General features: G+C 36.3%; 6 protein-coding genes across 9 annotated transcripts in view; 1 reads left to right on the top strand and 5 right to left on the bottom strand.

Moving 5' to 3' along the window:
- Positions 1-5,235, bottom strand: part of LOC116164586 (organic cation transporter protein-like) — a 19,167-nt gene extending 13,932 nt beyond the window's left edge. Inside the window, 1 exon segment of the mRNA XM_031478779.1 lies at positions 5,158-5,235. The gene's annotated coding sequence lies outside the window, so the exon portion shown is untranslated.
- LOC116163865 (zinc finger BED domain-containing protein 5-like) lies at positions 3,362-4,198 on the bottom strand. The gene has a single exon (XM_031477995.1). The coding sequence runs from the start codon at positions 4,196-4,198 to the stop codon at positions 3,362-3,364; it is 837 nt and encodes a 278-aa protein (XP_031333855.1).
- Positions 5,236-12,958: 7,723 nt separating the features above from the next.
- Positions 12,959-44,000, bottom strand: LOC116164170 (nose resistant to fluoxetine protein 6). 2 transcript variants are annotated; one of them, XM_031478310.1, is made up of 13 exons: positions 43,650-44,000; positions 26,177-26,286; positions 24,065-24,220; positions 23,837-24,012; positions 23,597-23,784; positions 14,691-14,828; positions 14,470-14,640; positions 14,195-14,423; positions 13,982-14,147; positions 13,855-13,934; positions 13,574-13,799; positions 13,355-13,529; positions 12,959-13,309 (listed from the first exon to the last, which is right to left on the bottom strand). In XM_031478310.1, the coding sequence occupies exons 1-13, from the start codon at positions 43,987-43,989 to the stop codon at positions 13,032-13,034; spliced, it is 2,433 nt and encodes an 810-aa protein (XP_031334170.1). In that variant the 5' UTR covers positions 43,990-44,000; the 3' UTR covers positions 12,959-13,031. The 2 variants fall into 2 exon arrangements, with proteins under 2 accessions (XP_031334170.1, XP_031334171.1); XM_031478311.1 differs by having other exon boundaries at positions 23,624-23,784.
- A 6,329-nt stretch (positions 44,001-50,329) lies between these two features.
- Positions 50,330-51,962, bottom strand: LOC116165185 (facilitated trehalose transporter Tret1-like). Its single transcript, XM_031479494.1, has 2 exons — positions 51,844-51,962; positions 50,330-51,798 (listed from the first exon to the last, which is right to left on the bottom strand). Exons 1-2 carry the CDS (start codon positions 51,884-51,886, stop codon positions 50,438-50,440), a joined length of 1,404 nt encoding a protein of 467 aa, XP_031335354.1. The 5' UTR covers positions 51,887-51,962; the 3' UTR covers positions 50,330-50,437.
- Positions 51,963-58,543: 6,581 nt separating this feature from the next.
- Positions 58,544-64,095, bottom strand: LOC116164500 (microfibrillar-associated protein 1). The gene is made up of 5 exons (XM_031478689.1): positions 63,903-64,095; positions 63,533-63,847; positions 63,270-63,482; positions 59,325-59,631; positions 58,544-59,275 (listed from the first exon to the last, which is right to left on the bottom strand). The coding sequence occupies exons 1-5, from the start codon at positions 63,970-63,972 to the stop codon at positions 58,840-58,842; spliced, it is 1,341 nt and encodes a 446-aa protein (XP_031334549.1). The 5' UTR covers positions 63,973-64,095; the 3' UTR covers positions 58,544-58,839.
- Positions 64,096-67,949: 3,854 nt separating this feature from the next.
- On the top strand, positions 67,950-136,001 carry LOC116164713 (spectrin beta chain, non-erythrocytic 1; the record flags this gene model as incomplete). Of its 3 annotated transcripts, XM_031478924.1 has the most annotated exon segments (17): positions 67,950-68,352; positions 93,549-93,605; positions 114,226-114,401; positions 114,448-114,732; positions 114,786-115,172; positions 115,219-116,202; positions 120,002-120,221; positions 120,914-121,334; positions 121,382-121,985; positions 122,032-124,032; positions 127,339-127,854; positions 127,907-128,052; positions 131,947-132,003; positions 132,095-132,681; positions 132,727-132,906; positions 132,959-135,502; positions 135,760-136,001. In XM_031478924.1, coding segments are annotated over 15 exon segments (9,294 nt in total), but the record flags the coding sequence as incomplete, so codon positions are not given.
- Between the last annotated feature and the right edge of the window lie 8,178 nt (positions 136,002-144,179).

Here is a 144,179-nt window from a genome sequence, read left to right as displayed (position 1 = left end):
AGAAGAACTTAACAAAATAAAAAGAAAACAAGAAAGGATAGAAAAACAAACAAATAAAAAACGAAAAAACGCGGTTTCAGATAAAAACAGAACGCATGAAGACAACAAGGAAAACATAAAACAGAAAAGACAAATAGAATTGCCAAGAAGAAAATTGCAACCTAATAAAGAACAAGAACAGAAAGGAACCTATAGTCAAGAAATAGACCAAAAAAATCTTGTAGCGACATTTGGAGAACAATCAGAAATACACGGCCAATATTAATATTTCAATTCTGGAAATACATTTTTTAAATCTCCTTTCAACAAAGTCATCACAAACGAGTCCGGGGTAGTCAAATCTAATGTCCATGTTAGGAAATTGTTTCAATTTCAATCACCGCTCAAAAGAAGCAACAAATTAGTTTCGCCTTTTAGTGGAAATAACATAGTATTGAAAAAGGGCATATGCTTCATCTGTATTAAAATTATAAATAGTCTTAAAATCGGCATTAATTAAGTGTAAAACATGCACCAGAAGTTACCATGTATCTTGTCTTAAAACAAAACAATTGTATACAGAGTCCTTTAGGTGTGGAACATTGTATTGCAAGGAATGCCTAGGCCCTAGAGAAATGAAATATTTTTTCTAATGATATAAATATGCACGATTGTTAAAAATACGTATTTTCCATTATTACTGTAGTTACCAATTGCCTTTTCTTCTTTTCTTTGACGTGTTACAAGAAATAAATGCCTACATTTAAATAAATATACATTACTTTATTGTTATTTTTGTGTACCTATACCTTAAGGGTTACCTAAACATTTCCACTTTTCAAAATTATAGTCAAAAAAACATCTACCTACCTACTATGTACCTAACAACCTAAGAATACTTATATTTCCTCGGTGCCCATGACAGGAAAAAGGTAAGTGCCAACAAGTGGGGAGTGACAATTTAATCGGCAAAAAGTGAATGCCAACAACTGGCCCAGAGTGCCAATAACTGTAACTTTGCTCATTTTTTTACCTGTTAATAAATATTCATTAAACAACGGTGTATATCTGGATAGTGGTTACAGTTTTTAAAACTCACACCTTTAAGGATTAGAAAAACATACTTCCAATTGAAATATATACAACATGAAGGCTTGATAACCTTTCTCAAATATACAAAACCTCTTAAAGTGCCAATAATTCGGAAGTTTACTATGGATTTCTTCGTAATCTATTTTTTTGTTTATATTCCAATTCCTCAAGCTTACAAATTCCTTCTATGTACTTTGTAACTGTATCTTCTGCGCCACTTTGTTTACTTCCTGATTACTTAAGACCTTGTGGTAAGTCCTGACTTTTTAGATTATCATCACTTTACTCTAGGTGATTGTGTTGAGCGTATAGTACACTTTTCCATTGACGTTGGCTAATCGCCCTCATCCAAACTGTACATTAGGTACATTAAAGTATCGTCGTCTTCGTCATCAGTTATTCTATGACTATTTCGGGTAAAAAACGGTGTTAAGTTTCTTCCATTCCCACGGTCCCATAGTGATATTTCCCAAATTTGACTCCACGATTCGTCAAAGGCGATGAGGAGAACCATATCAACACGAGGACTCAGGGAAGGGGGATCTGAGGGATTAGCCACAGCCGCCCACTTTAGGTGTCGGGCTGTGAAGGTCTGTGGTACTGCTGGAGGTAGGATTAGAGGGAATCGATCAATATTCGTGGTACATATTCTCTGAAAGGAGATGGATTAATAGGTGGCGACACCCGTTCCTAGGAGATATGCAGAATTACAAGAGGACCAATAAGAACAACAACAAATTTATGGCTCAGTGGTAAGAGCATTGGGTTATAAATCCGGAGGTCGGGTGTTCGAACCTGGGTTGAGGTGAATTTTTCATCTGTGGCGGAGATGGAAATTACCTTAGACCAGTTTCGAGCATTCTACCGGCTACTCCGAATTAGGTTTTCCTGCAGTTTTCCTAATTCGTAAGGTAAATACCGGAGTAGTATAGACCATCTTAAGACCTTCTGCGGAGTCACCTCTAAATAGCATTATCCGGGTCACTCTGTAATTGGGCGCATGTCTGTTGAGGACCCAAAACAGGAGAGGGATAATAAAATAAAAATAAAAAAAATAAAAGAAAACTTTGCCTTGGTGCGCATTTCCAAGTTGCGCATCCTGTTTAAATCTATTAGACGTAGCGACTTTTTGCTTACTGTAGAGCAGCGTTTCTCAACCTGTGGGGCGCGCCCCCCTAGGGGGCGTGTAAACATTAATGGGGGGCGCAGCATATCAGAAAAAAAAACACTAACTGCATTAAATAATTTATTAAAACAAAATCCTGACATAATTAAAAATAAAATACACATTAACGCTGATATACTCGTAGTAGGTACTCTTATGAACAGGACTGTATTAATAGGTACTTCATATTAAATTTATCAATACTAAGTTACAAATAAGGTTAACAATATTAAGTGTAAAAAACAATAATTACTAGTGACTCCCTTGGGCCTTTGGGTAATAGTATACAAAACGCTCTGGTTTTACTGCCGAAAACTCATCGCTCACGCCTGCCCAAAATTCAAAAAGAGATTTAGTATCAAACTGTTTTTTGATTTCGGCGTTTGCCGTCAAGTCTATGAAGAGTTCTTCTTCTGCCATTGAGAGCGCTTCGGGAGTAACTTGAAACGGATTCCTAACCCACTCGTAACTAAGTATTAATTTTTCGTCAGCAAGAAAATATTTTTTAAAATTTTTGGTCAGCATCGCTAAATGATTTTCAATGGTAATAAAGACAACTTTCACCTGTTGTTCTTCAACCTCGTCATTTTTAATAAATTCATCTACATTTGCAAACATTTCCAGGTTTTTTTGCTGTAAATGTTTGCTCCACAATTCCAATTTTCTACAAAAAGCATTAATTTTATCACTCGTATCCAATATATGTGTATTTGCTCCTTGGAGCTGAAGGTTCAAGGTATTTAGTTTCTCAAATATGTCGACCAAGTAGCTCAATTTCATTAGAAATAAGCCATCTCGAAACTTCTCGGCTTCCGGTCGGTTTTCTTCTTCTAGAAAAATGGCGATTTCATGTCTTAATTCAAAAACACGTTGCAAACATTTCCCACGTGATAACCATCTTGCCTCGCAATAGAATAGTAATGCTGAATGTACTGCACCCATATCTTAAGAAAGTGCAGAAAAGATTCTAGTTTTCAAAGGTCTCATTTTTATGTAATTAACTACTGTTACAACCGTAGTGAGCACAAAATTCAGGCCAGGAGACATTTCTTTGGATGCCAGAGCTTCTCGGTGGATCATGCAATGTGTCCAGATGCACAGTGGAGATCTTTGTTTTACAAGGGCTTATATACTTTCAAATCTTCCGGACATTGAACGAGCTCCATCGGTGCATACTCCGACGCAATTCTTCCACTCCATGTTTGCCTCGATTATATAATCATTTAAGACAGCAAACAATGCGAGAGCTGTTGCTTTGAGCTCTATGGGTTTGCAGAACAGTAGTTCTTCAACTACAGATATGCCATCACTAAATCGAACGTAGGCAATAAGATGAGCATCTTTATTGCTATCTGTTGCCTCATCAAGCTGAATTGAAAATAACTTGTCTCGCAACTTCCCACGTAGCTGATGCTGTACATCTTCAGCCATATCACCAATTCTACGTGCAACCGTATCATTTGATAGAGGTATAGACTCCAATTTTTTGGCAAAAGTATCTCCAAACATAGTTTCTACAATTTCAATTGCAGCTGGCAAAATAAGTTCTTCGCCAATAGTGTGAGGTTTCTTACATCTGGCTATTTGATACGAAACTTTATAAGAGGCAAGTAAGGCTTTTTCATTTACAGTCAAAGTTTTTTTAAAAAATGCCTTTTCGTTTCCATAGGTTTTTAATTTTAACTCGAAGAATTCACGGGGTTTGTTAACGTACTCACTATGAAGCGTTTCCAAATGTCTTTTAAGTTTATTTGGTTTCATGCTATCAGCTGCTAAAGTTTTGCGGCAAATGACACACAATGGCCTCTCTTCTTCATTGACTTCAGTACAAGTAAACCCAAATTTTAAGTATTCTTGAGAATATTTCCTTGATTTTATTTTTGGAACCCCTCTCGCCGGTGCACTTGTTGATGCTTCACTAGTATCGAATGTTCGCTTACGTCCAGTTAAAAATTTATCCATGATTTTGTATGAATTTAAATTTACTGTTGGCGATATATATTTTAAAAGGGTGAACTGCAATTAACACGCAAATTACAACAAACGCATTCACAATAAATTTAGCACAGACCGAACCACTAACTCGACTGAGACTGACCAAAATTGAAGAGTGTATACACTTGCGCATAGACGGTCGAGAATGTTCGGTATTCTGAACCCGAAACTCAAGGTGCATTATTTTACACCATATATGTACTGATATATGTTTTACACACACACACACACCCTCACACCCTTTGCTATTGTGTAAGGGGGGCGCGGTAATAATTAGTTTTGATAATTGGGTCGCGAATGGTGAAAGGTTGAGAAACGCTGCTGTAGAGTTTAGGGCACAGTGTTAGATATATGGTTAGGTGTTTGCAAGATTACAGTTTACCCTACTTTTTCATTGTCGGCATCACCTTTTTTAAAGATAGGAATATGTTCGTTATTGATATCGTAAGGTTTTCAAGCTTCAAGGTTTCGTTGTATACCTAAGCACGTGTTTCTATAATTGGTAGGTATTCCTATGGTTGGTTTGGTGGATGTCATGCAGTGGAATTCACGTGCTGTCATTAGTTGTCCATAATGATGGCTATTATACGCATTTAGATTATTAGGCGTAGCGTTAGTATTACGAGCAACTGCTTTATTAATAACATCAAAATGTCTGAACGCCCGACCGGCCGTCCGTCCGTTCATTCACCCGTCCGGTCGTTTGCACGATGACCCAAAAACGAATTGACGCTCAAATTTTCTACACAAATAGATTGTTGTAACTAAGCAATTAAATCGAAATAATTACGCAGGCAATTTGCCTAATCTAAAGAAAGGGTACGTTCCAAGGATGCTACGGGTATAGGCATTGAGTAATTAAATCTTCACTCAACGGTATAGGTACATACGTACATTCTTATTTAAGAAAAGGAAGAGGTACTTACGATTAATAATCACAGGTTACCTATACACTACGCAAAACAAAAACTAATGCAGGGAATGCAGGTACTTGAAAAGCAAATGGAAATTAATTACAGTTGAGAAATTAACGTTTGTTTGTTGATAATAAAATTTGTTATAGGTGTAATTATAAATGGGAAGATGACGCACTCTTGATACAGCTGTAGAATATCAAACGTAAACGACGCGACGCAAGTAGATAGATAGATAGATAGATAGATATAAATTTATTAAGAGAAGCCATAAGGCCATTAGTATCCCCCCTCTACAAACTTGGTCGCATCAGATATAACAAAACAAGTTAACAATATTATGAAATACAAAGTAAATATAACAAAAAAAAAAGTAAAAAGTAAGTAAAACAGTATAACAAGAAAAACGAAAACATAATAGCTCTCTACGTATAAATTTACACATTAAACATCAAAAAAATTATCAAAGTCCTCGTTTGAGATCGAAGGGACTTCAGCGCATTTTTGTGTGGCAGATCAGTATTCTATTAGCCACTTTCGATTCAGCCATCAATAACAGATCTTGTCGAAGGCTACTACATTCACTAACCGCTTCCCACTTTCCTCGTGCACCCGCAATTCGCTTTTAAAGATTTGACTCCACCATCAAGAAGATCGTGTTCACCCGCAATTCACCCGCAATTCGTTTGAAGATTTGACTCCACCATCAGTGAGATCGTGTCGCGGGCTACCACATTCCCTTTTACGGTACCCCCTTCCGACGTCCCGTTCACCCGCAATTCGCGTTTGAAGATTTGACTCCACCATCAGTGAGATCGTGTCGGGGGCTACCACATTCCCTTTGACGGTACCTCCTTCCGACGTCCCGTTCACCAGCAATTCGCGTTTGAAGATTTGACTCCACCATCAGGAAGATCGTGTCGGGGGCTACCACATTCCCTTTGACGGTACCCACTTCCGACGTTCCGTTCACCCGCAATTCGCGTTTGAAGATTTGACTCCACCATCAGGAAGATCGTGTCGGGGGCTACCACATTTCCTTTGACGGTACCCACTTCCGACGTCCGTTCACTCGCAATTCACTTCTATTGGCGACACGAGAAAGAGAGACAGCGATTCGAGATTTACGAATAGTTAAACCGCGTGAGTTCGCAACGGAAGGTAAAAGGCGCCCGAAGTTGACTACTTCTCGAAGACGCGCGCGCGCCTCGCAAAAGGTCGTTAATTTCGCCCCTATGACAAAAACAAAATTCCGCCACGCAGGAGTTGTGCGCGTTTACAACATCTTTCCGACGACACCAATTTGAAAAGAATCGGACCAAAACTGTAGTAGAAGATAGGAAAAAAACTGAAAAACCTTCACGTTAGTATACTACGCTCGAGGATGACGCCCAGATGTCGCCAACCCCACATCATGTAGCCATGTCCCTAAGGTTGACAAATTTCACGGCCCTGTAGATACACGTACACCCGTTGCCTTTCTACAAGAGTTCTTCTACGCGCCCACATTTGCTGCCAGCTAGCCAGCCAGCCAGCCAGCCAGCCAGCCAGCCAGCCAGCCAGCCAAAGTGAGAGATTAAAAGCTACTTTTTACAAAAAAAATTTTTTGCAAAAATGCGCTAAAAACATGTTCAGAGTCCTGCAACAAACAAAAACACTTGCGATCGAAACCATTACAGGACCTAGTGTGTCTAACATCTTCTGGCAGCTTGTTCCACAATTTAGCCGCTTGTATATAAAAGGACGATGCTCCAATGCTTGTCTGAGCCTTAGGAATATAAATATTTGAAGTCCTAGTACCGTAACAATGGAAACTACTGAGTGCCCGAAAGTTTGTGTAGAGATAAAGCGGTATTCGATTAAGAATGGTTTTATGCAAAAGTCTTAGCATGTAGTATATTCGATTAGTTCTCATATTTGGCATATTATGATGTTTAAGTATAGGTTGTATATGATCACTACGTTTAAGATTACACGCAAAACGTAAACAGTGATTTTTTTGTATTTTATAAGACAATTGTTTTTTGAGTCCCTGATAACACACATCACCATATGTTAAATGAGGTAGTATTAATTGTTTTACCAGCTTTAGTTTAATGTGTGTACACAAAAGATTTTTAGCCTTATATAAGGTTCTCAGTTGATGTGATGATTTTGAGCAGATAAGTTTAATGTGAGGTTCCCAGGTTAAAGTTCGATCCAGAGTTAAACCAAGGACTCGCGCAGAGGTTGCAAATTCTACACAGACACCATTTATTTTCACAGCTTGTGTTTGTTCTTGAAAAAATCTTTGTATGCCTTTTTTGGTACCGACTGGGATGATTACAGTTTTAGCAGGGTTCAGTTTAAGATTATTTAGTGTTGCCCACTCATAAATAACCATTAAGTCACAGTTTAGTTGATTAATATGCTCATTGGGCGCGTTCATAAGACACAACTGTTCTGGAACAGTTACCGATACGTCTTATAATTACGTCGCTACTTTTACGCTCTTTACGGAGCAGTCGGCCATTTTCAGTAGCGCTACATACGTCAAAGTAGGGAACGTGACATAAGACCCCCAACTGTTACCGATACGCTACGAGGTAACTGTTGTGTCTTATGAACGAGCCCATTGAGACCCTTTAATGGTACATTTTTCAAAACTTGTATATCGTCTGCATACTGATGTATGTCACTGTATTTAATGTATCGGTGAAGATCAGAAACATATATGTATTGAATATCAAGGGACGTAAAATGCTACCCTGCGGGACACCACATTTAATGCTTAGGGAGTCAGAAATCAAAATATTACCATCAGTCACTATTTTCGTTCGTTGGTTTCTATCACAAAGGTAGTCTTTAAACCAGTTTGAAGCCCGCCTGGAGAATCCTAGAGATGTTAGTTTCGTAATTAAAGTAGAGTGATTAACAGTGTCGAAGGCTTTAGAGAAATCTAACAAACACAACAATGTAACTTCACCACGATCGATGTTGCGCGTCAATCTGTCAGTGATGACAGGAGTCATTGGGCTCGTTCATAAGACACAACAGTTACCTCGTAGCGTATCGGTAACAGTTGGGGGTCTTATGTCACGTTCCCTACTTTGACGTATGTAGCGCTACTGAAAATGGCCGACTGCTCCGTAAAGAGCGTAAAAGTAGCGACGTAATTATAAGACGTATCGGCAACTGTTCCAGAACAGTTGTGTCTTATGAACGCGCCCATTATAGACGTTTAGCAATGTGACAGGTGCGGCAGGTAAAGTGACAAGTGTGGCCGGTAAAGTGACAAGTGCGGCCGGTAAAGTGACAGGCGGCAGGAAAAGTAGACTGGTCTGCCTCCGTCATGGAAACTAACACTTTCCTGACATAAAGTAGGCATGAAAATGAAGGTTTCATGACGATTTTGGGTAAAAATTTATAAAACGTTATTTTGTTACATATATGTTGTTATTTATTAACGAGCGACAAAAGCGAGTTTATGATTTTGGACTTTCTGCCCGTCCGTCCGTCCGTCCGTCCTTCTGTGGACACGATAACTCATTAACGGTTTCGAATTTTCCAATTTTAGCAATAGGTAGACAATGGTCAAGGGGCTAATTGATTAAATTTTGGTAAAGTAACAAGTGCGACCAGTAAAGTGACAGGTGCGGCCGGTAAAGTGACAGGCAGCAGGAAAAGTAGACTGGTCTGCCTCCGTCATGAAAACTAACACTTTTCTGCCATGAAGTAGGCATGAAAATGAAGGTTTCATGACGATTTTGGGTACACTATTTTGAAAACCTTCGGTGAAGGCGTAGCTGACGACATAAGGAGCACACAAACATTTGTGAGTTCCGCTAATTGCGGTAAATTATCAGAAAAACAACGGAACCACCGCTTACAAAACGTGCCGCGGGATAAAAAGTGACAGTACACACTGAAATGTCAAACACAATTTAATGACTAATGGTTACTTTTATATGTACTATGCAATCAAAAATGAGTTGCTGTCGAGTCACCTTTGGAAATTTTGTTTACAGTCAAGCCAAGCAAACAAGTCCGTCAAGAAGGCGATGGTTTGGTGTCGCTGTATTTTAGAAGTACAGTCTGTGGCAGTAGTGTTTGGCGGTAAATTTAAACTTGTTATATTTTGCATTTTTTTATAGGGCTACGTTTGGAAACTGGAGAAAGAAATTTAGTACCCACAAGCATTACAAACCAAAATAACAAAATATAGTCATTGACCTAGCAGTGTGTATTTAATCCTCTTCAATGATTTCAGAATCTTCGTCTGATGTACCAGTGTTTACGTGAAATATAAATTTTCTACAGCTTCATCTAACAATCCTTGGCGTTGCCACATTTCTTCTTCCAATCTCTTAACGTGGTTTATGTCGTTTCCCGACTTGCTTTTCAATTTGATGATGCGATGTGCATTTTCAATTCATTCCAATTCATTTCCTCCTGCTTCAGTCAGTTTTATATACACCAGTTTCATCTTCTGCTAGCAAGCACTCCACATAATGAATGGATGTAAGTTTCGTCTAAAAATGTGATCGGTTTCTAGTTTTTCCCTAAAGCATCGTTTTCTTTCATTCTTCGTTCCATTAATAATTTTCGCTTATTGTTACATTTTTGTATTTACAGCCGCTTCTCGTTTTCTCCATCTTATTAACTAAATGATTGATCTTCAGGACTATTTTATGGGTCATGTAAATTTCATTCTTCAAGACACCTAAATCAGAATTATCCAATGTTATTTTGTAGGAAGTCGCACTTCGTCGCTTCTTTGAATAAAATTTCCATGTCCTATCATCGGCAAGTTTAACTTCGATCTATAGGATAACCAAGATATATATCTTGAGGATAACAATAAGTATCTATTTATTTCCACAGTCCGTTGATTTGCAAAAATGATCGGGCCAATTATTGGAAAAGATTGTTTTAGTGTTAAACTATGTATAAAAAAATTGGGAACGCTCTTGTAGTCTCCCAGTTTTAAAGACAAAGCATCCGTTTTTTTACTTGTTTATTTAGTTAATCAATTACTATGAAACCTACGGTGATCGAGTTTGTCATACTGTTTTGTTATCAAACGAAGTTACTAAATACGGATTTTCAAAAAGATCGGATGAATTTTACTTGTTAATAACAAACTGTTAATTTTAGAGATTAATTTTTTACATTTTGCCATAAAAAACAATATCAATTGAAAATGAGCGTTCCGGACCAACTGTATCTTATAGAAAATTTTATTCTAAACAAGTTCATCTCTATTGATTCTTTCTCTCAGCGCAATAGTTAACGAGATATTCGAAGTCAAATGCGAAAAAACACGAGATTTTCTCATTTCTTATTCTTTTTTTGTTATAACAATATGTTCCGGCGGTTTCCGGCCAGGGGGACTATGCTTTTCGGATTCAATGGATTTTTTTACATCGGATACGCTTGGTCTCGTTGAGTGAAATGACAACATCCAGCCCAAACCGTAATTTGACTGGACTAAATAGGAAGTATTTTCTAATATTCCTATTAAACGCCGGAAACTGTTCATGCCTACAACATGATGAATTCGATACTGTGTGTAAGGGGGTCTACGAACTGATCCCCCCCCCCCCATTACTCTAAGCAACCACCCTCACTCAAATCGTAGGCGTAATAGCTATTTGTATAACAAGGGAGGAAAGTTACAGATTCCCTTTATTATTTTATATTATATATATTTATAGAAAATATGTTTCATGACGCTATATGTTAAAACTGAACATGCAAGATTCTTTGTGAATTATGTAAAGGGGAAGTGCACCATCCAAAAACGGTGATGCGGAATGTCCTCCACAAATAAGGTTTCTGGAGAACATCAATTGAATTCTACAAACATTGAAAGTACAGGTTTCAATGTCAATCAATCCTCCTCGCCAAAATGGTGTATTTGTGTTCGATTGGTGATTTGTCTTTGTCGACCGCTGACTCAGAGGTAAAAAGACATTCATTGAAAAAAGTCTATGGATGAAAATTGAAAATATTAGGACGGTTAGAATAGTAGGTACAGTAAGTAATTGGGCGTATGCCTGTTGAGGGCCCAAAACAAGAGAGGGATAATAAAATAAAAAATAAAAATAAAAAAAATCTATTTATAAATAATTATCAATATCCTCTATGGAAGAGACTTCAGCCCGTTTTTGTATGGCAGATCAATATTCTATTAGCAAACTTTAACTCCATCATCAGTAAGATCTCCTTTGTCGATGCTCACTTCCTACGTCCCGTTCAACCGCAATTCGCATTTTGGTGGATTGCGCTAAAAAATCCTCCACAAAATAGTACTCAATTTTAGGGGCACTTCTAGCTCTAGCTTCTATTGGCGACACGAGAAAGAGAGACCGCGATTTGGGCTTTAGGAAATTTTAAACCGCGTGACAAAATTCACAAGGGAAGGCAACTTTTGGGCGGTCGAAGTCGACTACCCCTCGAAGGTGGTTTATTTCGCCTCTACGAAAAAAAACAAAATTCCCCCACGCAGAAATTGGGCGCGTTTACAAAATCTTTCCGATGACACCAATTTGAAAACAATCGGACCCAAACTATAGACGAAGATAGGACAAACTAAAAATCACCACGTTAGTATAACTAAGACTAATTCGGGGATGGCGCCCAGATGTCGCCGACCCCAGATCATGTACTTCCGTCCATAAAGTTGTTAATTACACGGATTCGGTAGGTACATGTAGTATGTACACTCTCGTATTTCCACAAGCGTTCTTCTACGGATCCGCATTTGCTGCCAGCCAGCTGGCCAATGTGAGATTAAAAGCTACCTTTTTACAAATAAATTTACAAAAATGTGATAGAAAGGAGAGTTTGGATAATATTGACTCTTCACAGGAAGACTAACTGCAAGTACGAACTAAACGGAGAATGAGGTGCCACAAAAGTCGAGACGCCCACGATTGGGATTTGGTTGCTTAAAGTTACGGGGGTCACTTCGAAGGCCCCCTTGCAGGCAGTATTGAATTCATCATGTTGTGGGCATTCTAAGTGAACAGTTTCCGGCGTTTTACAGAAATATTAGAAAATAGTATTTCGATTACTTCAAAGATTTGCGGAAAATTTTCTCTGCGCCACTCAACATCTAAAAAATTTTCTTCTCTGCAATTTTCCTCTCTTGACATTTTTTCTTAAAATGCTTCGTTTTAGAGTTATTACGAAAAATTTCAAAAAAGGTAGATTTTATCCCACTTAGGGGGTGGTTTTGGGGTGACGGGCTCAACGCCTTGACGCTGGGGTTTCAGAGGATATTTAAACCCTTAAAACAAAGTACCCTGTCTCTAATTTGTTGAACGTTGGCCATATAAAACGATGGATGGTCCCTGTGCTATTGGTAACTGTCTGAAATACAATAACATATTAGAAGCTTTCTATACTGCTTTATATTGCCTCCACAGATCATTCGATTACCTTCCTATGGTGCTTAGGTTCGCTCCAGTTTTTTTTCTGAGTTCTTTCGCTTCTTTTAGCGCATTTTGTCCCCAGAAATGTACAGAGAATGTCTAACCACTTTGAAAAGATATTAAAAAGCTCGAGAAAGAATTAACAGCATGCACCCTCAGAAACACTGTTAGATATTGATGATGATTTTCAAAGTCTCTTAAGTGTTTCCCCCAAAACATGCAATTGGAGAGCTTCTAAATCTTTCTAGGTCACTCCTAAATCTCCTCTTTATTCCATTTTAGGTTCTTTTAGAAGTCGAGCCTCCTCTAGTTCAAAATGTATCTAAGAATTGTTAAGAAAACTACAAAATACCTGATTTTTCAGTAAAAATATTTAATACTGTACAAATGTAAAACTATGCAATAATAAGATCAAGTACAATCACACATAATAATGACTGAAATGTTTTATATCTAACTTATAAAACATTAACGGCTACCTTCCTGACTGTGTGTTAATTTGGTAAGTATTCTGAGCATCGATACCGATGGTCCCTCAAAGCTTATCGATACTGCAAAAGCAAGCACAAATGACGCGACAACTTGCCCCAGGAACAAGACAGGCATTACTCCTTTGCCCAAATGCAAGGGTTGATCCATACTCATAACCATTACCCGGAGAGCAATTGGATGCAGTAGATAAGCGCAGTATGTAAGTCTGCTGAACGGGTACAAGACACTTGCGGAGAGTAGTTTATTTACATATCCTAAAACATAGCGTAATTGATTTAATTAGATCGCAAATTTCTTACCCCCGTATCCTGTAGTGCAAGCCACCACAATCCATGCCAATCCCAATGCCCAAACTGAGTGACTCAAGGCACTGTATGCGGCACCAGCCAGTGGAGACAAATTTATCTCGTGTAATCCGTAGACTAATGCCAGAAGTATAATTGATGAAAGGAACCATCCAATAATAACCGTAAGCTAAAATAAACTCTTACATACAGAAAGCAACTTGATTTAATTACCTTATTCATTCTTAGTTCACACTTGGTTTTAAAAAGCAACCAACCTACGCACATTCCTATTAAGTAAGGCCCTAATCGTGTCCACGGTTTATCGTAGATCTTATCAAAAAGAGCTAAAGGGTCATCGGCTCCTGGCAGGTGACTGTTGCTAAACGCGATGAAGCCCGTAGTCATCCACGAACTTAAAACGAAGAGTAGCAGAAGAGCAGCTGCGCTTTTGAAGTGGCTACAAATTTGCTTATTATCCTCAATGCTTTAAATTTTAATTTAATAAACGCTACCTTACGGCTAGGATAAGAAGAACGGCACCTACAATATAGAATTGAGTGTCATCGGATAGGTACCAACTCCATAGCATGCACTAAAAAATTTACTACAGTACGTTGTTAGGCAATTAACATTAACTACCATCTCGTTAACAGGAAACAAGGTATTTATATACAACAAGTTCCGCCACCAATAATTGGGACAGTTAACGTGATCCAGTGTGGGTGGTTCAAACACCGAGTTATAATAAAACCATTTCATTGTTACCTCCAAAACTCCAATTACAAACAAATACGGAGCAGTCAATCTGAAAGTGCGCGAATTACTTCGGCAGAACTTGATCGGATAGCTAACCTCGCAAATCTGTAGATAATAAGGCCGAAGAAGTGAAGGAAACCTGACCAAAACCCACTAATTTTGTTAGTGATAGGATGATCCAGTTTCCCTTTGGCATTTGCTCTAAAATAAAGGAAGGACACCAGCAGCCCGCTTGTAAAGAAAAATGTGTCTACGCTAAACGTAGCGTTCAGTATCGTTTGGAACATGAATTCCTTATGAACAACCTTACGATATTCCATGTTATCTGCAAACAAGCATGTGTAGACAATACACTTGGTTAAAGGACTTACCTGAATACTTAAAAGCCACCAAGCACGTATGCCCAAGAATAACCCATGCTATACTTATCGATTTCAACCCGTGTATAACTGACAAAGTATCACTTCCGACACTTTGGTTAAATATGTTATTGACGTTAACTCTTATTGAAAAGGCAAGAACCAGTCTACGCAATAGACACACTGAAATAAAGACGATACATACCGTCTTATCCTAATAACGATGTACTTACGGATGAATTGCTTATTTAATTTTATTTCGCGATATTTGTTTCCTGCGTCACTTGGGGTTTCGGTACCTGATGAAGCTTGGTCTCGACCGTTATTGTTGTCGTCACCTTTTCCAGAGACCATATAAAATCCCGAGGTTCCTATTGACGAATAATTAGTGTTATATAGCACAACAAAGAACCATCATAACTGTGCAAATGGTTCCAAATATTTCTCTGTGCCCCATAGACCATCGCGGATAGATACTGTCACTGTTACTAGTTTGATTTTTAATTCTTATTGGATCACAGTAAGGATGTAAGAATTGAATGGCGGTGTTGTTCGACTGGGGTGAAGTAATAAAACGGGAGGCCGAGAAGGCGAAGCTTTGAGGAGACCCACAGCCTTTTAGAAGAAAAGTTAACTCGAAGAAGTATTGCAAAACCAATAAGATAAGAACAAAAAACACGATACAGATATTGGCAAATTGAAAAACAAATGGGAAGAATCAAGAAAAGTTACTATGAGCAGCACTTCCCCACCAATAATCTGCAAGGGTGGGAATATGCTTCACCGGAAGCCAACAAAATTTGGCGAATTGTAGATTTAACCAGTTGAAGAAAATTTAAGATGAATAAGCAAAAGAAATCATCAAGAGTCAAGCGATCAGTTTAAAGAAGTTGGAGGGGGTAGGGGAGCAAGCCCAAGAAGTTAATTTTGTAAGAAGAGAGAAAGAAGAAAGGTTAATCATAGCTCAATAAGATCTTTTAAGAACACAAAAATTCAATTTAAAACTCAAGGAGAAACAAGAAAAGAGAATAGCCAATTTGGAACAAGAGTATTTGATGAAAGAAATGGAAGCACATGAACAAGAAGTTAGAACGACACGTTACAAGAAGAAAAAAGAGGTTGCATTAGCACAATTATTAGGTGAAGAAGAATTCGACGCAGACGAAAAAGAAGTTTGGGAAATAGAAAAATTACTAAAACCAAATGAAGAAATTAGTAAGAAAGTTAGCAGTACTGAAGTAGTGAAGACTTATACTACCGGATTTTTGAAGCAGAGAATAATTAGAAAGAAGAAAAATCGATAAGAAGAATAAAAATCAGTTATGAAAATAAAGAAGTGAAGAGAATTTTTAAGGGATTCAAGAAAGAAGAAATATTTGAAGACCTAGACCTTAAAGAAAATATAACAGTGTCAAATGAATATTGAAGTGAAAACGTTGCAGTAAAGAGTGTAAGTAGGTTGCTTCCTGTAGGTATATAGTTTCTGTTATATACAGAGTGGCCCAACGAGAAGTATACAGAGGTTTAGGGTATTAAATTTAGAAATTTCGAAAAATCTTCGAACACGTCAATTTTGTATTCGAGGGGGACAACTTTTGGAATACAAATCACGAACCCAAGTCTTCACCCCTCTACGTAGGGAGCTTAACCCCTAAAATTTTAAATGGAATCCTATGGCAAATGGCACATTATTTGAAAGTCAATTTAATCGTGAATACTAATCTGCTTTGCTTTTTAAATTCTATTGATTCGTTTCGGAGATATTTGCATTTGAAATGGTTTTTTCTAAAAAAAAACAAAACAAATGCGATCAAGTCACCTTGTATTAAAAAATGTTTAAATTGTGCAAAAAATATCTAATAACTTTAAACAGACAACATTTATTTCAATAAATGCTCGAATTGCCTTCCGCCTGCTTCCATGCAATAATAAAGATTTGCTTCAAAACGCTGCCGTACATGTTGCAAGATTTCAGGGGTAATCGCTCGAAATTGTTGAGTTATACCATAGTGTATTCTATTCTTTCACTATGGGTATACGTGCTCACAATCCTTGTAATGTTCCGGGCGGAGTAGCATAAACTTTATTCTTTAAATATCCCCACAAGAAGTAATCTAAAGGACTTAAATCAGGGGAAAATAACCATTTCAAATGCGAATATCTCCGAAACGAATCAATAGAATTTAAAAAGCAAAGCAGATTAGTAATCACGATTAAATTGGCTTTCAAATAATGTGCAATTTGCCATAGGATTCCATTTAAAATTTCAGGGGTTAAGCTCCCTACGTAGAAGGGTGAAGACTTGGGTTCGTGATTTGTATTCCAAAAGATGTCCCCCTCGAATACAAAATTGACGTGTTCGAGGATTTTTCGAAATTTATAAATTTAATACCCTAAAAGCCCTCTGTATACTTCTCGTTGGGCCACTCTGTATATAGTGTAGTGAAGTTAGGTTTCGTCTAGTTATGTAAAGTTAAGTATAGTTATATATGTATAGTAGTTTTATATACATATAGAAATTAAGTGCAGTGCAGACAAGTTGAATGGTGTTTACGAGAAATTATTATCAAGTTAAATGAAGGAAATGAATTTTTTTAAAGAATATTAACAAAGACAAAAAGTAAAATGAAGTGAAGTGCACATAATTTGTTTTTATTATTCTTTTTGAATAAGTTTAGGGTTTTTACGTTGGATAGGATAGTTTTTATAACAGTTTTTTGACATTGAATTTTACGATTTTAAAATTTGTTGTTTTGTTATTTGACTTTGCTATTTTTAGGTAAGAGGTTTTTTGAGTAGGTTTAAGAGTTTCATTTCTTTTAAGAGTTTTGAGAATTTTTGATGTTTTGAAATTTTTTATGGAAAGCTCTCGTTCCTTTTGTTGTTGTATTTCAAATCTTATCAGGTTTTCATCGTTTAAAAAACAGAAGGGGATACTGTAACGGTAGCGGCCAGTTTGAATTTAAATTTGTTTCATTTTGCTATTATGCTCTTGAACTCTCCTTCAGCTGGAGCCCTTTGTTACAACTCCTACACGCGTGGCCCCTTATTGTGCCTAAAAAAACGCTTTTGAAATGTTTGCAAAATCTTTGAAAATATCTGAGAAAAACTGAAAAAGTCAAAGTTCGTTTTCATTTTCCTTAGATTAAACGGTCGGAAATGGACGGATCTGAATCAGTTATCAAAATTTCTATAGTACGCTAGATGTAGATGCTACAGACTACTACTCTCTTAGTTCTTAAGGGGGTAACATTTGATTTTTACAGAATGAGATAGAGGACAAAAAAAATCATTCTAAAACATCGCCATCATAGTGATGTTGATACAGCAAGATCTAGTTACCCGTGGATTTTTTATCAAGAAATGAATGTAAATTCTTGATTTTAAAATTTTTCTTGTAAATTTACACACTTAACGTCATTATCTCATTCTTTAAAATCCAATATGGCGTCCATATGAAAGTAGGTAGCCTGTGACTTCTACATTTAGTGTGCTATGGAAATTCTGATAACAGATTGAGATTCTCCGAAAAAAGTACCCATAGGAGGTGCGAACGGAAACCGTCCATTTTCGACCGTTTTAGTTAGGAAAAATGAAAACAAAATTTGACATTCTTTGGTGATATTATTTTCAAAAATTTTACAAAAATTTCAAAAGCGTTTTTTTAGTCTCAACAAGAAGACACTTTGCCTCCATTGAACCTGCATTATATCTCTCACTGCTGCAGAGATCCCAATGGTGAGTCGCGAATTTGAACCACCCTGTATACAGGCGCGCACTAGCAGAAAGCGCACTGCTCGGCAAATTCAAATATACCCAATGGCTATGTTACTGGTAGAAATTCTAGACAAAGGTAGCTGTGAAACATGTATACGACGCTAAGTTGCTAAGAGACGACTGCACGTTATAACGATGGAAGTTTTGCAGAAATTTTTTCTTCTAGACTGTGGATGTCTATATTATCACGGTAACGAAAAAGAAAGTCATTTTTGATTTCCGAAGCGACCATAAACGGTTTTCTTAGATAAGGAATTCATTCGCGTTTTGGTCATTGGGGAGACCAGTTAAGGTCCATTAAAAAATTCAAACCAATTTTAACTAGGAACTTTAATTTCCGACAGTCACGGAAGTTCAAAGTTTGTGGAAGAGATTGGTTTTCCTTTTTAGTGAAAGTGAAAGGGTTTACAATATTAATTTAGGCGTTTTAAAAAAAGTAAATAATGGTAGTGTTGATATTTTTTCATTAAGTATTTTAAAAAATTTTAAAGTAAATAATGTAAAGGAAAAGTGATCACGATTTCCGATTTAAAAAAAGGTTCATTCATTTATTTCATGGTGTATCATTATTTATTGCTAATAGTATGCAGATGCTATTTAGGTTAGGAGTTAGCGTTAGAGTGAGCTAGAGGGGAAAATTGCCACGAACCAAGAAAGAAATTTCATTGTTGAGCTAGCCAGGAGTACTTCTTTGTTGCTTTTAATATATTTAAGTTTAGTACATGTTTCGGCTCAGCCGATCAGGTGTAGGTCGATTTCATTCCGCCATTATGTTCCAATATGGGGTAATTGACTTGACCGAGATATTTATGAGTTACACCAACCTTTAAAGTTTGTCGAAATCGATTCATAATTACGAAAGTTAATTACGAGTGTTTCTTGGAAGTGATATATTACAATAGGTACATAGATGAAATCTACCTAAAATTAGATCATGCTGTGAGAACTCCAAATGTAATCATTTGCAGTTCTCACAGCATTTCTTTTTCTAAAATTTTAAAAGAAACCTAACATCAAAAACCCAAGCATCTTTAATATAAAATTCAAATCAATTGACCCCAAAACTCTAGAAGTAGTAATGGAAGCCTAGCAGGAACCACGGTCCCCGACGAACTTCTCCGATCAATATGGACCAGCCGACTCCCGCAAACAACCCAAGCGATTCTAGCGGTCCGGAACAAGGCACCGTTAAGCGAAGCTGCAGACCTCGCCGACATAGTAACGGCAACAGCCGCACACGAAGTCCACGCAGTACAAACTACAACATTAGAAGACACAGTTAAGAACCTGTCTGCACAAATCGCCGAGTTAAAGACAGAAGTGCGAAACCGACCAACCGAACGCCAGCAGCAGAGGTTCCGAGGACGAAGTCGCAGCAAGTCTTCCAGCAAGCAGTACGATACCTGTTGGTACCATTTTAAGTTCGGCACAGCGGCAAAGAACTGCAGACCACCTTGCAAGCAGGCCCAGGGAAACGACAAGCCCAGTCGTTAGAGGCGGTTAACGACTTGGACAACAAGCCCCGCCGCCTATTCATAACCGACCCAAACACTCACGAGAAATTCCTGATAGATACCGGAGCCGAAGTGTGTACCTTTCCCGTTAGAAAGGTCCCCAAGAGACAAGCCTCGTTATACAAACTGTACGCAGCAAACGACACGCCAATCAATACGTACGGCACAGTCAACTTAACTTTGGATCTAAGGTTGAGGAGGAATTTCCCATGGAGATTTATAGTTGCAGATATTCCCAAACCCATAATTGGCGCAGATTTCTTGGCCCATTATGGACTCCTAGTCGATATACAGAATCAGAAACTGATGGATACCCAAACAGGAGTAACCCATCGTGGACAAGCAACTGACATCGAGGGCGGAGCAATACACACAGTCGCAGGAGAGTCTCGATACCATCAACTGGTGAGAAAGTTCCCACAGTTAACTCAACCGGCGGGAGTAGTAGCAGAACCCAAACACAACACACGACATTACATCCGAACCACTGCAGGACCGCCGGTAGCACACAAACCTAGAAGACTCGCCCCAGATAAACTCAAAACCGCGCAAGAGGAATTCCAGACCATGTTGCAACTCGGAATTGTGAGACCTTCCGCAAGCGCATGGGCATCACCACTACACCTCGTCCCCAAAAAGACCGGCCAATGGAGACCATGCGGCGATTACAGAGCCTTAAACGCAAGGACAGTCCACGACAACTACCCGGTCAAGCACATCGAAGATTTCTCCCAAAAACTCGACGGGAAGAAAATTTTTTCAACCATCGACTTAGTAAAAGCCTTTTTCCAAATCCCAATGGCCGAAGAAGACATCCCAAAGACTGCGATAACCACACCATTCGGGTTATTCGAATTCTTATATATGCCTTTCGGTTTACGGAACGCCGCACAAACGTTCCAAAGATTCATCGACAACATCCTCCGAGATTTCGATTTCTGTTACGCATACATAGATGACATATTTATCGCGTCAGCAAACGAAGACGAACACTGGGAGCATTTACAGCTAGTATTCACTCGTCTAGCAGAGTACGGGATCATAATAAACCCAGAGAAGTGCAAGTTCGGGAAAGAAGAGGTCGAGTTCCTCGGTTATCGAGTATCAGCGCAAGGAACAAGACCTTTGGACGCCAAGATCACCGCAATCCGTGATTTCCCACAACCCGAAAATGCCAAGCAGCTACGACAAATGCTCGGAATGATCAATTACTACAGAAGATTCATCCCCAGAGCCGCAGAGACACAAGCACCTTTACACGAATTATTGAGAGGAAAAATAAAAGGAAACCATGAGCTCCAATGGACGAAAACCGCTAAACAAGCTTTCGAGAGATGCAAAGCACAGATCGCAGAAGCATCACTTATAAACCACCCCGTACCAAATGCCCCACTCACCGTCACTACCGACGCCTCAGATTTCGCAATAGGTGGAGTAATTCAGCAATTCAACAAAGAAGAATGGCAACCCATAGCTTTCTTTTCCAAGAAATTGTCACCCACTGAACAAAAGTACGGAGCGTACGACCGCGAGTTATTGGGAATCTACAAGACAATCAAGCACCACCGACACTGGTTAGAGGGGCGTGAATTCACGGTCTATACAGACCACAAACCGATTACGTTCGCGTTCGACCAGAAACCAGACAAATGTTCTCCCAGGCAATTTCGTTACCTCGATTACATAGGACAATTTACCACCGACATCCGCCACATCTCCGGCAAAGAAAATATGGTCGCAGACGCATTATCACGAATCGAAACAATCAAGACTGGAATAGATTTCGAAGCACTCGCCAGCGAACAAGACACGGACCCCGAGCTACAAAGTTTACAACGAACGGAGACAGGTTTACAGATTAAAAAGGTCCACCTTCCAAACTCGAGCAAACCATTATTTTGCGACATATCCAAAGAAACAACAAGACCTTTCGTAACGAAAAGATTCAGGAAGGCAGTTTTCGAAAGCGTTCACCAGTTATCCCACCCAGGAATACGAGCCACAGTCAAACTAATTACTCAAAGATTTGTGTGGCCCGGAATCCGAAAAGATTGCACTCAGTGGACACGACAATGCAAGCAATGCCAGCGATCCAAGATACATAGGCACAACAAAACAGCAGTCGCACCATTTCCCACCTCAACAGAGAGATTCAGACATGTACATATAGATTTAGTTGGACCTTTACCCGAATCTCAAGGACACAAGTACATGCTAACGTGCATTGACAGATACACAAGATGGCCAGAGGCCACACCAATAGCAAACATCGAGGCAGAAACAGTCGCCGAAGCTTTCTTCAGCACATGGATATCACGATTCGGAACCCCAACCCAGGTAACTACAGATCAGGGACGTCAGTTCGAAGCCGCGCTATTTCGGAAATTAGAAGAGCTAGCCGGTTTCCGACGAATCAGAACCACGGCATACCACCCACAGGCCAACGGGATGGTAGAGAGACTGCACCGTCAATTAAAAACAGCCTTGCAATGCCATGAGTCCTCATGGACCCAAGCCTTACCATTAGTGCTACTTGGAATCCGAAGTGCATGGAAGGAAGACATAAAGGCTACAGCAGCAGAAATGGTTTACGGACAAACCCTGAGACTACCCGGCGAATTCCTCACTACAGATCCATTGCAAAACAACCTCGAGGCCGCAAGCTACGTAACGCAACTCCGTAATCATATGAGAAACCTTAAACCAAGCAAAGGATCCAACCACGATCGACAAAGACCGATATTCATCCTCAAGGACACCGAGACAGCAACTCACGTATTCATCAGAGTCGATGCAGCAAAACGGCCATTACAGGCACCATACGAAGGACCCTTTCCGGTACTACAACGGTCAAACAAAACAGTGACCGTCAAGAAGCCAAACGGAACAGTAACTGTATCCATCGACCGCGTGAAACCGGCTTTCACAGAAAACGACGACCAAACAATCCAACCAACGGAGCCAACTAACGAAACAAAGGCAGACATACATCATACAATACAAACCAGGTCCGGGCGCACCATAAAACCACGGGTGCGTTTTCAAATCGACACCTGATTCCATCACCAGCAAGGGGGTAATGTGGTGTACACGCCACCACTGTAATCCGCACGCCCCTGAAAAAGAAACAGCAACACAAGCACGCGTCAACGGCGTGAGTAAGGGTTGTCGATCACGTGAAACACCGCACTAAGCAAGGGATGCGCACGTGATCGCACCCCAGGGAGCGCGTGCAAAAGGATCCCAAGTTGTATAAAAGCCGCAACAATCGAGAGACAAAGGAGAGAAGTTTTTCTGCTCACCATAGCGAAAGATCTCTAGCTCTGCTCACCATAGCGAGCCCACCACCTTCACGGTAGCCGCAGGCGACGTACCCAAGAGGACACCGATGACCGGAAGGCACCACGCAGAAGGAAAACGCTTGCAGAACGCAGTCCGCCGTTTTCTCCGGCGCTCGCCAATACCTCCACCGATCAGCCCTCTGCCACCGTCGCCAACACCGGAGAAGAAGTACCGTTTATGCCTGGCTCCCACGTCATTGGCGTATGCCAACGTTCCACCTTGGGAAATCAGCGAAGACGACCCGCGGAAACCTTTATTAGAACTCCGTTACAACTGTGCCCTTTTTGGCCCCAATTATAATTAAGATGTATATATGTAAATAAACCTTTTTGACCATCCAGTGGCGTACTCATTACGAACACACCGCACCAACGACCCCAGGGGATACCCAACCCACAGAAGAATAATTTAATAAGTAACTCCACAATCACCGACAGTTTTAAAAGGGGAGAAAAGCACGATGTTCAAACAGTACTCAATACTCATACCCCACTGAAAATACATACCCTTATAGTTTCTCAAATTAGACATACCCATATCAAGCTTTGTTACTGTCTCTGACAAATCATTTCCCGCGGGCGAGTATGTGGTACAATTAATAACTAATGTCTTCTTCTTTTTCCTCATTTGCTGTATGTAAACGTCAAAGGCGGTGCCACTTATAAGCAAAACGATTACACCTGCAGTTACTGTACTGCAATGAACGATTAACTTATACATTGAAGAACATTTCGCATCGTACTTACCACAAAAGCAAAAACGTCACGTCTTCAAACATATTATATCGCTGATGTCTCGATCGAATTGCTCCCACCTTTAGTGAAACCTTCTGTGATATTCTTGACGTTTCTTCAAATAAGACTCTGGCATCTTCGTTTGTGCATACATCCGGTAGGCATAATCCGATATGAAGTATACGTTCCTAAAGCGATGGATTTTAAAGCGATGCAATGGGTTCTGTGATTGGAACTTACCTCACTAGTAAAAGAATTATTTATGTTTACCCTCAAGACAAAATACCCCAGATCAAACTGTGGTTGCTGAGAATGAATCATTAATAGCTTTTTATATGATTCATATTGCAATGGCTCCGTTACATTGGAAAGTCTATTCTCGTCACTGCCGTTTGCCTGAAATTTAATCAGTGTTTTTATCGATAGCAGTGATTTGTTTAAACTTATCATTTGATCTTAAATTACTACCATCAGGTACTGTCAGAAAAAATATCTCTAATCTCAAAGGACCGACAAGGTGCATTTTTTTACTACGAGTTAAATAGTAATTCTCCAATAAAAACAATTGGAGACATGAACGGACAAGGTCTACAACAGCTACGTTTTGAAAAGCGTTCGAAGTTAATCGGCGGTCGATACGACAGAATCGGTCTATGAAAGGTGCGAGAGGTGCCCCGGGTTTCCCCTGTCGGTGGTTCATATGGAGAAGGCAATCCTTGTGAGATGCAAAATGTAATCCCTCTCTACGACGTTCTTCTTTCATAAGGCGTTCAAGTGTATACTGTATGTGTTTCCAAAAGTGGTTTTATTAAAGTGTATCCACATAGTCTAAGCGATAGAGACTGTAAAATTGGCAAACTGGACATTTTGAGGTGGAAAAGAAAAAATTGGTGGAATACGTTCAGTTAGGTGTCAGAAACAACATATTAAAAATCCCACCCCCCACTTTACGCCAACTCTTCAGTTACCTACCTCGTATGAAAATGCACGAAGGGCATTTTCAGTTAAAAATATTTCATCTAGCCCTAAAGGTCGCGATATATTTGCAAAAAACCGCAAAAAAAACACGAAAATTGATGATTTTCGCCTCCTATTATGAATTTCCTAGGCTAAGAGGTACACCTAGGCTAACTTCTAAGTATCTACCTTGTAAGAAATTTCACGAGGGGCATTTTCAGCTAAAAGTATTTCATCTAGCCCTAAAGGTCGCGATATATTTGCAAAAAACTGCAAAAAGTCACGAAAATTGATGATTTTGGCCTCGTTTATGAATTTTCTAGACTAAGAGGTAGACCTAGGCTAACTTCTCAGTATGTACCTTGTATGAAATTTCACGAGAAATATATTCAGCATAAAATATTTCATCTAGACCTCATAGATCGCGAGAAATCGCAGCAAAAAAGGGCGAAAATACGGTTTTTGGGGGTTGGTGGGTTGGCTGGAGCCTTTAGCACAGGGTCTGGGGGGTGGGATTTTTAATATGTTGTTTCTGACACCTAACTGAACATATTCCACAAATTTTTTCTTTTCCACCACAAAATGTCCAGTTAGATGTCTTTATCGCCTAGACTAACACGGAAGTGTCGCTTATTTTGTGTATAAGTCTAACTAAACCTAAAATGTTATCGTGTATTGTACCTATTATACTACTTTTATTACATTAACTGTTAATATACACAGAAAACCTAGCATATTTCAATGTAGTAGACGAAGAAGTTAACATAACCTCTTACAAAAATTAGCTGTCACTTCTCAAAATTTGTCAGTTTCACCAGCTTAAGAATGACCAAATGTAAGCAACACAACCTCAGATTTCAACGAAATAAAGCGAACTCTTAATTAAGATTTCCCTCTAGCTATTTTTATTAACTTCATGATCTTATCTGAGGGGGTTTAATAACATCATGTACCCCTAATATCATATAATATACTTTCAATCCGCATATTACAGCCTGTAAAATTGACAGGAAATTTATATTTGCCGACAGTTTTACAATTATTCATCAATCATCCAATTTGCAGCAATAGATCGATTAGATTCAGAAATGAATTTTTAATATTACCGAAAGAACCATTTAGTCCAACTGAAGCTGAAGTGAAGCCATCTTGCTATGTAGGTCACCCTAAAAATCACAGCTCCGTTACGTACGCGGTCTACTCTTGTATTTTCGTCACAAGAAATCCTAAACTTATTATTACAATCACTAAATTTTAACTTGAAAAGAGTAAGAACCAATATTTCAACCCCCGTACCGGTTTTAGATTTTCATTCTCCAACCACCTCACACACCATTCCAGGTACCACAATGGTTAAGTTTAGCTCAATTTTGTCTAAATTTTAAGGTTCCTTACCAAAATCACTCCTTTTACGGGCGAAACGTTTTCACATAAACTTTGAGATCCAGTCCAAAATTGGTTACCCCAAAACCATCCAGTAGAATATCTTCCGCTTGCATCATCCACTGAAATTAAAGAAACATATATTTACTATTTGAAGTTAATTAACAACAATCCAGCTTGCTCTTATTATTTGCTTGTTTAACTAAAGAAATATTATCTACTGTAACACGTGATCGCTTTAGGCTTAGAATGATTTGGTTTCTAATTTACAAATTTGCCAGTATAGGAAATTTTATACGTGTACCGCTGATGGGCTTTCAGATTAAAAACGACTTTTTCATAAATTTTACCGAGAAAGCATTGTGGTCAAAAGTACAGAACGTTTCATTGCGTTTATACTTAGAGTGGTTAATTACAAAAAAAGTTTACTAACCAAATTTGTGCGCCTCTCTTGTTTACACGGACCGATAATAAGATTATGGATTAAACGGCAACCGGTAGAAAGTTTAAAGACGATTAATTAGTGATTTTGCAAGCTGTTAAAGCCCTAAGTAAACAAAGGGAAAATTAACAACTACTAAATTTCGAGAAACCTGAAGCCCAGTTTGTTCCTGATTCGTGTCGTAAACCATCTTTCAAAATTTACCTTCAAGGAGTTGTCAAATTTAACATCTGATACAAAAGGGCCAATTGTATTGCACAATACGTTCCACCATCCAATTTTCCGGATTGCTGTTACCTTTCAAAAGGAGAAATTTTTTTACATTGTACAACAGAGTCGATCGTTGTGGGGATTTTGGGTAGCAATTTATGCTCAAAGTCATTTTAACGTTCCTGAAGAGGTCGGAATGTTATTCCGTGTACAGCTTTGTAAATTTTTAATGAATTATAAACGAACCCAAACAACAGATTTTGGTGATTTTTTCTCATTAATTGTAAGGTGGAATTGATACCCTTCGTTTTGGTGGGGTAAATTTTCTTTAGCATCCCGAAGTGTGTAAATCTTTTGAATAAGGATATAATATACTGGGCATTGGGTTAATTACAAATATTAAAAAATCTAAATAATTAATTATATTTGAAACGTGATCACGAGACAAGAATTGTATTGACGGAATTTAGAAATGAGTGTGAACACTATTTTTATACACAGAAAAGGGGTAATTTGTTTACCCATTACAATTCATTTTCATTCTTTTGGTTAATATTTTTTTAACTGCGGGCACTGATACTAATTCCAAAATCATGTTTAATCCATTTTTGTTCATTAACGCGCTAACGGTGGCACACCTGAAATTTGTAAGGGAAGATTTTCGAATGCATTTACTAATCTCACGCGAAATCAGCAAAATTTTAAATTAGAAATTAACTGGTCGCACGGATGACCAAACGCAAATTGGTTAACTGTAAGAGATCACGCATTGGTCTCGCTGTGTGTTTAACCGCAAATAAATAAAAACGTTTCCCCAAAAATAATCCGTTCTATTCTTTATTTTAAAGAACACCTGCCCAATGGCTTCTTATTAACGCAAACGGACATCTTCAATCGCTAATTCGTTTGCTGAATTCCTGCCCTACGAATCAAAGACCCAAATACCACCAACATATGCCCCGATTGCAAATTTCACGATGCTAAAATGATTTCATGCTGAATTCACAGTTGTAATCAACTAGCCCGAACTAAGAGAGGCGAGTATGATCCAAATCCCCGACATCTCGTCTCCAGACACCCGGAATCCTTTAAGAAAATAATGCTTTATAGACAAGTAAGTACAATTTTCAATTGCACCGAATGTCTTACCGTTCCACTAACAAATCCCCCAACTTCTACCTTTACTACAGAAATCGGAATAAAAAACTACATCTAAATTTAGAGCTATCATTTCATCTGCCTGCAATATTGGAAACAATTTATCGACTTCAAAAATGCCTTGAAAACAGCGGGAGCATGAATTGCAACGTACCAATGATGCTGAACGCACTGATCGGCTGCATGAAGAAAAATTTAACACCCTTGCGAGCCTACTATCGAGAAAAAACCGAAATAATTTGACCGGCAAGTGCGCTTTTACGCCCATTTCGAGTACTTTTTAGCGTATTTTCCAACGAAGTTGAGTACTCTATTGCATTGCAGTTACTTTATCTGTCCGTCCGTCTGTACGAGTCCTTAACTACTCCTACAGTTTTCAAGATATATAGTTCGTTCTTTTTGCATTCGGTAGCGTCATTGACTAATACCATAAATGTCAATGGTAGCGTATAACTTTAGCACCTGAGCCCAGGAAAATCTTGACGATTAAACTGCGCAATATCAACTTTCTTATTTATTAATATTTTTGTTGAAATTTTTACCACAGCTACTTCTAGCAAAGGCAGACATATCGCATATAGTCAAAATCAGATCAGCGCAATGCCAACTTTCTTATTTATGGAGATATTTCTTTGACATTTTAACCAAAGATGCTTATAGTAAAAGCAAACGTATCGCATATTGTAAACATCAGATTAATGTGTGAATGCGCAGGATGCGCAATATCAACTGTCTTATTTATCGAAATTCCTTTTTGAAAAACATATCGCATGTAGTAAAAATCGAATACTACAAATACAAAGGCAAACACATCGCACATAGTATGTGTTTTAATGCGCACAATGTACCATTCAATAATTCTTGTGAATGACTTTACCGCCACAAATTTTCCGGGTGCGGCAATTAATATTTCGGTAGTAAATCTTCTGGGATCAATCTTCTGAGGGGAATCCGGTGGCATATTTACCTGGGAGTGAATTGAGATAGGATTAGCACCTTAAAATTTAAGGGAAGTATCCATGTCAGTCTCGGTTAGGTGTCGCTTTTTATTTTAAAACTGAAGAGAAGCACACTGTGTTATGTAAGATCGCCAATAAATTAATAAATTATAACTTTATGAGCCGATATTGTTTAAGCTTTTGGTAAAACCATCGAGTGATTTGCTACCGCTGTGATTTATATTTATCACGCTTTCTCAACAAAACCTAAGCATTTTTATTCAATGACCTAAGTGAGTGTCATGGATGAACGACGTGATCCTAATCGATTGCAGTTACGTTTCCATTTAACTACAGTTTACCTGTAATATGCATTTCACACCATAATAACATTTTTGTAATTCTAAGAATAAATTGGTACTCAAGTAGAACTTATTAATGTGTCTAGAATACTAATGTGGTGATCGGTTGTTTACAATTTAGGAAAAAATAGAAATACTTTTTTAAAAAAATTTAAAAAACAAATGATCAGTCAAACGAACCGTATCATTTTTTTACCTAAATAACTGCAGCGTGGAAAAAACAAAGAAAACTTAAATTTAACTGTTAATGAGAGCAACATTTGTCAATTTTTTACGATTTATCATAAGCTATATTGTTATATCTATATTGAATTTATTTATTTATGAACAATTCAAAAATTGTTGCGACATGATGGCAATTGACCAACATGTCGAATTTTATGTAACACAAGACACCTACCTTTTACAATACCAAACGTTTGATACGTGTAAATCAAGTTATAGTAAGGAAGCTTGCATTAGCAGGCCACTAGACGAATACAAATGATAATACTCCTGAAAGCAATTTGTAACGATATTGCGATAAAAGAAAGCGATTACTGTTTACAAGTCTATTACATAATTGAATTTACAAGCAGCTTCATAACGTATAAATTAAAATTGAACCAAAATTAACCTTAGGGAAATATTAGATAATGAGATAAATGAAAGTCATTGTTTGTATAACAGAAGTTGAATGAATCTGATTTTAATTTTGCTATTTACCCATCCGACTATGACAATTTCATTCTCATCGTGCAGTTAATCACGAATTTCAATTAAAATATAAGAAATAAAGTCAGATTTATGTTACGCTTATTCATTAGTCGCTCATCTCTTATAATCAATTTTAAGAAATGAGAGAAAGTAAATTCAAATTCTCTTACTTAATCCTATAAATTGGTATTAAATCACCGGAAGTTGTGGATGTGTTCTAGTTACTTCTTAGATATAAGGTTTGTAGGTAAATGTGGAATTAACCTTAATAGCCATGTTAAATAACGAGGTTATACACAGTACCCTCATTAAAAACTTTGCACTTTACTTAATTTACATTGCAAGTGCACTCTTTGTGTCTTCTTCTTCCTTATTCCTGGTATTGTGCTTATCGAGTAATTGCATTTGAATATATAGGTACGATTACAGTTGTTGGGGCTCTAAGTTGTGTTGTGCAAGAGGAAATTGCGACATCCTTTGTCACGTCGTCTGTGATGTTTATTGACATTTAACAGAAGAGCTTTTCTGTCTTGAAAAGTGCTTATGGCATAACCAAACGAATGGCCAACCCCCACTATGTATAAAGTATAGCTACTGCAAATTGAAAGCTGAAAGTATAACGAAATGGCATCAGGTGCGATTTTTGTATGTGCAATTGTATTCTGCAGGCAAATCGTGATATTGGTCATTAAATTGCTACCCTCAATTCTTTATAAAAGGAACCGACCATTTTTTCAAATTATAACTACTTTGATTTGTTCCTGTATATACTACCAGTATACATACATATGCAAGATAGCCTTGATCCTTGCATAATTAAATATGCATACTTCCTTCGATTCGCTCCTATTTATGCATGGTTTTATACAATGCCTACTAATGTACAAGGTAAAATTGCCAATTCACTGTCCCTGAAAAAGGTTTGAAAAATAAACTAATATGATACATTTGAATTTAAATAAATAATAACTATTTAAAACGCAACCGGCGAACATAGACGAACTAAGACAGAGAATAATTCAAGAATGTCGAAATATTGCAAAACCAACATTTGAAAAGGTTCGACAAGAGTTTGAGAATAGATTATAACTGGCGATCAAAAATGAGTTGCTGTCAAGTCGGCTTTGGAAGTTCAAGTTACATACGATTTTCCATGTTTATTTTTTGATTTGCACGATAATTACTAACCTAAATGTAATGCTATTTGGTATGGTTGGAAAGCATTTTTTCAGAGTTTTCCAACGACGTATCACACATGGGGGGTCACTATTTAAGATTTAAAAGTTGGGGTGGCTGGGGCGCAGGGGGTTGGAGGGGGGGCGTCGCCAACTATGTCATTGTGATTCCCCCTCCGAATTACCGAAACGGATTTTGATTTTTTTAAATATCTCGTTTATTTACTAAGATATGAGGGGTGGTAAGTTTTCAAATTGTCACCCTGTATAGCAAAAATGTTACATCGTTATTTAGTTATATTTTTTCACTGTTTAACTTATTCATTTATTTCATATCACTACTTAGATTTTTTCAAAGACGTTTATCATATGTACCAAGTACCGCAATACGTATCATTTTTCGTACCTTAAATCCATCTTAGAATGTCTTATCTAGTCCGAGGTTCTTTGGCAGGATTTTTGCTTATGACAGCGCGCTTGCCTGTCGCTGCAACCCTCCTTGTTTGTACGGGCTTGCTACCGGCCAACTTAGAGAGTTTTCTTTGTATGTAAGTGCAATACTTTAGCAAATACATATAAAATTATGAAACCCGATTAATCACTTATAATAACTGTATTTAGTGCATTAAGGGAGTCTGTAGTTTTGGAACAAAAATTCTTCTTCTAAATAGAGGTAAAGATCGTGGTTGGTTGATCTTGACCTTCAGATTCAAGCTTTAACAATTTTATTGTTTTAGCAGACATTGAATTTTAACGCGCAAATTGCGTTTTCCTGCTTTTATTATTCAGAACTTGTGCCACTTATTAATTATAAAGGACCCACATAACTATCCGACTTTCTCCGCACTATTACATAATTTAATTTATGCTGTTTAATTTCGTTAAACATATGGCAAATTATTTAAGTTATCTAAGACGAAACATGGCGAGGAAGCGAATTAAAACGTTTACGGTTTACGCACTACTTTGTGCAATGCAAATGCAATGCGATAAAATTGTAGATGAGAGTTAAGCTAGATATGTGCCGTTAATAAAGTGCCCACATGTCGAGGAAAGTTGAAAAGAAAGTTTCTCCCTCGTAACTCAGCAGTCTACTATCATAACACGATAGACTTTTTTTATGGAACCAATTCATTTAAAAATCAGATCTTGGATTTAAAACAAAATGCTCGCACACGTCAATCATAATTTTTTGTGCATTTTTTGCGCTAAAAAGAAACAGGGTGCGTCAAAAAGTGGATTTCAACCACCAAAGTTGATTTTTTTTAAACGGAACAGTATTTTTTTAAATCCGTTATCGAATTCTACGTCAAATTCTACGCATAATAAAGATAACTCGAAAATGGATTATAAACAATACCTACTGTAGTCATATGGTAAGTATAATTACCGATAGGCGGTATCTAATCAGAGGTGTTGCAGCAAACGGAGGCTGATTGGAGTGTACTTGGTGTCATTTGAAGCGCGCTTATTTATCTGGATATCTGTACGCGGGTCCCAGATTTTTATGATATCGAGGAGCCGAGTTCGTCATGAAGGCTTTCTTTCTTCTTCCTCTGGAAGTTACCGAATTTTATATAACGTAAGGTGTGTTTAACCGTAACCCACTGCCAGACAGTTCAACGCAGGTGGGATTGGTTGTGACAGGTGACAATCCGTACGCGACAGTGAGTTTAGAACCACGTAAAATAGTTAAAATAGAGATACAGGTTTTCTTAGTTTAGTTCTACCTTTCCTTCTATTAACGCAAAATACCATTTCAGGATTAACGATCAGTGCATTAATGGACAAGTTCGCTCGTTTTGGAGTTCCAAAACTCATTGTCTCGGATAACGAACTAGCGGAACAGATGGTCAAGACTTTTATAGAACAAATGAATAAGCTCTGACGAGCCCGATCTCCATCGGCGCTACACAATTTCCTCTCTTCTTACCAGAACACCCAGTCAGTTAATGTTTGGCAAACGATTACGGTGGTATTTAGATCATTTGAAGTTCCACCAAACTACCAATATATGAATGATCGTGGCTTTGTTCCATGTAATTTGGAGGAAAGTGGTCCAACTACGAAATCGAAAAGTAGTCCAAGAAGTTCCGTTATCACCACACACCTATAAGAGGAAAACTACGGATCAACCAGATCAAACCATCGAGTTGAACCAACAATGCGAAAAAGAACTACGGCAGTTTCTACCGCTTCTTTTTGACATTCCAAATGTTTATGGTTTCGTATATGGGTACCAAGTGGTGTGTTTCCTTAAAGTAGAAAAGACAACGCTGTCGGATCAGGTGACGATTGTACCGTACTCGACCGTGATCGGTAGGTGAAGGAAAAGACGCGGATACTGTCGATACGATATTTACTTTATAGCGCTCAATTGTTTTGTTAATTCCAATCTAAATTTCTCGCTCATCTCCTTTGATAGTATTACGATCACGTTACGACGCTTATTATTGAGAAGGAGACGTGATCCGATTGAATAAGTGTTATTTGTGTTTTATAGAGGGTGGCAATTTGAAAACCTACCCCCCCCCCCCAATGTCTTAGTAAATAAACGAGATATTTTAAAAAATCAAAATCCGTTTCGGTAATTAGGAGGAATCACAATTGCTTAGTTGGCGACGCACCCCCTCCAACCCCCAGCGCCCCAGTCACTCCAACTTTTAAATCTTAAATAGTGAGCCCCCGTGTGTGATACGTCGTTGAAAAGCTCTGAAAAGATGCTTTCCAACCATACCAAATAGCATTGCCTTTAGGTTAGTAATTATTGTGCAAATCAAAAAAATAAACTAATATACCCATGAACAAGCACTTCAAAGGTAGCCGCTTCATTTCGGCCGTAGAGGTATAGGATGATGTCTGTAATTGGATCGCATCATGCCCGAGGGAATTGTTCAGCAGTGGGATAAATGCTTTAGAAATGGAGATACCTATTAACTTTTTGTAAGTATACAGGTATACTATTGAAGGACCCGCGGGTCGGGTTCCATTTGACTGCTTATTTCGCAAATAATAGTAATATCAACATTATGGGTTTATTGCAAATACATTATAAAATGCTTCGGGCGTTTGAAAATCTTTGAATGAGCTATTTTTTTTAATTCTTCTACATGTGACGAAAGATCATAACATATTAATGAAATAAAGGTCAAACTAGGAGAGATGAACGCCATTGACGATTGACAAACCTGCCTAATAATTTTGCTTACTTTTACTTTAAAATGTTAGAATGTGTGTCAATATCACAAAACTTGCGTGCCTATAATTACGATAGTTACCGAAATGTTTATGAAATACGTGGTTAAACGTAGGTACAAGTGTATAATAAGCGATAGCTTTAAGTTTATGGTCTTGTAAACAGCATTAGCCAAACGGCACATTAATAGCTGGTAAATGACTAAGTAATAATCCCTATAAAAAATGCCTTAAACATTTTTTTAAATTCCATTTATTTTTAAGATGCATTGCGCGCGTCATAACCTTATCTATGTAGAATTGATTGAGTAGTTGATCGCAATATACCTACTAAACAAAAGATTTATACGCTTGAACACGTTAATGGTGGTGCCCATGAAAATTGCCATCTTACCAATAAACGCTTTGCTTCCCACGATTCAAGTTAAACGCACTTGCATTGGAACCATAACCCAAATTGCTATAACCCAGATAGAATATTAATTATTCCACAATCACAAAAGTACTATGAGCATTTGGTACCTTGACTTCTCTCTAATGGAAATTGTATTTCAAGTAACTCTGAAGGCAGATTACTGTTACATAACTAATTTGGTTCCTTTACAACTTCAATTAGTTTCCCTTCTAAAAGTAGTCCAAGAGTTGCTAATAGCAAAGCTACGTGATTGACATGAGCTTGCATTGAAGTATATATTATTTTATTTGAAATTTAATAACCAATTCTAAAAACAAAAATACTTTTCACCCTTGCCACCCTTCTGATTTTGTATGACGTTTCTAATTTTCCCAAGTTTGAGTTAGTAGGCAGTTAAGTCTAGCAGGCTCGTGAATGTGCACTAGTACTACCAGCCTCGTAGCCAAGGGGCCCCCTCCGTGTTTTTTTTGCATTTTCGACATTGTTCAGTATTTAGAAAGATTCTGCATTGTTCGTTTTATCTTCGAGGAGGAAGCTGTATTGTAGAATGGGAATTAGGTAGGAAATAGACTTGTCTCCCGCTGTTTATACGTGATAACCGTGGATCACAACTTCCTTTTAGGTTATTGGTGTGATTATTTTAATTGTTCAGATAGAATTTGGCGTGGAATGTTGCCATTGTACACTAATTATGACTCCTTTTGTTGGGCTGATCAGTTTTCTTATAAGTATTTCTATGTTCTTGACTATTATTAATATGCGAGTGGTTTTCCGTTATGTATAGTTTGCTAATTGTTTTGATTTAAGAAAAGTAGCTACTCTGTTGAAGGTGATGGTGTAAGCGTCTAGTACATTTTAAAGATCATTGATATCATTTCTATTTCTAGTGCTTGAGAAAGTAGGATTGGAGGTTCTTAGTGCCTTTGAGTACGTTATTTGGGTCATTTCAGGTATGTTTACATTGGAGCGTTCAATGGATTGTGTTGATTGTGATAAATCGATTGTAATGTCGTTCATGTTGTATGATTTTATTATTTTGATTGATTAAGGTACATAGTTTGATTTGTTAATTAAAATACTGGCAATCTACACAGTATCACTGTTGTTGATCAGTCAGGTGTGTAGGTATATTTACTGTAATCGAAATAATCTAAAATAGGAACACTCGGTTGCGTGACACATTCATAATGTGACGATTCGTTTCGAACTAAGCATTTTGTCATAATTTCATAATTTGTATAATGATTTGTTTTATAAAACTCGGAATGTAATATAATACAAAAGTATATAATATAAAAAATAGCAACATTAGTCAATACATTATCTTGTGAAATATGTCACTTATTATCTAATATAAAAATCTCATGTCAAGGTGTTTGTGGTCTCACTCCTCTGAAACGATTCGATCGATTTTTATAAATTTTTTTTGTATATTTGGTAGGTATGAGAACCGAAACTGAGCGATGTCCTATCGAAAACGAGATTTTTCCAAAGATGGTTGGACGTTTGAGAGGGATTTAGGTTCACTCTTTTATACACCCACCCCTATTATTAAAAGAATAATTCCATCCCTAAACTTACTATTTACTAATTACACACCATTTCTGTGCAATGCAGGTAAACGGGACACATGAGTTATAGCATTAAAAAGTTTATGGAGGAAATTAACACTACATTATAGGGTAATTAGAGATCTGGGGACGCAACAGGCATCTGCCCCAATAAATTACTTGAATTTGAATTTATTTATACAATGAAATAAGCAAGCATAAATTGTGCACACTTTTGTGCAGATAAAGCACATTTATTTTAAAACCGAAATAGCTTATAGTCCAGGTTAAATAGCTCTAAAATAATTTATTTAAAAAAAAAATTAGTTACCAGTCGAAACCGGGTTTTTCAGGCAGGTGAAATGATTAGAAATTGGGAAAAAATAATTAAAACAGGTGAATTTTTCCGCGGGTGAAATCCCAGGGGTTGAAAGGTGTGGAAAGTGGTGTCTTGCAAATTGTGGCAAAACTATTAATTTTACACGAAAATGTTTAATGTAAAAGTTATACAGATTAAGAAAATGAGCAACTTTTGTATCTGCACTATTTTCACATAACCAATTTTCCTAGAAAAACAGGAAAAACCGTTTTCTTCGTTTTTATTCATATTTTTGCGAAAAAAAAGTCGTAGGGGTTTGAAATTGAAGGAAACATAGCTTGTTTTATGATAAAAAAGGAGATAATTTTTGGGCCCGTAAAGTTGAACCGTTTCCAAGATCTCACGATTTCTGAAATAAAATCACCTCTTTTTCGAGGGGATGAAAAATCGATTTTTTTCATTGTACAGTGGTGCGTGGAGTAGCAAAATTTTCGTAAGTGGTTACATTTTAATAATCAAAAATAAAAAATATTATTCCAATAAAAAAATTTTAAGAAAAGCGGCAAAAACTGGGGGAACAGTTTTAAGATATACCGTTTTTGACATAGAAGGTAAATAAGCTTTTTTCTACAACTGTCAAAAAACCTGTCATTTTCTGACGGATTTCGAAACGCGAAGTACTAGATTTTTAAACGGTTAATTAATAAGTAAGGTTGCTCTTGACAACGTGCGTGAAACCGTCAACAATGAAAAAAGGAAATTTAATTATCAATCGGTTCAGTTGTAGAATAGTACTTTGTGTACCAAGGCGGGAAAGTGGTTGTTTTCCGGGGCGAAGGAAGATATGGCCAGGCGAGGCGCAGCCGAGGCTGGCCACTTCCTGAGGCCCGGAAAACAACTTTCGTGCCGTGGTGCACACAATATTTTTTATCCTATACACTTACATTTAAAATTAATCCCTCAACAACGTCCGACCGCAAGCGCTTGAATTTGGATTTGCTTTAACGCGTCAACGTGCACGCGTTTGTTTTGTTTATTTCCACGTTTCCTGCTGACTACGCGAAAAAAATTTTACGAAACGGTGCAATCTAAGTGGGCCCACGAGTATATTTTTTACTAGTAGATTTACCCCTTTCCCTTATAATACAGTTCAACGCAAATTCAAATTCTAGCGCGCTTGCGATTGCACAGTGCGGAGTCACCGAAGGGAGTCACGGTGCAACAGAGCAGAGGTGCAAGTAGAGAATACCGATCATGTGCGAACTGAGTTGACATTTCCGGCATTTCACTGGCGCGTGATTATTTCCTTAGAAAATAACGGGATTTAAGGGGTTGTAATTAATACCAGGCGCATATGTAATTATTACTGGTCTTCTGTATTAACAAATGTGTTTTAAAATTGAATGTGTGTTTTCAGGGACAAAATCACACCGGTTACATTTTAAATCCTTCGCAGTATCCATGTCTTGTCAATTTTAAGACTGGATTTATGCTTGGCGACGAAAGCGCAATGGGCACACTTTAAATCCTTGATGATCTTGTATTTTAAAAAAAATGTGTTTTATAAATAGATTTATTCATTCCTTACAGTCACACTGGACACATTTTAACTTCGGGATAGTCTCGTATGTTAAAATGCTACTTATTGCGGATAAGCGGTGTTCTACTTACAGTGCAAAGTACATCTTGGTGTTAAATGTATTGACACAGATGCTCGTTATTGAAAGTACATGGAAGATTATGACTTAAGTTTGAAACGTCTGAATTGGTCATGTGATGTTGTGAAAGTATTCAAATTCACGAAACATTGATAGGTATAATTATAGAGGTTCGCGGTAATTAAATAAATTCTTGAATTCAATAAAATAAAGTGAACATAGGGTAAATTTAATTATTAAATCAGTGTTGACGATTTTATGTTTCTTTCTAAAAAGAAATAACTTCTTTGACATTTTATTACAATCGCGCCATCTAGCGTACATAAGGCGTATTTTTTTTCTCGCCTAGCCGACAAAATTGAATTTTCTCGCTCCATGCGTGCAATTGTCTTCTTTCCCGTCCTCACACAGGCGAGAAAATGTAAGTTTCTCCTTGTATAGGATAAAAAAAATATTGTATATAACGCTAGCGCGAAGTTATTTCGCGAAATTGAACTTCGCGCTCTTATATAAATAACTATTTTTGCAACTAAATTAACGTATTGAATCCGCGCTAATAAAAAGTTTTTGAAATCTGTCTTCTCTCTCCTCTTTAATGTTGCTAAAATATTTTGTTTTTTTTCTAGTGCCCAACTGCTTTAATTAAAACATCTTTATGATATTATTATTTTTTCTGCATTTTGACCGCAATAAAAGCAATTCGAAGTAAAATCGAATTCTTTTGCTTCCTGAACAATTTGTTTTTGTTCACTAACTCTTCTTCCTCTTCCTACCTGTTTTGCAGCTGATGGGATTAAGCTAGGGATGTTGATCGTGAATTTACAGGAATTATGAATAAAATCCTCACGTAGTTTATTCCAGGTTTTACATCTCAAATCATTTGCTTTGGCCGGTAAAACTAACGTTATTATTGCAGATTTTGCAAGTTTATCAACAGACCCAACGCAATTGCATCAGCTATAAAACAGGCAGGAAGAAGATCCAGTGAACAAAAACAAATTGTTCAGGAATCAGGAAGCAAGATAATGCGATTTTATTTCGAATTGCTTTTATTGTGGTAAAAATCATAGACATGCTGATTCTCATATGTCTATGGTAAAAATGATAAAAATAATAAAGATGTTTTAACTAAAACAGTTGAACATAAGATAACAAAAGACATATTTCGAAAAAATCTTTATTAACATCCAACACGTTGATTTTCTCGAATATTTTTTATTTTTGTTTATTAAAATATAAAAGTCTTCCCGAAAATGTTGCTACCCCGCGCACCTTTGTACGATGAAAAAAAATAGATTTTTCATCCCCTTGAAAAAGAGGTAGTTTTTCAGGAATCATGAGATCTCGAAAACGGGGCCAAAACAATTGTCTCCTTTTCTATCATACAACAAGCTATCTTTACTCCAAATTTCAAACCCCTACGACTTTTTTTCGTAAAAATAAGAATAAAATCGAAAAAAAAAGGTTTTTCCGGTTTTTCTAGACAAATTGGAGGTTATGTGTAAATAGTGCAGATACAAAAGTTGTTCATTTTTTTATTCTCTATAACTTTTATATTGAACATTTTCGCCTAAGATTAATAGTTTTGCCACAAATTCCAAATACCAGTTTCCACCCCTTTCAACCCCCGTGATTTCACCCGCGGAAAAATTCAGTTGTTTTAATTATTTTTTCCCCAATTCCTAATCATTTCACCAGCGTGAATAACCCGGTTTGAACCGGTAACTAATTTTTTTTGTTAAAAAATATTATATATACTGGACTTTAGTAAATGGTTGGGTTATAAGGAGAGGAGGCTCTTTACACACAAACATTTAATTTAAAGACCGCCTGGCATACATTCAAAATCCTCCGACACTCCATTCCGCAGATTTAGCCTTTAAGAGTACTTTCCTCCGACAAACCGTTTTGGAGGTATTCACTCTTAAGGATTTGACATCACCAATGGATATATTTCTTCCAGACGTCCCAATCGCCCTTTGCGAGTACCCTCTTGCGACAATCCATTCTAGAGATATAAGGGAATATATCCGATCACGATAAGGTGTCGAGAAGGAGGAATATGCGTGGTAGAAAGTAATTCCTTTCGTTGAGACCTTTCATTAGGGTACCATAAAGGATAAACCGGCTCCCCCCCTTCCAACCCCGTCTTTTGATAAGAGGACAGAAAGAAGGGCAGTAGTTGGTAGAAAACGGTTCCTTTCGATGAGACCTTTCATTAGAATACCATGAAGGGTAGAACGTGTGTTAACTTCCCCCTCCCCCCATTTTCAAACGTTTAACTTGGCACCAGTAAAGGCATGCGTATGCAAAATCTGAGACCATTTGGTTGTCGTATGTAAAAATTATGCACGTTTCACTTTCAAAAACAGCATCTCGTGAAGTAATTCATGGGGACCCCCCCTTTAAGACAGCGAAATTTGATGATGACACACCTTCAAGGTATAGGCTACCTACTGCAATTCCAGGATTGTAGAACCATTCCCCTAGAACTAGTTCAAAACGGCACAAGTGGGTACGGGCGGACGGACGGACGAACAAAACGCAAACAATAGCACAACGCTTTCCTTTGCAATTAAGTTTCGTAACGTCAAAAATTTTCCCCTATATAGTAATTTGCGTAAGAATCGAATATTGGCGAGATGCGGTCTACATTTCGATCTCTCTTATGTAACCGCATTCACTTTCCGCGACAATCGACATGTAGGTATAATGTAACCTGGGACCTTGATCTCAACGTCAGACATTTACTACCTACTTTCTCTTCATTTAATAACGTCTTCACTTAGCTATAATAAATTCACGCGATCTGCTATTTATTAATTATTAATTTTTTCATTGCGATTGGTTTACCACGAGGGATTCTCCCGCAAGGGATTATGAAACAATCTGGCGTTTCCGTTTCCTGGTGGTGAGTTTACATAAAGCAAGTCTTTGCAACGTGCCGTATGAAAGTTTCCTTAAATTCGCTCGATTTTGATTGCGTAATTTATTCATATAATATTTGTAAAATTCCTATTAACAATTCTGCAATTCATCGTCTGTGTTATAAGTACGGTAAAACGTTATTGCATCATGCTATCTGCAAAGCCACAGGTGAAAATCCACAAAAGCACTTTCGACTGTGTGCATTGTTAAGCATTTAGCAAATTTGGTATTTCCAAAATTACGTTTGTGTGGCATACTTCTTAAGTGCCAAAATTACGTAACAATGGCTAATTGGTGAATTAATGTTGTACGATCGTTTCAATTAGACGGATCTTTTGAACCGGAAAGTCAGGTTACATGGTGATCTAACAAATAATAAATAAGTTTTATTAAAATTATTCGAAAGACTTTCCTTTTCTGTGTACAACTTTTAAGAAGATGCTAGGGTTTATTACAAAAAAATCGGGAAAAAAGGGTCGAAGTTAAAAAAAGAAAATATTTTTATGCCAAAATGGTTATTTTGATTTTATTCAAACAGTAACCCACTTTTATTATTAAGTTATTTTTTTCTTTGTTTAACCTACAAAAATTGGGATGTTTATGTTTTATTACAACAAACTTGGGGAAAAAATTTAAATTCTCCGAAATCCAGCAGCTTAGTGCGCGGTTAATATTTAGCATGAGCGATTGCTTGATAAATTCGGCCGTTGCTTTCTTCTTAGTTTTAATGCAAAAAAACTCAATACTTCTTGGTTAAAATTTCAATGTACATCTGTATATAATGCAGTTTTTATCATGATTCATTAATATTGAAATTGTAAAGTAAAGGAGAACGTGACACATCTCACATTTGCACACAGGCTGCCGACTTAATGAGGGTGGCGACGGTCAGTGGGTACCCTATACGTTTGGGATAAGTTGTAAAATGCCTTTAAACAATAACAAATGTCTTTAGACAATAAATGAATTATCACTAACAAGTATTAGTAATAAGCACACAAAAATAAGAAAAGCGTGTGAAGATCGGTTTTTGGTTCAAGCTAGGAAGCTGTTTTGTTAAGAATTTGGGACCTGGTTTTGTGTGTTTTGGACACGAGGTGCCTGATACCCCTTGCTGATGTTGTTAATTGTTTTATTTGAGTAGAAGTCGGAAAAGCACACATAACATACCTACCTATACAAACATTTTTGAATGGCAATACTGTTTCATTATTGGCGTAAAAAACATCAGTTGCTTCAAAGGTACAATAGATCAACAAGAAAATTGATTTTGTTGTTTTAGGTCATCACATTTCCAGCTCGAAAAGCATCAAATGCAGATTCTTCGATTTTCGAAGAGAAGTGCATAGAGTGTGTAAGTTCTAAAAGACAAGAATAATCTAATTGTCACATGTAGGTGTAACTATATATACTTATAACCGAAAAATGTCCTCAACACCATCAATATGTATATGTGCAAATGAAAGGTGATTGAAGCAATTTCGGCGAAACACGTTGCATGTTAGTCATTACCAATTCAAAAATAGCTTGAAAATATTCGAAATTGACAAATTCAAAATGTTAAGAAATAATGAAAACGAATCAATAATTTCCTGCTTACACAATCTCCAACTGACTACGAGACAACTAAAGAAATTAGTAACAGATGAGTAATCCAAACTTGGCGTACCGTTTCCTGCACTGCATTTTCGAAATCGATGGGAAATAAGTTCTAAAGCAAGGTCATAGAATTAAAATGAAGGAAACCAGAAAAATTCTGTACTTGACATGAACTTTTTAACCTTGTTACCATGAAGAAGGCCAATAAACAGTCTCTTGGCGGAACGGTTGTAATGTAGTCGTTCCTAATTACGTACTGACTGGAAAATAGAATTTTTCACTGCACATCTAGCAAGAATAAATCTTATGTTTCACACAGGAAATTACAAGATTATTAGATAAGTCGCAGGTACCACTACGTCAATATCGGTTACATAAAGTTGATTGAGCCTATAATGTTTTTTTTTGTAAATGTAGAGACATTAAAATTTGCAATAATGTGTGGTTAACCGCATAAACATTAAAAAAAAGTAGACCGATGATATCTCTAAACGATTAATTGAAATAAACAATGGAAAGTGTTTCACGCGACAATTGTAGATAGTGCAAAAAGAAATTTGTTGAAACAAAATGAGCCGTTTAAAATTTTAGTGGTAAAATACACGCAACAATCTATTTGTTTAATAAAAAATGTAGGTACATTGTTTACTTGCATAATTAGTAGAAGAAAGTTTCTCTACTCATTACCCTTAACCATCTTGGGATGTGGTTTATTGTTATTGATCAATTTATCAAAGAATAGTAGAAAACAATGGCGAGAGTAGTATTACTTAATTGCCAAAACCACTTTGTTAGATTTTTAGATTATGCTTCGATAACTTTCTTCCATTTTAAACTCACTCTTTAAGGCCCAAGTTGCTCCAGCTGTAAGACCGTCTATGTAGGTTTGCATGTCTTTTGCACAATCCTCCGATAATTCAATTTTAATTGTATTCCAATTTGCCGCCAGTAGCTGAGTGTTGTAAAAATCCAAAGCACGCGATAAACCAACCGAAACTTTTTCATTCGTGTGATTAGTTAATTCTTCACTATGTTCACTTATATTAATCGACGGTAACAAATATTTATTTTCAACAATCGATCCGTCCAAATAATCCATTTCTTTTAATTTGTCCCCAGCTTCCGTTTGGGAAAACGCTCGCCACACGCAAATCGTCAAAATAATTATTTTCATATACATGATCAATCCGACTGTTCATTACCGATAGTTAAATCATAAATGAATGATTTTTTAACAATGCCTAAGACGGAGTAACACTTTCTCCAACTCTTCACCTTTCCACTATGTACGTTTTCGGTTTAACTATGTAGGGCAACCCCTCTCGATACTCTCGCTTTTAATGTTTACGCAACTTGGAATTATGTCAATCGCTCCACTTCTCAGTTTACTTCTAGTAAGGCATCAAATTATTAAAAATTAATAACCCCCAACGCAAATGGTGAGCGATTTCTCTCGAATAAATATTGCATAATTCATGCACACATAAATATTCCTATTCTGGAATGGTCACAGTATTGATTTGAAATTTTATTAACATAAACTGCAGGATGTGACCAGCGCAAAATTTTTAAGTTTGCATACAAGCCCAGTTACATACATATGTATTGGACCAAAGCAAATTAATATGCAACACTATTTTTTGAATTAGAATTGATTATACTACTAGATTATCCCCCGCGACTTCGTACGCTCGATATTGAGGGATGATACCGAAAACCCAGCTTACAGAATGTAAATATGTAAATATATCGATACGGTACGGAAAATAACATAATGCGACATCACGACAAAAAAAGTTTAAAAAATAAACCGATCGGGTCCAATTGTGAATCTAAATCCGGGGACACACAGAGACACATACCAAAAATTTAATCAAAATCCGTCCAGCCAGGAGGATTTCAGAACACATGGACAGAAGAATTTTATATATAAAGATTATTTAATACTATGTAGTTTTGTCAATTCATCAATAATATCTAATACTTTTATTAACTGCAATAATTATAAAATAAACAAAAAAACGCTCAAAAAGGTAAAGTAAAGTCTATTTGTTTTGGATAAATTATTTTGCTCGTAGATGCGCTTTTGAATTGGCAAATAGATCCACTGTACTAACAAAGAGAATAAGTTAAATAGAACCATTTATTTACTCGTATTTAGAAACTTACGTACTATCTTTACACTACGTGAATTAAATTATGATCTATCACGCATCATCCGTTATGGAGTTTGTTTATAGAGGCCATCCCCTTATTCTCGTTGCGTCTTTCTATCTCAAAAGATACGAAAAATTATACGAACAATTGGAAATATTCGCAAATTTGATTCTCGTCGAGAATTCTTCAAAAAACATAAAATCTCTCACTCTCTCACTCTAACGGAAGTGTATCTATTTAAAATAATGTCAATCTATTTATGTCAACTCTAACAAAGTGGTTAAAGGTAAGTATACCTATTACCTATACTGATACACCAATATAATATCCGAGGTATGTACCTAGTGATAATCTTCGACCACAATTCACTAAGACAAAAATCGGAACCAATTCACCATCCAATCTGGGAATTAAGATCTATAACCATCTAGATACCTCACATAATACGTAACTATTAACGAATATTTCACTGGTTAATACTGACAGAAGTAGATTTTATTACTATCTTCAAGACCACTGTATATAATTATATTCTATCTGTTTGAAACCTGATGGAATATAGGTCGCTTAGAAAAAAAAATTATTATGAACTTTCAGATTATTTATTTGTTACACATTTTGACAAATGTTATTTGTTGTGGTATTAATGGAAAGGTTTTTTCAAAAATATAGCTTCAGCAGTAGAAAGTTATTGTAATACTTATTCGTCCTGCACATTCCTAAAACAATCTTGAACATTCTGCCATATTTTTTATATTTAAAAAAATACTCTGAAAAGCTTTCAGATAGACACCCTGTAAGCATATTAATCAAATGAAATTACACCCAAGATATAAAATACTGTTTTTTATTCACTTTACTTGCACTGGAGTAGACATAATTAAATTAAATTAAGGTGTCTTATTACATAGTGAAATTTTAAACGAATAAATTATCCGCAAATGGAACCCGGAAAAGGTTTTAATGGTTTAAATTTTTGCGCAACATATATTTAGTATACAGTGTGTTCCAACTAGAACCGGCAGTATCGGTAACTTTAAACATTGGAAATGTTTATGTTTTCGTATACCTATGGGTACAAATTTCGTGCAACGCCAAAAGACAACGGCGCGGCGTCGCATCAAGTGACGATTGTACCGTACTCGGACGTAATCGGTAGGTTAAGGAAAACTCGCGGATATTGTCGATGGGGTTCTTAGGTACTTAATAGTGAACAATTGTTTTGTTAATTCCAATCTCTCACATCTCCTTTGATAGTGTGGCGAACCTGTGACGACGGTTAACATTCAGAAGGGTGACGTGAGATATTTGTGTTTTACATAAGGCGTTATATGGTTTTCATTTCCAATGTCTCCGATGGTTGCGTGGATTGCATTGGGGTATGGGTAGTTTCAACAAAACAACCGTTTGTTAAATGGAATACCGTGTATTTTTTACATATTCAAAAGAAAATTCTAGACAACATATTATTTTTTTTTAAGCTCTTAGCTGCAAGAAATTTCGACTGCTAAGGTCATTGAATGTTCTTGCGGGTGAGCAGTCATACTATATCTCTTTCAGAATATTATTGAATATTTCTAACTGAATTTTGGTTCAAAATACTTAAAAATATGTTGGGGGTTTCCAAGTGATTTCTTTCTTGCATTATCAATAACCCGATGCACATTTGTTCTTCTCATATTATATTTCACATCCATGCTCCGCTCAAGACGGCTTCTGTTGCTAGAACACATAGACCTTAGATCACATAATTATAATATTAAACAGATGATTTTGAGTGGAAAATTCGAAACAAGAACGTCGCTGCTATTCTTTTCCGTGGCATCCTTAAGAAACTCCTAGTGATAAATTGCGATTTACCTGCAATCTGTAGACTTAATTTTACGTGGAAATTGGAAGAGCGCCTAATTTTTGGCAAGGCCATTTCTTTATGAATGATACAATTTACGGGAGGGAACACTTTCGATTTGGAGATGAAGGAGAAATAGTATAAAGTTTGAGTGAAACATTTGTATACGAAATCATTCGGCAGGAAGACAATTGTTTGATGCATTTATTCATAACAAAAAGATTAATTAATTGGGCCAAATTTAATACTAACACAGCACATTGGCATTTTATTTCTGTGCATAAGTAATCGCCATCTCGAGTATTACTTTCGGGAAATTGAAGCTGATTCATCGGGATTCACAATACGTGTGGACATTATTGTTTGCCATTCATCCCGAAAATGCCGGTGGTAAAAATGGAATTTGATAGCTTTTGCTTTACTTAATATGAGGTCTTGTAAATGTAACTTTCTCGTTACAGTGCGCTTCTGTATTTATAAACGCGCACAGTTTACTTTATATCCAGACAATTTCATGGTCCTCTTGACCTGGAATTAGCTTCTGTAACGAACACAAACCGTCACCAACGGGCTCGGCGCCACATCTGTACGTTCCTGGGCAATAGAAGGCAAGGGGTGAGGGGGTGATTTAAATTAAAAGAATTAGGGACAATGAGTCTGAAAGTCTGAGGATAAGGACAGGAAATTGAACTAAGACGAAAGGGCCAAGACAAGAGCATTAAGTATCCCAGTTTATTTAATAATAATAATAATAATAATAATAATAATAATATGCTTTATTTTTGTGCAAGCTGGTAAAAAAATAACAAAGTCAAAGTTATAGAGAGAATCACGCAAAAAAAGGATTAGAAAACAGTTAAAACTGATCTAAGTTCTAATCCTGAAGAACTGAGTAATAGTATCATGTGTGAATAATACTTTGCGTATACGTAAGAACTAAGAAGTGAAAATATGAAGCGAAAATTTAAAAAAATAAAAAAAAAGAATTGAAGTTACGAAAAGAGTTTAGATACATAGCACTTAGCAGCACATGATTTACGTTTGAGCACTAAATAAAAGCTGCTTGTAAAGATATTTAAATGTAGGTATGGATTTAACTTGCGATGGTGATTGTGGCCTTAGGGATAATGGAAATTTATTATATATCTGGAAAATGGTATATGTGAATGACCGACGAAACATCTGTGTTCAGAGTTGGACTGGGTCACTGGGTCAACTGGGTCACCTGGGTCACTGAATTAAACTGGGTCACTGGATCGCTGGGTCACGTCATATTCTCTTCAGTTAGACCCAGTGACCCAGTTTGACCCAGTGACCCAGTTTGCCCCAGTGACCCAGTTTGACCAAGTGACCCGGTTTGACCCAGTTTGACCCAGTGACCCGGTTTGACCCAGTGACCCAGTTTGACCCAGCGACCCAATTTGGCCCAGTAACCTAGTTTGATCGAATAACGCAGTTAAGTCAGTGATCTTGGTTCAAGTGTACAGATTATGAAATAAATGAAACTTAATGCTGGTTTGTTGAAAATAATACTCGATTGCTGGACAACTGCCATTTCTGTGATGTTTGCTTTAATAACTGCCGTAAAAAACCTTCCATGTCCCAAATTGTATTATAGTACCTAATGTTATTTCTAAACAGTTCCTTCCTTCATTTCTTTGCTTCAGGGTTTACGAGTTGCTTACTGGTGTTCATTCATTTTCTTCTACTACACCTTTTCCACTTTTATTCGAGAAACTATAAAGTTAATTTGAGAAAGTATCAATTGTATTTGAGAATAGTAAAATGTATTTGAGAAAACAACAAATGTAGTTCAGAATAGTGATTTGTATTTGAGAAGGCATCAAATGAATTTGAGAATAGTAAATTGTATTCAAGAAATGGTAAAATGTATTTGAGAATCAATTGAAAAAGAGAAAAACAAAATCACATGTATAACACAGCATGATGCTGCTGTTGCGGGACTACATACAGTAGCGGGATTATAAAAATTTGATTCTTAATATTACATTCTGAATTCTGAAATACAAATAACGACTTCTTAAAATTAAATGATACTTTCTCAAATACAATTGACTATTCTCAACTACATTTGTTGTTTTCTCAAATCCAACTGACTATTCTCATCTACTTTGATGTTTTCTCAAATACAAGTAACAATTCTCAAATACAATTTACAACTTCTCGAATAAAAGTGGAAAAGGTGTAGTTAACTTAATCCAAATAGCGGTTTAAACTGGACCACCGGGTCAGGATGGGTCACCGGGTAAAGCTGGGTCGAGATGGGTCACTGGGTCAAGCTGGGTCACCGGGTCAAGCTGGGCCACAGGGTCAAACTGGGTCACTGGGTCAAGCTGGGTCACCGGGTCAAACTGGGTCACTGGGTCAAGCTGGGTCACCGGGTCAACTGGGTCACCGGGTCACTGAGTCACCGGGTCACTGGGTCAGTAAACTAACTGGGTCACCGGGTCACTGGGTCACTCTATGCTTGACCCAGTCCAACTCGATATGAAGGAGGTGATATCAATCCTTTGAACCGCAAGTTTAGATTATGCACATCTGTACGATATCTGATCTAAAGGGCGACGGGCGTGGTGTGTTGTTTTTTGTTAGCTCATGCTCACGCATTATATCTTTCCTTAATAGACGGCAATTAAGTGTAAATCGATAGCGCTCCAACCCCCCGTCTCATGTGCACCGATTGCAATATTCAGCTGGAGCACTAGTGTTGCAAGATATTATCACAGGGTAAATTTTCACGATTTTATAATCGAGTGAACCCTTTTGCAGTTAAGCCCAAATTTTAAAATAACAACACTACTTTATACCGGGTGGTGCACGGTAAGCAAAAGTCATGGCTATTGCTACTAATAACAGAAATGTTGAAATTTATTTTTAAATTTGCGGGTAAACCAAAAGCTTAATAAAACATGTAAAAACAGTTTTGTATGCACCTTTTAATTCTGAACCACTTTAAACTCTACAGTTTTTTCTGTAAAGTGTAAAATGTACAGGAGGGCAGGATATTGCATAAAACTAATTTCCCATGTTAAATCCCTATGTTCCTACTTACCGTGCACCACTCGGTACACCTATCAATCGAAATAGATGATTTTATTTGTCATTTTATGACAGTATATACTTACTAAACAGAGCATTTCGTGTACTCCACGATTATTAAGCGTCAGAGCAAACCGATGCAAGCTTTATAGGGGACTCGATGGTGTCCGTCTGTCCGTCAACACGATAACTGTCAAACTGGACCGATTCGGTTCAAACTGCACAGTTGACCTATCTGCCTCATTGCAACAAACCTATTGAAAATGGATGAAATCCGATGACCCCGTGGGGTCACGTCCCTCTGTCTTTGGCAATCTTTGCATAGTTGACGTATATGCCACATGTAACAAGCTTGTTGAAAATGGATCAATGACCCCATAGGGTCAAACCGAGATGCTCTGTCGCTTTTTTAGAATCGCTTTAGGGGTTTATTTTAGTTAGACTGTAGAAGCTATAAGGATAAAATTTGAATTTATTGGCTAGGTATATAAAATTAAGGGTACGCATTTTGCGAATGGCCATAGGTACTATACAACGTATTAGAAATTGATAGCGTATCGTATCATTGTTCTGAGCAGTATTTCTTCAACAAATGTGTTTGTTCGCCTTTATTATGTTCATCTTTATTACGCAGATCTATCTGGATTTGTTCCAGTGACTTATTTTTTGTTTCTGGAACTACAATCACCGCAAATACCAAGGAGAGAAAGGAAGAAGCGGAGAACACAAAAAATGGTACGTGTAGTCCGTAATGATCACTAGTAATTTGAAACAGTTTAGATACGGCAGCTGCCACTACAGAGAAATATATGTTACAGAAGCCAACAGCTAATCCTTTTACGTTTAAAGGAAAAAGTTCACTCAGAAAAACTGATGGGAGTACCAACAGTCCAATACTGTACCCGATTACCAAAAAAGACAGATCGCCTAGAGTCATCCAGGATAATCCGATGCTATTCAACCCACCTTGACTTTTAAGGTATAGATTCACTCCTTCCATCAAAAGGGCCACACAGCAACATGAGATTGATGTTATAAGCAGGGGACGTCGTCCAAGTCTATCGACAATCGCAGAAGAGACTGCAGAAAATACAATTAAAAGTACGTAAAGCAATGAAGTTGAGGCTATCACAGGAAAATCTGCAGCGGCTTTTTCAAAAATGGTTTGCGTGTAAAATATAATAGGCACTATACCGGCGAGCTGCTGGGCGCCCATCGTGCCCAAACAAACGAAAAGCCCTTTTCTATTGCTCGCAATTTTAAAAAGATCTAGAACGCCCGCTTTTGCTAACCCTTTCTCGTTAGATTCCACAAGTTCTTGAATTTCCTCGGCATCTATTTGGCGTCCACGAACTTGGCTGAGCACTTTCCGCGCGACGTCGATCTTTCCATTAACTATGTAGTAATTCGGTGTTTCAGGAATAAAGGGAAAGAAAAGTAGAAATACGACAGACGGCAGCGTGCAAATAAGCGAGGAATACGTTATGTTCACATAGTAACCTAAAATGTTAATAAATAAAGAGGCGACTATAGTTAACGTGCCCATAACTGAAATTAAAAAGCCTCGTATTGGAGGATCGACTAATTCACTTATGTAAATTGGAAGGACGCTGTAGATAGCACCTCCGCCGATTCCTGCGATGAATCTCGCCAGAAGAAGGAAGCCGAGGCGTTGAGTGATGGCGATGATAATCCACGATGTTAAGAAAGGCAGCGCCGATAGCAGTAACGACCTCTTGCGCCCAATTTTGTTAAGTGCAATACCTGCAATTATGGAACCCACAGGACCGGCAATCAGATACGTTGTAGCGATCCATGACCCTTCGTCCTTTGTTATACTAGTGAGTGGGTCTCGTTCAAGTACTGGTAAGAACGGCGAAGGCCAGCCCACATGCATGCCCATTCCCAGCATGTTTAGAAGCGCTACAAATCCAAAATAGTACAAAACTAACAAAAAGGTAACCTTACCTATACAAGTGCCGAAGTACTGAAGTGGTCGTCCCTTCAACATCTTGCCCAAATGTATTCCTTTCGTGCTCTAACTGGACTTGCAAATAAACAGAGGTCATAGGCCATTAATTATCAAGTTAGGAAATAATAGTTATGAAAGCGTGTTCCATTACATCAGTTTTAATTCAAATCTACATTGAAAATAAATGTTGTACCAAAAACCTATGATATACCCATCTACACCAGCGATACTCAACCTGCGGCCCGCCCAGCATAGTGGCGTACTGCATTTAGCATTTCCTTGCAATTTATTTTCAAGTATACTGAGAGCAGCGAAGAAAACATGAATTGTTCTTCATTGGATGAAGATGGTATTTGGTATAATTCCAGTATAAGAAAGTAGTACTTTATTAAAAATAGACGAAAGAGGACAATTCATCCTTTGAATAAAAAGCGAAGTCAGTTTAATGAATTCCATCACCTTTTTTTTAATGATCTATAAAAGAAAATCTTCGGTTTTTTGAGTAGGTACATGCGAATGAACATTTGACTACATTTTAAGCAAATTTGGCAGAAGAACTGCCATGCTCATTGCTCAGCTCATAACAGTTCAAGAAAGACTCATGCTAACTTTGAGGTAAGTACAAAACGAGTATGTTATAATTTAAAAAAAGGAACTGTCCGGCTAAGATCTCAGCAATTACAATTGCTAGAGACTTTAAAATTTTCACTAAAAGCTTTCTGTTACAGTGTAGACGTGTAGGCTCTAGTCTATTTTGAGTTAGATTACTCCTGAGATTGATAATTTTAAACTTTTCTAATGAAATACTGATCTGCATTACCAAAAATGCGCTTTCGTCATGCATATGCTGTGCTGATATACAACTTGTTTTATTATAATTGTTATGTTATAGCCCAGTTGCAATAGCTCTAATAAATATGTGGCCCGAGAATGGAAAAGGTTGAGTATCATACCATCCCCAACCGCCACCCCTCTCCTCAATGAAATCTCGCCATAAGCTACTTATGCGGTGCAATTGATTGCATATGAACTTTGAGTTATTTTAATTATTTAGATAATGGCATTTATTTCACATAAACCTCCTATATGCGCTCATTTCACTTCAGTTTCCATATTTTAATTACCCGACATAAATAAGTAAACAAAAATAGAGCGATCGATGTTTTTTTTAAAGTGTCCGTTGTAATTTTATCGAAAACGAATGCAAAAACTATTGAAAAACGGGAGTGTTTCAAGTGCATAGTTGTAAGATGCGGAACAACGTGGGAAGAACGTATTAATTGCAGCTGAAGATAATTACTATCTTTTGTACCTTCTCCTATTTATAATAAGTCTCTAAATTCAGACATTCAGACAATTCTTCTCGCATTCTGGAAGACTATAATAGTTATGTAGTTCCTATCTGTAATCTAAAGTTAGAGCAAATACATATATCGTAATTATCTTTATAGGTATGTATATATCCATCGTCTCCCAAGCTATTGGGTGTAATTACAAAAAGGCAACATAGATTCTTTCCAAATCGCTCTACTATATTACATAGGTATCTACCTACAGATCAACAGCGTATTCTTTGTGACTTTGAGGATAATGTCCAAGTAGATACAGTGTATGTCGAGTTTGCCGAGACATTTGACTGTGTAAATCAATTGAGAAGCTTTTTGCACTTGGAAGTATAATATGATCAGTGTAATATTGCTCTGTGTGTATCGACTAACCATTTATTCCTTGAAGGGTGTTACACGGGTCGGGTTCAATAACAGGGTACACTTAAAACGCAGCAGAAGGGAAAAATAGTAATACGAGAGGAAGTGCTTATATTTCTGCGTTCTCAATGAAAAAAACAAAATTTAAAGAGTGAAATCGATATTATATGTTTCTCAAAATATTCTCCAATGCAGTTTTTCATTCGTTCAAATTAATTTTTTAGATTTTTAAGATAGTTCGGTTCTGTGATCGCTTCCTTCCAATAGTTTGGATATACACCTTGATCCCAGATTGTGTTGAATTCCGCAAGAAGAAGCTGTTTAAATGTGCCATTAAGATTACTAAACATTTCGTCAAGTCCGATCCAGGAAAGGAGGGTTTATTCTGTAGTGCTTTTTCAAATTCACTCATTGTAAAATGGAGATGATCCATACAGATTATTCATACAGTCTGGGCCTTGCCTATAATAGGTAAAATTTAAATCTTTTTCTTTCTCGGCTTTACTTTCCCAGAACTGTGCTTCGTAGTTTTCGGCGCTACTAGTTTGTTGGATTTGGTCCGCTAGGAGTTGACCAATGTGTAATGGGTTAGGTACTTGTTATGTCGCCGCTAATTGTATAGGTTTGATCGCATTTCTTCCTGATATTGATTTAATCTTTTACCAAACTTGTGTAATGGGACTTTGATGAGTAATGCTTGATACATATTTCGCCCAGGACTCTCTTTTATTTTGAAGAGTAATTTTACGTGCCTTCGCTCTAGCCTTTTTGAAGGAGGTAAGATTTTCGTTTGAAGGGAAAAATGTGAAAAGCTCTCCTTTTTGCTTTTACCGCTTCACTTACATCCTTATTCCACCAGGGTGCTCGATATTTGACGGGCAATTGTTAACTTCCTATTGTAAGGTATCTCTCACTCACTGTCATCAAATTTTTATTACCGTTATTGATATGTACACTCCGAGTTCCTTGCCGTATTATTATATTTTGTATCCATTCTATATAATTATAGTACCTATATTGTGTTTTACGACAAAAAGTCATAACAGCATTTTGTGTTTAAGCGCAAACTATTAGCAGGACACCATTCTTGCAAATTTTCAAGATCACAATGTTGCACATCATCACAGCTTTCTTCGTCGTAACTGCATTAAATATATTTAATTAAACCATCGGCCTATAAGAGAAAACAATTTGTTACATGCACTTTGAGCACACGTAGCAAAATTACCTTTGGGTTGGCGTTGTTATAGGGGTTCTCTTCTGTGCTGTGAAAACAGAATTGGAAAATTCGAAACCGTCCACAAACGGACTGACGGACAGACGGACGGACAGAAAGTCCAAAATTATAAATTCACCTTTGTCGCTCGTTAATAAACTTGTAACAAATATAGCAAACGTGCTCCTGGGTCATTGAACATTTAATCAGTTTTTCCTTGGGTGATGATAAACAAAATACTGAAAACAGAATTAGAAAATTGGAAACCGTTCGGGTGTTATCTTGTCCACAGACGGACGGACGGACAGAAAGTCCAAAATCATGAACTCGCTAGGAGCTCGTAAACCGGATAGGCGCCACCGCCACTTAGCCTTATAGAAAATACCTTAGTGTAAAGAATTCAAAACACTTTTGAAGCACTGTAATCAGTATTGTAATTTAATTACTTTTCTCAGTAGTAATCGTCATTAGTAATCATATCCTAATCATGAAGTACAAAATCTCATGCCAAATAATTGTTAATTTTTGGAATTCCTAAACAGAACGGTACCTACATATTCAAAACAATCGATGTAAATATTTGCGTATTAGCGTTGGTGATTACTTTTCACTCAACGGTATTAGTTTCTAGATACAACTACAGATTGGAAAATTTAACTGCAACCGAAGAATTACTCTTTGCTGCAACTTCTATTCTTACCCTATGCTGCAACGTAGATTTTGGCTCGATTTGTCGTCAATATAGGGGCAGATTTAGACTATGTCTCCAATTAATAAATATTTAGGGCCCCCATACATGTGTTCATTCAATAATATATCCCTTTTTTTTCGTGACGCACACATTTTATAATAATATCTAGTCACATGTAGACGCAAGTTATGAAAATAAAATCCATTTTGCTGGCCGCGCAATTTATAGGTTTGCGCCATACCGTGGGAGGTAGGACATGTATGCAGTTACATAATTGTATCAACGGTATAATAAAAAATTATATCATAAAAAGCTTGGTACTCGCGACCTTGTTTGAATCCTAGACGAAAAATAAGTACACTACTCTTGAATTAAGAGGGAGACACTTGATTCTTTCAATCGCCATCTATATTCAAGGATAGTCCCTAGCCGACAAAAATTTACACAGCGAGGTTTCTGTAAACATTGTTTACTCTATGGTTCGTATTGTAAATGGCGTACTAAATAAAATCGATTTGAAGAATTATGTTGGTTATTCAATTTCTATACCATCTATCCAAAGATCATGATTACTCTTTTTGATCCTTCATAACAAATGATGTACAGTGATTTTATAAACAGTGACCTCTAACGGAAGAATAAGAAAAACTAAGAAGTGAAAACTTTACCAACGAAATTCACTACAATGAACTTGCACTAGAAACATACAGATGGCGCAACGGGTACCAAAGAACATAGATATATAAATACATAGATACAGCCATACCCTAACATAGTTCAAAAGGACGTACCATCTATTACCATCACTTTCGGCACATTAATTACGTATAGCGCTATCCTTTATAGAGGTACCCTGAGCATGGAAGACAAGATTCGCATTATTTATTATAGCTGTCAATCAAATTGTTAGCACAAATCACACAGAAAATTATCAGATTTGAGATTTTACAACATAAATAAACCGCCTTTTTATTTATTTAAATCGCATAGCAGCAAGAAATGTTACATTTAAAATGGAAGATGTTACTTAGAAAGCTGGAAAATGAAGAATTTGAAAAAATTACAGCTGACAAATGGAAGAAAGTGTGTGAACATGTGGAAAGTGATTAATTTAAAAGAGAAGTTATATTGGTTGATGTTTCTGAACTTTATAATAATAGTGTTAATAATGACAGTGATGATTCGGATTTGTCAATTTCATCTGACGATGATTCGGATTGTGAACTTTTATAAATGTAATGAATGTTCACTAAATGAGTATTATCACCAATTGGATATCATTGCTAAGATGTTGTATTTATTTTAAATAAATGTACACGTGTAGCTTACTTACTACAATTAGCACTATAATTTCAAAAAGAAACTCCACCGATTGGACATATGCCGAAAGGTAGGCAAGACGCGTAGCGACCAAAATTTGATATTGCACGCACACACAGTCTATAAATCTCGTTTTCCTAAGAATATTGCACGGATCCTTCTTTGTGATCATGATACAAACGCACTGCATCAACATCATATAGGCCAAAATGATAATTGGAAACGAATTCACTTCCTGTCGCAACTTAATCTTCGTAACCATTACGCCTACAACCATGCAATTAAAATTAAATTGTTGAACATAAACTTTACTTACTTACGGTTTTTTTTTGATATTCTACAAGCCAGCAATGAATTCACTGCAGCACATCATGCCAAACAAGGTAAACATAGTCCTAAATTTGAATGGCGTAGCTCTATGTAATAAAACTATTTCAGGAATAACAATTATGGACGCGTCTATCATTATGGCAAGCACTAATGTTATTCGTATTCAATTGATAACGCAATAATCACATAATATTTAGTGAAAAAACCGCCCATCATGTTTAGGGCGAATATTTTTAGTTAGATTTGATTTCGCGCGATCGTGAAATGTGTCAACTGTCACATGACTTATGGGACGCGCTAAGTTTGTTTTAAGCGTCCGATTCGCGTACGACATAGTGGTTAATGCAATAAAAAGAGATAGAACATGTTTCTTCTTGGTTAGAAAGTAATGGAGAGATGTACAAATTTCTTTGATATGTTTTTTAAAAACCGAGGTACGTTTGTTAAGGATGGCTGTATCTAGGTATTTTTATATCTATGCAATGAATGAAATTTAAAACTGAAAAAAAAACATTACAGATTACTTGTAACATTGCACACAGAATTGAAAAATATAAGGAAAAATTCTGGACCAAGTTGGATCCGTTCACGATTTGAAACATGGATTAAATTCAACACCCAGCTGCTCTATGACTTGTCTCTTGTAAGTATGAAGATATACCTACATTGTCGCTAACACATACCTACATCACTAGAACTCCTGATAAATTATTTTAAGATAAAGCCTTTTAAACCTGTAAAAATGACATTTAGGTACTTGCTTGTTGTAGTTTCATGTTATGTTGTTTGTCAAGCGTTATATTTGAACAAGCGGCGTTATTAATTTGGTTGTTCAATATAATCCCTTGAATATTTTATGAAACGATGTAGTTTAATATAATTAGGCGAATACCGCACAAAATGAGACTGTGCTTGAACTTAACTACCCAGAGTTCTTTTGTATTTACTGTTTCCAACCATAGTCCACCTCACCTTGATTTTGCAGGAATGAATCTCATCATATTCACTAACAGCATTTTTTTGTAAACGACTTTTTAATTTGATTGCGAACTGCTTGTCCCTTCTGACTGATTCTCAATCCGGCTAGAAGGACCATGTAATTTTAGAATCACAGATCACAAAATTTAAACTGAAAATCGTGCAGATCATCAACATCAAAATATTCGTAACAGAGAACATAGGCAATGCAATCCTTATAAAGTCCCCAGATTTCAGTTTTTAATTTTATAGATTACAAAACCGCTTATTATCTTCAAATCCTATTCTGATGAGATTTGGCATTATTGTTTAACATAAGAGCTTATGTACAAGTCGAGACAGACTATTTATAGGTATAATTTTATCGGTCTAACCTTTCTTGTAAACGGAATACTTATTTTTTCTTGATTTGGATGCAGGAATGTATCAATTACACAAGAAACAAACTATACAAAAATAATGCATTAATCTATTATAGTACGGCCTAAATAATTGCATTAATTGGAAGTATATGTCTAAGCGCGTTTTAAAAACTAACAACTGATTACAGCATCCCAGTTTATTCTGAATATTCTTATCAACAATGTGAACAATTGTAGTAAATAAATGAATAACCATAATTAAAAAATGTAATCACAAAGTAAACCTCTTGGGACAAATTATAATTATTACTTTCAAAAGTGTGATACCTACCATGGTACAAATTACTTAAAATGTGAAGTATAAATAAACCTATTGTATATAACAAAAATTACTGTTGTATTTTTCTCTTTTTTAATGACGGTTTCTCAAACACTTGCCTCATACCGCCTGCTTGTGACGCGTGAAACTTTAAATTTTGAGCAGTTTCTCCCACCCAAGGAGAATCAAACTGTGTAGTATCTTGGTCAACCAAATGTGTATATTTAGTTCTGCCCGATCTACCAAAGTTCTTAACTTGCATAACTTTAGGCAAAATTGTTTTATCAAAATGATCGTCGAGCGTTGCCTGAGCAAAGTCTCTTTTCAACACGTCATCTTCTTTATCCAAATAGAAAGCACCTCTGTGATAGTATTTCTGCAAAAATTTGTATTTCCCCTTAACCGCCTTGTTGACCGTTACTTTCGGATTTAACCTCAATTCTAACCGCCGTTCTTCTTCTGTCATGTTGCGCATTCTATCTATTTCGAGGCGTTCTTTTTCGATACTGTAAGACAAAATACTTAGTAATTAATGACGTAATAATATATACATACGCTTCTCTTTCTTCACGATCGCGTTTAATACGCTTTAGTTCACGTAACTTCCAAGCTTCATACTCCACCTCGTCATATTCGTCATCCGTACACACGTCTTGTAAATTTGGCTCGTTAGTGTCCTTGCTTTTAGCTTGAAGATCTTTTCTAATTGAATCTTCCACCATTCTTAGAGTTTGCCTACGACGTTCTTCTGCTTGCTTTAAAGCGTCTATCTCGATTTGTTTTTGCCTTTGAGCCTCCTTCTCCTTTTCTAGTATGGTTATACGCTCTCGTTTACGTACAAAAATTGGTTTTAATCTTGGACCTACAACAGAATTGAGCTTGTGTAGACAATACAACCCACTGAAACTCACAAAGAGCACAAATTAAAATATTAATCGACATGTCCGATTTCAAATTCTTCACTACCAACTCTATTCACCAGATATAACACTGTGTGATCAACAATTCCCGAAGCTGAGCTACTTTTCTACAGTTCCTGACAGATTCCTATATGGCAACTAAAGAAGTAACATAATTGACTACTACAGTGGCTGTATGCGAGACAGTGGCGACAATAGGACTTGAGAGCTCCGCCCAGCCGCCATGTTGCATCGAAAATTTTAAATTAGAGACCATCAAATACCAATACAATTGTAGTGTAGGCAACACCCAATACATGTATGACACACAATAACCATATCTGTACACGTAGCAGAAATTCCATGCAACATGGCCACTGATCTCAACAACCAACAAAAAATCAAGTACTTTATTGTTGCCAGTCTCGTACAGTCAGTGTAATTTCTCTTGATGGTAGAGACATCTATGTTTTACAATTTATATTATTGAAAATAAAAACAATCTCTATTTCCATACAACCCACGTTTATAATAACATTGATTATTGGTGTGTATAATCAATGACAATAGTTAAAATTCAATAGTACAGTATGGTGTTGATTTGCCATTTTTTCAGCACCCTATATGGGGTGTTAATACAGTGGTAATTATGTTATTAAAAAAATTGAAAAATAATTGCAAATACTAATGTTTTAGAGAGCTGAAAAGGTCTTAGTGACAACAGTAGTTTTACTACTGTACAAGTAGGTAAATCTAATACCTACCAACTTCAAATTAACAACAGACATGACCTAAAAATTCCAGGGCCATAAATATACTGAAAGTTAATTTTATATGGCTCTGTATTCATTTTAAGAAGGTATACTCTGTTTTTTAACTAGGAAGACGGATTTAAAAGTTCCCGCAAAAAATCTTAGTTTCTATTGGCTCGCGCTGCGCCCGTTTTACACCCAGGTGAAATTGCTATTGACATGATTTAACTGTCAAATTTAATCGCGATTCTCGTCCGTAACTGTTGTACTTATTTTTGAGTTTTTCTGTGTTCCGAGTCCATTTGCATAAATTTTTACAAAAACAAACAGTTCTTTTAAGAACTAAAGTTGATATTTCGCGTTCTAAGTGTACTGGCATTAGTGATGGATTCAACTCCAAGTACCAGTAAAGCAAGCTTGTCTCCTTTGAAAAAACGTAATTGCTTAAACTTGGGTCATTTTATCAGTCTCCGAGAAGCAGTTTATTATAAACACATAAACAAATGTTGTCTGATACTCCGGATATGAATTTTGTTACGCTTGTGTTGAAGATTGCATCTATCACAGGTAACGTAAATAATGATGTAGGTATATATTTTGTTATTAAAGTATGACACATATTAGGAATTGCACGATCTACAGTATACCGGATAATTAAAGAATATCGAAGTGCTGGGATTGTTACCCCTTCGAAACGTTCCGGTGGTCATAACGCTGTTGCAAATGTGAGCTCTGACGATTGGCGGAATTGTGTGCAAAACGTTACTAAAAAAGAAAATAAGATGTGTAGATTGGATGGTCTAATGGATACATTTATAGAACCATTAATTATTTCACTCGGATCGGAGGACAGTGACTGTTTTAGTGAACTTTCGGAAGACAGTGACTAAATCGCTCATACATAAAACAGTGAACTGTGCTGTTTAATAATATGAGTATAATTCCATTGTTCTGAATTTGTTCAATAACTTAACATTTGTTGTAAATTGTAAGGTGGATTGTGTAGTATTACAACTGATAAAACATTTAAATCTACAATTCAAAATAATGTTTCAAAGGCCAAAAAATGTATGCAGAATGATTACCTATTATCAATGTATTACCTATTTATTATAATTCGCTTTTAAAAGTATGATGTATGCATAATATAAAAGATTTCCTACCAAATAATAACCCAAAAGCATAAATAATGAAATCTATCCAAATGTGAAAGAAAATCACATCACGCAACCCACAATACATGTCTGTATAAAATGAGTCTATTATTTTTGTTACTAGATTCTAGTGACATTTTCAGTGTAAATCAGGTTTTTAAATCCGTCTTCCTAGTTAAAAAACAGAGTATAGTGGTAGCATTGAGTTAGAAAACTAATGGAGGGAATATAATGGTAGAGGGGGTAAGAATTTTTGTAGACGGAAGTTGCCACAGATAGAGGCCACTCGCGTGGATAGGTTCCCGTGAAGGTACATTTTGGCCGACATTATTTGACATATGAAAACGCGGGTCCTGTCACTGTCAGTTTTCCACCAAATTCAAATTTTATTAAATTTGCCATTTTAAAGTACCTAATAATTTCGGATCGGTTTGTGCTCTGGTTTATATAAATAACTAACTGCCGCATAGTGTTTTTATCACACGCAATTTTGTGAATTGAGAATGATTAGCTGCGTATCATGCAAAATTTCTCATAAAGGGAAGAAACAGGGCATTTCCTTTCATCGGTAAGACATGTCATTTATCATGTTGTAGGCGAGGTTGTAGGTACCTAGTTTATGTTTCTTAGTTTTCCAAACGAACCGGTACTTCGAGCAAAATGGTTACCTAACATTTGTAAATATATCTCAAGAACAGCTCTCGAAATTTACTTTTGTGCTCACAACGCTTCATTGACTATGATTTCGACCAAAGGTTGCACCGGAAAATGTTCATCAAATATCTCGTCAAATATGCACTAGGTAGGTACTATCAAAACTTGTAATGAACCTGAGACCAACCAATCAATTGTAGCTATTGATCAACACAGTGAATTTAATGGAAGTTGTCAAGTTGTAGTGGCTATAGTAAACTGGCCTTAATTATACTAATGGAACACATCAATGTATATTTAGATTTGTAATCAATGATTATATTAAATCTGCATACTTTCCCATCCTTGTCTATTTTGTTTACTTTACCACGAGCATGTATTTTACTCCTTCTATACGTTTTTTTTGTTATTATTCCTATTAGTGGAAAGAAAATTATATCTCTACGCCACTGAAGTGAGACGCTAATGATAACGGAAGTGGTGTGGTACTTTAATCACAGTTAGAGGCCACTTTTGGTTCCCGTGGTCTACGTCTGGCCAAGCATTTGATTCCCTCCATTAGTTTTCTAACTCAATGAGTGGTAGAAAGCAGGGAAGCTTTGACCTTCAGTGTGATTGGTTAAAATACGAGTCAGTATTACACTGAAACATAAAGCGAGTGGCGAATTTTGCAAGCTGGTAGTTTCTGTTGCCATCTAACTGTTGAAGTGTCATTAACTGTTAATGTCAAAGATTTATTTCTGTTTGCAGTGATGGATATTTCTACTTTACAATAACTTGGTGGCATTTTATACTTTTCCTGTGTGCTTATCTTCAAACACAGCGCCATCTACTACCTTCTTATAATGAATACAGTATACTCAAAATAATGTGTGGGTGTGAATAACTAAAGGAATATCTCAATAAGATATTAACCAATAGCAGTTGCCACATAAAATTTAACTAATTATGAACCTGCCAATTTTTCTTTGGAATTATGCCGCCATATGGCGATTGTAATACTTTCTCCATAGGGGCCTTAATAGTAGACACAACCCTTACCCGTTTCTTCCTCTGAATCTGTATACTCCTCGTATTCTGAACTCTCAGATGACTCGGTATCCTGATGCTCTTCCTCTTTAAGTAGAAATTCCTGATCCTCCTGTTTACTTAAAACTCTCTGTTTTAATAACTGCCTGCGTTTCTCAAGTTCGCTGTCGCTCAGTTCTGCTTCTGACTCATCATCGTCTGGAGCCTCTAACATGTGCTTCGGTTCTAGATTTGGAAAGCTTTATTTTACAATGACTAATACGAATATAACAGACCAGGAAGATTAATCGGCTCTTCTTCCTCCTCTTCATCCGAAGTTTGTAGCACTTCGGGCTCGTGAACGTGCCGACGACGTTCCGGTCTTATTTCTGTATCGTTTTCCCGAATTTTCAGACGCCGTAACCTTGGATCGTTCATTTCGTCGTCACTTTTGGGCGCCTCTGGGCTAGGCGGTTTAACGGGCGCGTGATTACGTTTTTCCAAGAAGTCTTCATCGTCACTTTCGGAATCTGATCGCTGATCCTGTGCATAATCGGGACGTTTGCCAGACACATACCTGTGTACCTTGACTTTCTGCATAGATAATTCCCCTAATATTTCAATAAATAAATGTAAGTAGCTCATCAAAGGGGTTGGTTCGTTTACCTTTTTCATTTCGAACTGGGACAGCACCAGCTGTGCTTTGTATACCAAATAAAGATGCAGGATTCATCATTTTGAAAAGTTTAATTTGGAATAGTTGTAAAATTGAAAAACTTTGAAATCATTAAGTAAATCTGCAAGAAGTAAACACTAAACATATGTCAGTTGTTATGTCAAATTATCAAATCTGTCAAAAACATTGTCATGCACTGGTTAGCTGCATTCAAGCAGATAGAGTTGGTATCGTCTACATGGGTACCACAAAATAATGGATTGCTGGTGCGATTTAGAACAGGTTTATTTCAAATCGTAAAGTGCCACTTGATAAAACACGTAAAACCCTAAGACAGGCCCCCCTATGTTGGTTTTAATTAACGCTATGACTTGAAATACGGTAAGGAAGGAACGCAATATAAAGGGCATTTTAGACATTGCAGGTTTTATTGCAATTCTTGCAGTAATTCATTGCCGCATGTGCAAGTTCTCGCTGCAGTTACATTGCTGCAAGACATTCTGCAATTTTCTTGTTTAGAACTTGTGTTATTTTTCTTGCAATTTAGTAATTATTTTGTTAAATTTAATTTTTTTAATAATGAAAGTGGTACCTATGCACTGGAAAGCATTGCCTCCTTAGCTATGATCATGATCATGTTATTTAAAACTGAAATACTTAACTGATTATTTTTATACAAAAACTAGCTGACCCGACAGACGTTACCTGTGAATATTCAATTCAAGTTGGAATAAACAATAAAAAAATGATTTCAAAAACATAGTGTTTATTGTAATGCTTTTTCACACGCGACATTGTTTTGTGTTCTCTTTTCTGGGGCGTAAATAAATAATCCTGAGCGTTTTTCGAAACGGTAACAAGCGACATATACTTGGCAAAAAAAATTAATTTCTAACACACACTCCCTCCGCCCTCTGAGACCTTGTCACCCACTGATCTCGAAAAAGAGTCGCGCGGGAAAGTTATAGTTTGTACAAAGCAATTTATTTCGATGAGACCTTTTATTAGAATACCATGAAAGGTAGAACGTATGTTTCCCTCCTTCCTCCATTTTTAAAAATTTAACTTGGCATCACTAAATGCATGCGTATGCAAAATCTGGCACCAATTGGTTGTCGCATGTAAAAGTTAAATACGTTTTACTTTTAAAAACAGCATCTCAGGGAACAATTATTTCATGCCCCCCCCCTTTAAGACAGCGAAATTTGATGATGGCCGTCTGGCACACCTTCAAGGTATAGACTACCTACTGCAAAAAATTTCAGGACTCTAGGACCATTACCCTGGAAGTAGTTCAAAATGGCAGAAGTGGGTCAAGATGGACAAAATGCAAACAATCGCGCATTTTTTTAATTGTTAAAAAAATGCGCCAAAAGTTATAGTTGGAGTTGGAGACTAACAAAACAAAGATACCTAGCTCATCGCTTTGGTGCAATAATCAAACTTTTTGTTTTAAGTATCATGGAAAATGGCATGCCTTTGAAGGACGAATTCAACGTTAACAACAAAATCGCGACTCATATCGCATACACGGTGTCCATTTTTCGAGTGCCACTATGGGGATCTCATTTATCTTAAGAGATAGAAAGTTGGTTAAATGGGGGCAAAGTTGCCAATTTTCGTGCTCAATAAGAATCTGAAAAGATATTTCAAATATCTTCAATAGTTTTGAAGATATCTCAAAAAAACAAAAATTTCTGATTTTCGTTTTTATTTTTTTTATGTTAAACTAATCGTAGTAGACATTTCTAATAAACACATTATTCGGACACTTTTTAATGGAGATTTCAAATTTCAACTCTCCAGATGACGGAGAAACACGTGGCAATTTTAGTTTTTCTTATGGGCGCCATTTTGAATTTTCACATTTTGAGATTACGTCTTTTTTTCTCTTTACAACGATATAATCACACATGGGGGTTCAATATCACATTTTTCCTAAAAATACAATTTTTAATTTTTTGAGAAGAGTGCTTTGGAAAAACAAAACGTTCTTTTGTTGTGAACAAAAGGTTGACTTATTTCATGTAGTGTCATTTAGGTTTATGCTAGTTGTATTGCGAAAATGCCTTTTTCAAATGCAGATGAAAGAGATATGATCCAAATTTACTACACTTCTCTTCTCATCGAAATGCCCACATGACTGCTGCAACATACTAGCAGCGTTATCCAGAGGGGCAACAACCTAGTTTGAGGTATTTTTCTTTGCTGCATAAAAACTTGGGCGAATATAATTCTTTTAAAAGATGTAGACAGCAATATGGTGATAGACCCAATGAATATGGAGCAGGCAATTTTGCAAGCGGTTGAGATGAAAATCGAATTTCTACTTCTCTGACAACTAATCGCTGCAACCAGACAGATGGATCAAACTGTCAAACTTTTGTTGACAACAAAAGAACGTTTTGTTTTTCCAAAGCACTCTTCTCAAAAAATGAAAAATTATATTTTTAGGAAAAATGTGATACTGAACCAGTATGTGTGATAACGGGCGATCAAAAATGAGTTGCTGTCGAGTCGCCTTTGGAAGTTCAAGTTAAATACGAATTCCCATGTAAATAAAAATTCCAAAGGTGACTCGACAGCAACTCATATTTGATCGCATTGTATATCGTTGTAAAGAGAAAAAAAGACGCAATCCCAAAATGTCAAAATCCAATATGGCGCCCATAAGAAAAACTAAAGTTGTCACGTGTTTCTCCGTCATCTTGAACGTAATTAAAAACAGGATGCCATATTTGAAGTCTCCATTAAAAAGTGTCCGAATAATGTTAATTAGAAATGTCGACTACGACTAGTTTATCATAAAAAAATTAAAAACGAAAATCAGAAATTTTCGTTTTTTTGTCATATCTTCAAAAGTATTGAAGATATTTCAAATTTCTTTTCAGATTCTTATTCAGCACGGAAATTTGCAACTTTGCCCCCATTTAACCAACTTTCTATCTCTTAAGATAAGTGAGATCCCCATAGTGGCACTCGAAAAATGGACACCGTGTATAGATTCTAAACTGAAGAGTTTTTGTTAGCAAGTCCCCTCCCCCTCCCCCAGGGGATGGGTAACATTGGCTCTCGTTCGAAAGTTCCAATCCTATATAGCTTATAGTTGAGATTCGAGATCATCAATCACACTGATCCCTGTGAGTCCTGTGACTGTCTCTTTAGGACAAAAAGTGTTAGTTTGCAAAGAACAAGTCAGTACACACATCACCCAACTTCCACATATTTAAATGAATGACCAAATAAAGGCTGAGTGTATATATGAAAAATTTTAATAAAAAGACGGTATCCCGTCCAATTTGGAAATGTTTTATTTTAGAAAACTTTGTCTTGGGTAATGCACGTATGTAGTTTCTTGCGTTTTTACGTATTAATAGTTCCATTTCTTATTAAAAGAGAGTGACGTTTACATTTTTGAAATCAGAAAAAAATTCTCTATCAAATGACACAAAAAAGTAAAAATCACTTCCATAAGAATAAACAAAGTTGATGATTGTTAACCGGTGACAAACGTCAGACTTAAAATTTAAAAGTAGGATCTTGTAGAGGGAAAAAGTGGTCATAAAATGTATCATTTATTTCGAAATATCTTTTTAAATAACTTTAGTAAAAAATAAAAACAATTTTGCAAAATTTCGTTTTTTTCCTGATATCTCAGAAAGTAGTCGGAATTTTTTCAGTTTCAAAACTGTATTTAAAACTACCTTCCCCCCCAGTCTTGCAGTTCAACTAGCACTTTTAACTTTTCAAACACCTTAAAGCCAGTAAAGTTCTTTGAAGTTTTCAAAAACGCCAGTCTTTTGTTGACTAAAGCTGTTTAGAAAGACGAAAGATGAGTGTCAAAGAATAGGTATCTGAATCTACCACTCGATTTGTTTTGGTTGAATGTAACACCCTGTATTTTGCATGTGTCATAGGTCTCTGATTCTATCCAATAAGGATCCTGGATTCAGCGCATGCATATTTGATTTAATAATGGCGGGGAGACTTTTTAAAGTGAAACGCCTCTATTTACGTACAAATAAAATTAATGTTCACATACAACGAATTAAACATTGTTCGTTTAATAAACAATTTCTCTTATAATAACAAAACTAGCTTTTTCGCATAGGACTTTTCCATAATTTACTTAAAAACAAGAAATAAATGAGGTTGTATTAGACGCGTATATTTTGAGAAAGTGAGCAACGCATGCAGGTAATTTGCTGTCTCTGTCTATAACAACTTTTAGTCCGAGTCCGCCTCTTCTCATTCAATTCAAAGCGGTAGAAGTACGAATACGTTGTTTCCTTTCGAGTATTACGCGACTTGTACTCGTTTTTTGAAGTGCATTTTGAAAATCGACATTTTGCCAGTACGAAATAGGCAACTTTTAGTGGTGTGTAAGTGTTTCGTGGCAATTTTGGATTCTTAGCTGGACTTTTACCTACATCATAACAGGTACGTAACTTGTGCCCGATGAAAATCACAAACGGTACTTTGCTTTTTATTTAAAATGTTTGAACAAGATTTTATGTGTCGTAAGGACCAAGAAACGCACACGTTTACGTTTAAAAAAAACAACAAAATAGGCGCGGCAATTTCTGGTACATACGTCTGTGTGGTGGGTATCTGTAACAGAAGGTAGGTCTAGACGAGAGACATAATGTTATGAAAGGCTTTAAGAAATCAAGGCCAACACTCAAACTTAACGTTTAAAGAACTGGCCACACAAATCATGGGTATTTTGTGTACTTAAAAACAGAATTGTTAGTTTTGCAGATAGTTGTATGGTTGTTGTTTCGATTCTTGTTCAATGTGGATAGGTCAACGACATTTCATCCAGCGTGCCCCGCTTTTGCCCGGTTATTTGTTTAATTTGTTGATTTAGCTGTATGTGCTAAGGGAAACTGTTAAAAAAAAGAACATATTTGAACAGCTAAAATAGAATGTTAGAATAGAATTATTTCCTATATACCGCCAGTTTTTACTCAAGGTCTCTTCTTCAGCTATCGAGACATTTGTTGTTTGATTACGTAAACAGGATAATATTTGTTTTGGATTGGTTAAAGGTGAACTAATTATCAAACACGTTTCTTGTAACCAAGACGTGTATCTTCACATGACCCAAAATCGATGACAGAACTGGTTATTGTTGAAATTTACACATGCTTCGTTTTCCCATTGAATTTTAAACCTTTTAGTTACCAATACCGGCAAGTTTTTTTTTAATTTTGTGATTCCATCGGAATTTTGAGGTCATTTTGAAAATTAATTTAGAGGAAAGATCACAATCAAATAATCGGTGCTCCTACGGCAATTTCTAAATTCCATTCTATTTTTGTGTAAAAAAACATTTTTTGAACTAATTTTATGAATGGGAAATAGTGTATGTATGTACGAATTAAATTTGCTCAACGGTCAAGGTAATATTAAATACAATGGCGTTACTGCCTGACCTGACTTAACGTCGAATGGTTGATATATAACAATTTTTTTAAAAAGTGGATCTGCCCAAAGAACTAGTATGAAATCTTCAGTCAGTGAAGCATGTAGTTCATCTCGTAGTTCATACGGAAGTTTATGGATCAGATGTGCCAGAATTGAATTGCTATGGTTAAATGGGATGGAGATTCCGGTAAAAAAAGAACGAGAAAAAGAAAATAACACAAATATAATCCAATCCAAGTTTTGTCTGAGGACATTCAAACCCAGCTTATGAAATCTAAAGGTCAACATCGCGATTTGGTTTACAACCTTCGCCGTGACGCTGACGCATCTCCGTTGCAATCTCTGATACAGGTGCGATCAAAGTAATATCTTAAAGTTTAAATTGCCATTTCGGAAAATACCTATATAGATAAAATATCGTCTAATTAAACGTACAAGTCGAGGTACAATGGTGTGGTAGATTTTTTCAAATTCGACAGTCACATTTTATCATACAGGGTGTAACAATTACGCACGCCAATAAATTCAGCTCGGATCGTAAGGTTCCATATAAAATTTTATTTGACAAATGTGTTGTACGTCGCCAAATAAAAGTGATATTGAGGTGACCGAAAATCTATCTCGAACGCACTGTATATTCTAAATAATATGAATTCCCCTTATGTGATGGGTTTGTCCGTCCGTCTGTTGTCAGCGATGTCAAACCGTGTCAAACCTTCGCCAATCGATTTCTACGAGTTCAGGGATCAGTGATCAGATATTGAATCTGAGCCGGATTAAAAGTCGTGTTTCCGAATGCGAGCCGAGTGTAAAAAAATTCCCCTACCGAAAATCGTATGCGATTCTTTATATTATGTTTAAATATCTCCAACCAAAAAATTTCGTTCATCGTAATTTTCCGCATCATGTTTAGGAGTTTTGGGGGAGCTTTTCGACTTGTTTAAATGACAGTTTCGTTGCGACCACACGGAAGGTACAAGTCATACGCTTTCCTAAAAGCGTACATTGTTCAGTGTACCTACCTATACATAAAAAGCTTCTATAAGGTAAAGAACCTACATGTTGACGCTCACGAATTGACGTTCGTGATTGTGTGGAGGTGGAGGTAATTAAACCGTGTTAAGAAATAAACTAAACTACCTAATAACAATACCACACAATGTGCTAAATACATACCGTCGTTAATCACATTAACATTTCACCGTAAATTTCCCAATCGACCTAGTGTTACCTTACATGACCGTGAAAAAAAAACCCATAAAGTGGTAATTTTAATCGTTTGCCGCTTTGATATTTCGCATTTGAGTAAAAATTTACAAATGAATGCCAACCGAAATAATCGAGGGGTCATCCACCAAGCAAAATACTGTACACCAAATGCTGATCGGCAGTATTTAGCATTTTATTGTCAATAATGCTTATATTGCTCCCGTAATGATTAATGCATATGTAATGCTTGTATCTCGGCTTGTATAATGCCTATAATGCTCGATTGCTGCCTATAACTCCCTGTAATTCCTATAATGCCTGATTACGGCCGATATGGAATGTGTACAGGAGTATATTATGTGCAAAAAAATATGAGAATTCCCCACTTTATGACAAAGTTCTGGAATGTTTATAGCGGATAATATTGTATATCATATTTAAATTCATATGTGAAGGCAAGTTCAATTTGCTATAGCATTCTCGCGGAACTATAGGCTCTATAATAAGCGCCTTATGAAAACATTCCCAGAACCACTTCCATACAGACTTTTGTTACCGTTTTTAGATGTGGAATGCTGTTTGAGTAGCATTTTTTATTGCGAATACAAAGATGTGCATTGTGCGGCACATAAAAAATAAAAAGTTGAAAACTGTTAGTTTCAACATGATGGTGCACCCTCGTACAATCCTTATTCGGGCGAATATATACTTATCGGACAAATTTCCTTGTAAATCGAGAATTCGTTCGATAGTTATTCGCACACTATTAAGGCGTTGTGTTCGTTCAAAAAATTTTTCAGAGTAGATAGAATTGGTATCCACACCATTCTGTTCAGAAATGTTTGAACCGAGGTTTTGAACCTTCCGAACCTCGCTTTACGACATTTTCCTGTACGTAATGTATCTAAGTGGCCTCTCCTTCCCGAGCTCCTTCCTTAACCACTTTTAAACGATTATTACTGCCCCATTTTTTAAAACATTCGTTCTTAAAAATTGAAAAAAATTCAATCGCAAATTATAATCCCTTCTAGATGGGTTACCTAATACAATTCGACAAATATGAAGGTACTGATTAATAGGTTTTTTCTTTTTACTATTCAAAGGGCAAACAACCAATTTTTAACAACCCTTAAAGGAAGCCGTAATGGGTTGAATACAAAATTTAAAAAAAAGAATTATTAACAGTAGTGAAAATCTCCGAAGCTGACGAACAAAAAAATTCAATAAATGAAGCTCCTATACTTCTTAAAGGAATGCGGTTTGATTTTTTCTTGGAAATCACGCGATTGCAAAAATTACGCAATCCGGCGAAAGACGAAAATATCGTTGACTATTGCCCTCAGAAAATTTCAACCAATCATATTAATGCATATTACAGAAATCACCTAGCAACAGACAAATATCCTCGAGTATTCATGCACTTGTGCAATACCCGCGGGTATTGCTTATGTGTAAATACCTAAAATGAAACTTACATAAATAATTCCAAATTTTTATTAACGAAAATTACAATTTGTAAAATGGCAATTTGTAACTGAACCCATGCTTATTTTCGGTTTCATGATGCTTTTTGAAAAACCATGTCTTTCAAAGGATCGAAACAAACATTATATTCTTCTTATCTTGCAAAATTTTTGTCGGGCAATAGTCATCCCGTATATCCCTCGTGCACGTCAAATACCAAATCTGAGTATTTCGCTCATGCACTATTCAGGTATTTGGCGTGCACTTGGGATATAATACTTGAATATGAGTTATCAACGCACACAGAACAGTTTGCCACACACCTTGAACTTGCTTAATCGAAAATTGCCAAGAAATTGGCCAAAATCCACGCCAGATAACGACGGATTTGGTTCAGCCGGACTTGTACTTTGCACATGATGGTAGAAGTCCCACTTTTTGCCATGTGGTAATTTCGAGGGTAATTTTATGTGATCATGAAGTAGGTAGAGAAGGTATTGACGGATTAGGATGCTCGGGTTTTCTGTAGGAGGTGTTGGAAAAACTTTGAAAAGATGTCATTTTGGGAGGGGGTCACAACCGTCCCCCAATCAGTCGTATATATTTTTAACGATCACTTATTTAAAAACCTGTTTTGAGACACATGTCATGGTAATATAGTATTAAAATTAACAACTTAATAAGACATCAACACAATGAATATCTCATTAAGGCACCAAGAGAACAAGGGTCCATTTAAGCATAACTATAATAAACCAATGTCAGAAAAATAAAACACAAATAAAATAGGTAAATTATCCTTTAAGGATAGTAATAGTTTTTACAAAATTAGTGTGGGCTATCAAACACAAAAGGTTCGCATATAACTTTGTTAAATTATCCAAAAATCGCATTCCTAGCCTATCCTATTTAAAGACGTGCCACCAGTCGTAACTCTTATGGTTGCTGAGAAAAAAATTGAAGAAGAATTGCAAATTTCACTTCTTTGAGGGTGGCTCCCAAACGAAATACGTTAGTCCAACTAAATGCATTTTCAGCCATTTAACCAAAATTATGACAAACTCGTTATTTTTCAATTTTTTCTTGAATTTTTTGCAGCAATACTGGTTAACGAATGAGCCATTAAAATGTAGAACAAGTTTTCAATATATTTAGTTCGTTTTTTTTTGCATTGGGTAGCTTATAACTCTGACACCTTAACCAAGAAAAATGTCAATGTCAACTTTCATAAGAAAGAGTATGGAGATATGTTTTTTTAATTTTAACGAAAGATATGCATATCGCATATTGTAAAAATCAGATATGCGCAATGTGAACTCTCTTATTGGTGGACATATCTTCTTGAAATTTTAACCACAGTAGCTTCTAGTAAAAGCAAACAAATCCCATATTGTAAAAATCACAATGTGCGCATGCGCAAACTGCACAATGCCAAGTTTCTGATTGATAAGGTTATTTGTGCCATAACTTATTTACCCTCTGTACACATAAATAGTCCTTTCGGGAAGTACCGATTTATTCATGGAGAATGTGAAAAGCTTCTCGCCCTAAGGCGAAAACCTTTTTTTCATTTTTTAGAAATAAACTCAAAAAAATTCCTTCCTTGGTGCGAGTCTCGACACCACAACGAGCCAAATAGCGAAAAAAGTACTCGATCTTGTAGCGACACAGCCGTAGGTCAGACTGCCGAACAATGTGACCGCAATAGCGCATTTATTATTTTTGTGGAAACTTGAAATGTAGAAAAAAATATATTTGTGATAAATGTGATGGAGGGCATTTCCTACATGTATGCCGTAATTGGTCAATGTAGAGTATTTTTTGAGTTGAAATTTCAATAGTTTATTTGCGTTTTTGGACCAGGAATTACTATACATATTTATTTACTCTATAAATGCTGTTTGAATAAATCTTTGCTTAATATACCTATATGATTTAATTGCTAAACACGTTTGCGTGATATGTATTATGATATTTACAACCATTTATTTATATAAACACTCGAATAAACACCAGAAACGTTAAACCAATTACGGAATACAAATAATCTATGCACTCATGTTCAACATTTTCAGCATATATCTGCACCCTCTGAAAGATAGTTTGCAAAATATGATCTCGACAGTGTTCATATTTGAGGGGCACCGAATTTAAGTGAATGTGTCTCTCGGAAAACATCAAGTTGGTTGTTCGAAGTTGGGCGATCTGGAATGTACGGTTTTCTCATTAAACGAATTTATAACGGGAGATCAAAAATGAAGGACTGTCGAGTCTCCTTTAGAAGTTCAAGTTAAGTACGATTTCCCAGGTAAACAAAAATTCCAAAGGTGACTCGACAGCCACTCATTTTTGATCGCATAGTATTTTCTTCAACACTAATCGACAGTGTAACTTAAATAACCTAATTAACAGTATATCATTTATATCGCGCTGTAATTGAATTAACAGATCATTTTTTATCTCGTTTTTTATGTAGGAATTTTGCTAGAAAATGCCGTTCTAAACTAGCAAAAAATAGATCGAATCCCTGCCGGCTTGGCGTTTAATTATCAGCTATAAACACCGCCATGCAGCACGATTCGTCCGGAGAATTAGTTTCCTCCTCGGTTTCCTCATCCACGCTACACTGACTCAAGACGTTGAGACAGTTTGGCACCTAAACAGTTTGGTGTCGATTGGTCGATTTTCGGGGTGGAGATACTTCGCAAATAACTTCGGTTATGACTTTACTCTCGAATGTTGATAAAAGCTTGTATTTGTTTAATTAGGCAGTACCAATTTTTATCTCATATTCCTCAATTTCATTTTCGTCTATCCAGCAACAGTCCTTTTTTCGACTAACCACCACACACTCTCAATTAGTTAAAGATTTTAAATTTGGAAATCTGAAAAGGTTCTTTCGAGGGTTCTTTTCATTGGTGGTGGCGGGAGAAGAGTACCTACTCTTCTGCTCTGAAACTAAGGGCTGCAATGAAATAACGTATAGCAATTGGTGTCAAAAACCCTTTTGAACAAAGGCTTAAATCAACTTTGCCTCTTCTAATCATAGGTTATTATGTAGGTACCTAGCTGTTGATGACCTAAGTCGTAAAGTAGGTAATGAGTAATGACTATTAACAGGGGCGTTGTCAGTGGAATATTTGCTTGGGGCGTTGGAAAAAACCTCGCAATGGACCTCGCAATGGACATTGTTGTCTTAGGTATGTATTGATGATTTTCAGTGTTACGACTCACGAAATCGTAATAAATGTAGCATTAAAAATTGGTCCAATGATATATCGTCATTTGTTTATCTGTATTGACTAACATTAGCTAGACACTGCTTTTAAGTCACCCAAAAAAATGTTAATTGCCTGTGTACGTTTTAACAAAAGAAATTATCATATTGATGATGGGTTTACAGAGCGTCGACCGTATGTTACCAACTGTCCGAATGAAAGTTACACAATATCGAATAGGATTTAATGGCCATTTAAAACAGATTGTTAAACATTTCATTTCATACTACATTCTGTTTGAAATTCTCATGGTCAATGTCAAGGTTGAAACTTGCTCGTCTATAATTAAATGTCGTGCCTTACAAACGTGTTTTTTTCTAAGCAAATTTGATTGGATCTGTAATGATAGAGTTCGTTTCGTATTTGGTTTTTAATAGGTAACAGTGATTTGTTGTTGACAAATTTCTTCATTCTGACAAAACCAGTATGTAAACAACTATTCTGGATGTCTTCTGGCTTGAGTTCATGGGTAGAACCTGATAGGACAGATCTCACATATCCTCATCCTCCATCTTTTTGATTCAATGGTACTATTCCGCCTACCATTGATTAAGGTAAGTATTCCCTAAATTGTCTAGTCCACCATTTGACTAGTTGCGTGAGGAAAATATCAATTAAATTGAATTAAATCATGAATATAAAAAATTGATTTATTTAAACAAAGACAGCAACACCTTGTCTTTCGTTTATGTAACTCTGTAATGTAATTTTTCGGTACATACAGCGTGCAATTTAAAAAGATTTTTTCAAAAATACTCGGCAATATGAAGGGGGGGGGCATTCTGAATAACACGACTATTTCCGCGGTATTAATCCCAATAACTGGTCCCACGAAATTTTAAATTAGCAACCTACCACTTGCGCAGCATTGCAAGTCGCCTTTTTGTTGACAGTGGAAAAAACACGTTTCATTGTTCAACAAAAAATCTGTAATTTAGGAGGTTATTTTTATGTTTTATTGAAGTAGTTATTAAATGACAAATGAATTTTTTTCTTTACCTCCTACTCGTGTCGTCACTTCACAAATAAATGGTAGTATAGGTATAAAATTTGTTATTTGTATTCCTTATCAAAAAATTAATATCAAATACAGTGTAAGTAAAAGTGTTGTCAAACATGGTGGGATGTAGGGAAATAAATCTTTTATTGGATTTTAATTTAATTCACAAAGCATCATAAATGTTGGAACAACACGCGTCTTTTGTTAAATTTAACATTATGAACGTTTTATCTAATAGTTGTCGTTGAAAAACACTCTTTTGTGAGCTTTTGAGCACTTTTGCTGATTTTCAATATAAAGAAAGATATTCCCATTGAAGCTTTTTAAATTGTTTCCACTGCTTTAAACAAACGAGTATGTAAAAAAATGGGCGATAAGATAAACATTTTTTTAGCACTCTCACAAATTATATGGGAGGACGGTATGGCATTGGGATAAAAAATGATCCCCCACATATTCTTTAGCCATAAAATGAAGAGCTGAAAAGCTTTGGTAATAGCTAATAACCCAGGATGCGGTCAGTTTCAGATTTTGCCCGCCTTTATATCACCTGTCTTTATAAGTCTTTAATTACAGGATTGAAAACACAAAAAGTTAGAGTCATTGAAGTGTCTAAATTTTAAACCCAATAAGTTGTTGGCAAAATTCAAACAAGTATATTACGCCCCGCATAAAACAAAACCCCCGACCCATCATTACAAAGCCGATAACATAATTATCGTTGCCATTTAGGATTTTTGAAGAGGGGGGGGGGCTGGGGGTTTAACAGTGGGGTTGTCACTCATTTGTCATTCTGGTTCCCCCTCGATACCCCCGAAACGGTTTTGCGCGATTTTCAATATCTTCTTTAGTTTGGAAAATACGGCCGACTGCAAGTTTTAAAATTGACACCCTGTATAATATAAAATACATGTGAAAAGTTACATAGCATGATAGCACTCTAACTACGTACACGAAATCTCCCAGATACCCTAATTTATTTGAGGACCGTGTAGATGAAAACCACTTTAACCCCCTACGTTTCAAAAACTAAAACTATGACCTAAATTGGATTAACACCCTATACTAATCTTCAAGTTTCTTTTAATAAATAATAAGATCCACCATCTAACATTAAGCTAAATGGAAATTCCTCAAAACGACTGCACATTGATTCGTATTTTTAAAACGTAAATGAAGCTAACTGTCAGACATGTTACATTACAAAGTTGTGGCGCAATTGAGTTGAAGCTCGATTGCGGTACTAAGGGTCCTTGGTTCGAATCCGGGTTCGGGCATGGATATTTGCAAATATAGAGTGGGTTGGGGGTCTCAGAGCAGCTTATGCTAAAATCATTTCTCAATATTTCCATATAATGGCATTACACTGTGCACTATTTAAATGCTTTGATGTTTTGTGAGTTAAGAGATTGAGTTCATGGTGACGATGTGTTGCAAAATCACACTGTGCACATTTTAAATATTAGAAGGTATTGTTAAGATATGCCTACTGAACCTTGTTTTGTACTGGCACAGTAAAAAGGCTACAGCAGGCTATGCGCAGATCATTAATTTAGAGTTTGCAGGAGGCCAACTGGCTCCGTGGCGCACTAATAGGTGCCATTAATAGAATATGTATAGTGAGGATGCGCAATCTTTCGCCTTATTACGTGCCAGGTCAATAGTTTGTCGTATAATTACATTGTGCACATTTTAAATCGCATGAAGACTTACTTGTGTTTAAAGAGATGTCGTTTCATAGTATATTGATTTGTTGCAAAATTTCAATGTGCACACTTTAAACATTTTGAAGTAGGTATTGCGTATTTTTAAGCGGACGCTGTGCACACTTAAAATATTTAGAAGTATTGTGAGTTAACAGATGTCTACTTTTCTCGTTCGTTTGCATAATCACACTGCACACATTTTAAATCGTTGATTTGTGTGTTAAGATATGTTGTTTCAGAACATTTTGAAGGTTTGCTGCAAAATTGCAATGTGCAGAAGTATTCCGTATTTTTAAGCGGTAAGCGTTAATTGGCCATTATTACACAATACGTGGATGGACAGTTAGTAATCGGGAATAATCTGTATATATCACTTTTTAACTTGATGGTTGGTATGGTTGAAAATATTTGATTTAACGATTGCCATTAGTTCTCTTACCTCCTTACTTACTTATACAGACTAATCCAAATTCGAAGGCCACCAAGGCAATCTCGAAAACTGTAAGAGATAGGCAGGTAGTATTTTGATGCTTAACAAAATGCCGTTTTGAAAGTGAAAAAATTTCGACTACTTTTTCCATAAGGAAAAACAAAGTTGATTATGGTTTTAAAAGTTAACCGGAGACGAAACGTCAGATTTAAAATTGAAAACTAGCATTTTGTAGACGGAAAAGTTGCCATAATAATGTATGTATATGGTCTTTATTTAAACAAAGATTTTATGACAATTGAAGAATTCTTAGAAGCGGATAATATTTCATAGTTTGTACCATTTTTGTAACCGTTTGCCTCTTTTTCTCGTTATATTACTTTGTAATTTACCTTTTTTTTTTTGTTAATACCTACTTGAATAATCATATTATGTTAATTTTGACGAGTGTAAATCGCAGTGATATTAGCACAAATATATATTATTATGGGGTTAGATTCAGCTCACGTTAGAAGCGCGTGCTGTTCTACCACCTAACCTAACCCCATTCTACCACCTAACCTAAATGAAATGAAATGTACCCTCGAACTTGAATGAACCTGTATAATAATTTTCTTTATATTTTTTTAGTTTTTTCCGATATTCTAATAGTTATTTTGCTATTCGGATGGGAGGTGAATCCAGCACATCAAAAACCATGTAAATCGGTCCAGTCGATCTTCAGTTATAAGTGGTGTAACACACGACTTTGTCTTTTGAGATCGCTTAGTTTCTATAGATTCCTCGGACCCTTATCGGGCGCTTTGTTTTCTTGGTTCTTATTCTTTTGTTCCTTTTTCATATTTCTCGATTTTTCTTTAAAATCTTTCATTTCTGCGTCCCTTCCCCTTTTCAAGTTTGAGATTCTGTTCAAATCTTGCGATTCCTCGGATTTGTCTTTTGAGATCCCTTAGTTTCTATAGATTCCTCGGACCCTTATCGGGCGCTTTGTTTTCTTGGTTCTTATTCTTTTGTTCCTTTTTCATATTTCTCGATTTTTCTTTAAAATCTTTCATTTCTGCGTCCCTTCCCCTTTTCAAGTTTGAGATTCTGTTCAAATCTTGCGATTCCTCGGATTCTTTCATTTCAGATTAATTCCTCTCGTTCAATTTCTTTACATCCTTATGATTTTTCCGATTCGTCGGATTCCTCATATACTGCTTTGGATTCATCCGATTCTCTGAATTCTTTAGATATTTTTTATTCCCCCTCACGACTTAATCGGATGCTGTTTACTGCAACACATTTATTTAGATACTTACTTGCACTTACTTAATTGGCCGGATTGAAATTTCTAATGTCGTTAGTCCAGTAAGGCTCATTGTTAATTGGGATTCCTCAGGTCGTCATAAAGGTCGCTTATCAAAACTGATATCGGCGTAAACCTGCATACCCTTAGGTTTAATGCTCGTTTTAAATTAACATAGGAAACCAATGATCTAATAATTACATAACGGGACTGAAATTCAAAAAGATTGATTTGTCCTCGTCTTATATAATTATGACAAGAGCTTTCGGACGCAACAAAAATAATTGAAATATCATGACGGGAACGATTGCAAACGACAGATTAATTACAGTTACTTTTCGTAACAAAGTGACCAACTTAAAACGCTTCTACCATCTACCAGGTGTTCATCTACAGAGCGCTCACTAAAACTGGCGAACCTCAACGGGTGCTTCGTTACACAGTTCCATTCATTTCCAAATTCTTTATATGTTTCGGTTCTTCTGATTGTTCAACTCTATAAATACATCACAATCTTCGGACGCTTCAGATCTTGCTTCAGATACATCAATTATTCCGGACCCTTAAACTTAATGGGATTTTATTTATTTTTCAGATGCTTCAGTTCCATCAAGTTTTTCCCGCTTTTTCGCTCTTTTTGCATATCCATTAGATTCTTCGTATTATCATCACATCACATTTTTGTCTCAGGTACTGTCTCAGTGTGCTCCCCGATGTTTAGATTCACAATTGGGCCCGAGCCAATTATGGGATTTCATGGTACATTTTTTTTCTTGATGTCGCACTCTGCTATTTCGCTTACCTCGCAACTGGTTTCATTGGTTTCGTTACGTCAGTAGACGAGTCACTCAAATTTTAAGATCCTCCTTATCGGAGATACGAAAATTAATTTGTACCATATAAGTAAGTTACTTTTAGCTACCACTAACACGTGTTACGTTGGTGACCAGCCTAACCATGGCGTGTGATATCATAAATCGTCATTTGTACTTATAATTATGTTTAATTTTACTTCTATACTTATATCAGTCGTGAAAACTGAAGTCAATGTCTGAAAAATGTCTAAATATGCAATTAAGAGTTAGTAGGTACCCCAAGGTCTATCATGGGTCCACTGTTGTTCATTCATAACATACTCTTATTATTTACATGAAGTTATCGGTATAAACAAACTCCCTATTGTAAATAATAACGCAAAACATGCAGAAATCTAAATATGTAACCAAATAAATTACTCATGGTGATGCCGGATGAGTAATTTTATTTATTTAAAATAAGCAATTATATAGTCATTCCTTTCTGCGAACGTTTGTGGACATAATAATCCTACGCTTTTAACCTACCTATACGCCGCCATAAATGCAGATAAATACCTATTTGTAAACTGGAACAGAGTCGAATGAATCATCTCGGTTTCACATAGGAAGAAGTCTACTTACATAATGTAATGTAGTACCATCGCCACTGCTGAATCGATCCAAGACGATGTAGGAGGTGTACGGGAAGTTACCTTCACAACGGAACGACCGGCTACCGCGCTCATCAGGTCAACAAGCAAGAAGTATTTGGGGTCGACTTTATCCTGCTTGTCTGCACAAGGACAATAACGGAGTAACACACTTGGACATTTTCCACTTCCTTATAAATGTTTTACTGGTCTATTGTTTTTATATTTTAGTGCCGTGCGGTTTTCTAATGACACCATTGTTGCTATATTTTATATCTTTTCGTTAATAGTAGGTACCATTAATTATTTGTAGAAATATTTCACATACTACGTCCAATTTTTTTGATTTTTGGATTGTACAATCATTTGGATTGTACAATCCACTTATAGCTGATTTTCTGATGAGATCATAGTCGCCAGTCTCACTTCCGGTGTTTGCCACATGTGGGTTTGGGATGCTCCAAACGTTCATCACTTTTGCACCATTTGGAATTACCTGAGTCACACTGGACACATCAGAATATTTCTCGTTCTTCCGGCCTTTCTAAAATGTTCCATTGATGAAAAAAAACTGCGCTAAATTCTGAAATGTTGCAAATCAACCATTTGGAGGCTGTAAACTACAATAACTGCATTTTATAAACAGTTTTCGGTCAATTTAAATTTACGAGATAATTTAAGAGTTTTTGCGTAGATTTCAACATGTGAATAGCATTTTCTAATTACATTTACATAATTAACAGGTCTATATATAGCGCTTAATTATTCACCTAGGTCACGTTGCCTATATTTTCGGAATTTTATAATGCAGGAATGGTTTAAATTTACAGTTAAATTATAATTTAAATTGCATTGATGTGAATGTTTAATTGCCAATAAAACAATTGATATAAAACATATTTGGAACCATCAAGTTTAGAAGTAATAAATAAACTACCGCTTCTTTTGTTCGCTGTTTCCCTGATTTTTTCAGGAAAAAAATCCTAGTCGGCAATATTTTGCTGCAGAACTATAACTAATTGGATAATTTTAATAAGAATCACACATTAAGATTCCCGAACCGCCAAATTAAGAATTAATTAATTTTGTAACCCTTTTACGTAACGGAAAATGGGTTTTCGGAAGAAATCCTCATTAAATATTGTACAAAAGAAAAAAAAAGAATTTTTTTGTGACAGTAACTAGATTTAAACATCTTTGTATATTTAAACCTACCAAAGTTTTAGTGAAGAATCAAAACACCAAAGTTTAAATGGATGCCGGATCAGAGAACATTTACACAATTTATAACAGCGCGAACTATTTATTACCTCGGCTTTCTAGGGACGGAGGTTCTTCGACACGAAAACTTCACCAATACGATTTCCTTCAAAGTTAGAACTTGCTCTGTTCGTTTGATTTTCTCCAAAAACAATAGGGTTACATGTCTCCGTGATGGTAAAATACCTACCAAATGACGAATCAGCGGTTTCGGAACTGCGACCTACATCGAGGTGACAACAAGGCGTTACGCACAAGCGCACGCACGCGTACAATTTTCGGCACTTTTATGGGATATCTCCGTAGTTGTTTATGCTCCCAAAAAAAAATAACATGCGCGTCGCGTACTCTTTTTCGCTCAAACTTAAGATGCTAAAATCAAAATTTGAAAATTATGACTTGCTTAAGAGATACGGGTGCAAATTGTTGAAATTTAATATTTAACCGAACTAAAGACAGGTAGAATAATATTAAGTAATCATTCCGTTTATTGACTAACAAAACTTGGTTTCTACTGACCACGTGACAAAGGACTGTTACTAAAAATTAATACACATAAAAATAACAGTAGGCGCACATTGTACAATTTTTCTTTTAATAGTTTGCACTAAATTCTAACACAAATCAACAAATTGTCATTTCCAGAATGACTCTATATTTTCTACAGAAAAATGTTGATTACAAAAGATTCTTTATAATGATTGTTGAATGATCTGCCGTTTTCAAAATAAGTAGACGGGTTCAGGTAAGTAAGTTATCGGATCAAACCTCATTTTTTTTTAATAGAACCCCCTATATATTTATATTTTTTAATCTAAAAAGCATATGAAATTCTCTCTTCAAAAATAAAACACCAGGGATAATATTAAAAAAAATTCAAGTAATTCAAACTCGGATTCAAACAGTTTGAACAAAATTTTAAAAAAGCCCCAAATGATTAAAAAAATACAAAAAATTTCGAACTGATTTTTTAAATTTTTTTAAAACCTTTTTTGAATCTTTTTGAATCAATATTGAATTTTTTTAATTTTTCAGTGTTGTATTTTTGAAAAGAGAACATGCTATCTTTTTAGATCAAAATCTACAGGGCTTTCCAAAAATGAGGTTAGGTCCAATAACGTTTTCCAAAAATATTATGGAGTATTTTTTATTTTGTACATTCTACAGTGTGGCCGATTACGTGTATTACAAATTGTAATTTTTTATTAGTTGCGCAGTCGAAATATAAATATCATCTAAAGTTGGTGCAAGTTGGGTAACCATTTTATATGCAATTACAATGGTCTCAATGAGAATTGCATACAGGACAGGCCCAAGAATATAAAATTTGCTTAAGAATACGGTACCACATTTCTAAGAATCTTTTTTTAGGAAAATTGGCCAGAATTGAAAGTTATGCGGAAATATAAAATCATGGCTATCTATACAGATTTTTATTTATTCCTGGAAAATTTTTGATTAGGTACTGTCGTGGTCAGAAGTAATGAAAAAGTTTTCAAGATAATCTTTTGATCTATGTTTTTAAGAAAATTCCGTAGTCTCTGAAAAATTTGTATGTACTTTACTACTACTTTAGATTCTCGAAAAAACTGTCGCGTAGATTTTTAAAATTTTATTTGCCTTTATTTTTAAGTGAGCCAGTCCTCATTACAGATCATGTCCGAATCCGGATTAGGCAACCCCTGCAGACGACGATTAGAGCGAGCCACCCTGTAGTTGAAAGTTTACGTGCTGTAAACGTAATTCTGGTTTAGCATTATAACTTCAGGCGGGACATTCTTTACTATGTTTTAATTTATTTGTTTAGGACCTAAGGGGCACTTTGTCAAATGGACACAGAATTTCAGGATTTTATGTGATAGTCATTGCAATGTTTAATTTTTTTTATTGTAAATTGTGAATTCGGTGGGTTTTTGTGATGTATAGCTCCATTTGTAATTATTTGGGTAGTAGATAAATCAAAAGAAGTAGCCAAATAATTGTTTATTTTTTCTTAAGGTTATCGATTTCGAAATATTCATTCTATCTTCAGACCTATGCGTCAGTTTTGAAAAGTATTGTACCCTTTATTGTGTCCAAACATAACCTCACAATTCACATTACACATCACATTATCATCAATAGCAATCCCATTTAAATATACTCCTGCGTGACGGAATTTTGCCTTTTTTCCTAGGGGCAAGACTCGCGTCTTCGAAGGGTGGTCGACTTTCGACGACCAAATGTTCCTTAAGAGCTCTAATTTCGGCCTCTCTTTTTCGTGTCGCCAATACAAGCTCCAGCTATGAGAAGTACTCAAAAATTGAGTACTATTTTGTGGTGGGTTTTTGACGAAATCCACCAAAATGCGAATTCCGGATGAACGGGACGTCGGAACTGGATAGACCCCGACAAGATCTTACTGGTGGTGGAGTCAAAACTTCAAACGCGCATCGCGGGTGAAGGGGACGTCGGAGGAGGGTACCGACAAAGGCAATGTGGTAGTGGTAGCCCCCGACAAGATCTTATTGATGGTGGAGTCAAAATTTCAAACGCGAAGTGCGGGTGCACTGGACCTCGGAATCGGATACCGATAAAGGGAATGTGGTTCACTTTTGTTTAAAGAATTAGCGAAATATGATTGTGTAATATTCATGTCGTAAACCGTAACACATCAATTGTTGGAGGGGAGCCTGGGCTCCAAAATCGCGATTAGCGACGGTGCCCCTGAGCGGAATACGAAAAGGCGCCGTATTCAGGTGGTGTATGCGAGTACAATAGCGAAATACGTGCACGTGGATGTTATATTTGCCATGGTACGTGCAATGTCGTCATCAGGTGCACATTGATGAAATTCTGAAGGATTCCCATTCTCTTTTCTTAAACTGGAGGGTATCATTATCTAATTCTAAAATGGCATGCGAAAATATATGAAATTAAGAGCGACTGTGATGGGAATATTCAGTTCATTAACTTCTCGTTACACGAATACAATAGAATGACACAAATAAGGTTTACATATTGTTAATGTTGGTAAATTTGCATTTATGGCACGTAAAATATACGTTGCACAACGCAAATTATACATTTTCAAATATTTACAAATTAGAAAATTTCCATGCATCTGCAGGTTATTAGCCACAAGTACATTATTATGGTTTCCGCCTACAAGTAATTAAATTATAAAGGTAAGTAAGAATTAGGACGACTTAAAATATCAGAACACTTTCTTGTAGAAATGAAACGTATTATTTCAAGGGTGGTATGCATTAAGCCCTACTGTTAGAGTTGAAACTGGGTTTTAGGGGATTCTCCCCTAAAAGCTAAAGGGCGGAAATGCCGATATGTACATCTGCTCTGCGTCTCACCAGATCCTTAGAATGCCTCTAATTATTTTACAATATTTGAAATTGCATCTTCAACCGTATTACATGAATTTTGTTACTCTTGAATTAAATTTCGAAATGAGAAATTTTGCGTGGCTAATTAAATTATAAGCAAACATGCTTGAAGAATTGGGAATTATTGGTGCACTAAAAGAACTCGTTGACACAGTTACGGTTTGACCATTCTTCGCTCTTTCTATTTTTAGTTCTTCAGTTTTATCCATCATTGACACGGGAAAAGAATGTGTCCCGAGACCTCATCATTGAGCAACACTCGCCCTCCACATAATCTCCTGTTGTGTAACAACTTGACAGTTTCTTCGTTATCGGAGGACGTGGAGCGTTTAATATGCGGCCGTATAATTGTAATGTTAGCAGTTTTAGTAATTTAGTTAATAATCTTTTTTACTACCCATTGTATGTTTTTATAGCTATACGCTAAATAAGCTCCCTTTTGCAAATTGAGGAAGATCTTTATTGGAAGCTGTAAAGATAAGTTAAAAGCTCAACCGACCACTCAAGCGGTTTTTATTCGAGAATCGTACAATATAAACCGGAAAAAAATTCGATCTAAAAGGTTTTCCGCATTGACAGGACAAATATTGTGGGTAATCTTGAATGATAAATGTTGTTTTCAATACAACACGAATTCTTTTATTTTAAAATAAGATCCAAATTAGTTTTCCTGCGGCTTTAGGGCTTAGAAACCCATTAAAATTTGTAAGGTATTTCGTCGTTCAGGTAGAAACATTCCACAACATAAAACTGTAGGATATTTAGGTATAAAAATATTTGAACACACAACCGTTATGGTAATAGTATGGAAGATAATCAATTCGACATGTAAAGTAGAATTATTAATTACATTATGAGCGTAACAAATCAAAAATGACCCATTTTTGCACATGTGCATAACTAGAACTGACCATTACATCGCAAGGTTAATTTATTTATCACCTGCTGACATTATTTCGTAACATCTACCTGTCTTTTATGTAAGAAAACCCATTTCTTTGAAGGTGAAAAGATGGTCTTATCTTTTCACCTTCAAAGAAATGGGTTTTGTCCTAATGAGGTATTGTTTAGTAGGCGCACGTGATTAGATGTTCATATTAATTAAACTTTATTTGTGTTTAAATGTTACGAAAAACAAATTAAGAGATGGAGATATTAGGGAACTTTAATTGAATTAATTACCTGCACATTCATCCGAAGTTATTGTGGAAAAGTATCCTAAACGTTTGTTAAAAACAATAATTTTATTTTGTGTGGCAGAAAGAATACATTAATTAAAAATTCAATTCTTTTCTATTGCTCAATTTGTAAAGATAACTTTTCCTGTATACACTGGAAAATATTATGTATAGGAATTTATTGCCGTAATGACTGGAAGAAAGGAAGCGAGACTTTCGAGATTATTCAGCGTTGGCATTTGGCGTGAGAACTGCTTTTCTTGAAAATGTGAGAGGTTAACCCCGTTCCACTTTTCTTCATTTTCAGTGCTGCAAAGTGCAAATGACATGAATTCTATGCTGGCCACAAATATCGTAGGTAATTGAAAAAAATGACCCATGTGATCTTCTCAAAATCCAAGTTAAACACCAGCCACTTGCATGATGAACCACATACAAATAGCTTGAGAGAGTATTTTCCGTTTTCGGAAGGTGGAATATCGGCATTTGTTTTGTTAGTCGATTTCGATTAAATGTAGCAATGCGGAAATATTGGAACGCTCTAAATGTATGATGTGAAGGTTAAAAGTGTTCAAACACAAACCTGTTATACGTTCCCATATTTTTTATAAGGAAAGTAGAGATTCGTAAATTATCAACGATTACGCAAATATGTTAATGCGAAACTAAACCATTTACAGAGACATTTTTAGGTAATTTCACTAATTGGTCATTTTCGAGAAGTTAAAACAGAAAACGGACGACTAGGTACCTACATTCTCCCAGAATATTTTTATACCTAACAATATTTTCAAATGTGCACCGGCGAACTGTCAGTGAATGATTTAAGTATTTTCAATATCGTTACATTTTCATCCATTGTCTCAGTTTTTTAAATTCGGGTATGATGATCGATGAACAATTCACGATTGATCGAGTGGCGTGTACTAAGCTTCAATGCGGACATTTAGGCAACTTTTAAAGAATAAAATTATTTTCCGTCTGTATGTAGGTACTCTCATTGACAAAAGTAATGATCGTAAGCTCTGCAGCATCTGCAACCGATATACGTATCACATTCTCGGCCCCGTCGGTTTCTTCAAGAAGGAGATACCTTAATTTGTTGGTTCGCATTTGCACAATATATTCAACCGTTGGTTGCGTATGCTGCATGATTTACCTATTCGGCAATCATTACTTTCTTTCGATGATGCCTTGACGAAGGTCATCCAAAATGTCAGGTTAAATTAAATTAACGGCCAACAAATTAAATTCTTTCTTTCCTATAGCAACAAATAAGTGAACAAACTAAGATAAGTCGATTAAATAAAAGAATTTTTCTAATTTTCTCGAAAACGAATCGACCGATTTTCAAAAATCAAACGTCAAAATAAAGGACTTCGAAAGATCTTGGGGCCAGAGGGTGAAAAGGAGTGAAGTAGTTTTTTGTTAAAAAGTTGTCCCCCTTAACAAATCCTTTGACGTGTCTCGGGGCTTTTTCCTTTAGTCAGTGGTTTTTGACGAGTTCGTGGTGGGAAGTTTTCAAATGAACACCCTGTATAAGGCAACGCTTACCTTAATTTAAATGAGATGTCAACGCCAAAAAGTGAGCTCAGTTCACGGATCCATAAACCTAAATAAATAGCAGAATACTCCCAAGCCACACAGTTCGGTATATAATTATCATGCGTGATGCGTTAGCCGAGATCGGTAAAATATTCAATAGACAGGTACTGAAGGTAACAAATCAATTGAATGTGATAGCGGAAGGGGCAAAAGGTTACGGAAGTTGTTTCTTTGTTGAGGATCGAAACTGGTGCATAACCTAGTGACCCAATTCCAGAAAATGCTCGCTCATTATCAACAGGTGGAGGTGGTAGATATGTCAAAGAATGCTGACACTGTCAGAAAAGGTTAATCCAAGATTATCAATTCCAAACTCGTACGTCGACAGAATGGTGGGTAACTTAAAGCGTCTCCGAAACTGAAGCTGGTCCTTTAAACTGGTAATTACAATTAAACCTAGGATTTGATCCCTGCAATTAAAACCCTAAAATAAATTCAAAGGTAACCCTCTTCGCTGAACCAAAAATGTACATACCTCTCTAAATAAGAGGGCTAATTATAGATGAATGCAACAATCGTCGATGGAAAATTGTATAACAAATAATATAAAGAACGATACGCTTCAAGTACATACATAAAATGCAAATGGCGTACTTACGAAGAAGACGCAAAAAACACAACTATATCCGCTCTATATCGGAGTTAAGGTGAATCCGTCCAATACAATTAAAAGAATTCAATTGCCAAAGATTAATAAAATGTGGATGGCGGCTATTAAAATTCCATGCGTTTTCACTAACGCCTCGGCTGTTTTTCAAACGAAATGCATTCTGTTACAGCTCATCAACGAAAGAGGAAGACCTTGAATTTCATTAGGAAAAACGGCATTACCCGAAGCTCTAAGATTCAGATGTCCACTTCTTTATGCTGTTCCGAAAAATCGCTTACCTCGTTACAGATATGAGAAGTGCCACCACTATCCAGGCACCATTTTCTTTTTCTATTGTCATTTGCCACAAATAATGATTCACTGGCAAACAAACTTGTGTGATTAGTCCAGTCATATTAGTGTTTCACCTCGGAATGAAAGATAATAAGCTATAAACTTGCGTAAACCTTTATTTTGTCATTCTGAAAGTTGTCTCAAAAGTCACATAAAATCTCGTGTCCGCGTCTCAAAAACCGTTTTTTTGCAAATATCTCGTTTCCTATGGTTTTAATACCAGTTGTACTTATTATACAAAGTGTAGGGAATAAAATTATCTACAACTTTTACCCCAAACATTTTTCTGTATACTCAACGGTTATTGAGATAAATGACGGTGAGCGCGCGGCGCTTAGTGGTTTACAGTGTAATTCAAGGTCAACCGTAAGTCCAGGTATAAAGATTATAAATCGTTAAAAAATATATAATTATAAATAATTTTCATTGTTTATTAATTAACGATGATAATATAGTGATGTTCTATTGAATTGCATTAATTTACTTGCAGTTTAAGTTCAAATTTTTCAAAATCTTATAATTAGCAATATTTGAGTATTCAATTTCTTCTTCATCATCATCACCGACGAAAATTTGCAATTCAATATTATTATCGTTGTCAAGGACATTTGTTTCCAGATCTTCCAGAATTTCGGGGTCAAATGCACTGTCTTCATCGAGATCACTTTGATAGGGTGAAGTGTTAAGGCACGCTTGTCCATTACACTGGTCGCAAGCTATAGAACATTGCAACCCCTATTTCCTGCACCCACAGCGTGAACCACAACCATTCTTGCAGTTGCAAAATATTGCATTATTAAGCAATTCATCTGGACTTACGGTTGGCCTTGAATTAGACTGTAAAGTGTAAACCACTAAGCGCCGCGCGCTCACCGTCATTTATCTCAATAACCGTTGAGTATATAGAAAAATGTTTGGGGTAAAAGTTGTAGATAATTTTATTCCCTACACTTTTTATAATAAGTAAAAATGGCATTAAAACCATAGGAAACGAGATATTTGCAAAAAAACGATTTTTGAGACCTTTGACCTTGAATATCTTAAGACGCGGACACGAGATTTTATGTGACTTTTGAGACAACTTTCAGAATGACAAAATAAAAGTTTACAGAAGTTTACAGCTTATTATCTCTCATTCCGAGGTTGGCCTTATTTTTTGCCTTAAATGACTGGACTATAATTGGTACTTTTCGCATGATACCTGCTTTTGTACCTAGTTATAACGACTGTATAGTTGAAAAGTATAAAGCATAAACTGCAAACTGCATTAAAAATGACACTGATTGTTTTAATTATTTTGAAATCTCTATGGAAACAATTAAATAAAGTGATTTTAGCATGCGTGATTAGGTATCAAAATTTCACACATATGAATAATTTAATTTGGAAACGTTATGTACATGTTGTGGTTTGAGGTAAAATTTTATACATAAACATAATACGTCATGAAAGTGAGTCCACCTGACTTGGAGGCGTCCTCGTACATGTAAACGACCACTTTCATGACTTATTATGTAAATAACTGTAATAAATAATAATATTACAATCAGTGTCATTTTAAATGCAGTTTTTAGTTTATGCTTTGTACTTTTCAACTATACAGTCTTTATAACTAGGTACAAAAACAGGTATCAGTGAAGAAGAGTACCTACGCGAGACGTTTTTATAATGTAGCCGAAGCTGCGGCCGCCGTAGTGCAATATTCGCTCCCCACAAAGTCAAGAAAGAGGTACGAAAAAGCGAAACCTTTTAATGACTAGCGCAAAACTAAAGGAATAATTACTTCCACACATATTCCATTAATTGTTAGTAATTAAAAAACCATTATCCTTTGTGTAGGTATATTAATATTTAAAAATATCCACATAATCGGCATTACAATTATCCAATCGTTGATTGAATAACTTATTCCATGAACGATCTAATTGTTATTTTGTATGTACTAGGACTGTAATGGGAGTCAGGCAAAATATTACAGTACTAGTCAGGTAAAGATCAACTTTCTAATGTCAAAATAGCCCTGAGATTTTCTTGACGGTTTCAGGTAAATGTCTTAAGACGCCGTCTTAGCACCAGTGTGTAACTAGCCTAAATGTCAGCTTTTGCCCAAGATAAAACGGCTGCCATCTATGCGTCATCTTCTGTATCCAGAAATAGACAGTGTTAATAATAATTCATGTGGAAAGGAATTGGACTTGAAACATCTTTACAAAATTAGAAAGGACATATACCTATTCAAACCTAATTAAAAGCGGGATACTTATATCTCTACCCTTACGATTTTTCCGAGGGTTTTTCAGAAGAAAATCCAATAAGAAATGGAAGGTTCAGTACCTCTGTGAGGATAGTTTCAGACGAAAAAAAATTGATGAGATCTTTCACATCAAACAAATAGGCGTAAAAGAAATTCGTCGAGCGCTTTAGAAACCACCTGGAAAAAATTCAACTTTCTCGAACAAAAGAATTGTTATGCAAGTCCCCCGGTTACCTCTTCACTTTATTATAGCAACTATTAATTAAATTTAACGATTTGTTATTGTACGTACAAAATGTGGCGTGCATTTTTAGGAATGTTTCTAGGTAAAACATTTGGTATTCAACAAAGTGAAAACGTTTCAATTGTTTTATAGTTTTCTAACATTCACGTGTGCATAAAATGAACGTAATTGATTGTGCCCTGAATATTTTTGAAAGGAAATTTTGCCTTACTTTCCGCATGCTGAGTATTGTTTCTCCATTATTAACCTTGTGATGAGGTATTCCTTTTTTGAACGCTTCACTTAATCGTATTTAGTTACAACGGTATAAGTGAGGAAATTGTATATTTTAGGGGTTTCCTGTAATATCAAATGGGAAGTTAATCGGAAATTAATGTATAAATTCGGTATTGGGTGCACCTGTACGGATGATTCAGCTTATTGCGTAAACATTTTGCAACAGACCATCGGTGATGCATTTAACAAGCTGTCTTTCAATTTCGCAATAAATAGTGTTAAATGTTGAGCTTGAATTGATGCCTTACGGGATACTTACCTGATTGACTGACAATTAACTCAACAGCTTATGATTATTAGATAAGTTTAGAACTTACATAATCATAATTACAGATTGATGGAGATCCATCTGCAATATTAGCGCACGAACTATTGAACGACAGGTTTATTTAGGTTTATTCGAGATTGCAATCCCCCATCACGAACAAGGGCAATTCAGCCACGAAGTATGGGTGGAGTTCCGCAAGGTAGCCGTTTAGGACCTCTTCTTTTTTGTTGTTTGTGGGTACCGTTCACCACATTGTCATTTATTCTTACATTTTCTCCCGCAGTTTTCATTGCTTTTCGTTTTACAATTTTTGTTTGTATCTGTTGCAGGACCATGTCTATTGGTGGTGTTTTATATTGCAGCGCGTTTTATGGGAGTTTATAATCTTGGTTAAGTAAAGCGTTTCTAATTAATGTCCAATTGAGCAATTATTGCCCTACAGCAGTCCAAGCCTAATGAATTTTGCTGACAATTAAACGCCTACGGAATTTAGTTTTTTGTTCGCATAACTGTTTCCAGAGTTTCTCAAAGAAGTCGAAAAAATGTGGCCGTGAAACGCATTCATCACGTGAGAGTATAATGTTGGTTTACACATGGATATAGAATAACAACTGGTTATGCGAATATAATATTTTATTGCTTTAATATACAAACTATGCACGCTTTATTTTAATTGTGCAACTATCGTATCAAGAATGCAAGTTATTTTATATGATAGTTTAAGAGAAGAAAAAATCATCTGGGCTTGTTATCCATGCGTAATTTAATTACAGCGTATCGATACCTACAAATCCCCGGCATGGTTTTGATTCATTACATCTACTCTTAAAATTAAATTACGTACCGCATTTACTTAAATTGAATTTCACCAGTTTTTATTATGCCAATATTTTGCATTCTGCTTTTATGAGATTGTTTATTATGCCAACACTTTAATTTGAATTTTATTATTCAACCTTGTTTTCTTTATTTACAGGACTTTTGACAGCAAGATGTAGGCGCTCTGGATAGAAGAATTTAACACGAAACGAAGGTAGGCTAGTGATACTTTGCTCAGATATTTACAGATTGTATACTTTAATTTAAAATAGCCCCTCCCCGCACCTCATTTTTGCACCTAAGTAGAAACTGCAATGGACACTGGGTATAGCGAGTTACCGACGTTACCGTGAGTAAGTGTGGGATATGTAGGAAATTTGGCGATCAAACTCAAGGAAATATCCTCCCAATTTAAGTACTTTCTCTATCATGCCATTTAAAATTTAATGTTTTGTGGCGCAAGCGCTAAATGGTATAGGGGTGTAATGGAATTTTGTCATAAGACATGCTCCGTTGGTTTTTTCAAACCTTTTCAAAAGTATTTTTTTGAATTTGTATTTTATTCAACATCTGTACCGCTTCTTAGCGAACGTGAACGAAAGTATGTCTGGCGATAACAAGAATAGTTAATAATAATGCGCAAAAAGTTACGGAAGTTGTCTCTTTGTTGTGGATCGATTCTTGCTATCAAATCCCGTTCATGACCCGGTGACCCATTTCCAGCAAACGGCCGCTCGTTATCCGCGGATGGAAGATATGTCAAAGGCGTCGGTACTCGCAACAAATGGTGAATGTAACCCAATGTTACATGCTCGTACGTCAACAGAATGGTAGCCGAAACTTAAGCTGGTCCTAACCGTTGAATTACATTTGAATTTAAACCGGTCATTTAAACTGGTAATTACAATTAAAAGTAGAATTAAAAACCCTAAAAAAATCAAAGGTAACTCCTTCGTTCATGTCATAAAATTTACATACCTCTTAAATAAGAGGACTAATTATAGATGAATGCAACAATCGTCGATGGAAAACTATCGTATAACAGATGACACCCTAAAGAAAAGGTACACTTCAATTAAATGGCGATACTTACGATAAAGAAGAAAAACACAATTATATCCTCCTACGGAGTTAAAGGCGAATCCGTTCATTAATTATTCCAGAATCCCAAATTTAATGAATCCAATTGCCAGACATTAATAAAATATGGATGATGGCAATTAAAATTCCATGCGTTCTCAACTAACGCTTCAGCTGTTTAATTAAAATGAAGTGCACTTTGTCACGGCTCACAAAAGAAAGAGGAAAATGAATGTGGACAATCGATAACCACAAATCACGGCGCGGTAAAATTGCATGGTTTAAATTCTAACAATAGATGGAGCCATCTATTTAAAAGTTTTGAGGATCTTTCAAGTAAATATCGTGAGATAAAATATCGTAGATCGTAATTACTATGTAGTTTTAGCTTAAGTGCAGCATCCCAGTGCCATGCAATTGGAATACTTGCATTCTGTATGGTATCTGGCTAAACAAATAAATAAATAAATAAAATATACCGTGAACACTAATAATGCTTGTAATGAAGAAAATAAACCGTTACAAAATTTATATTTCATTTAAGTGATAATACTGCTTTGTTCGAATTAAATTACATGCAATAGTGTGTGTACACTACTTAAAAAAACGTCTGTCTAGTTAACTGAAAACAAAATTGAAAGTTACAATTTTATAATCTCACCTCGCTACGCATCCAGCAAAAATCCTAATATTGACTTAAAATTTCTGTAATCGAGAGACTCAGTGGACTCGATCAACTTCCGAAAATGCCAAAGAATCTATTAGTCAAGTTTCCACAGACTTTTACCACTTCACTTTACGATAACTGTAATCTTAATTAAGATCGCTGAACTTATTCTACACACTTCAACCCAACAACTAGGACTGCCTGCTCAAGAATTAGGTAAACAAATTTACACGTGTTCTTTACCGTCGGGAAGGCTAACAGAGCTTCCACTATAATCTTCCACATAATCTCCTTCAGGATTTTCAAAATCACCGCCAATCACAATTAGACTTGATAACGCCAGCTTCGAAGGGACGCGTCCCGACTTACGCCGAACTAACGCGCAATTCTTCGAAACACTTGCATCTTCGTTATCAACTCTCGATGTGCCTTAATTAATTTTCACGCGATAAATCTTTATCGAAAACGACCAGATGTATTTTACATTTTAACACGCAATTTCACATTTTACACAGATTTAAATAAACAATTTATAAAAGCGATAAAATTTAAACAAGAAAATATTACGCAATCACAAACAATTCTAAAAAGAAAAATAGACACCAGAGACAACAAATTCAAATAAAATAAATCAATTTTGTGTTTATTCGTATGTAATACCTCAGATTTACTTAATAAATATTCTCATATACCGGTATTTATTTTGGAATTCATATTTATTCGCCTGCAATCAAACCAGAGCGTCAAGTTTTGATTTTCAGAATTAAAAAGGCATACTTTAAAGTGAGAACAGTAGAATGTATGATTTGAGTTTCTGTTCACTAATACAATTTATATTTAAAAAGTCAAACTTCCGCAAGGTAAGGTGTATTTAAATTTTGTTAGAGGCGTGGGTAAAATTAATTGTGATATAAAAATGTTGACCAGTGCCGTACGGCGTAGAGGATCAATTTTATTTAGTACGAACGGGGGGCTCAACACTTGTCTTGTAACTAACCGTTGCAATATCACCTCTCTCCTTCTAAATATTTGTTTGCAACTTTTTTTAATTTATTTAGGTGAAATTAGCAGTAGATCCTTCTAATGGAATATCCAAAGTCAAGAGGATTTTATTAAATTTTGTTAATTCTGAACTGTTCTCGTTTCTAAGAATATGCTCCGAGACCATCACCCGATAACAATTTCATTTACACATCATTTTGTTACCGTTTTTGTTCGCCCCACCGTATACATTTTCTAATAACAATTTTTATTTGATGTATAAAACCAATCCAATCCATAGTTTCGAAGCCGCATGATTCTAAAATCGTATGCTAATGAGGGATTGTCCGATCGCAAAATTGGACTATCGCGTTCAATACCCAATTACTGTCAATATTATTAATAGGTATATCTTTAGCTTCATTACTGTATATCCTTTTCAAATCAACTCTTTTGTTCATATTTAATTAATAAGGTGCGCCTATTTCATTTTGATTGCACGAATTAACAAATCCATTTGCACGAGATAAATGGATAATAATCAGGGTCTATGTACGAAAACTTAATTTAGTAAATGGTACTTACAATTTCATACCGTAAAGAGAATAATGTTCATTGGTCGTTATCTTTATTACGGGGCCAATTAACTCATATAACCGGCAAACCTACGCATTCAAATCTTCGTATAAATTGCTTATTAAAGTATGTATCGAGATCGACCGTCAAAATACTGCAAATGGTAAATATGTGAACTGCAGATTGTATTAAGGGTCATCAACCTTTATAGGGAAGTAGACCAATATGTGCCAAAAAATTTCGATGCATTTGTAACAGCGTAGTCATGCTAAACATACAGGACGTTTGTTACGCTAATTAATTTCAATAATTTCGTAAATTTCTATTGCAGTATATTCGTATCCGCAAAATAGCTTGTTATTCAATAAAGGTTTGTATAAAATAACAATAAATAATATAGCACCCATAAAAAGAAGGTATTTCAATTTCTATCTGTTCGATGTAGTATTTTACAGAATGAAAAAGAAATATGGACGTAAAAATCCCTTGGGCATTTCATGTACCGTTGCTCAGATCCGGAATGCACTTTTCTGAATTTTAATTTTTTTTTTGGGAAATAAACGGGCAAGTGTCGGTTAGACCAAGATGCAATTAACAATCTGATTCTCAATTAAAGTATGGACTAACCCGCGCCCTAGCAAGGAATTTAACCTTTCAACCTATACCAATAAGGATTTAACTTTGCAAGATTTCAGGAAACTATCAATTAACCTACTTGGTACAATGCAATAAGTTATAAAACCACTCGAAAGCATATAAAATAGCCACTTGATCTGTAGATAATTATTGTAATGTGTTAAAGGGCATTACCATTGAAATGCGGATGTGTAATTATTTTAATTACTTTTTATTTATTGTTCGTAATGCAGACATGCTTTATACGTGGTCTGTTAAAGAAGTGCGCGCAGATATGAATGAAAATCGAGATATACCAGCGTATGTAAATAATATGTTAGTAGGTAAACATCTGGTTTAAGCGTGTTTCCTTCCTCAGTAATTTATGGTAATTTTTCTCTTTATCATCATCTTGTTAGCCAACTTACAGTTCTTTTTTTTAATATATTCGCAAATCGCGATATGTTTTGCTGTCGGTATCTACCGTTTTTTGGCTGTGTTTTCTAATGCATTTTGTGTCTGACGCTCATCTAGTTTCCAATTTTCTCTCATTTCCTTGGTAACGACCCAAATTGTTATGCAGTTTGCATCGGAATTTCCAAACCGTTTTTTAATTAAATTTGCCGAGGACGTGTTGACGACCTTTTCTTAGCATACATCGGTTTCGACGGTGATCAACATCTATGGCGGAAAAAGAAACGTACTTTCTTTATACAGTTTTTATTGATTTCAGTTCACTTTTATCTATAACCAATTCAAACGTTTGTAATGAATTATTCCAGTAGCGTTTCTTTTGAGCTAGTGAATTTTCGATTAGGAAAGTTATTTGCTACGTGGTCACGTGTGTATTTACGTATTTGCATTTTTTTTTTGTAATTATTCACTTACGTGCGAATCTTTCATAAGCGAAATTTCGTATTGAGTATAATTTGCTTAAACGGGCTTGTGGAGTGTATGACGATTTCAAGATGTATGAAACTGAAGGAGTGCCATCATATTATGGAAATTTTTATGTCACATTTCCGGAGAGGCTTGGCATCGTTTATATATTCGCGCCCGGTCCAGTCTGAAAAATGTCACTTAATATGGTAGCCGATTTAATTACGATTTGTGCAAAACGTTTATGTACATTATTTATGATCAAAGTGTCTGCAGATTGATCTCGATTATGTAAAGTAAAATTACAGTTCTTGTAACATACTGTACTTATTACAGTTAACCGATTCCATAGAGGAAAATGTACTCAACCACCATATATTTATACCGTTTCATTCAACGATTAAAGAAATAAAGTGTTCAAGTTGCGACCATTGTATGAAGAAAGTCAGTTGATTGTTGGATTAGACTCTGATTTATATAAAATGTCATAGGTTTCATTGTGAAAATGAAGTAAAAATAGTACCAAACTCGGTACCAACGTACCTACCCACAATTTTATTTTTAAAAAAACACTCGCTGATGTGCATAAGTACAATTTTAGTTAAGTTTATATGGCGAAATTTGATATTGTATATGGAGGTTTTTCAACATGAAAATAACGAATTAAACGCGCGCGTCAGTGTTTGTCTTTTATGGGTAGTGAAAAAATGAAGATATGCAAATTTTTAGAAGATCACAAATGAAACATTTTGGGCTCTATTTTTTGCACCGTTTTGCACCCTCTGTTACTCAATCTATTAACAAACTTTCTTGTTATCCATTTTTTATTGCTTGGATGGTGAAATTCGCAACTAAAATTCTAAATAGTCATAAGGAGTCCGTGAAGTTAGCGCATCCAGTTGACCGTAAAGTTAACCTCAAAAATGTTATTGGTTATATTGTCGAAAGTACTGAATGGGCTAGGTTATTTCGAAAGGCACTAAGAGGCACAAACGTGGCACTAACGATTGCATGCCCTTTGAACGTAGTGCTTCCAGTTCACCGTGAAGTTAGCCCCAAAAATGTTATTGGTTATATTGCCAAAAGTACTGGATGGGCTAGGTTAATTCGAAAGGCCACTAAGAGGCACAAACGAAGCACTAATAAACCAATATGATTTAATCGATAGTGCCTCTTATATAGGGCTAACTTCACGGACCCCTTATAAGTTATAGGTATGACCAATGACATGACATAGTAAAGAATACCCCATTTGTAGCGGATTTTCGAACGAAGTTGGGTACGTAACTTCAACCACTTTCTTTGTCTGGCCGTCCGAGTCCTCATAGTACTCCTACAGTTTTCAGTATATTTAGTTCGTTCTTTTTGTATTCGGTACTCGGTAGCTGAACACGTGGCTGGCACCTGGACAAAAAAAATCGTAACGATTAATGTGTGCATACCAACTTTTTTATTTACGTAGATATTTCTTTGAAGTTTGTTACGTTTTATTTAAATTTGGTTTATTGATTTGACGCCATCTAAGTCTTTCCTTTTAATCCACTAGAGGTCTCCACGTTGCGAGCTCGAACCGTTCCGTGGTCAGCTTTTCCATTTCCTTATTTGTTATTTTGGGAACTCACTTCATAATGTAGCACTTCACTGGGACCGAAACCTTTGTGGTAATGCAACATCAATTTGTTAAAAGTTCGAAGGAATAAAGGTAGCACTTACTTGCACCGAAACACGAATATAGCGCGGCACCAGTTCATTTAAAAGTCCGCTCGTACTTTTATGTTTTTCGATAGTTCTACCGCCAAATCGACCGCATCTAGTTTCACCGAAAGAGCTTACTTCTACTGCATTTCCATGATAATCCATTCTGAATGGGTTCACGAAACGTCCGGTTAATTTACCTGTCAAAGAAATTGCTGCGTTCGCGATATAATTAATGTCCAAAAAATTATTATTTTGAACCACGCTCCGGTGGTCCGAATGTCCTACCGCTACTTCTCCTGGGCGTGTTCCTACATTTTTTAATTTTTCCAAACGCGCCTACAAAATGGTGTAATAGATCAAATTTGTCAGCTTTAATGATTAACTAATCGCTTTCATTTCCTTCGCTCATTCAAATGCGTACAAAGCCTATTTATCAAAACGCACCAGATTTAGTATTTAGTTCGCGTTTTTCACGGTGCTCTATGAAAATAACAGGAGTAATTCTGATTCAGCTGTTTTGGTCACGTAAGTGACATTAAGATTGTGTTAGCGCCCGGCAGACCGGCGCTGATAACTTTTCCTAGGCCCTTAACGGTCACGACGCATCCGCTAGCCAACCACTCACAAAATATAGATAATGATCGAATTAATTGAAAATCCATTGACTTGAAAAAATTCGGAATAAACTCTATACACTTAAACTGAGCTACCCTAACGAAATTCAACTTTATACCATTAATTTGGAAAATCGCCCTCAAACATCGTTCGTACTATCAACATTTCATAAAAATGCGCCTACACCCATGGATCGCATTTCTAATTTATTGATTAATTCAAATTAAATCAATCCCATTAAAGAGCTCTTGTTACACCTTAGATCCTCGTGTCTAGTGTCTTTTGATTCTGAATACTATTTCTATTACCTTCCCCTAATTTTAAACCGCGTTTGATCCTGACGTTTTGTGACGCTCGAAAATGGTTTCCAAATAAGAAACGTTCGTTACACTTTTTGCCATTACTCTTATAATAAAATAACGAGAACATTCTAGAAATGGGCATTTCACTGAAGTGGTATTTACTTCACTTTTAATAAATTAGCGCATAAAACTGCAACACATTGATCTGTGACACCTGTCACAGCTAAGGTAATAATATTGATATGATTTTTTTACACAAATATAATAATTTTTACATTGTTAGCATATTTATTTAAGACACATTAAAAAAATGTGCTATTTGTTTGCTTTTTGGTCCGTCCGGACCCACTTTGGCGGAATGGGGGAATGGTACTTGAAGTCTTGGATGTTTTGCAATATGAGCCTATACCTTGAAGGTGTGCCAGACGACATCAAATTTCGCTATCTCAAGCCTCCCCCCCCCCCCCCATAATTATTTTCTTGAGATTACGTTTTTCAATGTAAAGACGTGCATAGCTTTTACATGCGACAACAACCAACTTGATCTCAGAATTTGCATACGCATGCGTTTAGTGATACCAAGTAAAATTTTTTGAAAACTGGGGGGGGGGGGGGCGCACACGTTTCTACCTTCATGGGTAATTCTATGAAAGGTGTCCACCGTAAATGAATTAGTTGTATAAACTAACCTGCGCAACTATTTTCAGAGATCAGTACGTGACCGGGGGGAAGAGGGGGGGGGGGTAGAAATTAATTTTCTCTTTCATGGTATTCCAATTAAAGGTCTCAACAAAAGGAACGGTTTTCTACCGCCCTACTTTGAACGGTTGGGGGGGTCTCAACGAAAGGAATTATTTTCTACCAACCATAGGCTCTTCCTCGAGTCCTTATGGAGATGATATAAATAATTCCTTATATCTCAAGAACAGACTGTGGCAGGAACAGTTATTGGTCAAATCAAATCTCCCCATCATCTAAAAAGAAAGAAAACATCCATAAATATAGCAGGCTACTACGTTGTTTATAACGCAATCATTTACTAAACTATTTCGGTTTAAAAAAATACGCTTTATCTGCACAAGAGTTGTAGGTACACAGTTTATACGATGGGTGTGTTTTAGGCGCTAAAACCGTTTATTTTTACATCTGTTCACAATGAGGGTCAATGCAAAGGGCGCCTTGTAAAATTTATGTTTAATAAAGCATGTTCCGAGACGTAATAAAACTTTACAACCTACAGAAGGTGACCTTCTCACCCTTATTTGTATTCTTAACTCTTAAGTTAAAAATAAAATTTGTATGTTTTGCACTCTTCTAATTGTTTCTCTCATTTGGCTAGTTTTGGAAAGAATAATTTTAACTCGAAATTATAATTATTCGTTTCCAATTACGTGCAGACTGTCCGTATATAGTCCAACATTTTACAATTACTAAGGAGTAAGTAGCCATATTTACAATATACAACGATACGTAGCAAGTAGGCGTTCGTGTTAGCTTGGCCAAGATTATTTAGATGGCTCTTTCAGTTTCTCCGAAAGTAGTCGGAATTTTTTCAGTTTCAAAACCGAGTTCAAAACGGCATTTTGTTATGCATCAAAACACGCAATTTTGCCAAATTTAAACTACCTACCTATCTCTTACAGTTTCCTACATCTCCATGGTGGCCCTCGAATTTGAATCAGTCTGTATATAATCCATATTTTTTTCATTTCTTTGAGAAAAAGGAATTCTTTATAAGGAGTCCTTCTTGTTCAAAAACTCTAAATACATCATTTATCGAATCTAACCACATTTTTAAAAATGGATTAGCCTGTATATTTTAATCTAAAAAGAAAACACACTGTTCCATTTAAAAAAAGAGCTAAGTGTGATAACTTTTTTACCTTACCATCAACAACGATAAAGCAAAGTTTTTCAAAATTAGATTTTACTGTATTAAGTTTTACCCAAAAAGAGCACATGACGTCTGTAATATTACCTTTTTAATAGCTGCACTAAGAATTACGGAGATACCTTCTCTTTAGTGTCGCAAATGGGACACCTCAATTGATCATTTCTATATTTCTCATCTACAACTCGAATTTTAACGGTACAATTGTTGCTTATTATAATTATAAACAAAGGTTGTCAGTTGCCGAAGGCATCAAAGCTTTTTGTCTCGGTTTTTGTTTTGGGGAGAATGCGAGTGAGTGTGGTATTTATCTCATATATTAATAAAGACCACCTTGAATAAATGGGTTGTTGATTTGGGTTTTCAGTTTCCGCGCTAGTTTCGTTCTCTCCTAATCAAAAAAAAGATAAACTTTAATTCGTCACTATATGTTTTTACTCGTGTTTTTATGTCTATTTAGTATTTTGGTCCGAAAATTTCGAAGGTTTTGTTGCATCAAAAGTTATGCTCAATCTCTGGAGGGGTGTAAACTTAGATTACTCTGTTTCAAGACTATTTTAAGGTTTTAGAACGATTTTTCCAGCTTTCCGCAGGTCACTTTGGGGTATCCCCCTTTCAGGTGTAAATTTTGCTGGACTATATGGGAAAAGAGTTTGTTAGATAGTTACCATCTTATCTCATGATAATCTATTACCTATATAAACTATTGATTTGACGGTTCACGGTCCCTATTTTACTAGATTAGTCCCAGATTTTGAGGAGAAAAAAGGAAAAATCTCCCTAAAGTACTTCAATCTTTCAAAGTTGAAAGCTACGATTACGCCTACCTCGAAGCCTGTGATGGCACGTGTTTTATCCATTTTTTTAATTAGTTACGTATGGGGTGTTGTAATCCCTCACATTCCGTAAAGGTACGGAAATGCTGAAGTCGAAGCGAGCGATTTCCGTTATTTTGACGGATTAAAAATTACACGCCCTGAGGCAGATACATAGCGTTTTAAGAGCAACTTTAATTTATTAATAACGATGTCCTAACGTTTCCGAGTGGTACAAAAAACGTGACTTATTAAACTTATTTACCACAATTAAGGATTGGCTTCCAGAAGTTTAAATTGAGATTATTGCCCCGAACATATTAATGATACGTGATACGTTTTTTTGACACAAAGCCGTAAAAATTCGCTCGATAACCCCAGCCGTTGCTTCATTATCCTTTTATTAAATAATTAGTTGTTACAAGTAGTAAACGTGGTAATAAAAACTATTGTGTCATAAATAACGTTCTTGTTATATTACTTATTTTTCACAATGAATTATTTGTTTCTCGATAATTATCGAAAAGCTAAACTTGTTTAGGCAAAATAAAGGGCGTTCATGACGTCCCGGTGTTTCCACATTAAAACAGTGAATACACAGGAAATCGAGCAGGAAATCAAAGGAATAAGAAGGGATCAAAAGAAGAGCAATCAAGCAATCCACTACTTATAGCGACAAATAAAAAACTAAAGAAAGAAAAAACATCAACTTAAAACAGGAAAATACAGGAATAAAGAAAGAATTAAAAGAAGTAAAGGAACCAATGGAAATAATAGAGAAACCGCAGAAACAAAAGATGTGGTAGTAAATGGAATTACAATCGACACATATGACCGAACAGTTCTAAAAAAGACATGGGTAATTGTATTAAGAAGCACAAGGATAGAGGTAAAAATAAAAGAAACCCGAAAATTAGGCACAAAAACATATCTGATAGAATTTAGGACCAATAATACAAGAAGAAATTAATGCAAAATAAGGGAAGAAACGCAGATTTTCATAAATAGCGACGCAACAAAAAAGATAGGGAGATCCAAAGAAATATGAAAAGAATCGCAGAAGATGAGAGAGATAAAGGAAATTATGGATAATTAATGTGGAGGGGAAGTGGAATTACAGTAAGGAAAGACTGGAAAAGACAGAGTCAAAAACGATTAACCATTTATAGCACGGAGACTACGAAGAAGAACCGGGCAATGAAAAAGGGCATGATTTATAACCAGAACGCACCAGACATTAAAACCGAGTACTAAAGAAAACATTGCATTAATCATGCATTTAAGACTTTGTTCGTGAGATGCTTCCTATTCATCTACGAAAACAACTTTGCATATTCTTTATAATAGGGATTTGGATTTTGCATCTACCAACCCTTCTTCTGCTTTTGCAAGAAGTCATTGAATGGACAATGTATTATCGTTTTCGACCGAAGTAATTTTATTTACAAAGACGGTGATTTTTACACACACGTTAAGTGACATTTCCATGGCATGGTGTTACGAATCACAGAATAAGGCGGTCGTATTCTGTGTTACGAATAAACAGCCCGCTTAATTAGACGTGTATTCGAGTATAATATGATTTTATTTTATTTCCCTTAATTTTAAATTATATTGCAGGTATAATCAAAAATACTGCAATCTTCGCACTCGTAATGTATTGATGTTTCTATCCCACTAATAAGATAAGTAACTGTTAAAGCACTTGCAACGTTTAAGGGCACTCCGCTACGCGTCGTTCCACTAAATCGCGTTTTAAAGACTTGTCTCTTGGTATACTATTTTCTATAACTTTTTTCGTAAGTGGCACAAAAAAAGTTTCTTCCTTGAAGCCTCGACACCATCACGAACCAAATAGCGGAAAAGGCAGTACTAGCTCTGATCTGATCGTGGCACAGCCGTAAGGACGGATGGACGGACAAAGTGGCTACAATAGCTCATTATTGAGTTCTTGGTCAATTTATGGGCATTGTATATTATTGAGAGCGTTGATTAGCATCAGATAGATCTCTCAAGGCAATTTCATAATATATCTCGTAATATCATACTCTAGGACCATTACAGCTTAGAAATAGGGAAGGTCTGGCAACGACAATTTTGAGTTTTTGGATGGTAATACTCGATTTATGTAGGTATGGTATAGAGGGAGGGTTGTTATAACCAAATTATACAGCTCATTTTCCACTATTAACCTGGACAATGACTGTGGTAATATCTGAATCATTCGCATTCGAAGCTATTTATATCCTTGACGCTTTCTGGAATTTGAATACGTTTATCTAGGCGTACATTTTAACGTTTTTTTACGGGAATTCGCCCCCTCCACTTTAATGATTTCCTGATTCATGGTACTCCACTTGATAAAACGCGATAAGATTAATACGCGGTTCGTTGAAAGTTACTATTACTGTTACTTTATTTGTTATTCCGTATATATGTGTAGTAGTAAGTGAATTCCCAAGATTTTGTCATGCATCGCGGACACCTCGGTATGTGCACATTTGATTTATTTACCTAACACTTTTGCGTGACAATTTAAAGAATTGGGCCGATCGTGATTTACAACAAAAAGGCGGTAATTGATCACTGTGTAAATGGAAATTTAAATAATCGTCATGTTCTGCAGTGAACAGTTGGAATAATATTTATTTTTAAAGGCCTGTCTCATACATAACATTCCATTTGAATAATTACAATTAAAGAGATATACTAATTGCACGGATCGTTGTAATTGTACATAATTATAGCTGATCTCATATGTACTACCTTTGAACTAATTGATGATCGTTCGAAAAAACAAATTTAATCTTTCAGGTTGCCGGTAGAAAATTGATTTATGGGACTTTATCTGCGTATCTTCAAGGAATGTTGATATACTTTATCTGTTACGTTTACTAGCTTGAAAAAATAAAGGACATTTTGATTTTGTTAGTGCATTTCTGGACTATTAGTGCATATTATTTCGAAAATGTTTGATTTGGGCCCGGGGAAGGGGGGGGGGGCAGTTATATGTGTATACACGTTGTTCCAACGAAAATTTCTACTCTCGAAACTCGACAAAATAAAGATTTTGACAAAAATTCAAGTGATCGATTTTTTTATTGGGGGGGGGGGGGTGCAATTTTAATCATTCTTGCAACTTTTACCCAATTTTTTAAATGGGACGAGGGATTTTATTTTTTATAGCGCTTAAGATTCAAAGTTTAAAAATTCAAAAAAGCCCAAAAAGGATTAAGCGATTACTCGAAATGACTTCCACTAGCAGACTAACTTATAATATAATCTTAATTCAAACTCAGATCTTCCATTTCAAAGGAGTTATTTTCCCGCATTCGGTGATAATTTTTAGCGCATTTTTGGACTATATTCGTTATGGCTGGCTGCCTGTCTGTTCGGCTGAGATCTCAGCAATTTCAATAGTTAGAGACTTGAAGTTTTCACTAAAAGCCATTTACTATAGATCTGCAGGCTATAGTCGTGAGATCGATAATTTAAGAAAACAATTTCAATATACAAATACCTACTGTGTCGAAAAAATGTACTTCTGAAATTGAGAAAATGAAATTTCATATCAAAAAAGTTAACCAGTTATGTCACGTAGATTTGTGGAATACCAGCGCAATTCAGCTACTGATAAAATTTTACCCTAGGAATTGGTTTTCGTCTGGAATTTGGAAGAACGTTCTATGAATTTGACTAGGCTTAGTCTGAAACTCTGTAAGCTAGATTCCAGTGACGTGGTAAAAATTTTTTTAGAACACCATTTCTGAGATTTGACCCAAAGTTGGTATTTTTTACCCTTTAACTTTAACTTTAACCCAAAACCAATTTTAAATCAAATGGGTTCGTGAACAAAGAAGTATTTCAATACAAACTGCTCCAAATTGCCGTTAGATTGCTATCTTTAAGCCAATAAACCAAAATTTCTCTTAATAAATAATTTTTAACCTTCAATCAATTTTAATTGACAACAATTTTTTTTAAAGATCTGCAACTCTTAATTTTTACCAAAATAAAATAACGGTACCTCGTATAAAAAATGTTCTTGTGCAAATGACGATGTTGATACACAATGATAAAGATAATATAGCTGTAAATTCGAACTTCCGTTCGACTAAATTCTTAGGTAAATTTTCTGGTGAAGCAAGTATTTTCTGGGCGTAGTTTTTGTTAGAGCGGCACATAAATATTGCGGTAGCAGTGTTTAACGTCTGACACTAGAGCAAACCGTATATTAAAACCGTAATTAATACTCAATAAGAATCAAGAGACACAATGAACGTAACTAAAAATCGCAGATATCGGTTTCAGAATAAGTCTCAGTGGTCTCAGTAACTTCAGAAATTAATTTACATGCACATCTAACTAAATATCTCGTATAACAAATAAATCTGAAAGATACAACGTAATTTAACTAACATGAACGAATCTTCGGAGTAACCAGAAAGTATACGTAGACAAAATCTGGTCTCGGACTATAAGTCGCCTACCCAACTAAGCATTTTATAGTTTTCTGTATATAATAAACCTTTTCTTTGGCCTGGATAAAAAACTGACTGATTGGGGGTTTCCCCCGAAATGGACGAGTTTTAGGCTGTACCTTGTAACTACTCACGATCCGAATTCTACTGAATTGCATTTTTTTAAATAAGTACGATAGCGGCGCATTTGTTGGTCAGGTATTTTCACAACAGACATCAAATTCCTCCTCGTTATAATCTGCGACTTTCTGAAGTCGAAAATTTCCTAGAGCTATTAAGAGGATAACGCGCTATAGAAATGACTTAGAAAAGACGATCATTAATTCCACCAATTACTTACGAATACAATTCCACCAGGGGTACAATTTATTCGAAAATTTCACCCTTTAATTTTGACAACTTGTAGTTGTTTGAAGATTTTTCAAAAAATCCCAACTTTACCTATGTCCGAGCCTATCTCTATAAAATTCGAAAAAATAAATCTAAATTTAGAGCTATCATTACACTTGTTCTTTTGTGTCTACTTTTTTGGATATCTGGAACACAAGTTCCATAGTTGCCCTTTTTTGTCAGTAATATTGTAAGTTCATTTAATCTTTTTTTATGGCTTTCCTATTGTTGGGATGAGTCTGAGTTCGAGAAATTTTCCCATTGATGCATCCTGTCATTTGTCAATTAACCATGTCTGGTTCAAGATCAGACATTTTTTTGTCTGCAGACACATTCGAATAGCTCCATTCGAATGTTTTAAAAGTTTTTTAAAAAAATACGCAGTGTAGTTACATAGAAGATATTTTCTGCAAAAATCTCGGCTTTATCGTTTTATTAAAAAAAAATTAGTAAGTAAATACTGAAAAACAAAATAAATAAGGCACGGTAAACATTATGTAATATGTAGTAGTTGACCGTGACAAGGTGAGGTACATTCCTTTGCATTCTAATACATATATCGTTTTGAGTAGAGTAACTGCAAGCGATGAATTAAACGTGTAATTTCGCAACGATTCCTGCACAGATTATTGCATTCGAGTACCATTACATTCTTCGTCAGTCATCACGTATTATTTTCCATTTTCAGTAGCGATCGACTAAGTGGTTGGATGGTTTCCAAATTAAGGTTAGCAAAATATTTTAAATTTTGCGATTTTAGTGTGTTCAATTCAATCCTTAACTTCACTTAGTAGAAAATTTATTCACTTTCTTGTTGGGAAGCCAACGTCTAAAGCACACTTCGTCATTCACACGTGAATTTTAAATATTGATAATGTAGGCACTTTTCTGAGCAACCCATGGGTCGATTTGGTTCTGTGGTTGGTAGACATTTGTTATTTATTAATTAGGAAAGGGATCTTGAATCATATCAACCCTCTTCAGTGACTATATTATATCACTTTCATACTTTCTTAAACATTGAGAGAAATGATCATTTTTTAACGTGCAGTTCTCAAGAGTATCTAGCAACAATGCCGAGTGGATGGCAGTCTATTGAAGTGACTTTGCCGTTTACGCAGAAAGACATCACGATTTTCTCTAGTACCTACTTATCATTTATAATACCTGTCACTCTGGGTCTCTGTTTGAACAGATTACAGTAAAATGACATCATCCCGCAGCTTATCTTCAAAATTGCTTTCTAATTGTACAAGAATGTTGAGTGCTCCGTGCTCGTCGAGCACGAAAACTTTTTTGTAGGCTGAATTGTGGTTTCTTAATTGGTTATTTTGGCTAAATACCTCGACATATTTTCTCATTGATCCGACCCACATCGGCTTAGTCACGACATCAATTAGGTATGGCATACGAATATCATTTTCCATTTGCTCGCTGTATAATTATATGGGGTTTATCCTCGGGTTTATCTCAGGAGAAGGAATCTCTTCTTCATGCTTATACTTCTGTTGATACATTAGTTTTTAAAGCGGACCGAATTAATCTTATCTTATCATTGCCAAGATTTGATTGGACCTCTAAAGGTCGTGGAGATAAACGATATACACACATACCTCAAATTTTTTTCTGTTAAGAATTCAGGGCTATTTCTGAAAGCTCAAATGGTATCAGTTTAAATAGAATTCCAGAAAAATTGTGCACTTAGAGGTGGGTAATATCAAAGACTATTTCCTGTCACCAGAAGCAAAGACTATCCTCATAGTCTTTGCCAAAAGTGACCCTACATTTCGAAAATTTAAATTGTTAACTGGAACTGAGGGGGAGAATAATAGAGTATGCCATATTTTTCAAAATAGTTCAACATCGCAGAAGTGGGTTCGGACAGACAAAACGCAAATAATAGCACTTTTTTTTTTAATTTTTAAAGAAAATGGGCTAAAGTGTAGTAAGGTGTTTCCAAGCTATCCGTGTTTTCAATTATAAAATTAAGTTTTCTTATTTTAAAAATCAAACCTGAGAGCTTTCACTTCAATTTCTGTGCCCCCGATTGTTTAATCGTCTCTTAAACGTGATGGATCTCAAAACGACCTTCACACAAGTTTTACCATTATATTGAATTAAAATATACACACCTCCGAATGCTATAAACAAAATTTTAATCCAACCAAAGGACTAGTACTTATCACTGAATTTATAATTATGTAATTTTCCACTCAATGAAACAAAATAACCAAAAATCCTGTTTGGATTGATTCTTATCAGTAAATATAATACAAAATCAGATAATGCACATAATTTTGACGGGTCGATTCCTTTAGGAATATTAAAATTACATCAAACAAATTTAATATGCAAATTCGTAAAAATAACCGATCACTAATTACTACAACAACAAAATTAAAATAACTTACAGTAATTGCCGTGAGTAATATTTCTTTCTGGTAACAATTGATCTTATCTCTCCTTGGAAACTGCCACTTCCTTTAGAAATATGGAAAGAGATCGTTTTGATGGTACAGTTGACTTCTTGCAGCGCCCTGCTAACGTTATCTGCGTGATGAATACAAAGTTTGGCGGAAGAAGGGTTCGTGTGAATCCCGAATCCAAGCAAACCGGCTTCAATTTCGCGAAAGTCATACTAGAGATCGTGATTATGCAAATGAATTAAAAATGTCTATGTTCGGCTGTGTATATATTAATCTTGTCCAATTTATTAACATTCGGTTTCGTTGCGGGCAAAATGCACCGATGAACTGTCTTTAAATAATCCGCCACATATCTGTATTTGTACGTAGTCGCTCTTAGCGTACCCAAATTGGTACCTGCTTGTTGGCGGAAATCAGCTTAGAATTCTCGCTCTCCCACATCTCTCGTTATTTGAATCTCGCCCGCTAGAAAAACCGAAACGGGCCTTTCTTTCTGAACGTTTTCGACTGGCGTGCCCCAACAACCAATAGAAAAGTTGGCTTTTTCAGTCGGTTCGAATGGAATGAACGCAACTTTTAGGTCGGAAGAGATCGTGGCAATCGCGGTATCGCTTTTTATCGCCAGACATACTTTTGTTCACGTTCGCTATGAAGCGGTATGTGTAAAATTTGTTAGACAAAATACATATTCAAAACTAAATTTTTGAACCTGCAAAAGGGCCACCTGTTACAAAGGTAGATTGGATTGTTGAACATCTGAGGGTGAAGTCTACAGAATTATGTAATCCCAAAATAGAATAAATTTTTTGCCGTGCTCCAATCCACACGAACCGCCGAAACGTTTGTCCTTATAGACTTGGAAGAGTTACCATACACATGAACTGAATGTGTTATACATCTAAAAGTCGATCTTTGATGTTTCAATCAAATTTATCTGATCTATCCGATGCCACCACTTTCTCAATAGCGTCATATACAGTACTTATACGGTGGTATTTATTAAGAAGTAGCGATAGGGATTTACGGGTATTGTTTTTCCCTATGTCTACTTTTAAATGACAAAATGTCTTTTGAAGAGAGCCTAATTTTATGCATTCAAAATAACCTTTTAAAACAAATAAAGACTTAGCTGTCATATTAATTAATTTGAATATTGTCACTTTGGCTTCACAGAAAATAAATCTCTTAATTTCCTTAAACTGTTACTAATTGACAATATCAACTTTTTCTTTAGTTGAATACATCGCACGAACGAACATAAAAATACGGAAGCCAAGCAAAGATATTCAAATTAATTAATATGACATATATAGGTATAATTTCGAGCACAATTTATGATCAACATTGCTGATTTGAGATTTGTGAAAAACGTGGGGGCTGAAAGTCAAGATGGTCCCAATCCCCATAGATTTGAGTGCTGGAAGTACCATCTACCGTAAGACTATGTTTAAATATTTGACCGGCACAATCCAATATGCATGGAGCACAACTCGTTAAGTCCAGGTCCTAGAGCTCAAAACAGGGGTCCACCTTGCAAATTTCTGAGACAAAGAATTAAGATGCAGGGCTTATGCTTTTTGGGTTGCTGAATCCGAATTTGACATTTGCACAAAAATTCGCATGACGCGGGAGTCGCCATCTTGGAAAAATGGCGGAAAATCGGCGGTTTTTCCACAAAATCCGAAATAACTCTTTTGGTATCGGTTTTTTGGCGAAAAAACTTCAGTAATAAATTAAAGTACATACAATTTCCTTTGAGATGAGCCCTTCATTTTTGGACCGAGACAGTAGCAGTGGAATTTATACCGTAAAAAACCGAGTGGCTGACAGTCAAATTGGCCCCTGCACTTCAATTTTTAAAAATCTAACTTTCCAGATTCAGATACTCACATTTTAGCCACAACACTAGCACTTTTTTTAAATTGCGAGAGCTCTGTATATCTGCATACTGCACTATCAAAATAATCTTCTACCAACATATATCTAAAATTAATAAACAAATGAGCAATGCAGTTCCCCTTTTTACACCACGTGGCGGACTAAAACCTAAACTTGCAAAGAAACTTGAGGGTTTATCATAAAATACCGTATTGTACGGAAGAGCTACAAAAAACTGTATTTCGATATTTGCGTAGTTATGGAGAAAATCCACGGATGGATAGAACAATTATCAAATCGAAATTATGAGCAAAAAATTTGTCAAACAAATAAATGTGAACTTTTGACTGGAATTAATTAGTATGCAAATAAGATATTGATTTGCAATATATAAGCCAACTTTCACTACATTGACAAAAATGGCGTCCGGGCCATATTTCAAAGTTCGATTGCAGTTGAAATCACATCTCACGAGATAGCAAATCACAACTCATAGAAGATACTATCAGATATTGGGAACAAGATCTCAAAATCATGTCACAGCCATGGTGTTCTAAGGATTTTTTCTATAGTCCCTATGTTTATGGCTCTGGCACAGATTCTTGTGCCATCTGTATATTGTGACGGTTTTTAGTAGAAGAAAGAAATCTACATTCTTCTAGAAGGTTCACTAACGCATTGCAAAGATAATACACTACACCGCTTTGCAACAAATATTATGCAAATATAAACAAATGAAATACCTCCTGAACAAATGCTCTATTTATATGGCAAACGATTTGGAATGTATCGCTCTACAATATTGTTAATATACAAAATTTTGATAAGATCCCAAACCTTGGCCGTAATACTCCTAAAAATTTGTATTATTTTATGCCTCTGTTATTGTCTTCTTGAAATCATAAACCTGAATTACAATTTCAACAATACATTTGCTGGGTCAAAGGTCAGTTAGTACATGATCCGTAATTAAGATGAGATTAGATTTAAACCATTCTCTGATCGAAATTTTAGGTAATAAAAATTACAAAATAACAACTTTTTGTAATGAACAAATATTGGTACCTACTTATTCTACAAAATGTGGAAAGGTACACAGAGCCATGTGAGTCCCTAAGCTTTTGTCCCATTGTTAGATTATTGATTTGCAGTTTCTACATGTATTTACATCATGTTGTGTGTCTTTATTATACACCATGATTTATATTTCATACTTCTCTCCTCTTCTTGCAATGATTATTATTTATCTCGGTCGTTAACATAATCAGTTTGTGAAACTAAGCGCACTGGTACATAAACTTTGTACTTTAATTATTAACATTTTTAGAAGTCAAGGCAATTTGCAAGCAATGGCTTTAAATAGTGAAGCGAGTATAATATTTAACTAGGCTATCTACGTTAGCGAGTATCTTGTTTATTTTGTCTCTTAGTTTTTTTAGATAGCGTAAGTGAACGTTTAAAGATAACAAGATCATTGCAGTGTTAAATGAACAAAGCAAATCAAACGAACATTGTTAATTAATTCGCAGTTTTTTTGCAGGTGGGTCTGTACATTATGAACCAAAGCAACAGCCATCCACGTTATACAAAACCAATATGACGCAAAGAGATGAAGTACAAAAGTTTGAGCAGGGCCGCATTAGGTTTCTGCAAGAGGAACGTCTTCACATTCAAAAGAAGACTTTTACCAAATGGATGAACTCCTTCCTTCAAAAGGTGATGTGTGACACGTTTCACTTTAGCTGACCGTTTGCTTTTATAGGTACGAATGGAAGTGGAAGATCTCTTTACAGATCTAGCAGATGGCAAAAAGCTACTAAAATTACTAGAAATAATTTCGGGTGAGAAACTTGCTAAACCAAATAATGGAAAGATGCGGGTACATAGAATCGAAAATGTTAATAAAAGTTTAGCATTTTTACACACTAAAGTACGCCTTGAAAGTATAGGCGCCGAAGATATAGTTGACGGAAACCCCAGACTAATTTTAGGTTTAATTTGGACAATTATTTTAAGGTTTCAAATTCAAGAAATTGAAATTGATGTGGTAAGATCTTGCTTACTCATTTTACTCAAGCGCTGCTTGATGGTCACTTTTAGGATGAAGAAAATGAAAGTTCTGAGAAGAAATCTGCCAAAGATGCCTTATTGTTATGGGCACAACGTAAAACACACGGTTACGCAAATGTTAATATTACCGATTTTACTAACTCGTGGCGTAGTGGCTTGGGATTTAACGCACTGATCCACGCACACCGACCCGATTTATTCGACTACAACAACTTAGTACCTAATAAACACATAGACAATTTAAACCACGCATTCGATGTGGCGACTAATGAACTAGGAATACCTTCACTCTTAGATGCCGAAGACGTTGATAACACAAGACCGGATGAGAAAAGTATAATGACTTATGTTGCTTCCTATTATCACACATTTGCAAGAATGAAAAATGAAGCTAAAAGTGGCAGGAGAATTGCAAAGGTAAGCGCCTTCGTCCCATTCCTAGCTAGATCTTTGACTTTTCCAGATTATAAACCAAATGATGGACGCTGACAAAATGAAACTACTCTATGACAAACTTGTGACAGCTTTGCTAGAATGGATTCGTATTACAATTACACGACTACAAGACCGCGAATTTCCAAATTCTCTGGAAGGAATCCAAAGTCTCTTGCTGAGTTTTGGCCATTATAGAACACAAGAGAAACCTCCCAAATACAAGGAGCGGATAGAGATTGAAGCTCTGTATTTCCAAATAAACACTCAACTCAAAGAACTACGACAACCAGCCTTCGTTCCAGTAGATGGCAAACTGGTGCAGGACATCGAGCGCGCATGGGACATGCTGGAGCGAGCCGAACATAGTAGAGAAGTTGCCCTTCGTAGCGAATTGATGAGACAAGAACGACTCGAACAGCTAAATTATAAATTCGAACGCAAAAGTGTTCTCAGAGAGGGCTACTTGAAAGAGATGATACAAGTTTTATCCGATCCCCGGTACGGTTCTAACCTAACTCAGGTAGATGCCACCGTTAAGAAGCACGAAGCGATATCTGCCGACATTCTAGCTCGAGAGGAGAGATTCCACGATCTGTCCCAAATGTGCGAGGAGCTCGTGAACGAGAACTACCGCAATTCCGAAAAGGTGAAGCTGAGAGAAAACGAGATCTTGGAGAAATGGAGGGAATTATTAAAGTTGTTGAATCGTCACAAAACTAATTTGGGGAATATGACGACAGTCGTGACGTTATTGCGTGAAATTGATAGTACATTGTCAACGATAAACGTCTTGAAGGTGGAGTTAGGCTCTATTGACACGGGAGTTCACCTGTACGCGGTCGAGGAACTTTTACACAAGCACGCTTTACAAGAGTTACAAGTGACCTCTCTGGGGGAAACCGAACGAAAACTTCAACGATCTGGTGACCAGGCGGCCGCACATAATCCAAAAGAGGAGCAAATATTGAGAAACAAATTGGCAGATTTGGCAACATCGTACAAAGAATTGCAGGTAGGTACTTCGTGACACATCAGTAAGTTTTAAAGTTTAACATTAAACAAATTTAAGTATTTATATTTTTTACATTTAATCATTTCTTGATCGAAATTTATTTTAGAATCGCCATATTTATTTATATAGCGATGAATACGACGTACTACTCAAACACCTTGGGGACTGGAGCACTTAGAAGCATAATGACCCGCTTCTGTACAATTGAAACATTTTATTGTCTCTTTCGTCTTGCTGATTTTTAAAGTATTATCCAGGTTCACATCGCGTTTTTGAAGATTCGACGGTTGGCCTGAATCCGCGATCCACTTCGCGTATTTCGGTGGTTCTAGAGGCGATTCTGCGTTGAATCCATTCATGATTAATCGCCAATGTTCAGGTGTTCTTTGACTTCTATCACGTGTTTTCGCGATAAACCTGTTGCGAGTTGGTCTTTCGTTTCTCGAAACGATAGCCAGGTTTTGATAACAATTTATTCCACACTTTCCTTGGTTGTTATACTCTCTTCGTCATGTGTTTCCATTTTTTTGTGAGTCTTTCTACTATTACAAATGTTGCTAGGAGTTTTTCCTCAAAATATGTCCAGTTTTTATTCTGCGCCCGTCTCGTCTGATATCGGCTTTATGGCTCAGTGGTAGAGCATTGGGTTATAAATCCGGAGGTCGGGTGTTCGAACCTTGGTTGAGGTGAATTTTTCATCTGTGGCGGAGATGGAAATTACCTTAGACCAGTTCCGAGCATTCTACCGGCTACTCCGAATTAGGTTTTCCTGCAGTTTTCCTAATTCGTAAGGTAAATACCGGAGTAGTATAGACCAACTTAAGACCTTCTGCAGAGGCACCTCTAAATAGCACTATGCGGGTCACTCTGTGATTGGGCGCATGCCTGTTGAGGGCCCAGAACAAGAGAGGGATAATAAATAAAATGCCAATCACAGGTTCCACCATATAAATGTATTCTAGCGGTTTCTAACTTAAATTATTCCGGCCATTTGTGTAATAAAGCATATGAATCCCACAGCTACCTCTGAAATCTCCAATTGTTTTGTTTAAATCAGGCGTAATATGATAAACGTTGTCCCTTGGTCTCGTATGTAAGGCTTGCGCGTGTCCTTAGTTATTTGCCATTACCGCTAGTAGCTGGGTCATAGTCGCCGTTTGATGGAGCATCAATTGTGTTACGTCAGGCTTCCTGGAATCTGGGAATACAGTATTTACACGCTTGTTAACCACATTTTCCACTCGTTATCCCGTGAAGGAGTCTAGGAAAAAAAAACCCGGAATAAAAACCCCCTTTTTTAAATCTCCACAATAGGTAGGTATACATCTTAGGGCGATTGTACAAGGCAAGTATATACCTATAGTATAAGTTATTCCAAGTACAAAATCTGAAAATTGGATTGAATGTTTAGATTTTATACTTTAAATAGCTTATACCTGGTATATACTTGCATTGTGGAACCGGCCCTTCGTAAAATTTCTAAAAGTGCGAACTGTGTACTCCTGTGCTGAATTAGCTTGCAAAAAGCGTTGTTCAGTGACTTATACCTGGTTTCACAAAGAGTGTTAATCAATGATTATATGGTATATGATTGGTCGATTTTTGATGTTTACTAAGTGACATGGGCTCAAACCAACGTTATTCATCTGTTAAATATTAACAAATGATTGTGATCTTAATCACGTTTGCGAAAACATACTTTAAATTCATTTAAAATTATATATAATATAAATTATATTATATAAATTAATTATTATTATAAATTAATCCCAAAAAGGAAGAAAGCAAAATATGTACTGCTGCAAAGTAGACTAAAAAATATCTGCGAAGAATATAGCGCCGGACAACGAGATGTGGTAAATTTCTTAGAAGGTATAAGTCATAATATTAGGTTTAATTAGGGTTAGTGGTAGTGTAGGATAATATGCAATTACGTAGTATTTTGTAAAAATTGTGAAAATTTGTTAAAGTAGTTAGAGCGCGTTCGGCTGAAGTCAAGTGATGTACTCGGCGTACCTATTACTTACGGTAAACGTCCCCAAAAAAATGATGTTATGAAGGAAACATAATTAGAAATACGGTATGAGTGGTATTTTGTACCTCAGCACAATGCAAACGTCTTACATGATTTTTAAAAAGGTATATACAGTAGTCAACTTGACTAGTCTCCCTACTTTTCGACCCTGTTTCAAACCTTTGCACACTAAATGTTGACGACACACCGCGACTAAATATTCACAGTGTAAGCGGTAAATCCTAAACGAATATATTTATTTTTCATCAAAACGTATGCGAGACGTATGTAAAAGCCGGGAAACTAAATAATTTGGCGTTTTACGTGAAGTCGGTGTAGTGGATTTGGTTTTTCGATGTTGGCGCCAGAGATCCCCAGCCGCTATCTTGATCTCGATCCGATCAGTGTGTCAACAAGACGTGTGCAGGCCTTTATAAATATCGCTGGTTTTGATGTTCTTTCTGAAAGACACCATGCCTTTTGTGAAGAAAAGTGCTCAGCAGAAGAAGGAAAAGATGGTCCTAGCTCAGTTATTTACTAGACCTAGTGGAAAAGTCATCAGATTTAAACGCGTGCTGCATAGCGTGCCGCCGCGTCAGAGCAGACGCCGCTCCGGCGGTAAATATCTTCCTTATTTCATCATGAACATGTACTTTTCCGTGCATATTTAGATTCGTCACAAAATTTCGCTTCTAATGAGACCCATCTCATTTAAGTCTTGATACAAAAACCTTCGCTAGCTCAGAAAAACTGAGTCTGTCCATAAGAGCCCATGTTAAAATACCCTGTTTTTACTGTCAAATATCTCAGAAACGGCACATAGGAACACTTTTTTCTTTTGACCATTAGAAAGTGCGTCTCTCAGAGAATAAGTGACCAAATTTTCACCAACTTCTTGTTACTTTTACCTAGGCGCTCTAACTACTTTAATAGAATCTCAACCGAGTTCTGTTTGATATTCCTGTTTCAGTAAACAATATGCAACTTTAGCTCTCGCGCAATATTTTCTTTTTTTCCCTGTGGTTTTTCTTCCGGTTTTTTACCAGGGGGTCTTTCTTTCCGTGGGGTTTTCCGGGAGGGGGGGTTCTTTCCATGGGTTTTTATTCCGGAGTTTTTTTTCTAGGGGCCTTTTTTCCGGTAATGAAGGTAGACGATATCAATCAATAAAAATGGCTGACTGTCATTTCAAAAATTTCAAAAATATGATATACTGTATAATTAGGTATATAAAAAAATGTAGATTGTGATACATCAATGTAATCAAGAAAAAGAATGCAAGAAATAGAAGTTAAGATATACAGGGTGTTGTATTTAAAAAAAATACCATTTTTGGGTCAAATTTTAGAAAAAGTGGTTAACAATTTTTTTGACTATGCAACTGGAATCTATGTAAAAATATCCAAAGTAGGCAGTTTTATCTTTTTCAGCGCATTTTCCAACGAAGTTGTGTGCGCTATTGCAGCCACTTTCTCTGTTCGTGCATCTGTCTATCTGACCGTCTATCCTACAGTTTTCAAGATATTTAGTTCGTTCTTTTTGCGTTCGGTAGTGTATAGCTCTGGCACCTGAGGCAAAGAATCACGGTTGAATTTGAATTACAGTTTAAGATGTATATACTTTGTTTGATACAATTTCATAAGGTTATATGAAGCTAGTTGTAGTCCTGCAAATTAAGAAAAATGGGTGCAGTGCACAACTTTACATAAATTGGATGGACCAGCTGTGTACATTTAGTGTCTTTTAATTTTACACAATGAACTGATTCGTAAATCTTTCCACTTATAGAAATGCAGCGCTAACAGAAAGGCACTTTTAGAAGATGCGCGCAACTTCTATCAATTCTTACAAGATCAAGAGGACGAAGAAGGGTGGCTGATTGAAAAACAAAGAATATGCCAAGCTGATATATCCGCAAAAGATCTCAGGGGCGTTCTCAGCTTGCAACAGAAACATAAATCTTTGCAGGACGAGATTAAAAGCAGGAAAAGCAAATTTGACCAGTTAAGTAAGTTGCTTTTTAATTTTTATTTTGATTATTTGTACCTGTGACAATAGAAAAGTTCATAATAATGAAGATGCCGCGAAATAGGGGACTGTTAGCAATGCATTTTTTGTTGCCCTAGCCAATTGTCAGAAAACAAGAGCCTATTTGGATTTTGTAATAGACCTAACCTTCATGGCGCTACAATGATCTTGTCATTTCTTTATGGAACTTAAATGGAATTTAACATTTTTTTCTTACTCTACAGTGTGCATTGTTTATAGTCGAGCTAGGCATTTAGGCCAAAAAATCACTCTTTATAAGAGTATCAGCGATAGGGGAGACCCATTGGGGCTATAATTTTGGCTCACACAAACATACTATTAAAAAATACGAATATAAGTGAATCATTTCATGAAACTTAACTAAATCAGTTGTTTTGTGGTGTTGGGAGGGGAGGAGGTAAGCATCTTTTCAATAGGAAAATAATGAATTGCCAAAACTTATCCCTCCGACCAGAAATATCCCAAAAGCTTTTGATGTAATCAAGTACGTCAAAGAGCCTATCATCGGTCTTGTTACCCCTACCCTAATGAGCCCACTATGGTGTATATGGTCAATACAAAGTTTGTGCCGATTATCATAGTAGTTCTGCATAGTTCTACTATCTCTTCAACTCTTATCTATACTGCGAGAGTAAAATAGTTCCTTTACAGCTAACATTGGAAAACAACTCATTCAAGAAAAACATTCCGGCGCCTCAGAAATTCAAAAAAGAATTAATAATACAAAGGAGGAATGGGAGAAACTAGAAAGATTAGTCAAAGAACGTACCAAACAGTTACAAGATGCTGTTGCCGTGTATCAATTCTATGCAGATGCCAATGAGGCTGACTCATGGTTAAATGACAAGACTTCAATTTTGACGTCGACCGATTATGGTTCAGATGAGCCTAGTGCGCAAGCGCTCCTACAAAGGCATAAAGATTTACAAGGCGAACTAAATGCTTACAAAGGCGATATACAAAGTTTGAACAGCCAAGCCGAACGACTTGTCGCAGATGGTATTTCTAACTTGGATCTAACGTCAGAGACTGAGGTAACGGAACCTGTGGAAGAATGGATACAAGAAACTAGGTAAACTACTGTAAGTAAAAGTGTTTGTCCAAGCTTTGTTTTTTCAGACTGGTTCCAGTTGAAGTCTTTGAAGAGGAGGAGGTCGAGAGAATAGAACACAAACCTCACACTGAAGAACGGCTACTTCCGCAGGTACGCGCATTATACCCCTTTTCGGGCCACGGATTCAACATGAGCAAGGGTGAAGTGATGTTCTTATTGCACCAAAGCAATCCAGATTGGTGGAGTGTTAGGCGAGCAGACGGGTCCGATGGATTCGCGCCCGCGAACTATCTAGTGGAAATCGAACCACGGATAATGCATATCCAGGTTCGTAAACCCGAGAAGGTAAAGGTCAAACAAAAGGTGAAGAAAACGAAGATGGTACACCAGAAAGTACCCGTGAAGCTGATGACGCAAAGTACTAAGAAGGGGAAAAGGAGTGTGGATGAAAATGATAGTATACCAAAGCGACAGAAGAAAATCAATGACACCTATGGTGAACTGCAAAAATTGGCAGCGCATCGTCACACTCTCTTAGAGGATGCCATTCGCCTCTTCAGGTTTTACAGGGAATGTGACGACTTCGAAAAGTGGATTAAAGACAAGGAGAAGTTTTTATTGAATGACGAGGAGGGGGGTAACGTTGTGCAAGCCAAACGAAAATTTGAGGTAGGTTTCCATTTGTGAAAATCAATTTCTTATGTTTTCTTTTCAGAAATTTTTAACAGATTTGTTTGCAAGTAATAAGAGAATAGAATCACTCGATAATGAAGTAAAAGAGTTGGATGCTCAAAACCACTCCCAAATCGGCAAAGTGCGTGCGCACCACAAACAAGTACACTCTGCCTGGCAAAGGTTGAACAGGCTAAAGTCTGAGAAAGAAAGAAGTCTAGAAGGTGCAAGCAGTGTGGAACTTTTCCAAAGAACGTGCGATGAAGCCAAAGATTGGATGTTGGAGAAAATGATGCAGCTTGATATTGCCGAGATCGGTTCTGACCTTAAAACCGTACAAGCTTTGCAAAGACGCCATCAGAACTTAGAGCGTGAATTAGCGCCTGTCGAAGAAAAAGTAAATAGAGTACAACTTTTAGCAAACTCTGTTAAAAAGGCACATCCAAACGAGCGTGATAATATCACCAAGCGAGAGGACGAAATTAAAGAATTATGGCAGAAAGTTAAAGGTAAAGCTAAAGAACGCAGGAATAGACTGGAAGATGCAGTAGGTCACAAGATCTTTGACAACAGCGCTCGAGCTCTACTTGGTTGGATTTTTAATGTAAAAGAGCAGCTGAATGCGGACACAACGGCTAGAGACGTACAGACTGCCCAAAACCTTTTAAAAAACCACAAGGACTTACAACAAGATATAAAAGCGCAAGAAGACGAATTCAGGGAAGTTACCAATTTGGGACGACAGCTATTAAAATCCAATCCATCTTTAACTGACGTAGCCGAAAAGATAGAAAGACTAGATGCAGAAAAGGCTGCAATATTAAGAGGTTGGAATGAAAAACAGAAATGGCTGGAACAGTGTTTGCAGTTGCAAATGTTTAACAAGGAAGCTGATAATATAGACGCGGCAACGTCAAGTCATCAGGCGTTACTCGAATTCAATGACCTTGGCGCATCACTAGACGAAGTCGAGGCTCTTTTGAAACAACATCGTGTATTCGTCGGTACACTAAATGCTTCAGATGAACGCCTAGGTGCGTTTAGTAATGGCGCAGACGCTCTTATCGCCGCAGAGCATTACGACAGTCAAGCGATCAACGATAAACGAAACCATGTAATACAACGACGACAAGCCGTCAAAGATCTGAGTCATGCGCGTACGAATGCCTTGGAAGCGTCTAAAAATTATCAGGAATTTTGTGCGGAGGTTAACGACTTACGCAAATGGTTGGCGGAAAAATTGAAGACTGCTTCGGACGAGAGCTATCGAGATCTTAGCAACCTGGAGCGTAAGCATCAAAAGCACGAGGCGTTTGAACGGGAATTGCGCGCAAACGAAGGCCAGCTACGTACTATAAACAAATTAGGGCAAGCGCTGATTGCGCAAGACAGTTACAGAAAGGAGGACGTCGCTAAAACTCTACACGATTTGAATGACGAGTGGAAGCATTTAGTCGGAATTTCATTGGATAAGGGTCGGCGGCTGCGCGAGGCCGTTGCCCAGCATGATTACAACAGTGCGCTCGAAGATGTGCATAATAAATTAGATGAGATTGATGGTCAGCTCAAAAATGCCCATTTGGGAACGGACTTGCGATCCTGCCGTGATCTTCTCAAGCGCCATGAGCTCCTAGAGAGTGATCTTAATTTGTGCGGCGTGCGTATTGACGACTTGGCGAATCAGAGTGAGGAAATGTCCCAGGACGGGCATTTTAATTCGGGTGCGCTACGTGATAACGCCTTCAACGCTCAAAAACGGCTCAAAGATCTCGAAAAACCAGTCACTTTGCGCAAGGAAGCTCTTCGAGAAGCCCTTAAATTTCATATGTTTGCTTTTGTGTTGGATAACGAATTGCAGTGGATTAAAGAACGTCTCCCGCTTGCAGCTTCTGAGAGTTTAGGTCAAAATTTGTACGATGCCCAGATGTTTTACAAGAAACATAAAAAGTTGGAAACCGAAATCATGGGACATCAGCCAGTAATTGACAAGGTTCTCGCAGAGGGTGAAACGCTAGTCGATTTAAATCATCCACAAAAGAAAAAGGTAAGAAGATTTGTAATCTGAAATACGATATGTTTATTAGTCATCTCTCTACAGCTAATAGGTAGTCTATGATGAAAGATTCTGAATCTAGTGAGTTTCGTGTTTAGCTGTGCATGAATTGTGTGTGTGTGTGTCACCGCTTTTCAATTTTAATTTTTTTGCACGATTTCATATAACTGTGTTGCTTACAATTCTGATAACTAGCATTTGCATCAACAGGTGTAATAATAATAATAATTCCTTGATCTTTTATTTACATACAGTGATCACTTTAAATAGCGTTCTACAGGGTGATGTTTACCAACATCTAAAATACAGGTTGTCTAATGGCGAACTTGTTTAATATATGGGAAACTAATGGGAATAGATTTATGAAAAGTTGTGGATAAGAGTTATATGGGATGAGTCCATTGCAGCTAAAATATACATTAAAATAGAGTAAATTTGATGCTTAAATGGAATGGCGAGTTCGTGTTTTATTTTCACTAGTTCAGTAGAACATTTGAAATAGTTTCATGTACAGGTCAGGTTCACCCTCTAGTTTGGCATTGAATAAAAACTTAAAAAAGGGTACGCTCGACAGTCTGGCACACCCAGTGGTCCATCATTAAGCAACTCGACTGGCCTACTCTATAATTCATCACTACCCTAGCAGTTGAGCGTATTTGTAAAATTTGCTTTCGTGTCTGGTCCTGCCCTGACCTTAACAGTCTTTTTGCATTTGTTGGCGCTTGCCTGCGTATAGAGTGCTTAGTAGTGGTCCGTGCGTTGGTCACTTAGTCAAGATGCCCCTTAGTATTTTTTACAAGATATACGGACGTGCTTCTACTATTCATTCCATTGTTGACACTTCTCTTTAAAACAAAGCTTCTATTTAACAGAAAGTTTGTACTTTAAAAACTGAGAGGATTTAGCTTGAATTCATGACCACCCTGTATACTTTTTTTTGGACTGTTGTTACTTGGTAAGGCCTAGGTCTCATCGGTACTGCATTTGTCTCACAAAAAGCAATTTATTTTGTGAAGGATTGCATTTGCCAAAAATGTCTAAAAAAATATAAATAATTTAAACATTGTTCGGTTTAGAGACTTAGCATGCACTTGAAGAAATTAACATTTAAAATAGTACCGTATGTTTCAACTTCCGGGGTCATTAAATACCAATGTACAAATTAAAAAAAAGTTATTCTCGTATATTAATCAACTTAGTTCGTCGATGGACACCCTGTATACACAGACAAAGGTATGAGATGCCAAAAATAGAATTTATGTAACTTAATTTTTGTACTAGGATAGCAGGGAAAATACATTTTTTGCAGGAAATTTATTGTACCTCCTTAACTTTCAGTTGATAGCTCTTGATGATACTTTTTTAAACATTTTGGTTTAAAACACTTAAAAAAAAGGTTTGATGATAAGGAAATGTCAAAAACTTTAGGTACATAGGCAGTTTATAAAGTTCAATAATTTTTGCATTTTCAGTCAGCAAATTACCCTTATTTTAACTTAATTTAATTTATTTAACTTATGACAGAAATTGAAACAGTTGCAAATGGACTGTCCCTGTTAGCAACATCTATGCAGAGCTGGGTCGAGCGTTCTAAAAAACCGTTCGAGCGACGAACGGTCTAATTCTCTCAAAAATGCTCGCGAGCATCGAGTTGTTTTGCAAAGCGAAACCGCTTGCGAGTTCCAAGCACTCCTAAAAGTGCGCGAGCGGTTTATCGCAAGTGCTCGGGAAAAGGGCTCGTGAGCGGAAAAACCGCTCGGTAGCGGAAAAAACGCTCGTGAGCGGCGCTAATCCTTCAGCGCTTGAGGGCGGTTAAAAGCGCTCACCAGCGAAAAAAAAACGCTCAGGAGCGGAAAAAGAGCTTGCGAGCAGGAAAAAACGCTCATGAGCGGAAAAACCGCTCGCGGGCAGAACAAAGCGATCGAGCGCCGAGCACTTTAAGTAAACGCTCGAGTATCGAGTGCCAAGTGACAAGCGCTTTTTCCGCTTGGAGCGCTTTTTCGAGCGGAATCCACTATCCAGCTCTGCTTCTATGCCACTTTTTTCAGAAAATGTGAATCTGTTATCAGAATTTCCATAACACGCTAGATAGAAAGCTACACGCTACTATCTTTCTTATTTCTTATGGACGCCATATTGGATTTTGATGGAATGAGATGGAGGAGAAAAAAATAAAGATAATGGCTTGTCACACTCTATACTTTTACATTAAATTTACAGGAAAAATTTCAAAATCAATGTTTGTTTTACATTAATTTCTCAATAAAATATCCACAGGTGACTAGATCTTGCTGAATCAACATAATTTAAATTTATGTAAAAGTATAGAGTGTGACACGTCATTATTTCTCTTTTTCTGTCTTCTACCTCATTCCGTAAAATCCAATATGGCGTCCATAAGAAATACCTGTAGCTTCTACATCTAGCATGTTATGGAATTTCTGATATTCTCTGAGATTCTCCGAAAAAAAGTGCCCATAGAAGGTGCTAATGGGAACCGTCTATTTCTGACCATTTAAGTTAAGGAAAATGAACATAAAATTTGACATTTTCAGTCGTTCGGTGATATCTCAGTTATCTTCAACGATTTTTCAAAAATGTCAAGTGCGTTTTTTTAGTTCGAAAAAGGGGTAACTTTGCCCCGATTTAACCTACACTGTATCTCTCACCGTTAAGGAGATCCCAATGGTGAGCCACAAATTTGAATCACCCTGTATATTGTTATAATCAAATTTGCTTTACATGGAGAAGTAAGAATTGCATGTTGCTCCTTGGAGTAGCCACACTTTGATCTTGAACACTTTCTTCCAATGTTTGGTTCAGGACCTCAAAAACTAATAGAGAGACAAAAAAAGGAATTATTTTGTTATATTTATTATTTTTATTTTTGCCTTTATTTTTGAGTGGGAGGGGTTTCAGCCAACTCTACCAACCCAACCCACTATACATTTACAAAACATCAATAAGATCAATATCTGTTTTTAGAGATTTTAGAAAACTTTGAACTTCCCAAGGTGACTCGACCACCGCTCATTTTTGATCGCCCGTTATTTCAATTCAATAGTCATAAGATCCCATACTGCATGTGGAGGTGCGGACGCAGTATAGTAAAAATCAAATGTGCGCATGCGCAAACTGCTCAATGCCACCTTTTTTATTTACGGAGATATTTTTTTGAAATTTAAGCCACAGATGACTTCTCCCTAAAGATCTTGTTTGATCATCTGGTACAAGACATTTTTATTTACATTGCTTTTAACTTTCAATTTTTTTAATTAACCAATTATTATTCATCAGATACAAGAGTTGTGTAATACACTGATCGAATCTTGGACAGACTTGAACGACAAAGCAACTAAGAGAACGGTTAAATTGGAATTATCATTGAAAGCGCAACAATTCTTTTTCGATGCCAATGAGGTCGAATCGTGGTTAAACGAAAAAAGTGATATCCTATCCAATACAGACTATGGCCGTGACAGAGATTCTTCCACAAAATTACTTACCAAACACAAAGCGCTTGAACTGGAATTGGATACATACAACAGTATTATTGCGGAAATGGGTCGTAGTGCCCAAGGTCTCATTATGTCGGGTCATCCCGAATCGAAAGCGATAGCTGAACGGCAAGCCACTCTAGAGCACCTGGTGAGATCGCTGCAACGTCGTGCCGCCGCCCGTCAACACCGACTGATGGAGTCTCTTTTCCGGCACGAATATTTCTTAGAATCGGGAGATCTAGAACGATGGATCATGGAGAAGTTACAGCAGGCCACTTCTGAAGACTACGGATTGGATTATGAGCACTTAATTGTAATTTTGGTTCATACTTAGAATAGGTTTTTTATGTGTGTTTTTTTTTTAGATTTTGCAAGCCAAGTTTGATGATTTTAAGCATCGTGTGGAAGCAGGAAGCGAAAGATTTAATCAATGTGAAGATTTGGCGCAGAAGTTGATTGTGAACGAAAGTCCGTACAAATCTGATATAGAGAGCAAGCAATCACAGTTAGAGTAAGTCGTTGCATGAAATGGTGTGTGGGTTTGGTTTAGTTAGATTATTAGCTATCATTACTATAGTTGCATGATGTAATTATTTTCATACCAAATTAACTCTGATTTCTTCCATTTTTATGGTCAGTTATCAAGTGGAACCTACATCTGATTTTTGTTTGAAGAAATTAGAATTTCTATACAGGGTGGACAGTAGGTGCCATGGCATATGTTAATTATTTGAAAATCTTATTCGGTTGCAGAAAGGCGCATGTCTTTCTTCACAATCTGATGGTTGCAGTTTACGTTTTAGACCATGGTGAATAACTTTTTCGTAATTATAATATTAACAAACTTCCCATTTGCTGCGAACTAGTACTTATTGTAATTGTTTTTTTATATGCATGTGGATGAGGTACCCACTGTCTTTCCTGTAGTTTTGATTACAGGACTTATCAGACTTATGGGGCTTGGCTTCTCGTTAAGGTCCCCCACCATGCAAATTTTCAATTTGATTGTTTTCTTCCTGGAAATGGCTGCGAAAATCTTCATCCGCAGCGCGAAGATGACTTGATGTAGGCGATGGTCCGCTCTTGACTTAATTTCTTTCTTCGTGATCCACCTAATTGATCGCCTGACGAATGATCCATTCCCACTATTTTCACTCATGTTTATAGGTGCCATATTTTATCTGTCGTCTACCTCATATGCGCTTTATCTTTCAACGACAATTGATATAAATACTTAACTCGCGCTAGTATAAGCATTTTGTCATTTAACATCGGTAGCGAGTTGTATTTAACAAACTCTCCTCGCTCTTACTTTAATTACAATGATACTGCAGCATAATTAATTTACCCTATTTACATCTGAATTAAAATTGCATTTCTAACCGCGCTTATTACTTCACATTGCTAATTCCTGTTTAACTTCTTTACAGTTAAATAAAATGGCAACTTGGATTATAAATAAACGAAATAATTAATTTCCCTACAAAGCTAAAAGACACATTCGCTCACACAATCTTATCTATGCATTTTTACTAAACTGTACAATTTTCTGTGCATACCGAAATCTCGTTACAGAATACTCTCTTGTTTTTTAGTCAGCTGTAAAGATGAATGAAAAACAAAACCAAAATATATAAAACTTTGGGTCCGTTAACTTGGCCCCCCCACTGAGAGATTTCATAGTCGTATTATTTTGAAATGAATGCGCTCGTTATGCGCTCATATGCGCCACCGATAGTAACTCTTGCGCCATTATCGTTTTTTAGAAATCCGAAAAAACATTTGGGGGGGCCAAGTGAACGTAGCCCCCCCCCCCAGTACGTATTTTGTCCCTTGTAACTAGGTCACCTGATACATTTGGTTATGCGCTCAATTGCGCCACTTGAATTAAAGCTAGCGCCATTACGGTTAAGCCATAAAAAATTTTTAAAAAGTGGAGGGTCTAACTTAGCGTTTTCAAAAGTTATTTCCGGAAGTGCGTCCATTTTGAAAATAGTTTACATCGATTCGGCCTTCGGAGTAACTCCTAAATACAAATTTTTAAAAACCTACCTATTTTACTTTCTCAGAATCGTTTAACTAAAGCTCCCCAAAAAACACCCTGTATAGTGTTTCTGAAACACTATAATGGCGCCAAGATTTTTGTTTACGGCGCATTTTAGCGCATGATGAAAGGTACGATGTAGTAGAAAAAACATGTTAAAAAACGTAACTTTTGAAATCGTTAAGTAAGCCCCTCCCCCCTTTTTAAAAATTTTTTATGGCTTCAACCGTGATGGCGCTAGCTTTAATTCAAGTGGCGCAATTGAGCTCATAACCAGATGTATCAAGTGGCACAAATACCGGTAGCAAAATGCGTTATGGGGGATTCCGTTCACTTGGCCCCCCCCCAAATATATTTAAGGATAACCAAAAAACAATAATGGCGCAAAGATATCTTTTTACGGCGCATTTCAGCGCATACCTGAGAGTACAATTTCGTATGAAAAGATGTTAAAAAAAGTAACTTTTAAAAACGTTAAGTTGGCCCCCCCACTTTTTGAAAATTTGTCACGGCTTAACCGTAATGGCGCTAGCGTTAATTCAAGTGGCGCAATTGAGCGCATAACCAAATGTATCAGGTGACCTAGTTACAAGGGACAAAATACGTACTGGGGGGGCTACGTTCACTTGGCCCCCCCCCCAAATGTTTTTTCGGATTTCTAAAAAACGATAATGGCGCAAGAGTTATTATCGGTGGCGCATATGAGCGCATAACGAGCGCATTCATTTCAAAATAATACGACTATCAAATCTCTCAGTGGGGGGGTCAAGTTAACGGACCCTAAAACTTTGCCTTCTGAACTAAAATAAATTTTTTTTGGGTGGGAAAGTGCCTATAAGGATGATCAGGATATTTAGTTTTCTTGTTGCCTTTTTTTTCCTTTTCTTCCAATTTACAAGATTTCTTATCTCCTCAATTTGTTCTTCTTCGATTATGTCTTCTTTCCTGAAACCCTTCTCAAGTTTTCTTCACTTCTTTCTCATATTTAATTTTTACTCTTCCTATCGTTATCGCGTGGTTATTTTACTTTTTTTTAGTATTTTCCTACTCCAAAATTCTGTAGTATAAATCTTGACTTCTTGATTATTTAATATTAATCTCTTCGGTCAGACTTGGTAATTATTCTGCTTCTTCAATTTCTGCTTCGTTTCCGATATATTCTTCTTGTTTTTCTGATGGGTTATAATCTTTTTCTAACTTCTGCTCTGCTGCTTCTTATCTCTCTTGAATGTCCATAATTTTCTTGTCTTGTAATTTGATCTTATCTTTTTTGATCTTTACTTTTTGTCTTCTTGTTAATTTGTTAATTCTTTGAGTAACTGTTCTTCTAATATTTCTTCTATATAATTACTGGTTTCTTCCGTTTGCTGTCCTACCCCTCCAACTTCTCGAAACCGATTGGTTCACTCTCCATGTTTTTTTTCTTGATCTTGTTCTATTTCTTCTTTAATTTGATTTAATTTATTGTTCAATTAGATTATTTAAATTTTCTTTTCCTTTGTTATCAACTTCTTTGGTTTGTTGAATTAATTTGTGGTTTTCGTTTCTGGTTTGGTTTGTAACAATTTTTTAGCGCATTTTTTAAGAATGGAACTAGTTTTATCCTTCATGGTACTCTAATGAAAGGTCTCAACGAAAGGAATTAATTTCTACCAACCATAGCTCTCCTCCTCGACCTCTTATCGTGATCGGGTATATTCCATTGGTGATGTCAAAACAAAAGCTATTTCGGTAAAAAAAATGCGCTTTATCTGCACAAGAGTTGTGCACAATTTATACTTGTTATAAAATGTATGAAATTGTTTTGCTCTTTGCTTCTTGGTATCGTCCTATAGTAGTGGAGTTCCTGGTCCCTGGCTCGGTAGGCTTCCTGATCCTGTTCAGATGATGGACTGATCCCCTCCTTGAATAGTCAAGATGTCGTGCAAATTCTCTCTCTCGCCGGTTGTAACCACCCGAAAAGGCGAAAGGCATGCGCAGTTCAAAGCCAGCTGATCAACATTAACATAAACTGTTCATGATCAGAGTAAAGTTGATAACATCATTCTTAGTCGGTGGGTATTCTAAAGCATGCTTAACTACGTTGTCAACTAACAATGTTGTTAAGGCGTGTGATTGGATGTTTTTTCAAAGAATAACATCATTCTTTGCATAAACATCCACTCACATGCCTTAACAACATTGTTAGTTGACAACATTAGTTAAGTATGCTTGATAATACCGGCTGAGTAAGTTTGATGTCATTTTAGCATAAACTTATGGTGTATGTGACTAGTTTGTTACTTGTTAGTTAGTATAAAGTAGTATTATTAATACTTATCCTGAAAGCATGCGTATAGGTTGTGGTACTAACTGTTTTAGAATTGCGGAACAATCAGATGTGGTGGAGGAAGTAAAAGCTCGTCACTTGGATATATGGTAAATTTCTTTTAATATTACTTTGTGGATGTTTGTTCAAAATTTCTGATAAAAAATTCGTTTGTTTTGCATTGTACGCGATATTTTTTAGTGAGAAATGGCAGAAACTTCGTGAACAAATAGCAAGTCGAGATAAGCGACTTCATGCCGCTGGAGAAATACATCGCTTCCACAGGGATGTTGCCGACGCTCTTTCCAGAATACACGAGAAGAATGCCGCATTAGGTACCGAACTTGGGCGCGATCTCAATTCTGCTCTGACGCTGTTACGTAAACAAGAGGCATTTGAAAATGAATTGGTAGCGCTAGAGGCACAACTTCAAGTTCTTGTTGACGATGGCGCCCGATTGCAAATATCGTATCCCAGTAACAAAACGCAGATTCAACAGCAGCAGGAAGTTGTTGTGACTGCGTGGCATGGTCTTAAAGAGCGTGCGGACTTGCGGCGCGATCAACTACAAGCTAGTGTAGATTTGCAGAAGTTCCTTTCTCAAGCTAGAGATTTGACAAGTTGGTCTTCAGGGATTCGACTGGCAATGGGTACGGATGTAAACGTGAAGGATTTGGCTAGCGCCCAAGCACTTAAAATTGAACATGAATCATTAAAAAGTGAAATTGAAGCACGTGAAGACACCTTTCAGGCTGTAGCCGATATGAGTACTGCTATGGAGCAAACAGGTAATAATGTTACGCAATAGTAAAAGTTTGTAACATTTTTTTTAGGTCACTATGCTTTCAGTGAAGCAGTTGAACGGTGCACGGCTTTATTCCAAGAACGCGAGAAGTTACACACGGCATGGCAATTAAAGAAAATCCATCTTGATCAGTTAATTGATTTACTGTTCTTCTTACGAGAAACAAAACAAATTGAAAATATATGTAACACCCAAGAAGCTGCTTTAGGTACGATTAATATTACAATTTCCATTCCTTTATCAAGGCGTTTGGATTTTAGGTAACACCGATTTTGGGGAAACTGTTGATGAGGTCGACAGGCAGTTGAAAAAGCACGACGCTTTCGAAAAACTATTCAACTCTCAAGAGGAACGTATTGATCATTTGTTAAAATCTGCAGACAAATTAATTTCTCAAAAGCACTTTGAAAGTGCCCAGATAGCCACTTCAGTTGCTGAAGTTCAACAAAAGCGTTTACATTTGCGCCATCTTTGTGTGCAAAGGCGCCATCAACTCGAGAACGCTTTGCTTTACGCGCAGTTTGTGAGAGATGTTGTGGATGCTCAAGTGTGGATAGCGGAGAAAGCGAAGAAACTGCAATCTGAGATTAAAACTGGTGAGGTTAGCAATCTGGAGGAAAAAATGAAAGAGCTTCAGAAACATCAAGCGTTTCAAGCGGAAATTGGCGCAAACGAGAGCCGAATGACGGAAATTCACGAGAAAGGCAAAATTTTAATTGCAAAACGTCACAAAGCATCCAGTGATATTAAACAACAACTTGCCAATCTTGAAAGTGCATGGAAGCTGTTGGTACACGAAGTCAATTTGCGAGGAAAGGGTTTGGAGGAGGCTCAAGACATTTTAGAATTCAATAACCAATTGGACAAATTAGATGCTTGGATCCGCGATAAAGAGGTAATGGTGCAAGCTGGCGATACTGGAAGAGATTTTGAACATTGTCAAGCACTGCAGCGGAAATTAGATGATGTCGATAGCGATATGAGGGTTGATGATGCAAGAATCAGAAACATCAACTTCTTGGCCGACAAGTTAATTCATCAGGGACACTCGGGCGTAAAACCTAGACGTGATGGTTTTATGGCTAAGTGGCAGAATTTGCAAGGCGCACTAAGCCAGTATCGTGAAAAGCTGGCGGGCGCGTTAGAAGTACACTTATTTAATAGAGACGTGGACGACACCTCGGAAAGAATTAGCGAAAAGGCACACGCAATGGATAGTGAGGATGTAGGTAAAAATTTGCATCTTGTCGAAGCTTTGCAACGCAAACTAGAAGCGTTGGAAATGGAAATGACTGCTGTTGAAAGTAAACTGAACGAACATGGTAGAGATGCATTCGAATTGAGTGACAAATACCCGCATAGCGCCAAACACATTTCAAGTAAATTAACGGCAGTACAAGACGAATGGAATAAGTTGTGTCTTTCAAAAAATAAAAGGCGTTCAAATTTGGAGAGGGCGTACACGAAGCAAAAGTTTTTGTCTGATCTTAAGGATTTGGAGTTGTGGACCGATGAAAATATCAAATCAATGGAGGACACAAATAAACCGAAAAGCATATCGGAAGCAGAAGCTCTCATAGAGCTACACAACGAAAAGAAGGCCGAGATTGATGGACGCCAGGAGGTCTTTGAGCATTTACACAATTTTGGCAAGAGTATTAAAGACGAAGATTCAGAAATAGAGGAAGCCTTGGAAAGACTGCAGAAATTAAAAAAGCTACTGACGAGCAAATGGATGAAGCACAAAGAGGATTTAACTCACGAATACCAACTGCAAGAATTCAAAGAGCAAGGTGACCAGTTGGAGTCATGGCTAGCAACGAAAGAGGCATTTTTAAACAATGACGATTTAGGTGAGAGTACAAGAGCTGTCGAAACGCTAATGAGAAAGCATCAAGATTTTGAAAAAATGTTGAATCAGCAAATGAATCGAGTTACCGATCTACAAGAAGTAGCGAAGATTATATTGTCAGACACTCGGTATGATAATCAAGAGGTTAAACATAGACTGCAGGCAATATTAGAACGACAAGATCGTTTGCTCGAGAGCTCTAAGATCCGTAAACAAAAGCTCACAGAGTCTCAAGATTTGTACGAGTTTAGGAAGAATATTTACGAGGTCGAAAATTGGTTGACTCAGAAAATACAAATCGCTGGTGATGAAAATTATCGAGATCCTAGCAATTTGCAAAGTAAAATACAAAAGCATTCCACATTTGAAGCAGAAATACTAGCAAATCAGAATCGAGTGCAAGCTGTTATTGTAGAGGGCCAAGGTCTGATCACCGCCAAACACTTCGCCGCAGAGGAAATTCAAAATCGGCTCGAAGATTTAGAAAACGATTGGAAGCATTTAAGTGAACTGTCGCAGCTTAAACGTGAACGTCTTAATGACGCATATCAAGCTTTGCTGTTCGATAGATCCTTGGATGAATTCATAACGTGGCTCGATGAAGTTGAAGGCCAGCTGAAATCCGCCGATTACGGAAGAGATCTATCTTCTGTGAATAATTTACTCAAAAGACACGCGGTGCTCGAAAACGATATTCATCAGCATTCCGAAAATTGCGAAATTATAAACGAGACGGCGGAAGACTTTTTGCGAAATAAGCATTTCAGAGGGGAAGAGCTACATGAAAATGCTCAGCAGGCGATAACCCGTTTTCACCAATTACATGGACCTTCGCAAGCTAAGAGAGATCTGTTAGAGGCGTCTTCCATGTTGCATCAATTCACCCGAGACGTGGAGGATGAACTTCTATGGCTTGCCGAAAGGGAACTGATAGCTGCTTCAACGGATTTGGGTACTTAAAAAATTATTTCTTTATTATCTGTCATTTGGCATAATTCTTTATCTCCCCCCCCCCCCCCCCTCCTCTTCCAACAGTAAGTATATGTGAATACCTTTGTGTCAAAATTATTATTTGGTGAGAACTTTAAGCTTTTGATTAAATAAGTTTTATTTTTATATCCCTCTCCTTTCCTTCCCTCTTCTCTGTAATTGTAATAACAATGCAATACAACAAAACATTTTAAATAGTTTATAATTTTTACATTTTAGGGAATAGTTTAACAGCCGTACAGAGTTTGCAGAAGAAGCATCAGGTGTTGGAAACTGAATTACTGTCAAGAGAGCCTGTGGTCACTGCACTAGTTGCGCGCGGTACACATTTGTCAAGACCTGGACATGATTCGTTGGCAATCACAGAAAAAGCAAATAATTTGAAGAACAAACTGAGGCATGTGCGTGACCTTGCCAGCTTACGAAAATTAAGGTTACAAGATGCCCTAGAATCACAGATGGTGAGTTTCTATAAGTAGTACATTATTAGCGGATTTCCAATAAATTAAAAAAAATGCTAGTGTGGCCATTTTGTCCGTCCCTACGGCTGTGTCGCTACTAAATCTTTATCTTCTACTTGTGTCACTATTTGGTTCATTATGGTGTCGAGGCTTGCACCAGATAGGGGATTTTTCTGCACCACTTACGAAAAAAGTTATAACACTCCTCACACTTTTAACCTTTTGTGCTTATTGCGGTTATAAATCCTTTATGCTTGTTACAGTTTGCTACTTGATAGCGAAAACTCAAACCTCAGTTTTAGTGATCACTTTGAACCAGAAAAACCCAAATGTGTAATTTTATGTGAAGCCAAAGCAACAATATTCAAATTAATTAATATGAGAGCCAGATCTTTATTTGTTTTAAAAAGTTATTTTGATTGCATAAAAGGCACCCTTCAGAAGGATTTTGTCATTTAAAAGTAGACATAGTGAAAAACAATACAAGTAAATCCCTATGTTTACTTAATATCACTGTATATAAATAAAAATGAATGTGTGTCTGCCTATATGTGTCCTATACCTTCCTAAATAGTTCATTCGATTACATTGAAACTTTGGGGAATGGTTGGACGTATGCCCGCGAATTTTTCTATGTAAATAATTGTCTGTAGATACGGAATTTAACGTTTTCCAGTGTGAAGTTTACCAGGACAATAAAATGAACATGACTTTGACTGATAGGCGGTACAAGGTTCGCTGGATCTCACGCCGCCGGGTCTGCTATAGCGCGTTCGCACCTCCAAATTCAGTATGGTGCTTATGGACATACAGTACATGCTTGCCAAACGTGACGACAATGACAGCACAAGGAGATTATGTTTTGTTTTAATACTTCCATTTAATCATATGTCAATTTGACATCAATGCGGTTAGAAACAAGGATAGTATTATCGAAGAATGACGCAAACTAGTAAGAGAGGCAATTAGTCCATAAGACCCCATACTGAATTTGGAGGTGCGAACGCGCTATAGTTTATTATATGAGCGTGTTACAAAAAATGGATTGTGCATGCGCAGACTTTTAATTTATGGACGAATGTTTCTTTTCTTAATAGAATGTGCTTCGTATAAATCAAATTGAACTGTGTTAAAAAACTAGTTTGCGCATGCGTAGCACATAAGTCTCTTATTTGTGGACCATTTTTATTTTAAATGAAAAGGCGTATGAAAAAAATAAGATTGCGCATGCGCAGATAAAACTTTTATTTGTGGATCACTTTTTCAAAAATTGTAATTGAAGATGAATTGGAGCCACACGTCAAAAACTGGCATGTGTATGCGCAAAGTCAACTGTTTTAGTTGGAAGCAGGTTTTTCTGAAATTTTAACAGTGCTTTTCAAATAACGGTTTGTCATCCTTTTGGTTAAATGACTGAAACAAATTTGTCTGGCGTGATCTAATTTCTTGGGAAAAAAATTATTATTGTGGAAATGCGCCTTTTGTAAATCGTGTATGATTACATTTGTAACTTGCAGTGGCGGCGCGTAGTGGTCTGTCTTGGTGGTGCACAATTTAAAAATGGGGCCACGGGCAAAAAGCCGGAGGCGAAAATTTTTTGAGTGTCACTGCAACACGAAGTTTTTTGGGCCTATTAAATGGCATAAAAAAGCTTATTGATGAGACCTCTAAATACTCCAGGGTTTATTGAATTTTCTCGTTTTGTCAATGGCTGCGGAGAGCAAGTTCCAAAGCACCACAAAATTTTATACGGTCTAAAATTTTGGATAAAACATACCTGTTCTTTTTTACTTCCTCATTACGTTTTTCGATACTCAAACGGTATGCACTATTTAACTGCTGCCTTATATCTTGCTTACCTAATAAATTAAATCTCAATTTAGCAGATATATGATGTGCCTTTGAAGATTGATATTTTTTTATTTTTTCGGATAAATGCACTAAGTCTGTAACGCCATCTTTGTCCATTCTGATGCCTCATCACCGAGCTCATCACCAAACAACAAACACGGAAAACAATACAGACTATTGTTAAAGGTACAACCGCATAACCAGTCAATTTTTTCATACATGTCTATTTTAAACGATCGTCTATAATCCCGACTTCCTTTATTGATTTTCGATATTTCCAAACTCGGTTCTGGGCGACCCGCATTTTTTATTTTAATTTGATCTTCTAATTTTAGTAAATTAAATTTAATAATTTTAAATAATGAACGGTAACGTCGCAACGTTACTTGTTAAAATCGAAACGATCAACGAGCCCTACTTCGTAGTCCGGCAAATACTGGTTCACAATGAGAGTGTGCTCTTGCTATGCTTTACAACTTGGACCTTCGCGGGGCGCACGGGGAAAGGCGACGTAGCGTTTGAACGAATCAGAGATCGTAGCTAACTGTGCACTGCACGGGAAGGCGGAATGGGAATAATTCTTAATACACGTTCAGCGGTGTGTCAGTGTACCTTAAGGTTTTGCATTTCAGATAAGATAAGTGAACTATTTTTATTGCAAGAATGTTAAATGCCTACATAAATAGAATTGTTATTGTTTTCGTTTTTTTAAAATGATTTTTGGGAGTGCACGTGCTCATGTGCACTTATTGAGAAACCGCCACTGGTAACCTGTTAATCTTTTACACTCTGTTCATTGTGCCTCATTTTGCTGAGTATGATCAAAATTTTTATATTAGTAAGTACTTGAACTCTAGCCTTAGAGAGGAGGGTGGGAAGTTTATTGGTATAATCTGGAATGATGTGATTAGCTTTCTTTCCATAAGCTCTACCGGGGTCAGAAAAAACAGCATTCGTAGCACTTTAAAAAATATGGTCAAGCAGTAGGGATGGAATCGAGCTGAGCCAAACTTTTTGAATACTCGGCTTGGCGCGAAATTATGGATGTCCAACTTGACTCGAAAAAATTAGCTCAGCTCAGCTCACTTTAGTTTCGAGCTGCATCGAACTAAGCTGGTATTCAAAACAATGGAATTTACAATATTGAAGAAAGTCTAAGTAATTTTTTGAGGGACCGCTGAATGTCGTGAAAAAGTTTCCAGGGCTGCTGCGATTTTTCAAAGTTTCAAAACAATCAAAAAATGTTAAAAACCTCACTTTTTTAAATTGCAATTATTTCTATTCTATTTCTGATGCTAGAAATGAATGTAGATTTAAATTTCAGGGCCACTTGTATTAACATTCTGTATGCTTATTTCTGGTAGTTTTTGAGTAACAAATTAAAAATGTAATAATAAAAATAATGATCCATAGTGAAAATTGGACGAATTAATTTCCATATTAACATAACACTGTTTGACATTTGATTCAAAGTGTAAATAAAACCAAAGATCCAAAGATTACTACACTTGATAAAAAATATGGTCTGGTAGAAGATTTTATTTTTCCGACTAGTTTAAATGGTAAAGAGAGAGAAAAAACTAACTTTGCCAATGCAACTGACGTCGGGAGAAATTTCTGTGATCAAAAATCAACAAAAAAGACAGACTTTAAGTTTTTCTAAAACAACTTGCCAATGTCAATGCTTAGGTAAAATTATGTTTTACTCAACATTGTATAGTGTAAAAGTACCTTTCAATTGATATTTTATTTGGCCCTCTGGCATCTATAGTTTAGGACAGGGGTCGTCAACCTTTATGAACCTAGGAGCTGATTATTTGGTTTAAATTTTCAAAGATCGACCGTCAATTGGAACTTTATTTTATTAACGGTTGACGGTTAACCCATATTTAATTGTATTATAATTGTATAATTATAATATAATACAATTAATAATAGGTTCATGTTCTGGTGTTTTCCAACTGTTTTTCAGTTACCTCGGTTATACTTCTCATCACATCAGGCATACAATTGAAGTTAAAATTTCGAATTACAATTACAAAAACTTACCTTAGTAAATTTCTTGTCTTCTTTCTTACACTTATTAAATTCACGATTATCTAGTCTAGATGGTGAACTTGGTTTTTTAAGGAACGAGAATTAGAAATAAAGAACTGCATGTTTGTTGATTTATTAAAATTAATGGGATACTTGACATTGCATATTTTCACTAATCTTCGCATAATTTGGCATATAATTACTAGTTGAAAGGCGCAAGCAGTCGTCGAGATGCTCGTCTGTCAGTCGCGTTCTGTACTTATTCTTGATAATATTCATGTGCGAGAAACTGGATTCACAAAGATAGGTGCTCCCAAAGCAAGAAAGAATTCGGAGATACATATCTTTTAAGCATGGATATGTTTCTGGATTTAACAGTTTCCACATGTCCGTGATTTGTTGACTCTTCATAATAATGTCGTTTTGTAAATTTATAATTTCTAATTCCAAGCTTTCTTTATTAATATTGAAAAGCGATTCAATTTTCTCAGCCACGAGTTCAATTTCTGTAGCATCAAAGGGGGAGGTCACAAAGCACATTATAGGTTCCAAGTTTTTAAATTCAGAAAATCTCTTCTGAAATTCCTCCCATATTTTTTCTAAAAGAACTGCAAATCCTTCATAATTATTTTCTTCTTCTTCACCGTTTTCTTCCGTTAAATTTGAAAAATGCTTCAAATCCCCCTTACGTAGTTGAGAAATCCATAATTTTAGTTTCATCTGAAATGAATTGATTGAAGATATCATATTGGCTATATTTTTGTTTCTTCCTTGTAATTCAAGATTCAACTCATTTAGTTTTGTTGTGATGTCCGTTAAAAATGCTAGTTTTTGAAGCCACTCCACGTTTTCAAGAAAAACGATGTTTTCATCCTTCATTTCCTTCAGAAATTCTTTAATATGGGGTACTAACTGACGAAATCTGACCAGAATTGACCCTTTACTTAACCACCTGATTTCATTATGAAGAAGCAATTCATCATAGTCAGCCTCAACTTCGTTGAGCAGGGATTTAAATAAACGGCGTCTCATTGGCCTGGCTCTAATAGAATTTATAATTTTTATCGTGGTTTTCATCACGTCATCTAAATTTAACAATTTGCCGCATAATGCTTGCTGGTGGATGATACAGTGATACGACATAAATTTTGGAAATTCTTCATCTTTTCTACAAAGTGCAAGAAATCCCTTTTCTTTCCCAACCATTGCTGGTGCACCGTCAGTCGTTATAGACACAAGTTTTTTTATGGGCAACTTTTCAGTATTTATATAATTTTTAAAAATGTTGAATATGTCTTCCCCTCTTGTTTTTTCTTTTAATGGAATAATTTTAACTAATTCTTCCGTAGCACTTGTATCGGGGAAAACTAATCGCGCAAATATACTTAACTGTGCTGTGTCACAAGCATCGGTTGACTCATCCAACTGAAAAGAAAACCATGTGCATTTTTCGAAATCGTTTTTAAGCTGATGTTGCATATCAGTTGCCATTATTCCAACTCGTTTTGTAACAGTTGTAGCGGATAACTGGACGTTTTGGATGGCCGCTACAATTTCCGATTTATTTTTGAAGTTCTCAAATAAGGAGTCGCTTGCTTCTAAGAAGGCCTGTTTGAATATTTCGCCGTCTGTGAATGGTTTTTTGTGCTGGGAAAGAAGCCGGGTTACTCGTAACGACGCCACTGTTGCAGCTACTGATTTATCGCACACTCTCTTAAAAAGGTTTTGCTGGGAATGCAACGTAGATTTTAGTTTTTTCACTTGGGCGCTTCTCAATGCAGATTTGAGCGGAAAATCTCTGACGTAACTGGAATGGCGCGTATTAAAATGTCTTTCAAGATTTCCCTTCTTTGCTAACGCACACGTTGAGTTGCAAATCAAGCACACACACTTATCACCATTCATTGTGAAGAAAAATTCTTCTTCCCAATTAACATTGAAATGATATGTTTTTTGCTTCTTTGAAGCCATTGTTAAACAACAGTACAACACAACAGCAATAGCAAAGCAACGGTTGCCGTCCACTACTAATTAATATTAATTATTAACACGAATACGAGCACGCGGTAACCACTTTTTACTTAAGCTTAAACAAACTGCAGCGACTGCAGTGCAGTTTGTCTTTATGACGATGATACCTCAGGAACACGTGGGCGCAATAGGAAGTCGGGTTTGGTTCCTCAACGCGGAGTTCGTAGAAACCATAATTTCGCGCACGCATGTGCGTGCTTGCAGTTTTTAGTTCGTACGAAAGGTATGGATGTTTTTGCGCGCATCTTTTAAAATTTTGACATTTAAATATTCCCCAAATTTTTAAGAACCTAAAAAATTATTTTCGCCGGTTTAATTTTAAGTGCTCTTAAGATCGACTAATAAATGTTGCGCGATCGACCAGTCGATCGCGATCGACCGGTTACCGACCCCTGGTTTAGGAGATACATCAATTTAAAGTTTAGTGTTTTTATCAATTTTTGAAACCATAAGAAAACAATAGGTTAGAAAGAATACAATAGCACTATATCGAAGGGAAAAAAGAGATGCGTCTATACAGGGTGTACCTAAATATGGTGTAAATACGGAAGGAACTAATTCTCTGGCTTATTTTATGACTAAAAGTCCGCAAAGGCTTCGTTACCGATTTACAGGGTGTTATAATTTTACCTTACACTTTACAATTTAAACCTTTAATTTATATGCAAACACAAGATACAATTTCATATGCGAACTGTCAAAACTAATAAAAACAAGAATTATTCAAATAAAGCCACGAGCCAATGGACCATTTGAAAAACTTTAATTTAGCTAATTACATAAAATTGATTTTAATTTTTTTTTCATTAACGGTCGCAGTTTCAAAAAAATTACAAGAGACCAAAAAGTTACTAAACAAATCAGAAAATTATTTTCTTAATAATTAATTTTTAATCAACGTTCTATACTTAATCAACAAATGAAAATTTCGCTTTGTAAACTCACTTGTCCTGTCACAGTTTGTGTATTGTGCTAATGTGTACGGTCCATGTTTGGATACTTATGATTCCAATAGAATCCAAAAAATTCATAATTCCTGTTTGAGACTAATTTATGGAATAAGAAAGCATCATCATATAAAACACAAATTAAAAGAAACCGGATGGCTAAATATGAAAAATCGTAGATATGTGCATGAGATGCTGTTATACCATAAAGTGGTAACAATAAATGAACCTGTTTATTTATATAACAAAATTCAATTTAGGAATATCCCTAGATTCGTTAACTTAATTATACCACCAATTCATAAAACTGCATTATATGAAAGATCATTTTCATACAATATTTCTAAAAAGTATAACGCTTTAAGCAATATTTTTAAAAACATACGAGTCGGGAAATTTAAAAAGACATTGTTTTTGCTAGGCAAACGTTTGAGTTGAGTTAAATTTTATAACCCATTTGACTGTAAGTTATTTATTTATTTTTTTTTTTTCATACATACAGTTTTCATACATTTTGTATTTCATAAAGTTATTTATGTATTCTTTTTCGCATTACAAAGTAATTCTTTATTTTTCTGTACAATTCCCAATTAGATTTTGAGTTCTTTCCATTATAGTAGAGTTAAGTGTAAGAGCAGAGTTGGGTTGCCGTGAGTAGCCCAACGTCTGAACTTTGCCCTGTTAAATTGTATGTGTGGCATGATTTGATGAAAGACTTTATTATTATTATTATTAAATTTTATAACTTATGTCAATTTAAAACATGTCTACCATGACCTTGGAACCGCGATCATCGTCTGCCATTATTATTGTTATATTTAATTGTATATTATGAACTAATTTAAAAGGCAGCTCTTCAAGAACCCCTATTATCCGTGCCCAACAGGACTGGACGATGGACGGACAATTGAAAAGCACAGATAGTCCACATATTCATTTTTGTAATTTTGAAAAGAAACATGCACACGTGTGGCGTAACAACTCCTCTCTAGCGCGCAACTAAATCTTTCACATTTGGCATACCCTGTGGCGATCTTCTTCGCGGCTTTATAGAGAGTTCCCGCTGAGTGATTTACAGTAACGCAATTTGTAAAAAAATTTCAAAAATGTAATTTCAATTATGGAAAATCATGGCATGGATAATCGCTGCCCGGATAACCCGCCTACGGATAATCGGGGTTCTACTGTAGTTACGAAGTTACTGAAATTTTCAGACCTGGCGCACTTGGGTAACTCTAGAGCCCCCTTCGTCGGGCTTAGTGAGACCGCATCTCTTGGCATAAAAGAAAGTCACTGAACCAAATGTCAGATT

This window comes from Photinus pyralis, unplaced genomic scaffold (genome assembly GCF_008802855.1).
Source record: "Photinus pyralis isolate 1611_PpyrPB1 unplaced genomic scaffold, Ppyr1.3 Ppyr1.4_LG2, whole genome shotgun sequence".
Classification (NCBI taxonomy): domain Eukaryota; kingdom Metazoa; phylum Arthropoda; class Insecta; order Coleoptera; family Lampyridae; genus Photinus; species Photinus pyralis.
This window is presented reverse-complemented; position numbering and strand designations above follow the sequence as displayed.

What these genes read in the sequence shown, in the direction of transcription:
- LOC116163865 (XM_031477995.1), bottom strand. Translation starts at nt 4,198, where the DNA reads ATGGATAAATTTTTAACTGGACGTAAGCGAACATTCGATACTAGTGAA.
- LOC116164170 (XM_031478310.1), bottom strand. Translation starts at nt 43,989, where the DNA reads ATGTATATGAAAATAATTATTTTGACGATTTGCGTGTGGCGAGCGTTT. An exon ending in ATTATCTACAGATTTGCGAG is followed by an intron (nt 14,148 to 14,194) that starts GTTAGCTATCCG and finishes GCGCACTTTCAG; the next exon opens with ATTGACTGCTCCGTATTTGT. An exon ending in TGTTTCCTGTTAACGAGATG is followed by an intron (nt 13,935 to 13,981) that starts GTAGTTAATGTT and finishes TAAATTTTTTAG; the next exon opens with TGCATGCTATGGAGTTGGTA.
- LOC116165185 (XM_031479494.1), bottom strand. Translation starts at nt 51,886, where the DNA reads ATGTTGAAGGGACGACCACTTCAGTACTTCGGCACTTGTATAG. An exon ending in GTACTTCGGCACTTGTATAG is followed by an intron (nt 51,799 to 51,843) that starts GTAAGGTTACCT and finishes TTGGATTTGTAG; the next exon opens with CGCTTCTAAACATGCTGGGA.
- LOC116164500 (XM_031478689.1), bottom strand. Translation starts at nt 63,972, where the DNA reads ATGATGAATCCTGCATCTTTATTTGGTATACAAAGCACAGCTGGTGCT. An exon ending in CCCAGTTCGAAATGAAAAAG is followed by an intron (nt 63,848 to 63,902) that starts GTAAACGAACCA and finishes TTGAAATATTAG; the next exon opens with GGGAATTATCTATGCAGAAA. An exon ending in AGAGCCGATTAATCTTCCTG is followed by an intron (nt 63,483 to 63,532) that starts GTCTGTTATATT and finishes TTCCAAATCTAG; the next exon opens with AACCGAAGCACATGTTAGAG.